The sequence below is a fragment of the Cervus elaphus genome, chromosome 14, assembly GCF_910594005.1.
Source record: "Cervus elaphus chromosome 14, mCerEla1.1, whole genome shotgun sequence".
NCBI lineage: Eukaryota > Metazoa > Chordata > Mammalia > Artiodactyla > Cervidae > Cervus > Cervus elaphus.
This window is the reverse complement of record NC_057828.1, coordinates 5,630,020-5,751,915: the sequence shown is the minus strand read 5'-3', so window position 1 is coordinate 5,751,915 and position 121,896 is coordinate 5,630,020. Positions and strand designations below refer to the sequence as shown.

Sequence of the window (121,896 nt, the reverse complement as noted above, 5' to 3'; positions counted from 1 at the left end):
TTCATGGCTGCAGTCACCATCTGCAGTGATTTTGGAGCCCAAAAAAATAAAGTCTGACACTGTTTCCACTGTTTCCCCATCTATTTCCCATGAGGTGATGGGACCAGATGCCATGATCTTAGTTTTCGAATGTTAAGCTTTAAGCCAACTTTTTCACTCTCCCCCTTCACTTTCATCAAGAGGCTTTTTAGTTCCCCTTCACTTTCTGCCATAAGGGTGGTGTTGAAAGTGAAGCTGCTCAGTCGTGTCCGACTCTTTGTGACCCCACGGACTGACTATAGCCTACCAGGCTCCTCCATCCATGGGATTTTCCAGGCATGAGTACTGGAGTGTAGGGCCATTGCCTTCTCTGCTCAGGGGATGGGTTGGGGGGAATTACAAGAGTCAGACAGGCGTGGACTTCCCCGCGGGAGGGAGCAGTGCCCTCTGGGAGAAACCAGGAGAGAGACTGTGACTTTAAGCAGCCCTGTATGTGAGTGTATGTGGGTGACTGCGTGTGTATGTGTGCGTGTAGGTGTGTGGATGTGTTGGGAAGTTAATGATTTGCCAGGGGCTCATTTCACAACTTACCAAGGGTCAGCTTCCCTTGAGCATGTACAGGTTCAGTCCTCAGGGCTCCTTGCCCCTGGCCAGCTTCCTCCTGGAGTGTCCCCCAGGCAGCCCTCGACATGATCTCCATCACCGAATGGCAGAGTGAGTGCCGGGGGCTGGGCTGCGCTGCTGAGGGCGCTGGGCTGGGGCGGGGGAGGTACGGCCCCTCCCAGCCTGGCTGGCCCTGGGGAACCTGCAAGGTGACCTCCGGAGCCAGTGGCTGGGAGCTGCCACGTTGGCCTCCCCCAGGCCGCAGGGCCGGGGCCAGCTGGGATCCCTGCTGTCCGGGCCGGGGCTGCTCAGGGCTCCCAGGTAGCCAGAGGCTGCTGCCTGGAGGAACTGGCAGGCTCACCACTTTGATCCCATCCCCATTCAGGGTTCTGAAACCGGGGATACTGCCAGGGTGGACCTGGAAGGCCTCTGCCTATTCAGACTCTTCCCCCCACAAACTCTTAAAGTCTCCTGTAGCCCTGGCACGCTCTGATCAGAAACTAAACTCAAATCCTCTCCCTAAATCACCCTGTCTTCACTCCTAAATATCTTGCCCATTTCTTCCCGAGAGAGGGCAGGGAGGTAGTCCCCAGGGCTGGGAAAAGTGATGAGAAACTGTGGCTCTATGAGTTTCACTTGGGTGAGTTACTTAAAGCCAGTGTCTCATCCGTGAACTGGAGATAGTATCCATTCATTCACTGTCTCCTCTATGTGCCAAGCACTGAGGTGGGCACAGTATGCACCAATGGATGAGACAGATATATACCCTGCTTATACTCCAGGATGAGGAAACAGGTAACTAGCAGATGAAGAGGTCAGTACGTAGTATGTCCTCTGGACATACTGGACATCCTCTGGACAAAAATAAAACAGGGTAAAGAGGCGTGGGAATGCCGAGTGGGAGGGGTTACTGCTCTGTGTACAGCGGCCACTAAACTGCCCAGGGAAAGTGCTTCTTACAGTGGTGCATGGGAATTGAGGGGGCAAAGCCACGTAGCTGTCTGGAGGGAGAAATCTCGGGAGAGGGGACCACCGGTGCCAAGACCCTGAGGCATTACGTAGGGACACAAGGAGGCTGGTGTGGCCGAAGCCCACTGAGGGCAGGGGAGAGCGGCAGCAGGCTGGTCAGGAGATCGCCCAGCAGCCAGGCAGCATCCGGACTCCGGCTTTATCTGCAGAAGGTGGGAAACCGTTAGGAGATGTTGTGCAGAGGAGTGATGTGATCTGCTTATGTTTCTAAAAGATCATTCTGAGTACTGGATCGAGGGTAGACAGACTGGAAGGACAGCAACAGAGAGACTGGTTAAGAGGCAGGAGATGGTGAGGGGAAGACCAGTTCTGAGGTGAGAGACGGGGAGACCAGGGTGGTAGCATCGTACTGGGGGGAAATAGCGCTAGATGTGTGCTGAGCAAACTGCTGAAAGGGTTTGCTGGTGGATTGGATGTGGGGTGTGAGAGAAAGAACCCAGGAATGCCTCCAATATTTCCAGCCTGAGCAATTAGAAGGGTTGATAAGGAAAGCAGGAGTTGGGTTTTAGACATGTTGAGTTTGTGGTCAAATAGGTAGTCAGGTACATGAGTCTGGAATGGAGAGAAATTTGGGAATTGCCAGCATACAGGTAGTATTTAAAACCATGAGATGGGCACACAGTTTCTCAGCCTCTCCACTACTGACATTTGCGGGCAGGGTAGTTCTTTGCAAGGCAGGAGACCCCGGTTCGCTTCCTGGGTGGGGAAGTTCCCCTGGAAAAGAGACAGGCTGCCCACCTGAGTACTCCTCCCTCGAGGCCTCCCCTGGTAGCTCAGCTGGTAAAGAACCCGGGTTCCATCCCTGGGTTAGGAAGATCCCCTGGAGAAGGGAACTGCTACCCACTCCAGTATTCTGGCCTGGAGAACTCCGTGGACTAGTCCGTGGGGTCACAAAGAGTCAGATGTGACTTACAGTTCTTTGTTTTAGGAGGTCTGTCCTTTCTGTTACAGGATTTTAGCAGCATCCCTGGCCTCTCCCCACTAGATGGCAGGAGCACACTCTCACTACCAACTGTGACCATCAGCCGGTCTATACACCCCCAAATGTCCCCCGGGGAACGGAATTGCCAACCCACCACCTATCAGCCCTCCCCCCACCCGCCAAGGTGAGAAACACTGACCTGGCAGAAAAATAGAGAGAAGAGGGCTCAGACCTGAGCCCATGGACAAGCCTACATTTTATTAAACCAAAATGTGCTAGGTTCTAAGAAGAATGTAAGTCTGTCCTGCAAGAGAGAAAATGAGGCAACCAGATTAAGCCAGGAATGCAGAGTGGACCAGACTTCCCCGGGAAAACCGCCATTCGCGGTGAGACCTGGAGGCGGCGTGTGTGTCGGCCAGACGGCAAGCGGGAAGAAACCGCTTGTACGGAGACCCTAAGGCGGGAAGGTCCGTCCTGGGAGCCAGGATGTGCTCGGGGTGTGGCGGGCAAGGATCCACTCTCACCTGCGCTGCTCCAGGAGATGCAGTCGGACAAGCAGGCCAAGGCCCCTTGACGGGCCTGGGAGCCAAGGCAGGCTGGGAGGACTCTTTCCTTCTAAGCCCACGGGAAGCCAGGACAGATTGTCCGCTGCGCTAGCACAAATAGACTGTATGTTTTCCAAGAGCCCTGACGACCGTATGGAGAAGGCATAACCGGGGCAGGAACGCAGCCTGCCCCCTGGGGAATGTCGCAGAGTACGGGAAAGAGAAAATGGTGGTTTAGAACTAAGTCTTAAGCGTGGAGAGAAATGGACAGCTTTCAAGATACACTTGGGAGGAAGAACCAATAACTCTCACCTGTGGATCGAATGCGGAGCGGGTGGCGGAGCTGTGAGGCCACTGGGCTTCTGCCTCAAGCTGCTGGGTGGATGGTGATGACATTTTATTCATTTGGGGAAAACTGAGCCAAGTGCAGCTTTAAGGAAGGAAACCAATAGCTCAGTTTGGACCTGTTGAGTTCAAGATGTCCTGAAGAGAGAAAAATGTGCATATATGCCAAGTAGGCAGCTGGATAGGAGTTTGGAAGCTCAGAGGCGGCACGAGCTAGAAAGATAAATATCGACATTGTCAGTACACAGGAGATACTTAAAGAAGTGGGAGTCCATGTGCAACTAGAATGAGAAGAGAAATGAGCTGGAACTGGAGCCCTGAGTAATTCAGACCCCAAGAGGGAGAGAGAGAAGAGGGAGCTGGCAAAGCAGCCTGGGAGGAGCGGCCAGAATAGCAGGAAGAAATCGAGAATATGGTGTCACGGAGCCCACTAGAGGATGCTGCAAGAAGGGGGTGGCCAGCTGCTGACAGAGGAGGCCCGACCCCGTGCTTTGCGTTTGGGTTGTCGGGAGCCCCTGGCCAGAGCAGTTCGTGCAGAGGGGGCGGGGGCAGGAGTGGGTTGGACACTGGTTAAAGTCACTTCTCTAGAGTCGGTCTACTGGGTTCACACCCTGGTTCTGCTGGCTGTGCACCCTTGGGCACACGTTACGACCATTCATGTTCCAGTTTTGTCTGTGAAATGGGCTGAAAACATACCTACCGCATAGGCAGGTATGAAGACAAAATGAGTTAATACAGAGTGCTTAAACTGCCTGACACCGTATGCTCACCAGTGTTAACAATGACTACTATCAGTCACTGCTGTTAATTCTGTAAAGAGAAACAGGCTCTTTCTTTTCCCCTTTCCCTCCTTCCTGAACAATTCAGTCCTAAAACCGTACTGCGGAAGGGGGGCAGTGCCCAGGGCGGGCGTCAGAGCGCGCCCCAGGTTGGAGGGTTCACGCTGGGCGGGGTTCAGCTGGCCAGGAGGAGGGGGGCATCTGGCAGGGTCGGGGTGGGGGCTGGAGAGTCAATTTATGTGGAAGGTCCTGCAGACTCCGACTTGAAGAAACATCCTCAGTAACGGTCAAACTGGAATCGTGCGTCACCTAACAGTAGCAAGAGGAGAACACGGCATCACCTCTTGTTGATATATCTGCATAACCCGAATACAGTCATGCGGAGACATCAGATAGACCCAAATAGAGGGCCTGCTACTGGATGACCGGCTCAGATCTTCCAAGGGTCAAGGTCATGTCAAGGAGAGACTGAAGAACTGTTCTAGACATAACAATTTGAAGAGACATGGCAAGCACATGCCACATGTGACTCCGAACTGGACCTTTTCGCTCTGAATGATATTACAGGGGCACCTGAGGAAACGTGAATGGGGCCTGAGTGCCGGATGGTAGTCATGTATCAGTGGTGATCTCCTGACCTCTCATAAGAGGTTTTTATAGCCGTCATAAAAACTTAAAATATTTTTGTCATTCAGATTGTGGTCTTCCCCCACAATATCCTGGCCCATGTCAAATAATCACAACAAGGTAGAAATACTTCTTGATCCTCAATTTATTGTCTCTTCATGCATGCATGCTCAGTCACTTCAGTCATGTCCAACTCTTTGCAAACCCATGGACCATAGCCTGCCAGGCCCCTCTCTCCGTGGGATTTTCCTGGCAAGAATATTGGAGTGGGTTGCCATGCCCTCCTCCAGGGGATCTTTCTGTTCCAGGGATCAAACCCACCTCTCCTGTGTCTCCTGCACTGCAGGCAGATTCTTTACTGCTGAGCCACCGGGGAAGCCCCTACTGTCTCTGAGGGCAGAAAAATCATGCAACATGGAAAGAACAGAACCTTCATAATGACCAAGGAGGTTGTATTTTTCAGCGTCTTGGGCTCTAAGAGAGTTAATTCGGGCAGGCATTCTAGAAGGTAGAAATAGGAAGCCTGAATAGATTACGGAGATTTGTCAGAAACAGGAGGATGCCCTTAGTTGCAGATGGATTCTGGTGGTGGGGCAATATGTTGAGAGAAATGATGCTGTGCTGGTTCCTAGCAAATCCAACTCTGCCAAAAGGGAGAACTAATTAGGCTGGTTTTTTTTTTTTTTTTTGAATATGAGTTGAATGAGGTTTCAGTCCAAATCTCATTTCTGTATTTTTAATGATTCTTTTAAGGAAAGCCTCTGGCCTTATTTCTATACTGGAACTGGTATTAATTCTCCTCCTAAGATCTGTATGATAACAAGTTGTTTTTGTTTAGTCACTAAGTCGTGTCCAACTCTTTTACGACCCCATGGACTGTAGCCCACCAGGCTCCTCTGTCCATGGGACTTCCAGGCAAGAATACTGGGGTAGGTTGTTCTTTCCTTCTCCAGGGGTCTTTCCAACCCAGGGATTAAACCTGTATCTCCTGCATTTCAAGCAGATTCTTTACCCACTGAGCCACGGGCACAGATTAGGAAAAATTAATTACCTGAAAGACAATCGTGTTTCCTTCTCTTTCAGTTGCCTCGTGTTCATAATTCTGTTTCTGTTTTGTTTTCTTAGTTCTGCCTCTTAACAACCAAGCTTTCAACAACTTTTTACAACTCTCTATGGAGACATGGCAGGTTCAATCCCTGGGTCAGGAAGATCCCCTGGAGTAGAATATGGCAACCCACTACGGTATTCTTGCCTGGAAAACTCCATGTACAGAGGAGTCTGGTGAGCTTCAGTCCATGGGGTCACAAAGAGTCGGACGCGACAGACTGACTGAGCACACACACGCATAGAAACATGCCAATAATACCAATTTCACAGAGATGCTAAGGATCAATTCTAAGATGTTAGCTAACAAATCCAGTAAAAAATTTCTCTTTAAAATTTACCTATGTGTTTTCTTTTTTAAAATTAAGCAATTTTTAACAAAGTTATACACGTTGTAATTGAAAAAGACACTCTAGCCCTTTCTCTAGTCATCATATAATTTAAAACAAAAAGAAAATAAGGCATTTTAGCTATATTAAGTAAATAAAGCAAGTTGCAAAACAATATAAACAATAAAATATAAACTTTAAGTTGTACCTCATTAGTGATTTTTAAAAAGGAAGCAACGTGATTCCATTTACCATAGCATCAAAAAGAATAAAATCCTTAGGAATAAACTTAACTAAAGAGGCAAAAGTCTTGTACCCTGAAAACTAAAAAATGTTGCTAAAAGAAATTTTAAAAGACACTAATGTGTAGAAAGACCCATATTTGTGGATTGGCAGAATATATTGTTAAGCCGTCAATACTACCCAAAGCAGTCTACAGATTCAATGCAATTAATCTAGCAAAATCCCAATGACATTTTTTGCAGAAATAGAAAAATTCATTCTTAAATTCACATGGAATCTCAAGGAATCTTGAATAGCCAAAGCAATCTTGAAAAAGAACAAAGTTGGAGGTTTCAAACTTCTTGATTTCAAAACTTATTATAAAGCTACAGTAATCAAAACAGTGAGACTGGCATGAAGACAAACATAGAGACCAATGGAATATAAGAGAGAGCTCAGAAATAAACCCTGGCATATATGGGCACATGGTTTTCAACAAGGGTACCAAGACCATTCAGTGGAGAAAGGACAGTCTTTTCAACAAATGATGTTGGGAAAACTGGATATTCACAGGCAAAAGAATGAAGCTGGACCCTTATCTTATGCCACATGTAAAAATTAAAGTTCATTTTAGCTCTAAGTAAGATCTAAAACAGTTCTTAGAAGAAAACATAAGAGAAAAGCTTCACAATGCTAGAATTGGCAATTATTTCTTGGGTGTGATACCAAAAGCTCAGGCAACTACAGAGAAAATAGAAACACTGGACTATATAAAAATTTAAAACTCCTGTGCATCAAAAGATACAAGAGAGTGAAAAGGCAACCTATAGAATAGGAGAAAATATTAGCAGATCATATATCTGATAAGGGGTTACTATCCAAAATATATAAAGTACTCCTATAAGTGAACAAAAACATCCAAACAACCTGTTTTAAAAATAAGCAAAGGCCTTAAATAGACACTTGTCCAAAACAGATATACAAATGACCAATAAGGGCATGAAAGATTCTCAACATTAGTAACCATCAAGGAGATGCCAACCGCAGCCTCAGTGAGATGCCACTTCACACCCTTTGGGGCCGATGCTATCAGAAACAAAACAAAGCAAAAAGCAGAAAGTGACAAGTGTTGGTGAGGTTGCAGAGAAGTTGGAATCCCTTGTGCATCACTACTAGGAACGTAAAATGGCGTAACTTCTGTGGGAAGTAGTATGGTGGTCTCTCAAAAAATTAAAAATAGAACTACCATATGACCCGGCAATTCCACCTGTGGATATAAACCCAAAAGTGAAAGTAGAGTCTCAGAGAGGTATTTGTTCACCTGTGCTCACAGCAGCATTATGTATAATAGCCAAAAGGTAGAAGCATCCCAAGTCCATCCACAAATGAATAAATGAAATGTAGTATGCATACAATAGAATATTATTCAGTCTTAAAAAGGAAGGATTTCTGACACATGCCATAAAATGAATCAACATTGAAGACATTGTGCTGAGTGAAATACACCAGTCACACAAAGGCAAGTACTGTATGATTGCAATCATATGAGGCACCTAGACTAGTCAGAATCACAGAAACAGAAAGTGCATACAGTGGTGGTTGCCAAAGGTGGGGGCGGCGGGGAGGTGCAGCCAAGGAGTCTTCCAGTGGGTAGTCTCGGTGTTGTGAGATGAAAAGAGTTCTGGATGTGGGTGGTGGTGAGCGTGTACCAAGGTGAATGTACTTAATACCCCTGAACTGAACACCTAAAGATGTAAAGGTGGTAAACTTTATGTGTATTTTGTTGTAATTTAACGTGAAATTTTCAACTTGATTCAATTTCAAAATGAAGCAACACAATGAACTGTCATTTGTTGACTACCAGAGAGGCACAGATAAAGTAAAATGAAGGTTTAAGAGAAAATAAACTTCGTATCCCAAACATCCTGTACAACTGTGTTGGGCTCCCTGTGTTGGCTCTAAGCCAACTGCTACAGTTCAAGAACAAGGAAAGCAAAGTAAAAGGCACACTGCTGTTGGGGCCCACCTGGCGCAAACAGCCTGGTCACTGTTAGGGCGTGAAGTCAGGGCCTGGGAGCTGTGTGGTGGGGCAATCGCTTTGCTGGCTGCGGCACAGACTTCCAGGTGACGAGCGCGTTTCTGGTCCATGACTTCTCTTTCCCTTTCAAGTGTGATGGGTCGTCACTGCAAAGCCGGGGACCAGAGCAGTTCAGAGAAGAAAGGAGAGGCTGTGAGAATTATCAGGAGGACAGGCCTCCTGAGAAATAGGACAGGCCAGCTGGGCAGGTCTGAGATACTATGGCAATGTGGCTATGAGTCTTTGGTGGTACTCTTTGACCCGGGTGTGAGTTGGCATCAAGTGGCTTCCAGCTATAAGGAAACAGGAACAGAGCAGACAATGGGTTGTGTTCAGCCAGAGTCACAACCCTGATAATGATCTAGCAGACAAGAAGAAATCTTGAAAATCTTGAAGAGGAAACTGAAAATAGAAAAAGCAATGAGGCCAGCACTAGCTACCTGTGGAGTGGTGGTGAGGGCAGGATGTGGGCAGAACCGAACAGCAGTTTCCAGGAGCTAAACGGAGGTTTGTGCCCACCCTCCCCTTCCTTCCCATCCTTCTCTGAGAGCATGGAAGCCAAGACTCCAGGATGACAACAGAGCCACCCCACCTCCTACCCCCAGAGGGCACCTGTCCAGGGGCGATGGGGGAGCTGAAGCATCCCAGCTTGCTCCCCAAACCCATCCCACCACAACTTCCTTGCCCATTGCAGAGATTGGCGTGGGCACTGCTGGCTTCGGCATCTTCTTCATCCTCTTTGGAACACTCCTGTACTTTGATTCGGTGCTCCTGGCCTTCGGAAATGTGAGTCTTCCAGCCCTGTGAACCAACCTGAGGTCTCCACTGCCGGGAGGGTCAGCACCGAGTTTACTCAGATCGGGTCCAGCCAGGCATCGTGTGCCACCTTCGTTGGGCAGGCAAGGGGTGGAGGCTGGGGATGGACAATAAGGCCTCCTGGGCACAGAGAACCTGAGGACCTGGATTCTCATGCTAAGCTCCAGGTGAGGCCCTGGGTTGGGGGTGGGGGGTGGGAACTCAGATGATTCGAGACCCAGTCTGACAGGAGCCCGAGGCACTCACAGGGCCGCGGAGTGGAGGCCCCGGGCTCCGCCAGCTCCCTGGGACTCGGGTGTGGCTGCCCAACCTACTGAGGCCTGGCTTTCAGCCTCTGTAAGACGGAGAGTCTTTTCCGCCTTACTTGGGAGGTGTGACGAAAAATGACATCATACGGGAGGAAGTGCTTGGGACCCAAGAAACCAGGCTGAGCTGGGTGACAAGCTAGAGGCCTTCAATGCCCCTGGCCCCCTGCCTCTGGGCCCTTCTGCCCCTCACGAGCCCCAGCCACTCGGGGCTCCTTCCGGCTCGGCCTCGCAGATACCGTCGGCCTGTGAAGGAGCAGGTCCCGCCCCGCCGCCGATGCGGATCCTGCCGGCCACTGACTCGGGGGTGGGGGGCGCGGAGCCAGCGTGCTCGCTCTCACCGGCCCACCGCTCTCGCCCCCCACAGCTGCTGTTCCTGACTGGCCTCTCCCTCATCATCGGCCTGAGGAGGACGTTCTCCTTCTTCTTCCAGAGGCACAAACTCAAGGGCACCAGCTTCTTCCTGGGGGGCGTGGCCATCGTCCTGCTGCGCTGGCCTCTCCTGGGCATGATCCTGGAAACCTATGGCTTCTTCAGCCTCTTCAGGTGAGAACAGGTCCCGGGCCTCGCGATCAGCACTCCAGGGCCTCTGAGCAGCTGAGCTCAGGCTCCAGCGGGTGTGGGCAACGTGTGGGCAGTGCATACGGTAGCCGGACTTTATCCCGAGAGAGGCGGGAGACTCAGAAGGGCTGGAAACAGGGCGGCACCTGGTGGACACTGCGAGCTGGAGGGGCCGGAACACCCACCAGCAAACACGGAGCGCCTGCCTGTGCCCGGCGCCCCACCCGGCACCAGCAGGCGGCCCAGGGCCTGCGCAAGCCGAGCAGCCAGACGGCGCGGGACGGTGACGCGCATCCGCGAAGCCCTCACACGCGCCAAGCAGGCTCACAATTCCCTTTCATTCTGGCATCTCCACCGCCCACTATAGGGCTGTCCTCTTGTAGATGAGAAAACCAAGGCCCAGAGAGCCTGCCTCTGCCTGAACCCTCACAAGGAGCATGCAGAGGATCTGAACTTGATCCAGGTGTGGGTCAAAAGTGCGAGTGGGGCCTCTGCAGACGCAGTAGTTCTAGCCAAAAGTAAACCTAGACAAAGACAGCTTGCAGCAGCATTGAAGGGGGAAGAAAATCACAACTATCAGAGACCTCAGATATGCAAGTGGACCTCAGGGAACCGAGGTCCAAGGAGAGGAAATAGTCAGCCAGAATTCAGATCTCTATTCCCTCCCCACACCAGCCTCTGTGCCCCCAAGTCCTTTGGAGGGTCACCATTCTTGCCAGGGGAGGGGATGGTAGGGGAGGGGTGCCAGGTGTCGGGGAGAATAAACAGCACAGCCTCCAACGGTGATCCATGCCCGGGGCCGGGAAACCTGCGGCAGGCGGTTCACAGCCAGTCTAGGGAGAGACGACTAACAAAAATAAACACTTCCCAAGCATTTCTTTGTGGAGATGTGGGTGATATTATTATCATATTCCATTTTACAACTGGAAACAGATTCGGGGGTGTTAAGGAATTTGCCCAAGTTTGCACAGGGCCAGTGAGAGGTGGAGCGCAGATGGGACATCCGTAACTAGTCCACCTACTGCCTCTTGAAAAGCCGCGGTGCAGAGCCAATGCCTGCCCAGGGTCCGAGGCCCTGCTCTCCCGGGAGCCAAAGCTGGAGCCTGTAGCGGGACCTCAGCCTCCCCCCCGGTGCATCCCTGAGCCCCTCTCCGCCTCTCTGCTCCTAGGGGCTTCTTCCCCGTCGCCTTTGGCTTCCTGGGGAGTACCTGCAACATCCCCTTCCTGAGTGCGGTAAGTGAATCATGTGCATGGCTTGGTGGTGGTCCTTGGGGAGGGGGAAGCACATGGACTTGGTGAAGCTGCTCCCCAAGTGCAGAGGATCCTTTCCCATCTCCCCCCAAAACCCTCCCCGGCTGGCCCGTCTCAGCCCCTCTTCCCAATAAGAGTGGATGAGGGTTCTGTGGGCATTGGGAATGGTGTTGGTCAACAGCTCCCTGTTAGAGCCAAAGAAAAGGAACCTTGGGGGTCTCGGTGACCCCGCAGAAAGCGCCAGATCCCTGGGGAACTGGCTGACTCTGGGCTCCGGGTAGAGAGGATGTGTGACATCCCGTGAGAACAGAAACGGTGGTGCCTCTGTCCTCTTCTTGGGGCGGGGGTCCCCGGCCCCCGGCCCTCCCCTCTCTGAGGCACCTGGCAGAACACAAGCCCCCTAGAAGCCCAGGAAGGCCCTGGGCCACCCCTCAGCACGCCCGCCCCGGCACGCCCCCGTGGCCCCCCTCCATACCTGCACCTGGCGCTCCTGGCTCTCAAGGCCTGCTTCATAATAACCTGGATATTGAGTCTGCTCCCCACTCTTTGTCTGCAGTAATGATTCTTGCCTCCCACAGCTGTTCCGGAGGCTTCAAGGCACCAGTTCAATGGTCTGAAGAGCAGAGATGCACTCCTTGAACTTGGATCACTGGGCGAGGGGGCTGGAAAGGAAATGGGAGACATCTCACAGGCGCCCACCCAGCACTGACTCATCCCCTGATGCATCCGGACCTCTCCAGGTCCAGAAGGACGGACGGAGCTGAGGGACTGGCCTTGATCCCCAAGTCAATGCAGGAAGCCGTCAGGACTGCTGGGAACAGAGACCCAGGGCCCACGAGAGGAAAAGCAAAGATTAAATCCCCAAGCTGTGAATGTGCCTGAGACTCAGTGTCTCTAGCCCATTAAGCCCACCCTCTGACTCAGGGTAGGCCCACAGACATCATTCTACCTGAGGAGGGTCAGGCCAGCCCTTACGGCTCATCATTAAACGCTGTTTACCAGCCCTAATGAGGGAGATAAGATGTTTGCAGGCCCCTATTAGCGGCAGCTGTTAAACAAGGAATGAGCATTAATCCCCAGGATGGTGGGAAGTGCTTCCCAACTATCGACTAGGTGGATGTCTGCATAGCGCACTCACCAGGTAGCTTCTGTGCTGGGGTAGAATGCTGCTCCCCTACTTCCAAGAGCCCCAGTCCGTCCTGGGAAGCCCCCGTCTAAGGGTACAGCACACTCTTTCTCAAGGAAGAGTCAGGAATCCCCTGCAACGAGTACATTTAATATGTTTCTGTGAGGGCCCTATGTCTGTGCAGAACAAGGGAGCGGGTGCTGAGGGTGCAAAGGAAAGCAGACCTCCCCACTTCAAAGAGAGGTTCACGGCGATTTCAGAATGGCGAGACTGTGGCGTCACAGGATATGACCGAGGGGCTGCAGAAGCCGCACCTCACACACACCACACTCACCTGGAGGGCTCTCCTCAGTTCCCCCAGCAATTCCCAGGGACACCCGCCTTCTAGAACTGCCGTTTCGTGCCGCCTTCCTAGCTGGCTGCTCACATGTCTGTCTCGCCCATCTGACCACGGCACGTTCGTCTCCAAACCCTGGCCTGAGCTCAGGAATTGTGTGGGGAAAGAAGGGAGCAGAGAAGAAAAGAGACAATCCCCCTACCAGGCCCCGGACCCCAGCCCCCAACCCAGGAGCCGCCGTCTGGTCAGAGACCCCAGCTGAGCTGCCAGAGCTGGGGGCCTCGGGGGACAAGGTGTGCTGAGCCTCCCCCAGCCCTCAAACAGTCCCTTTCCATGTTGTTTGGGGGCAGAGTGGATCTGTGAGTGGGCCTCGGGAGAAGCAGGTGAGGAGGTTGCAAAGAACTATTAGGAATCAGAAAGCCAGCCCTGGAAGACTCCTGGAGAGGGAGGGAAAGGCTGATTTTAGCCACAGGCACCAGGAGGCAGGAGCCAGCAGCAGGCAGCGGGAGGACTCCACTCTCCGAGGGGACGGGGTGGGGGGGCAGAGGTGGGTGTGTGCCTGGAGACGTCACCCTGGGCTTTATAAGGGCCGTGATCAGGGCGCCGGTGAGCGCGAGCCCAGGAGCCCAGCTCGCCTCCCTCCAGGTGCCCTACTGCCCAAGCGGTGCCATCACTCGGAGACCCCTCAGGACACAGCCAAGGCAAGGTAGGTGGCCTGCAGCCCCCACAGCAGCAGAGGGGTCTGGCTGGACCCAGGGAGGCTCCCAGGGTGGGAGCAGGCATGTGTCCAGGCAGGCAAAAGGGGTGCTGGTCTTCCCTCTTGACTGGAATGTCAGGGTAAATCCACTGACTTGCACTTTATGAGACCAGGACCTTGGGGTTACTTTCTGGGAAGTGAATGCAGTGAATGAGCTCCCCATGGCTGGGATGAGGGGTCACAGAGGCATCTGGAGGGACCTGGGGAACACCAGGGGCTCCTCTGGGCAGTTCCCCTTTGCGCAGATGGCAAACACAGACGTAAACAGCTCCTGAGTGCCCTGCCAGCCCCGGCACTAGGAGATGGGGTCACCTCAGAAGGGAGCCACCCCGCCCCCCAAGAGCTTTCCAAGCAAGCCTGGAATTTCTGTTACTCTCTAGGTACAAAACTCCTGGGACAGAGGGACCACAAAATTGCCACTTGTGGCCCTTGGAAGCTGATGGTGCTTTTCCAAACAATTCAGTTCTTCCACATGTTAAAAGCCCCTGTGCTGGGCAGGAACCAAGAGCTGGGTGTGTGTGTGTGTGTGTGTGTGTGTGTTGGGGCCAGGTAGTAGGGGAAAACCAAGGTTCTCACAAGGCGCCCATGGCAAGCACTACCTCTGCTGGGATGGGGAGGAAGCAATACAAGTGAGAGGAGCACGGAGGAGGAGCACCACCTTCTAACCACACAGCTTGCCCACTGCCCCCTTCCTCACGCACCACCCTGCTTCTGAAGAGCAGCCTGAATTCTCCATCCAAAACGCTCACCTACACACACTCCAGTCTGGCTCACACTGCTCCGGGATGAAGCCCCTGGCGGCCCCTTTCCCAGCCGCATCACTCACTCTCTCCCCAGCAAAGACCCACCCCCTGGCAGGCTGGAGGGCGGCACCTCCCTCTACACCTGGCTTCGGCTTCCTTGCTGGGACTGCCGTCGATGAACCTTTACTCACCAGGCTGATCTGTGCTCAGAGACAGCTCAGGCGCCACCCCTGCAAAAAACCTGCCTGGCCTCTCCAGGTCAGGTTCCCAAGGGCTCTGAAACACCCCCGGGGAAGCCTGTGGTGCTGCCTGGCTTGCCACCAACTTGTCTTTCCTTATGTTTGTTGGACAACCTCAAAGTGCCTGATGACTTTTTCAAAGAGAAATCAGACTTGGGAGCTGGAAGAGCTAGAGGGGCGCAGTGGAGGATGAGAAGGGAAGAGGGTGAAAAGGGGGTGAGAATCTCCCCCACCCCACCCATGTACTCACAAGCCTCCGGTCTATCACTGGCCATGTTACCTTGAGACGTTCTGCTTATGACTCAATTTCTTGTGCTAGACCTCAGGGGGAGGCCCAGGGGAAGGTGTGCAATACCTGGTTGTTGTTATCAAGAATGATTTCTGAACTGACCTGGACCCTGTGCACCCGGGGTCTAAAGCCACAAAAGAAAAAGCTTTACACTGTTCTCTCTAGTGGACTGAACCTGTCTCCACTCCACACCCTGCCCCAGGCCTTAAGGCCGGTGCAGAAAGCAATGATCTGGGTTTCAGGGTATCACAGAGTCAAAGTGTACAAGGAAAGTGACCATCTGAGGGGACAGTTGGTGGCCAGTCTGATCCAATGCTCTTATTTTTCACACGTAACAATAAGATCCAGAGATGGGGGGTGGACTTGTTCTAATCTCACAGGAGGGAGGGAGGAGCTGCAGCCAGATTTGAGTCCTTCTGATACCATTTGTATCCTACCCCATGCTTGCATCTCGGAGGGAGCAGGAGGGGACCAGGGCGTAGGAGCAAGAACAGAGGGACGGGTGGGCTCAGCAACCACTGGCAGCTGACGGGCACAAACAGGAGTCCCCCCACCCACTTGCCCCTTGACCGCAGAGGGAGGGTCCGGCCTTAGATCTGGCACCAACACCCGTTCTGCTCAGCCTGCTGTGCTGCCTGGCTCTCCACCAATTTGTCTTCATTACATTTGTTGGACAATCTCAAAGTGCCTGATGACTTTTTCAAAAAGAAATCAGCCTTGGGAGCTGGAAGAGCTGGAGGGGGGCGGTGGAGGATGAGAAGGGAAGGGGGTGAAAAGGGGGTCAGAGTCTACAGCTCCCACCTCAACAGCCAAGATCATACAGTCAGTTAAATCCATACCCTCTCAGGGCCCACAGAGAAGAGAATATGGAGACAATTGACCTGATACATCAGGGAAAGCCTTTTTCTCTTTCCTGAATTATAGGCAATAAGACAATTTAATGATGGTTTTCAAGGCTATGAAGGGTTATAAGCGCAAGCAAGATGATTACCTCTTCCTTTTATCTTGAAAAAGGAAAAAAAAGAAGTCCCTATGACAGCAAGAGGGACTGGGCCGGGGTCAGAAAGGCACGTTCTAGCTGGGAGAGCGGAGCACAGAGAGCTGTGATTCACGCAGAGCCCAGCATGCAGGCAGAAGCGCCCGCCCCCAGGCTCCAGGGACACGGCTGGTTGCCCCACCTCACTCAGCCCCTCCCTGCTCACTGTCACCTGCATCTCACTCCTCGTTTCCCAACACTCCTCTCAAGCAAATCTGAAGTTCAGAACCCTGGCCATTTCCCAACCTGAGCAGTCCTGCCCCTTCCTCCAGTATGGATCCTCCCTCCCTTCTTTCCTTCCTAACTCTACCGGCCTCACCCGGCAGGAAGCCCTCCCTGAGATCCTCACCTAGCATGAGTTTAGCTTGAACTGTACGGCGCAAGGGGTCTCAGTCCTATTTCCATGCTGCGTCGGTTCAGGCTCATCCCCGCATGGGGGGCTTCCGAGGGCAGGGCCGTCCCCTCCCTTCCAGGTGCCTGCTTCACGCGGGGCCCTACCCCCGTGCCTAGCCCAGACAGCAAGCCTAACCCTGTTCCTCCTCCCTCTCTCTGTCTTGGCCTCAGGGCACTTCCAGGACCTGCATCTTCTCACCAGGATGAACCTGCTGCTTTCCTGGCAGCTGATGCTTCTCCTTTGTGCCACCTCCTTCATGGAGACATTAGAAAAGGTGGTGCCCATGGAGAATCCTAGAACCACAGGTATGAGTTGTCTGGGAAGAGGGTTGGGAGGCAGCAAGAGAACTGATGCAAAATGAGAGTCGCCATATTTTTCAGATAGGGCTAATCCATTGATGTGAATTTAAAGCTGCACAATGGAAACCTAAGACTGGCCCATGCAGCACAGATAGGGGCCCCCACTAACCTTGCAAGCAAGAGAGGGGTTTCTGCTGTTGTAGACATCAGGAGGCTCACCCAAGTTCATGTGCTTGCTAACCATTGAGCGCCTTCATGGTCTTCTCTGCTCTGTGCCGACCACTTCTGTGCAGATCTGCTGGGAAGGCATTTACTATGCAAGTCTATCTTATCAGTCACATCAGTTCCTTTATGGGGAATTTGAAAAAAAAAAAAAAAAAACCCTACACAAAAGGATAGATCCTTAATACCTCTCAATCTTATGAGTTCATTGTGGAATTGAAGACCTGGAGAAACTGAGGCCCAAAGAGGTAAATAAACCTTCCCAAAGTCACTCAATCCCAGGCTGCAGAAACCCAGCAGGTGCTGATCTCCCCCAAGAGTGCCCTCTACAGGGCGTGAGCTAGGACAGTGCTCATCCCCAAGTCAGGAATCAAGGTTTAACACTGCTGGGTGGTCAGCCTGGCCTCTTAGGACCTCTGTTCCTCTCCAGCTATGGAACTTGCAGCATTCTTTCCACACACAAGATGTCACTGTGCCCATAAGATACCCCAAAGCGGGCTTCCCTGGTGACTCAGTGCTCAAGAATCTGCCTGCCAGTGCAGGAGACACGGGTTTGATTCCTGACTTGGGAAGGAGCAACTAAGCCCAAGCACCACAGCTACTGAGCCTGTGCTTTAGAGCCCAAGAACCACGGCTACTGAAGCCCACACACTTGAGAGCCCGGACTTCACAAGAGAAGCCACTGCTACGAGTAGCCCCCCTACCACAACTAGAGAGTGGCCCCTGCTCGCTGGAGCAAGAGAAAGCCCACGGGCAGAAGACCCTGTGCTGCCAAAAATAAAATAAATTTAAAAAAAAGATATCCTAGTGCAAAGAGGTCATGGACCCGGGTATCCTTTGCCAAGAACGTCTCTCCTGGGATCAGGGGCTCTTTCTGGGTGAGGGAGGATCCCCCAGAGAACAAGGTCATCAGAGCCCTGGGGACACTGAGCTCTTGGCTCTTTTTGGCAAAAGCTTTTAGGTGATGCTAAAAACAGTGATGCCTAAGCAGTGACCCACCTGCTGGGATGATGGCTGCAGCTGGAAAAGAGGTCAGTGTCCCTCCCATCCCAGCCAGGCCCAGGGCCCTCCTAGAAAGATTCTCACTCACCCTGGGCCAGACTCACCCACGCTCCTCTTCTCCAGAGCGTGCCAGGGCACTGAAGAGCAGGGCTCAGAGTCAACTCTCCCCCTCCACCCAACACACACCCACTCACCCCAGACCACATTTCCACCTCTCCCTTGCCACAGCTGGCTGGGCCATTGTCTCCCGGGAGCTAGCTGCACTATCTTACTGCTAAAAATTTAATGAACTTAATGAGCCTTGCTTGTGAAGTGCCTTCCAAGTTAGCCTCATTAGCCCTCAGTATGAAGGGGAGAGATTACATGTGGTGTAGGGGAGGCATGCTGGTTGAGGCGACCCAATTTCCCTTCTTTGCTGAAGTCCTGATATAGCTTATTAGGGGTCACATTTGTTGAGGGTGTGGGAGCACAGTGGTCTTTGCTTGGCTTTCTTCATTTGTTTAACTGCAAGGCTTTCATTAGCTTTTATACATTTAACAAGGCTTTTTGAGGCCCTGCTATGAGCAAGGCACTGTTTTCAAGACTCTGAGACTCAGATGAGTGGACATGGCCCCGACCACCCCAAGGAGCTTGGTCTAGTAGCAGCCTGATGAAAAGCAGGGGTAGAGGGCCAGCCAGCCAGCCGCGAAGAGGAGTGAAGCTGATTATTTCGAAGCTCTATCCTGCTTGCTTCCTTAAAAAAAAAAAAAAAAAAGAAAAAAATGAATTCAATGTAAAAGACGCTCAAGAAAATCCTGTGAAATATCTGAAACCATAGCTATGTGGAAGGAGAGAGGAGCAAACGGACGAGCCACCCAAGCCAAGATGCCGGAGCGCTGAGCTTCCTGGGGGTCAAGGGACAAAAGGGAAGCCGAAGATGCGGATGTGAGGAGGTGGTCCAAAGCCTCTCTCCGGGCCCCCGCCTCACTCAGCCTCTCCCTGTGGCTCTGTCCTAGGCTCGCAGCTCGGACCCGCGACGCTCCAGGCGCCCTGGGAGCAGAGCCCGCGGTGCGCGGCGGAGAAGCCCGCAGCAGCCGGGCCTCGGCCTCGGGGGGCCGCGCTGTGCCCTCCTGAGAGCTCCGCGGGCCCCCAGCGGCCGGGCCCGTGCGCCCCCCGCAGCCGCCTGATCCAGGCCCCGAGGGGCGCGGTGCTGGTGCAGCGGGAAAAGGACGTGTCCGCCTACAACTGGAACTCCTTTGGTCTGCGCTACGGCAGGCGGCAGGCGGCGCTGCCCGGGGGCCGCGGTGCCGCGCGGGGCTAAGCGCGGAGGTGGGGCCTTCACCTCCAGGCCCACCCGGGCCGGAGCCGGGCGGGCAGGGCAGGGCTGTCGACCTGCAGTTTGTGTCCCGAAGCAATAAAGGAAATACTGCCGACTCACCTGCGTGTGACCTGGGGCTCATTTTTGCAGGTGGCCGGGATGAGATAGTTCCCCTTGTCTCCCAACTGCATCTCTAGCTGGTTTTAAGGTGGTGGGCTTATCATCTTATCAAGGTCAGTGCTTTTCAAACTAGAGGTGGTGAAGGACCAGCTTGTTTTCCCCTCAATGGGCCAGATCAGTACTTCTACACACACACACACACACACACACACACACACGCACACACACACAATCTCTCTCTCTCTCTAAGACTTTAAAAAACAACCAGAAAGAAGCCCCAGTTGGATGCTGCTTGGGTGGTATTACAGCAACATCAAATTACTATAAAAATTTCTGAAGACGTTTCTCAGTTCCTAGACTTATGTCAGTGCAGATGGGTAGCAAGCGTTTTGCAGAGGGCCCTGAGCCCGGCGCCCACATTTTGAGTAGCTCTGATCTAGGACGGGGAAGGCAGCTGGCTTAAGTACTTCCCCTTTTCCCAGGGAAGTTTTCAGCCAGTGGAACAGCCTGATCTGGGAGATGATACTGACCACTGCCCCATCCACTGAGGTATAAATATCACCCGAGTTCCACAGTCAGACCTCCACGGGGGTGCTTGGCCACAGACCCCAAAGCCCCACTGCATCTGCAAGGAGTGTCAGCAGGGACTGGGCCATGCATCCACCACCACACCCCCTGGAAACCCTGGATGGATTTATGTGCATCATTTCTCTACATCCTTGGAGGCACCCAGGGGGCTTAGCATGTATTGACCCCATTTTCACAGTGAATACCCCAAGGTTTAAAAAGAAAAATAACTCACTCAAGGCACACAGCCAATGAGTAGCAAGCCATTTCAGGCTCCTGACTCCAGAGCCTGGCTTCCCCATTGCAATGTCACACTTCTCTGACATAACATGACATTAGAGTAAGCTGTGGTGGACATCAGAAAAGGTCAGTCTGCCTTGTGGGGACATTCCTGGGGGTCCCCAATGGCTGGGGAGTTTAAATTGCTGTAGGAAGGAGAGAGTAGTTAGGAAACTCTCAGAAATCGAGGCTTCTGCCCACAGAAAAACCCAGCCCTGTTTGACAGCCTCCGGCTAGCACTACTCTGCTTGGTCTAGAATGGAAATGCTCTTTCTTGGAAGGGTTGTGGGGTTCACCACCATTCCATGAAACACCAGTGTTCCACCCATTACAGAAACGCGGGCTCTGCAGATTGGAGGCAGAATCTTGTTGCTATGGCAATGAGATAGGCTGCCATGGAAACATGACAACCTGCCCCACCCTCATGTCTACCCTGAAACTGTCCTCAAGGATCTCTCATATTTTCGAAACTGCTGTGAGATCAGGTCCTAGTGTGGTGTGACAGGGTTATGCTCCTGAAATATCATCTCCCAAACAGCCTGGAGTGTGTCTCTGTACTTCTAGGAGAGCAATCATAAACTCAACACCTATTCTGTTAGGTGAGTTTTTCTCCTATTCCTGGACTAGTCCTTTCTCTGATGAAGTCTATGGGTAGGGAGAAGTTAACGAGTCTCTGAAATCTGCTCTTAACCAGCCTCCTTTTACAAAATTTCCTGTGATCCCCTCTAACTCTCCTCATGACCTTAAGTTTAAGCAGATAGGAGACAGGTGTGTGTGTGTGTGTGTGTGAGTGACTCTGTGTGTGTGTGTGTGTGTGTGTGACTTCAGGGGTGAAACTGTGAAATGCGTTCTCTGGTATAAGAAGCAGGTCTGTGTGTGAGAAGGTATGTGTAAGAGAGGGGTAAATGTGAGAAGCACACACGTGTTTGTGTGACTCTGTCTGTGGTGTGGCCCCTCTAACTGCATTTCAGGCCTTGTTAGCTGCCTCTGCCACCCAGATGCTCTCCAGGATCTCTGCTCTAGCTGCTTCAGTGGGCAGCAGGAAGAGAACTGGGTCTGCCAATCCTATCTTCTCTCCCAGGACTGTGCCTATGAGACTCCAGGCCTTGCAGTTCTTGGCCCCATGTACTGCGTAGGGATGGGGGTCTCCATGGGACGAAGGGGTCTTTGGTTTCATGAGGGTCCCAGCCTGACTCTGAACATTTTGGAGGGAATGTACAGAGCACATTGCAGGCAGTGAGGTGCCCCAAGGACCCCCAGGGACTCCCAAGACCTCTGGGTGGGCTCAGAGAGCCAGGGCCACAGAGCCCAGAGACTTGGGGGCAGGGCTGCCGAGAGGCTCTCAAACACACTCCTTCCTTAGGACTCAGGACAGTCCCCAGGGGCCAAGAACCCAGGCAGCCTGGCGTCTTTCCCTGGGGAAGTGGAAATGGGAGGACCTCTTTCCGTGTTCCTCCCCTTTTGGTAGGTCTGCTGCACTAGAAGAGTTGGTCTCATGGCCCAAAGCATATGGGGGTAGGAGTGGAGGGATCCAGGGGGATTTCTGCCTCTAGTATCACTCTTAATATATTAACAAGCAATTTTTTTAAGAAACTACACTGTGCCAAGCACAGGGCTACCCCACTTTAACCTCACAACAACTTCATGAAGTGGGCAGTATTCTCAGAAAGCTTAAGTGATGTGCCCAAGGTCACATAGCTGGCAAGTTAGACAGCCAGAGTGAGACTCTGACATTCTAATTCCAAGTATCATCATCTTCCTACACACTCCAACCTTTCCTTTCTCTGCGCTGCTGTGTGGCAGAGTCAGCCTTCTTCCTGAACGGTTTGTCCTGGGTAGCAGGTCTCTGGCAGTCAATGTAACTGTATCCCAATCCCTCTTTGACTTCTTTAATAACAACACAGGTGAGGTCACCAATCCCCAGAGCAAGCCTCCTCCCTTCAAACCTCCTATTAGGGGTCAGGCAACTGATTTTGCCCCGTCTGTCTCCTCCTTTCTCTGCAAGCAGCTTCCCCAGGTCCAGACTTGGTCATAGGGAGGCGAAGATGTCAAGTCCCAGGGGAGCTAGTGTGCCCTTCCTCACCTCTGGTGCATCCTTCCGTTTTAAACATCAGAGCCCAACAGGCTCAGAGCAGGGAGCCTGGAGGCCAGCAGTGCTGATTTTGGTCATCGGGAGAGAGCCAGATTACAACAAAGAGCCGCCAATTTAATCCTCTTCTTGGACTTTGCTTACCTATATTTTATTCATTATCTGTCCAATATAGCCTTTTCAAAAATTTTATTTATTTTCAATTGAAGGCTAATTGCTTTACAACGTTGTGTTGGTCTCTGGCATACATCAGTATGAATCGGCCACAGGCATACATACGTCCCCTCTCTCTTGAACCTCCCTCCCACCTCCCACCCCATCCCACCCCTGCAGGTGGTCACAGAGCACCGGGTTGAGCTGCTTGCGTCAGACAGCAAGTTCCCACTGGCGATCTATCTCACCTGTGGTATACGTATGTGTCAATGCTACTCTCTCAACTCGTCCCACCCGCTTCTTCCGCACCCCATGTCCAAGGTCTGTTCTCTATGTCTGTGTCTCTATTCCTGCCCCCAAAATAGGTTTATCAGTACAATTTTTCTAGATTCCATATATATGCAATAATATACGACATTTGTTTTTCTCTTTCTGACTTCTTCACTCTGTATTAGAAGCTCTAGGTTCATCCACCTCACTAGAACTGACTCAAATTTGTTCCTTTTTATGGCTGAGTAATATTCCACAGTATATAGGTAGTACAACTTCTTTATCCATTCATCTGTTGATGGACATCTAGGCTGCTTCCATGTCCTGGCTATAGAAAATACTGCTGCAATGAACACTGGGTTACATGTGTCTTTTAGAATTGTGGTTTTCTCAGGAGGAGCCTGGTGGGCTACAGTCCGTGGGATCGCCAAGAGTCGGACGCGACTGAGCGACTGAGCGACTCACACAAGCACACACAGGGTATATGCCCAGTAGTGGGGTTGCTGGTCACAATATAGTCTTAACAGCTATCTTGTCCACATGTTACCTTCACAAAACGTTTCACAGGACCACTTTTGACTCATTCATGTCTGTTCACTCCTTAAGCCCCTTAAAAGATATTAAAGGAACAAGAAAGGAACAAACCCCCAAGGACAAAGAGAAGGGATGGGAAACCACAGCAGGTGAGAAATGACAGGAAATATTGAAGGTGGAAATTAGAGGAAGGACTTGGCAGAATGAAGGAAGCTACAACCTCAAAGCCAGCAAAGGGGGCCTGAAGGGCCCTAACTGACTGACTCCCAGAGCCAGCTCTTGGTGCTTGGAGGCACTTGGGACAAACTCTAGACTGAAAACAGGGAGCTGGCTGGAAATCTCTATGTGGAGAGGTCAAACTGAATCCCCTTGATCCAGCACAGCCATGTCCCCTGCTTCCCCAACGGGAAGAAGCTAGAGGCTTTCTCTCAAGGATTCTGTAGACTCTAGTCAGGGGGTCACAAGCGCAGTGAGGATGGGGATAAAGACAGTGGCTGAAAAGGGGAAAAAAGAGAGTGGACTGAGTGAAAATCTTCCTGCGGAGTCCCCAGCCCTTTTGCAGCCTCTTCTTAGAAAGTCGGCAGCAAAGATCACCCCCCCAAACGGGAGAGAGAAAGCCCCAGAGGAAAGACCGAAAGATTCTGACATTGAAGGGTACGCACGTTAGTCCACTTGGGCTGTTTTAACTACCTACCACAAATCGAGTGGCTAATAAACAACAGAAGTTTATTTTTCACAGTTCTGGAGGCTGGGAAGTTCAAAGTCAAGGGACCCCTGATTTTGCCTGGTGAGGGCCCACTTTCCCATTCATAGATGACTGTGATTTTGTTGTGTCCTCACATGGCAGAAAGGAGCAGGGAGCTCTTGGGGGTCTCTTATATAAGGGCACTAATCCCTTTCATAGGGGCTCCATCCTCATGACCTAGTCACCTATGAAGACCCCACCTCCTAACATCATCACACTGACAGTTAAGATTTCAACATATGATTTGGGGGGACACAAACATTCATCTATAGTGGTGCTCCAGGGAAATGTCTGCTGAAAGCCCTCATCTAGAGTGGCGTACACCAGCTGTGAACCTTGCCCTTGCACACCAAGTTTCTAGACGCTTCCACCTGTCCGTGTTAACCATGAATGAAGAACCAAGTTGTCCCAGGAGCTTGAATAAAATCTCTACTTGGAAGAGAAGACCAAAACAAACAAACATAGAGAAACCAGAGACATTGTGAAAAAATTAGTCTGTAATTAATGTCCTCAGAGGGTATAAGAGAAAATTTTGCACCTATAAAACAAATAGTGAATGCAATAAAGTAGGAAAAAATAAGAATCAGAAAGATCCTTCAGAAGTTAAAATTAAAGGACGTAAGGAACATCAAGTTTAAAAAAATCTCATAGAAGGTAGAACAAAAAGAAATCAGGAGATAAAATATAAGAAATTTAGGAATCAAACAGAAGTTGCAATATCCTAATAATGTGAGTTCCAGAAGTCGGAAAGGAGGAAATAACCAAAGAATTAGTGCAGGATGGTTTCCAGAATGGAAGGACAAGAATTTCCAGGTCGAGGCATCCACTGAGTGCTCAGCACACGAATGGAGAAACACCCATGCCAGGGGTGGGGAAGGTGGTGAGACCCCCTAAAGATCAAACCATAGAAGAGTCTGGAACCAGAGTTGTACCAGATTTGTTAACACCAGAAGATACTGGGAAATAACTTCCAATTTCAGATGGGAAATAAGCTTCAACCTAGAATTCTGCTCACACTTTAAAGAGTAAGGAGTAATGGAAACATTTTTAGACATGCCAGTACTGGAAGTGTTTACTTCTTTGGAATACATCTTCCACTTAAACACGTGTCAGCTGAGAAAGAAGAAAGCCCCAGAGCCTGAACACAGGAAGCCACAGAGGGGAGCAGCAAAGAGGTCCCCCGGACCAGGACGTGCAGCAGACTCAGGAGCACTGAGCCCCCAGGAGAAAACCCCACTGGTGCATTAGCTGGGCATCCCTCCAGGCGGAGGGTGGTCTGGAACAGCTGGGCACAGAAAAACAAGGAATGGGAAAGGAGGGGGGAGATGACGAACTTAATGAAGAGCAGAAAATTACACAAAGAAATGTAATTTTAATACACGTGAATGTTAATTTAATTATAATAATCTAAGTACTGACTTTTGATTTTGCCAAATCAAGAGGGACACAGTATAAGAGAAACCCTCAATTGCCATAAAAGAAATAATAATGAATAAAACTGAAAAATCTAGAAGTGGCAGTTTAAGCATAACTTTTAGGGATATGTATGACCAACAATAGCAAAATAGCCGAGAGAGATCAAGGGTTTTACCTCGGTAGAGCAGGACTTGTCATGGGGACTGGACACAGGGCTGGAGGTACTGGTTACCCTTAAAAGCCTTTGGGTTGGACTTCCCTGGTGGCCCAGTGGTTAAGAATCTGCCTTGCAATGCAGAGGATGTGGGTTCAATCCCTGGTTGGGGAAGTAAGATCCTACATGCCCCAGGGCAAGGAAGTCCATGTACTATGAGGAGCAACAAAAGAGCCCATGTGCTGCAAGCAAGACCCTACACAGCCAAATAAATAAATTAAAAAAAAAAAAAAAAAGCCTTTGGGTTCTATTGGGTTTTAAAACTAGAGCCTTTATTTCTCTGATAAAGAAAGGAAAGAGAGAATAAACAGAGGAAAGTGTCCATTTTCTAGGAAATGTTCTTGGGATACAACCACTTCCCTCCACTTCCCTGGTGAGACTAGCACACAAAACCGAGCACCTTCCCGTCAGAACCACTGCCCCGGGTCACCACCCCCGCCCAGCACACACACACACACACACCCCTGCACACACGCACGCACACACATGTGCACACGCGCACACACACGCATGCACACACACGCCCTCCACTGAGCTGCTCCACTGGTACCCCTCTTTCAGAAAAGGAACCTTCTTCTAGTTTAAGCTTTCTCTGATAATGGACCCGACCCCCAGTGCCATCTGGGGAAGCAGTGTATTATGCTTCCAGCTTCCATGCCTCAGAATATGGGGTCTGGTCCCACTACACTGGTGCGTCTCATTTCAGAAATTCTCCTTTGACCAGGCTCTCCCACCAAGCCCTCAGCCTCCCTGCAGATCCTGTCATCCCGCTCAGGCCCCTGCTCCTCCCAAGGCCTGGGTGACCTGCCTTCAATTTCCTGGGCCATCACTTGAGCAGGCCTTGAGTTGGGATCACCCCAACCCTGTGACTGGGTTTCTGGTCCTCCAAGGTCCGCAGAACAACTGGCTGAGGACTCGTGGATCTCTGCATCCCTGCCCCCACTTCAAGGCGCTCCTGGCCCCAGCCCCAACGCCTCCCCAGCAGTCACCCCTCCGGAGGGCCTACCCACACAAGCAGCCCTGGCTGGCTATTAAACTCCACTCTGGGTCTTTTTTTCCCGTTCGAGGCCCCAGCTGCTCATCTCTGCAAGCTCAGTGCTCCCATCTGATTGAAAAATTCCTCCGAGGAAGCAGCTGGGCCATCTGGGGGTGGGGGGTTAAGTGTGACGTGGGGAGGAAGACAGGTAAAGAAAAGATGTGTCCATTTTTATCTTTGCTCCTGCTTCCCCATTTGCTTTCTATGCACAGAAGCAGGACCAGTCCAGAGATATTTAGCTCCCCGATTCTAAGCCTCAGTGAATTCCACCTCTTTCCACCTTCCCCAGGGCTATAGCTTTGGCAAGAGCTTTCCACTAAACTAATACCGGTGGAAATAAATCCATGAACCTTTCAAAGCAGCAAAAACCAGGCTCTCTGTGCCAGTCAGCCTTCTCCCCCTCTACCCTTCACCCCTGCTGGCCCCTCCATCCTTGGTCACAATCCTGAATCTCCTTGGAATCACTGTCCTAGAGCAAAGGGGGTTTGGGACCACTTTTAGAGAAACCGTGAGTCCCACTGTTTCCTGAGAGATTTGCAGCACCTCAGCCCCCTGCAAAAGTCCCTTCCCCCAGCCTGCACGCCTGGTGGATCTGAAGAGAGCAGAGAGGCTGGAGGGATTTACGCTTTTCCGGAGGCCACTGGCGTCACAGGCCTGCCCCAGGGGAGAGGGCAGGTGCCGCCCAGCCCCTGCCTCTGCCCCGGCCGCTTCTCGACCTCCAGGTGACGCAGCCTGGAGCCTCGCCGGGGACTCCGCAGGGGCTTCCGTGGGAAACCCTGGACCCGGGCTGATGGGGCCGCGCGATAACCTGAGAAAGGTCCCTACCAACCCATGCTCCTTCCCTCCCACAGCCCGGGGCACTGGTGGGCCCCAGCTAGGAGGGAGACCCACCCGCCATCCTGACTGTCCCCACTCGACACTGGAGACGGGAGGGTAATAGGCTGGCCACTGGGCAGGCAGGCAGGACCACAGAATCCTAAAACACCGACTGCCTGTCCCAGGGTCTGGGGCGACCCCAGGCAGGGCATTTGTGGTCACTGGACAGCTCTGACTGCTCAGCGGTCCTCCTTAGAGTGGAGCTGAAACCGGATTCTTTCTCCCTGCCAGCACAGACCTCGGCTCTGTGCAATGAGGCTGCACAAACAGCTCTGGTTCCAGTTTCTGTGGAAGAACCTTCAAGGGCTCTGTGACCCCTGAGGCCTCTTGCTCCCAGTGAAGCTTCTGCCGAGCCGACCATGGACCTCCAGGTCTTGATTCTGGGATTCCTGCTGGTTCTGACTCTGGGCCACAGTCTCGCTGGGATGTGGGACCCGGTGTCTGGCCTCAGGATCCAGGTCCCACAAGGGTGAGGCGGGTGGGCTGAGAGGAGCTGGTGAGAAAGGCTGCCACTCCAGCCGCGGCCAGGGTCTGGAGAAAGTAGAGCCGATGGTGTCCGGGCCACGTCACCCCTCAGAAGCTGGCTCCCTGCCTCCCCACTGGGCCTGCGAACCTGGTCTGCAGTCTGACAAACGTGTCTCTCCTGGAGGTCACTCCCTCTTCTGTTGACACTGCTTCACAGGGCCAGCACTCACGAGCTGCGCACACCGGCCAGATGCAGGGAGGTGGGCGGGACAGAGCCTAGGGCCACAGACGCCTGACCGGCTGGGGGAACCCCGGCCCTGCCTTTGCCGTAGAAGAGTCCAGAGTCCGGACGGAGGACACAGCTGAGGGTCACGCTGCACCGGGCGTCTACACTGCAGCAAGGCCGCGCCTCTGAAGAGCTCTCTGCCCACAGAGAGCTCTGCGGGCTGGCAGACTCAGCCCCAGCCCAGCACCCTCTCCTTTGCATCCTGTGAGCTTGGGCGGGCACTTAGCCCCAGAGAGGAGCCTGGAGTCCCGGGCACACTGCTCAGCTTGCCCTTCCCTGAGTCCTCTGAGGCCTCAGCCTCCCGTCTGAGCATGGGGGCTGAGGGTCCCCGCTTACAGGGCTGCAGACAAAGAATAGTGCTTCTGTTACCTTTGTAACTCTCGCATCTGGAAAAGTGTCTGATACATAAGAAACGCTCAGTGATACTTGCTAATGAATGAAAGCACTGAGACCTACAGATATGCTTAATAAATATTTATTCAGTCTGATAAGACAGAAGTTCCCACTAAAAGGTTCTCCCGGGCCCTCAAATGCTTCCCCCAGTGCCAACCACAATGCTTGAAAATTATCCAGTGAGAGTTTGTACCAAGAAGCACTAGCTTCTCCCATCCTTCGGCAAGGGTCTTATAATTTCAGAGATCCTGACGCATTAAGTAGTCCGCACACTGGCAACAGAGTTTAGCTCCTCTGGTTAAGTTCTTTCTGCCCACAGGTGCAGAGAGCAGCACCCTGAAGACACAGGACTTGGCTATTAGAGCGTCCACACAGGCGGGCACCCTGGGGTCACCCAGCGCCTGCTTCCTCACACCCCCTGGGGACTACGGCCCAGAGAGGGGAGGATGCCCCCACGTCACACAGCAAGTTGGGGGTATGGTCAGAACCGGATGCCAGGCCCCTGGCCCTGCCCATCACGGTTCACTGGACGCTCATGTGATGAGTGGTGAGCACCACTCTGGGCGAGAGGCAGAGGCACGCACAGCGAAATGATTCCGAGAGGACAGCCGAGGCCTGTGCGCCCACAGAAGGCACGCGTCTGCACTGTGGGAGCCCCAGCCGAGATAGTCGATTCCAGGCTGGATCCATGCCTGCTTCCTGGAGGAGACAGAGATCCTGGAAGTGGGCCCCAAAGAGTGAGCAGGGAGGAGCCAGGAGAGGCAGTCCTAGGCTGCACAAACAGCCTCCACCCTGGGATTCAGGGGCCAGGTGGATGTGTGTGAGCGGCTCCAGACCGCTGGTAAGCCACAAGGAAGGAGGCAGAGACGTGCCCCAGAGAGGAGTCAGGGAGAAGCAGAGAGAGGGAGAGGAGTGCAAAGACCAGCTGCTCCACCTCGCTCTTGGGCAGAAAGCAGCCTCCCCCAGTCCTGGGGCCTTCCCCTCCCTTCCACCAACACAGGTCGTCTGAAGATGGACACACGTCCCCTGCCCCAGCTCCTTACTTCCAGAGGAGGTCTGTGCTGCACTTTCCCATAAACAGCCGCTGCTAACAGAGACCTGGGGGGAGGCCACGTCGGGGCTCCCTGGGTCTGGCTCTGTCAGGGAGTGAGCTGGAGGGATCACCCACGTTCCAGATGGCAACACTGAGATGCAGCCTGGGAGACGCCAGTCAGGGGCACAGCCAAGGTTAACACAGAGGCTAGGGGTCGGGGAGACGGGCTTGGGGGCTGGAAACCGGGGTTCTGTGCTGGTCCCAGCCCTGTCCTGGTTCCCGGGCAGTGCTGTTCCTCACTGGCCTCTGTCTTCCCCGAGGGGTCACAGGGCCAGGCTGAGACTGGGCTGCTGGCGTCACGGTGCAGCCTTCCTTTCCCACAGCCCTCCTTCTGGCCCCCCTGCTCCACGTCAGAAACCTGGTCACCCTTCACCCACTTAGCTCAGTCCCATGGAGGGATTTATTACCGGCTGCCCCGCCATCTGCCCCGCGGTAATAAATCAGGGCAGAGCAGAATCGCAGCCATCCCGAGTGTGCAGTGTATATAAAAGGAGAGGGTGCTTCAGGGGACCCCAGAGCGAGCTGGGCACCCAGGCGAAGCGTGGACCAGAGCAGCAAGATGCCTCTCTGGGGACTCCTGCTGGTGCTCTGGGGCTCCTGCACCTTCAGTCTCCCTGCAGACACGGCTGCCTTCAGAAGGTAACTGGGAGAAAGGGCAGGGGAGGAGGGGTCCTCACTTTCCTGACTTGGGGGTGGGGGTTCAAACAAGTGATGCCACCCCCGTCACCCTGTCCTCACAAGCAGCCGGGCAGGGAGAGTCTCATCCCACTCAGAGAGGTCAGGTGACCTGCCCGATGTCACACAGCCAGCAGAGGCACTAGCTGGGCCTTTTGATCCTGGCCCAGAGTTTTCAGTTCCTGCACAGATCACCATGCTAGGCACTTTGAGGGGACTCGGAGATGACTGAGACATGTTCTCTGCCCCTCGGGAGCTCACAGACTAATTGCTAAGAAGGGTGTGGTGTGGTTAAATCTACCAGGGAAGCAGGGCAACACAGTGGTTAAATGCAATGCTTCCAGAACCGAATAGTCCTGGCTTAAATTCTGTTCCACTAGCAGTGCCAAACTAACTCTGGAACCAGGGGCAAGACCCTGAACCTGGCCGGGTCCAAGTTTGCCACTTTAATTTTTTTAATATTCATTTATTTAGCTACACTGCCTGCTTGGATCTTCATGGCAGCAGGCAGGATCTTTTAGTTGTGGTGTGAGAACTCTTAGTTGCAGCATATGGGATCTAGTTCCCTGACTGGGGACTGAACCCAGGCCCCCGGCATTGGGAGCATGGAGTCTTGGCCACTGGACCACCAGGGAAGTTCCAGTTTACCATTTTTAAAACAGGGATAATAAAATACCTATTTTACAGAGCTGCTTTGAAGACTGAATGAGATATTGCCTGTAAATGCCTCAGCCTGGTGCAGGCATGCTGTAAAAACCCAGCTGTTACCATCTCCAGGGGGATTATCGCAAATATTAAAAGAGAGGTTTAAGGCTGCCCACAAAGGAGGAGGATAAAGACCTAACATCCATGTTTGGTGACAGGCCCTGAGGGGACCCTGACGGCTCAGCTGCTAAAGAATCCGCCCGCAGTGCAGGAGACCTGGGTTCGATCCCTGGGTTGGGAAGATCCTCTGGAGAAGGAAGGGCTACCCACTCCAGTATTCTGGCCTGGAGAATTCCATGGACTGTATAGTCCATGGGGTCGCAAAGAGTCGGACATGACTGACGACTTTCACTTTCAGTTTGTTCCCTGAGGGAACAAGCAATTCTTCAAGGCTGCAGGAGCTGGGAGGCAGGTGGGAGAGAGCCTCCTAGAGAAAGGGTTTCACGCTGGGGAAGCAGATGGGACCAGAAGACCTGAAGTTAAGGGGCAGGCTTTCATAACAGTGGTAGTTGCTAGGCCTGTAAAGTGCTGAGGACTTCATAGAATTGTTTCCTGTGTCTCAGCTCAAATCATCCTCCCAACAGTCCCATTTTATAGCTGGGGACACTGAGGTTCAGGGAGGTCAGATGTAGGAGGCTCAGCCTGGGCATGCACTGCGCCACGTGTTTCCAAAGCCTCTTTCCTCTGCTCCAGGGAGAGTAGCTGCTGGGCTGGGGGGCGGTGTGCGAGTCGGGGCGTTTCCCAGTGGCAGCGTGTGCCTGGGCGTGGCCCCCACCCCCAGGATAAAGGGAGGGAAAGGAAAAAAACATTCTCCCTCGTCTCTTCAGAATGAGAAGAAGAATGGAACTGGACCATGGTGAAGAGGGAGTCAGGCTTTCCAAATGTACTTAGAGGAGTTTTGCTAACTGACATGAACTTCCCATGCAAGGCTCTTTGGCGCTCTGAACGGCAGATCCCATTCTCAAGGTGCTATCACCGCCTTTTACACACAGAGGCCTTTTACATGTACTGAGCAACTGGGCAACTCAATCTGCAAAGTGCTTACTCTCGGTGGTAGGTACTACCGTTAAGTCCACTGCTACAGAGGCCCAGAGAGGTCAGGTAAGCTGCTCAGAATCAGGCAGGTAGGAGGGGATTCGAGCACATCCCCACGACGACTACACCCTCATCACAGACGGCACGAGGCTGTGCAGTGCTGGTTATGGACACCAGGGGAAAATGGGACCGGCGCCCAGGCAAAGGGGAGGCCAGCGTGGGGGCACGGGGCTTCCAGGAGGCGGGGCGCACGCTGGCCTCGAGGGCTGGAAAATGCTGCAAAGTGCTGGCCTGGGGGAGAGGGGGAGAGAAAGGGGAGAAGGAAGGGATTCTCTAAAAGGAGAGGGTAAAAGAGGTCCAGAGTAAACAGTGGGAAAGGAGCCCTCTCTGGGGCCAAGCCTTCTCTGTTCCTCCATTTCCCATCTGTAAAATGAGAATACTAAAGGTACTCACCTCAGGTGATGGCTGAGAATCAAATAGATCAAAGTCGTGAAAATACTTTGTGGAAGAACAGACCATGTTATGAATGTGGCAAGTCATTTCTGTTACAATATTAAAACCAACAGGCATGAAAGTTGCATTCATGTTTGTGGGCAAAATGCATGGGGCCTGAGAAGGAAAGGCTAGTGCAAGTACAGAAGAAGAAACAGGGACCCTCCAAACACTGGGCTGCAAGCCCGGGACCCCCAACAACAGCTCAGGTTGTGGCACACAGCCTTCACGTTGGAGTCCGGGGACCCCTCTTGGGAGAGGGGCCAGTCAGGGCACCTTGGATCCCTGCTGCACCTACATCCCTCACCCCCGAGTGAGGACAGCCAGCCTGCAGAATGGGGACGAGGTCACGTGGTGAGGGTGGCCTGCACAGTGCTGGGCACCCGTATGGTGGCAGCTCAGGGTGACGTGACTTTCCCAGTTCTCTCTAACTCTGCCTCCTGAAGGAGACAGGAAACCGTCAGGACAAGCAGCGGAGGGCCTGGGACCCAGGCTCAGGAAGGCGCGTCTTCCCGAGGACAGGCTGCACAGGCACTCTGGAGACGCCTGCCTCTCCCCACCCGGCCCAGTCCAGCCCCAGGGCCCTGGCCGGGTGCGGCCTGCTGCTTCCTGGAGCCCGGGGGGCCGGCCGTGTGGGCATGTGCTGCCACCTGCAGGTCCTGCATGGCACTGCCTCACCCATCCAGCCGTTAGGCGGCACGCCCAGCCTTCACCTCCTCCAGTCCAGTCCAGTTCAGTCCAGTTCAGTAGCTCAGCTGTGTCTGACTCTTTGCGACCCCATGAACCGCAGCACGCCAGGCCTCCCTGTCCATCACCAACTCCCGGAGTCCACCCAAACCCATGTCCATCGAGTTGGTGATGCCATCCAACCGTCTCATCCTCTGTCGTCCCCTTCTCCTCCTGCCTCCAATCCCTCCCAGCATCAGGGTCTTTTCAGATGAGTCAGCTCTTCGCATCAGGTGGCCAAAGTATTAGAGTTTCAGCTTCAGAATCTGTCCTTCCAATGAATATTCAGGACTGATTTCCTTTAGGATTGACTGGTTGAATCTCCTTGTAGTTCAAGGGACTCTTAAGAGTCTTCTCCAACACCACAGTTCAAAAGCATCAACTCTTCGGTGCTCAGCTTTCTTTATAGTCCAACTCTCACATCCATACATGACCACTGGAAAATCCATAGCCTTGACTAGATGGACCTTTGTTGACAAAGTAATGTCTCTGCTTTTCAATATGCTGTCTAGGTTCGTCATAACTTTCCTTCCAAGGAGTAAGCGTCTTTTAATTTCATGGCTGCAATCACCATCTGCAGTGATTTCGGAGCCCAAAACATAAAGTCAGCCACTGTTTCCACTGTTTCCCCATCTATTTGCCATGAAGTGATGGGACTGGATGCCATGAGCTTAGTTTTCTGAATGTTGAGCTTTAAGCCAACTTTTTCATTCTCCTCTTTCACCTTGATCAAGAGGCTCTTTAGTTCTTTTTCACTTTCTGCCATCAGGGTGGTGTCATCTGCATATCTGAGGTTATTGATATTTCTCCCGGCAATCTTGATTCCAGCCTGTGCTTCCTCCAGCCCAGCGTTTCTCATGATGTGCTCTGCATATAAGTTAAATAAGCAGGGTGACAACATGCAGCCTTGACGTCCTCCTTTCCCGATTTGGAACCAGTCTAGAGGGGAAGTCAGTGCTGTTTCCTCTCCCTCCTCCCACCCGCTGGAGCCCCTCGAAGGTGGTGATGATCTTTGTATCTCTAGTATCCAGCATGGTGCAGGCACAGAGTAGGTGTCCAACCTGTGAATGTGGAGTGAATGAATGAACAAATGACCTTAAAAGGAGCAAATTTAAACAACAGGAGCGAGTTAATTGAGGGTCATTTAATACCAGCGCAGATAACCACGGAGGTCTATAAAATCTCCTTCAGAGACTTAAGGGCTCAAGAGTGATACCTAGGTGCCTGGGCTAAGGTTGGGGTAGTTTTGTTAGAAGCTTCTAGAACTCTACCATTACTATGGGAGGGGACAGAGCTCTTCTACTTTTCCTTACTCCATCATGGGCCAGGATCTTCCTCAAGAAGATGCCCTCGGTCCGGGAAAGCCTGAAGGAGCGAGGCGTGGACATGGCCCGGCTGGGTGCTGAGTGGAGCCAGCTCAGCAAGACTCTCTCCTTTGGCAACCGCACCTCCCCTGTGGTCCTCACCAACTACCTGGACGTGAGTGCCCAGCTCGGTCCCTTGCCCGCTTCACTCTCTCCTTCTTTCGGGCCTAAGGCTTTCTTTGCCCTTTTTGAGCACCTCACGAAATTCCCATTTCACAGCTGAAAAGACTGAGGCACAGAGGACGGGAAGGAGCCCAGAGATGGGCTCATGTTTGGAACTCAGGAATCCAGGCCCTGGGCCCCCAAGTACAGGTGTTGGGGTGGCAGGGGCTCAGTGAAGCATCAGGGTTTCCATGGGGCGTGGGGCATCTCCCTGCTTCACCAGCAGTATGTTTAATTTGCCCTCCTGTCTTACTGAGCCTCCCACTTCCTGGCAGGTCATGAGATACTGCTAAGCCTCCAACTCCATCCCTGCTGAAAATGGAAGCACAGAGAGGCTGCATGGTCTGCCTCATCTCACCCCAAGTTCCAAAGAGCATATCAGGAAGACCCCAAGGCCCCCCAAGCCCCTCAGGCCACCTCTCTCCTTCGCCCTGCAGGCCCAGTACTACGGTGAGATCGGCATCGGCACCCCGCCGCAGACCTTCAAAGTCATCTTTGACACGGGCTCCGCCAACCTCTGGGTGCCTTCCACCAAGTGCAGCCCCCTGTACACGGCCTGTGGTGAGACCGGGGCCCGGTGCCTCCCCCACCGCGCCCGCCGGGCCTCAGGGCCCAGCTCGGCACCTCCTGCCTGCCTCTGGGCCCCCTGCCCCTGAGAGGAGGGAAGAGAATGTCTCCCACTGTTCTGACATGACCACCGAGTAAAAAGCAGGCTCCAGAAGGACTGAGTTCTCAGACCTATTCAGAGAGTGGGCTCTGACTCCTTAACCTCAGGGAGCCAGTGAGTGCTTCCGGGGACCAGAGTCCTCTCGCCATCCCGGGGTTAGCAACTACTTTAAAATACTTCATCTGAGACAAAATTCTCAGAGACACGAGCACATTACAGGGGCCCAAGAAATACAGTCCTTGATTGATAAAGCACATTTTTCAAGCCTCCCAGCTCAGGGCCGCCCCGTCTTTGCACTCAGGCCTCGACACCTGGGCCCCACCCAGTGCCTGCCTTCAAACCCTTCCCTGGGCCTCTCGGCCCTGAGCCTGTGTCTCCCCACCAGAGATCCACAGCCTCTACGACTCCCTGGAATCCTCCAGCTACGTGGAGAACGGGACGGAGTTCACCATCCACTACGGATCCGGGAAGGTCAAAGGTTTCCTGAGCCAGGACCTGGTGACCGTGAGTCAGGCTGTCTCGGCTCATCTGCCCTCCTTGTCCCCAGACCTCCCTAGTGCCCGCGGTTGGGGACGGTGCAGCCCAGCCCACCTTGGAGGAGCACCCTCCTCTGCCACTGCTCCCTGGAGCTGCTAGCACCCGGGGCAGAGCAGACAGACCTGAATTCTGGGCACGACCTGAGCGACCTGTGAGGGCCTCTGCAGCTAAGGCATTCGTGGAGCTTGTCCCGACAGTCTCCAATCGAGGAACCTGCTTGGGGTCATCCGGCTCTGACCGGGCTCTTAGCCAGACCCTAGACTGAGATCCCGAGTCAGGGTCAGGGTCAAGGGTACTGTCAGCCTTGTGGCCAGGAGCACTTTTGGAGTTAGGCATAGTTGTATGGTCATGGCTGAATTCAGAGTGTGGAGTTAGGGTCAGTCCTGGTTCTCACGGTCGCTTGGTCTGTGTCTGGCCCGCCTCCATCTCTAGGATTCTCCATTCCAGAAGCGTGAAGGGCAGGCCTGACTGTGGCGCCGCCTTCTCAGCCCCTGCCCTCCTAGCCCCTCTGGACGCCCCAGCCCAGATGTGTGTTAGGAGGGCTGCCGTGCACGTGGGGCTGACGAAGGGGTCACACCCTGGGGCCCCACATGGGGAGGCCTGGACCGGACTCCGGCCAGGGTGGCCCGCGAGCTTGGTCTCCCCTGGTGCTTCCTCCCACAGGTGGGTGGGATCACAGTCACACAGACCTTTGGCGAGGTCACGGAGCTGCCCCTGATGCCCTTCATGCTGGCCAAATTTGACGGCGTCCTGGGCATGGGCTTCCCCGCCCAGGCTGTCGGCGGTGTCACCCCTGTCTTTGACCACATCCTCGCCCAGCGGGTGCTGACGGAGGACGTCTTCTCCGTCTACTACAGCAGGTAGGCTGGGCCCGCGGGGCCGGGGCGGGCAGGGACGGGGCAGAGCCGGGGGAAGAGGCGGAGTGTCTGAGCCAGGACCGTGCTGTGTTCAGGATCAGGTGGTGCTCACTCCACATCCAGAACTATACGATCCAATGTGGAAGCAAATGCTTAAATGAAAAGGAAATAAAATCAGGCATTGAAATCCTCAGTCATACTGTACCTTTCAACTACTCAGTAGCCGCAGGGACTACCGGCTACCACATTGGACCATACAAGTACAGCACATTTCCATCTTGGCAGAAGATTCTTTCACTTACAGTTTAGTTCAGCACTGCTCTAGAGCAAGAGAAGAATGCAGAGTGGGGCATTGCCATGAGCGCTGGGCCTCCCCGTGAGGGCCTGGCTCCTCATGTGCACTGCTGACTTCATTCATGAGTCCCTTCACTTATCTGCTCAGTCCTTGACTCCACAACATTGGACACTGATATGACAAGCACGGTGCAAGGCTCAAGGGGTACAGCCATGAACACAGTGTATAAGACAGAGTCCCTGCCCTCACAGAGATTATAGTCCAGCAGGGAGGACAAGAAACATTACAATATGATGAGCAAAACAGGGCACATGAGGTTGAAACCCAGGTCAAGCGTACGCGCAGCACAGCCAGGCTTGGGGAAGCTGCCACCAGCTGTGGAGCAGAGCTGTGATCTGCCCTGAGCTGCTGGGTATGAGCTGGAGACGAGGGATCATAGGTGTGAGAACTGCAGGCCAGTAGCAGTGAGGACAGAGGGGAAGGTCAGCATCCAGAAACATCACAAAGACAAAATGGAAAGGAGTGTCTGGTTTGGTGAGAGAAAGAGAGTGACTGAGAAAAGGCCACCAACTGGCGGTCAGGGGCAGTCTCGGGAGGAGCTGCTTCCGAGGCCGGGCAAGGGCGGGCGGCAGGCTGTGCAGAGGAGGTGCGGGTCTCAGGGAGGGAAAGGCCTGTCCTGAGAAGTCTGCCCGGGGAGGGGCGCAGACATAGCTGCGCAGAGAGGCAGGGAGAGATGTGTGGGTGTCTGTAAATGCTGGAGGATGCCCGAGCAGGCCTGCAGGTGGGAGAAGCAGCCAGCAGAGGGTGAGACACTGAAAAGATGGGAAAAGAGGAGATAATTGAGGGGAGGAGCCGAGAGGCCACGGGATGGAGAATCCCAGCAAAGAGGCCTTGTTGAGGGGAGGCCTTGCCTCTTTCTTTGCTTTGGGATGAGAAGGAGGAAATTTCCAGAGAGATGGTGAAGTGCTGGGAGAGGGGTAAGGGGAACTTGTCTAGCACAGGTGCACACGTACCGGATTTATGATGATGCAATTAATGCACTTTTGCACCAATAACATGTGTGACCTATGCGCTTCCATGTGCACACACACTTGCCTCCTACTAACAGTGCTGGAAAACCCCATCTCTCTCTCTTACACACACACACACACATACACACACATAGGAAACCATCCCGAAGGCAGACCCTGACCTGTGGGAGGCATCATGCCACCTGGAGGAGAGGAAGCCAAGGGGCATCAGCTTCAGATGGGGCACCAGAGGTCCTGGCTCCAGTCCCCCACTCACTGCCGGGGTGACTTCAGCGACTTACCTGCTGGTGACTCCACTGCCTGTAGGGTAAAAAGAGTGTGTGATACCACCCTGCCAAACAACGGGCTGGTGGGGCTCACCTGAAACAAAAGCGCCCTTTCTGCTGTCTCTTTCTCTGCAGAGATTCCAAGTAAGGAGACGGAAAGCCCCCACTTGGCCCTGACCCTCCAGAGCGCCTGCCCCAGAATCACACATGTCACCTGCCGCAGACTCACTGCAGCGGGCCAGGCCCCACTGATGCCCAAGCCCTCCGCCCACCCCACCCCCACCCTGCCCACCACCCCAGCAGCTCCCCGGGGCCCATCCCAGGTGCCACGCACCTGCTCAGGCCCCAGTGAGGTGGGGGCGATCTGCATCTTGCACGCATTCTGCCCTGTCCTGTGTCTGCTCCTCCTGTGACCTCTCTGGGGAGGCTTTACTGGGTGCTGCTGGACCACCCTGGAACCCTCTGACTGAGCTTTGGGGACAGGCAGAGGTGGAGAAGCGGCCTGCCACGCCGCGCCCCAGCCTCGCTGCCCGACCCCTGCTGCCTCTGCCGACCCTGAGCCTGGGCCCAGCCTCCCTGGTTGCTGGGGTTACTGAGTCCTGGAGGCCATGGGTGTCCACAACACTCTAATCTTCCCTTTAGGAATTCCCACTTGCTAGGGGGCGAGATCATGCTGGGAGGCAGTGACCCCCAGTATTACCAAGAGAACTTTCACTACGTGAGCATCAGCAAGCCTGGCTCCTGGCAGATCAGAATGAAAGGGTCGGGACCCTCAACCCTCTTCCCTCTGAAAGTGCTGCTGCTGCTGGGGGTGGGCCTGGGAGAGGGCCGGGCTGCTGTCCCGCCCTCTCTCCGAGTGCAGCCCTTGCTCTCTGCCTGCTTGGTCTGGGGTGGGGACACGGAGATGATGGGTCGGGGGGAGGGGGCGACGAGAAGAGGCGGAGGGTCACTGAGCCACATGCTGGGTGAGCAGCACCCTCCCCTTCCAGCTTGCGTGTCACGCCTCCCTCACCGCGTCCCCGGACCCCCGGCATGGCCTCCGTCACCTGCCCACACTCAGGAGAGCTGTGCAGCTTGGTGGCACCCTGCAGCCTTCTGTCCAGCTGTCTGTCTGACGCTGTGGCCTCCCCCAGGGTGTCTCTGCGGTCAACCACCTTGCTCTGTGAGGAGGGCTGCATGGTCGTAGTGGATACTGGTGCATCTTACATCTCGGGCCCCACCAGCTCCCTGAGACTGCTCATGGAGGCCTTGGGGGCCAAGGAGCTGAGCACGGATGAAGTAAGGAGCGGGGGAGGGGGCGGGCACCAGGGAGGAGGGTGCACCACCCGGCCCAGGCCCCCAGATCACCCCAGGATGCTTTGGTTCCGAAGGGGACCATCTCCGGCCTTCCTCTCCTGCCTCTCACACTCTCCCACATGTGGCCTGGGCCCTGGGAGGGGGGATTGGGAAGCTGGGGGCTGTGTCCACCCCTCTCCGGCAGAGGGGCCAGGCCACAAGCACAGGGCTGCGTCTCCTGGGGGATCTCCCACGCTCAAAGGGGCTCCTGTGACCCTACCCACTGCAGTATGTCGTGAACTGTAACCAGATGCCCACACTCCCCGACATCTCCTTCCACCTCGGAGGCAAAGCCTACACACTCACCAGCGCGGACTATGTGTTACAGGTGAGGCTCCAGTCTGCTCCTCAGTGACAGGGAGGAAGGGGGGGCAGGGGCCCAAAAACAGACATGTCATTATGCACAGATTACCTGCTAGACCAGTGGTTCTCAAACTTGGCTGCACAGTAGGGTTACCTGGGAGCTTTTACAAATCCCAGTAACAAGCCACATCCCAAACCGACTGATACCTCCGGGGGTAACTGGACAACAATGTTTACAAAACTCCCCAGGTAATTGCAGCGTGCAGCCAAATTTGGAAATCACTGTGCTCATCTCCTGATCTCCATCCTGATCATATGTCCCCATTAATGCTATCTGCTTTTTATACTCAGTATGTTTAGAGGTATTAATAACTTGTCTAGGACCAGAAGCTCTCCCAGACTGTGAGCTCCTGAAGGCAGCACTGTGTCGATGCGTTGTTAGCAGCATCGGCTTAGTGCCTGCCTCTAGGAGGGGTGTGGCCCATGATAGCTGAAAGGGCCAGGATGTGACGGAGGCCCAGTGTGGATGGGGCATAGGTGGGCAGATGCTGCTGAGGAGTCTGGCACGGTCGTTATGTGCCAGGTGGTGGAGAAACCCTTTTGCTTCCTGCCAGGACCCCTACAATAATGATGATCTGTGCACACTGGCCCTGCACGGTATGGACATCCCACCACCCACTGGACCAGTCTGGGTCCTGGGTGCCACCTTCATCCGCAAGTTCTACACGGAGTTTGATCGGCGTAACAATCGCATCGGCTTTGCCCTGGCCCGCTGAGGCCCTCTGCTGCCCTGGCCTGGCCTGGCCTAGAACTAGAGCACTCTCTGGGACCACCCCCCAACCCCTGCCTGCACCCTCACTCAGGGGGTGGAGCTCCTCCTGGACGCGTGCCCTGCCCCCAGCACTGGCTCTTCCCTTCTTTGAGGACCACAGAATAAAGACTTCATGTTCCCAACCCCACTGCACCTGGGTTATCAAGGATTTGAAACAGGGAAGTACAGTGTGTGTTCTTGTGCAGACAGGAACGTGACAGAAAGACAAACTATACAATCGCTCACAAACACAGGTTCCTGCATGCAGGGCTGATGCCACCCGTCCAACGTCAGCAGGGTTCAGATGGAGCTGTTTACACTACCCTGGACGAGAAGCTTGCAGAGAGCCAGCCCCTGGAGAACCAAAGCTAATGCTGTGGCAGTGGACTGTAGACAGAAAGATGCTCCAAGCTCACGGAGGTCAGCCGCTAGCTCAGGCTCCGTGCTTCCCCACGTAGCCCTTCAACATGCCATCTAAGGCAGTAACACCTAAACGCATAGAACCCCAGAGGTCTGTCTGATACTCCCTCTGTACATGAGGAGAAACTGAGCCTCAGAGAGTGAAAGCATTCGGCCAGGATTGCTCAGTGAAAACACAACTAGAAGGCTGCCCGTCTGACTCAGACCTTGAGATCTTCCCACCTTCCCACATATAGGTGAACCGTCACAGGTTCAGAGCTTCAGCCACCCCGGTACGGCCCCAGGTGCACCAGCACATAGATCTATGCACTGCACTCTTGCATATCACAAGACCTGGGGCTCAGGCCGAGGTCTTCTCCCACTCTGACGCCTTGGACGGTCTGTGGGAGACGTGTAGCTTGGGGAGTAAGAGACCATATCTGCCCGAATGAAGCCACTGACACTGTCCCTCTTCATGACAGCTGCTCACCCCTCTTCTGACTGAAAGAAGTGAGGCACTGAGGGGCTCACCCAGGCCCCAGCAAACCTCATACTCAAGAATTACCGCCTGTTGGGATTGTATGGAACCCCAGGACCTCTCCCGGGCAGCATTCCCACATCTGTGACACCCCTGTGCAGAGCCAGGAGCATGACTCTCTGAGTCTTCTTGCCTGCTTAGCTGTATTTCCTCGCTGCAGGAAGGTTTGGAGTCAGAGTCCTTTCCCAACATCCTGGGCTCTGTGACCTTAAGCAGCCCCCACCCCCAACATCTTCTATCCTATTCTATAAGACAGTCATATAGACTGCTTACATTAAACATAAAATTGAATTAAATGTTGCACTAGCCCCATTTCAGTCGCTGGACAGTTACACGTGGCTGGTGGTCACAGCCCTGGACAACACATAAACAGAACACTCATCAGCCCAGAAGTTTTGAGGGGCAGAGCGGGATTCTGGGCAGCAATGAGGCCAGGGGCCTTGAGGTTGGGAGGTTCCCGAAGAGGTGAAAAGGGCAACGTGGGGAAGCAGGCACTTTCCTGGGTGGCGCCTCCCAAGCCCCAAGCCGGTTGGTGACTGAGGTCCCCACCGGCACGCTCCCCTCCAAAATGCATCTCCCCAGTCCCCTCGTCATCCCCAAAGGCCTCCTCCCGCAGAGCCTCTTGCAGGAGTCCAGGGACTGCGGGCTCAGGTGGTGCCGCCCAAGCTGACCACCTGGGGGCGGCGGAACCTCCACACCTCAGGGCGGACTCGGGGAGCGCGGGGAGCTTTCCCCGGGCCCCGCCCCGGTTACCCGGGGGCGCGGCCTCTGGCGGGGCGGGAGGGAGGAGGCCCCTCGCGGCCTCGGAAGCCGGGGAGCGAACCGGGGCTGCCTCCTCCGCGTTCCGGCCCCGCGTCCCGGCTCCCGCGGGCAGCCCCGCGCGCGGATCCCCGGCGGCGGCCGCAGAGGCTGCAGGAGTCGGCGCTGCCCCGGCGGGCAGCCCGTGACGTCGCGGCAGGCCCGACCCCGCCCCCGCCTCGCCCGGCCCCGCCCCCGCCGCGCTCCGGCCCCGCCCCGCCCCCGCAGCGCCCCCGCCTGCGCCGCGCTCCGGTCCCGCCCGCGCCGCGCCCCGGCCCCGCCCCCGCCGCGCCCCCGTCCGCGCCGCGCTCCGGGGGCGGGGCTGCAGGGGCCGGCTGTGCCCCGGCTGCCCGGCCCGCCCTCCTACCTGAGGGCCGGGGCCACCCCCGCGGCGCGCATGGGGCATGGAGGCGGCGGCCGGCGCGGGCCGCGGGGCGCCCCCTGGGCCCCCGAGAGCCGCCGCCGTCCCGTGCTTCGGCATATCGGTGGACCAGGACGACATCCTCCCGGGCGCCCTGCGCCTCATCCGGGAGCTGCGGCCGCGCTGGAAGCCCGAACGAGTCCTGACCAAGGTAAGCCGAGCGGGCAGGCGGCCGGGGAGGCGGCCCCGCGGGGCTGCAGCTGGGCTGCGCGCGTCTGGCAGGGCATCCCTCCGGGTGTGGGTCTCAGGGGTGCGCGCCGCTGCTGCACGCGAGGGGGTGCGCCGGCGGCGTGCCTCGGTCCTTCTTTCTCTGTCTCGGTCCCTGAGCACAGCCAGGCTCCCTGCTCTCTTCTCGGCCCTGCACACGCACCCCTCCTCTCCGGCCCGGGCGCGCCGGGAAGGCCACCTGCCCACTGTCAGCGCGCCGCGCGTGCGGGCCCCACCCCCGGGCGCTGTGCGCGCGTGCCCCCCGCTGCCCAGAAGCCGGTGCCCACCCGGCTCTGAAAGCTGCGGAGGCAGGAACTTTTAAGGGCGCCCCCCACACTGTCACGCACGCATCAGTGCCCCCGTTGCAGCCCAGAGTGGGAGCAGAGTCTCCGGGCTCTGAGCCGCTCCTGCTGGTCCTGGAGCCACCCTGTGGACCTCGAGCTAGCCCCCAGCCCCGCGCCGGGTGGAGAGCCTCTCTCCTGCCTTGAACTCTGGCTCAGCACCCCCTACACAGGACACCTCCCTGCTGCGCTGGGCACGGGCATAGGGACACAGACGCGAGCAGAGTCTCTCCCTGAGCAGCCGCAGGCTGATTCCCCAGCAGACCTCGGTAGAGGCTCCTCAGCTGCCCCAGCCCCTCCAGGAGCTGCCTGTGGGGGCTGCTGCCTTGAGTGGGCACCTGCGGCTTGTGCTGGAGCAGCAGGGCCTCCACGCTGGTGGGGCTGCTGGTGGGGAGAGGGAGGTTCAAGACCTGGGAAGGCTCACAAACCCTTTCGGGAGATGGGGAGTGGGTAACCTTTTCACAGTAAAAGAGGGCCTTGGTGTAAAACTGTCAGGCCATCAAGCAGGCCTGAGGTTAACTCCAGCACTGGCCTAACTTGCTGCCTTCCAGTCCCTCCACTCTCTGCGCCTCAGTTCCCCCACCTTTTCTTGCTTCGGTTGTCCCGTAAGGCCCCTGCCTGCCCTTTCACTCTGTATCCCATAAACTCCATGGTTCACTCCTCCTTGTCACCCTGGTCGGAGAACCTGCTCTCCCAGCGCGGGATCTTCTGTCTGCCTCTCTTGGCCATAAGGAGCTGTGACCACCTGGCCCTGGGGTGGGTGCCAATCTCAGTACCCTCCTATATCTCTGCCGCTGGGTAGGGTAAGAGGGATGGCAAGGGGCCCTCTGCCTGGTAGGCAGAGAGATGAGAGGCCACTTAGGTCAGGCCGTACCCCTCCTAGGCAACCCCCCGCCCCCTCTGTGGCACTCTGGTCCATGGAGGTTTCTTTTAGGGCCTGGTGGGACCTGGGGATAGGGGGTAGGGGGGGCAGGCTTCTACCCACCAATTGGTGTGAGAATTATTCAGCGGCCAAATCCCATTCCCCCGAGGCAGAACCAGGAGAAGTGAGCCTGGGCTGAGCCCAAGCTCCTGTTTCCTGAACTCTGGTCTGTCTCAAGCGCTGGGAAAGGGTGGAGGGTTAGGAGCAGTGCCGAGCTCTTCTCTCAGTGAGAGGGCTGAAGGATGCAGGTGCTGCGTGATTGTGCTCAGCATTCAAACCAGCAACGCGTGCTGGAGCTGGGGCAGCACAGGACGCCTCGCCCGCCCCACACGACCCTGCGCCGCCCTCTCCCCGTGCCAGCGCTTCACTGACGGCATCACCAACAAGCTGGTGGCGTGCTACGTGGAGGAGGACATGCGGGACTGTGTGCTGGTCCGAGTCTACGGGGAGCGGACGGAGCTGCTGGTGGACCGTGAGAGTGAGGTCCGGAACTTCCAGCTGCTGCGGGCTCACGGCTGTGCCCCGAAACTCTACTGCACCTTCCAGAACGGTCTGTGCTATGAATACATGAGGGGCGTGGCCCTGGGGCCAGAGCACATCCGTGAGCCCCGGCTCTTCAGGTAAGGAGGGCACCCGGGGTACCGTTTATCTCCAGGATTCCACAGGCCTTGGGCTTTGAAGTCATTGGCCTGCCTCCCTGGTGGAGTGGAGTCCGTGAAAGAGTCTTAAGATCTATGAAATCCTTAAAATTGCATGGAAAGTGTGTGTGTGCTTATATGCCTTGCTCTGTGGAGAGCAGCTGTCGTTTTGTCTCGATATTCAGTGAGGTCTGCTAAAAGGATGTGTTCTTGGGGAGGCAAGTGAGAATTCTGCTGAACATGAAACCAAAGGGGGATCTGCTTCCTGGCCCATGCCTCAGTTCTCCGCCCACCCCACATCTGACCTGGAAACATCTTGTAGCCTTGGAAGTGAAATCTGAGCCAAATCCCCAGAGCGCTCAAGGTTTCCTGCTTCTCCCCTCCTGCCAAGAGCCCAGGGACTCCTGGAGAATGGGCCTTACCCGGGCTGAGCATGGCTGTACCCGCCCAGTTGGTGCCAGCCCTCTCCCCATACGAGCTCTTTCTATCCTTCCTGACAAGGTGGGAGCCCAGGTTTGGGAGACTGCTGAGGCTTCCTTCCAGAGACTCCTAAGGACCTAGAGCCCTTAGGGATCACCTCCTATTAAATGCCTGGATGTGTAGGACCCAGGAACTAGACTTAACCTGTGGATGCCTCTGTTGGGGGTCTGGAAGGGGGAGAATTAAAAGAGCCGTCTGATGCTTTCTTCTTATCATGCTGGGCAGGGAGGTCGGGCAGGATCCTCCTTCCTGCCATGCCCACGGGCAGGGCGCTCAGACCACAGTGAGGCTTGAGGCAGGCCGAAATTTACCCCAGACGCCCCCGACAGCAGCACAGGGGTCTGCTTGAGATCCGTGGGACCTGTCCTGTCCCACCTAAGGGGAAGAAGCTTTTCAGCTCTCGAGGGAAACAGGAAAGCCCACTTAGGGAGCAGACCAAGAAGCATCTTTGCTCTGTCATCTGCTACCCAGCTAACCCCAAGTTGGTTAGTGCCCCTGCCCTATGTGCAGTGAAGCCCTAGCAGGCCCTCTGGGAACTTGGAAGAAGGAACTCTGAGAGCACTGCCTTTCGGGCTGGTTGGGCCCCAGGATATTCACGTGCAGTTGTGTGTGTGGCCGGGGATGGGGGGCGGGGGTGAGGATAGAACGTGCACCCCTGTGAGAGGGTCTTCTCAGGCTGCAGGTGACAGGTCCATACGCACCCAGCTGGAGACGTGAGGTCAGAGTGGGCTGAGGGCGGCGGACCCCATCCCGACTCCTCCCACAGTCCCCCCAGCTCCCCCTCAGCCTTGTGCCAAGAAGCTCACAGATCAGCGGGTCCTCCCCACCCCCGTTCTCCCATGGATGCTGCCCGGCATCCTCCCGTGGAAACAGTTACCACTGTCAGGAATACTGCAGGTGGATTTAGGTTTGATAAGAACTTTACACTTGGGGGGAGTCAGAACTTGGGATAGAGGCAGGAAGCAGATGCTTCCTTGATGATTCCCAGGACAGACCACTGTCCTTCAGGCAGAGGTGGATCGATCTCTGGGGGAAAGGCAGGGGAGAGCCCCAGGAGCTACCTCCCCAGGTTTCCTGAACCTCACCTCCCAACCTCCGTGTGATGCCTTCATGCTCTGCGGCACAAAAATGCCGTGTTGAGGTGACTTTCTCTGCTACTCCAGACAACAACCCTGCTGATACTCAAGGAAACACTCTGTTTAGGCTCTTTGCTTTGGAATCTTCCCTCGAGTAGGGGAGCCCCGGGTTTCAGGTCTGTGTCCCCGCCTTGCCCAAGCTCTGGCAGGCTCACTCCTGCCCTAGGGCCTCTCACCCCTGAGAAGACAGCCTTCCTCTCTCACCCACTTGGCTGCTGCCATACCTCCTGCCCCTCCACCCTTTAAAGGTGAGAGCCTTGGGGCCTTCTGGGGGAGCCCCTAGTCTGCCCGGCTCTCCTGGTGGGTGATGGCTGCTCCTTCCCAGGACCTGCGGAGTGGAGGGGTTGTCCCTAGAACAACCTAGTAACAAGGTTTCAACAGCCAATGCCCTTGTCTTTCCCAGTGATTATTATTTGAGCAGCAGGCAAGGGCGAAGGAAGCTAGAATGTTGGAGGCTTGCAGCTGGGTGGGGGTGGGGCTGCAGGAGGGGAGCTGGCAGGGGGTGGGGGAGCCCGCGGGGGCGCGGGCCTCAGACGCTGGGCTCCTTATCAGGGCCTTCCCTCTCTGAGCGCCTGTCCTCTGCCCACTCCCCCCCTCCCAGCAGCCTCCCCAGCTCTGCTTTCCCCCATCCCACCACCCCCTGCCTCCCTCCCGGGACCTTGGATAATGTCCACGGGAGAACTTGAAAATAGAACACTGGTTTGTTTTGCGTCCTTGGCACCCAGCCGCCAGCATCGCCTCCTTGCTACAGAGGAAGGGGCTGCCCAGAGCCAGCCTGCTTCCCTCCCCACCTTGACCAGGCTGATAAGAGACGCGCATTGCTCCTCTGCCTGGCATCACCACCCCGGATTCCTTGGGGCCCGGCATCTACCTCACTCTGATGGCGTGGGTCTGAGTCCAGATGGGGCGGGGCGGGGCGGGGCGGGGCGGTGGGAGGGGTTCCGCCCCCACGCCCAGGTGACCCCTCTCTGCTCAGGGTTTGCCGGGGTTACTCAACCCTGTGGTGGGGCAAGGTCCCTGACCTGTGGCAACAGCCCACTGCTTTGCCCTTTTGCTTCCTGACGCTGTCCCAGCTCTGTTCGGGAAGGGGAGCTGCTGGGCTGAAGGCCTTATCGTTTTCACGTCCTGAAGGTCCTGAGACCTTCCTTCTGCGGGCCCGAGGGCTCCTGACTTGTGATAGTTCCACACTGGCCCCAGTCTCAGACTCTGCTCTCCCTGTTTTCTGCTGCAGGCTGATCGCCTTAGAAATGGCCAAGATTCACACCATCCACGCCAACGGCAGCCTGCCTAAGCCCACCCTCTGGCACAAGATGCACAATTACTTCACCCTCGTGAAGAACGAGATTAACCCCAGGTACAAGGATCTCAGAGAGCCCGAGGCTTCCGCTGCCCCTACGCCTTAGCACGGCCCCTGGCCCAGCCTGCCCGACAAGAAGGTTTAGCTTCAGTACCGATTCCCGGGCCTCTCTCTCCACGCAGAGTTCGGTCAGTTTGTGAAATCTCAGGAACTTGTTCCCGCAGTTTTGTCCTTACGTGCTTATTTCTCCTTCATTTTTTGGTTAGGGCAGGTACTAGGGTTGAGGACAACATTTCCCCGTTTCACTTGCAGGATACTGAGCTCAGAGAGGAGGCTTTTCCCGGGGTCACGGGGCTCTTATTTCTGCAGGGCCCTTTCTCCCTGAGCTGGCTCCGAGCCCTGGGAAGGGATGGCCTGGCCTTCTTGAGAGCAGTGTGGGGCTCAGCTCACCAGCTGACAAGCCCTGGGGACGTCTACTTGCCCGGACGCCTCTTGCCCCCACAGGGCTCCGGGGCCCCGGTCCCCCACCTTGTTCAAACTGACAGCTGCTGCTACCTCACTGCTCTCCCCAGGGAGGGTGTGCTCTGGCCCTCCTGATATTGCCTTTCCCCGGGTAAGATGCAATTCCCTGGACCTCTTCTTACGCTCTCTGGCCAGCAACCTGAGATCCTTCTAGCCTTCAGATACCTAACTCCCCAGCCTACTTGAGTGCTGAGAAAAGGGTGGAGAAAAGACTGAAGTTACCCCTGCCCCCCCAAAAGGCCATAGTGTGTCTCCGATCTCTCCACGTTCCCCACTGGGCTTGAGTGTCACTCTTTTCCAAATGTTCATGGGAGCAGGGTACAGGAGAGGTCTGATGGAAGGGCGTCTTGTCCCCCTCTAAGATAAGACAGTAATTAACCACCGCGAGGATGTGTCTCTGTCACACGCATCACTCATGACTTTATCGGGATCCTCCCTCCCACTGATTAGCAAGCACCACTTAGGGACTGTTTGTCTCGGACGGCCGGTGTTGAGACCTTCCATGTTGATGTGTCTGGGACAAGGACTGCCTTCCCCCAGGAAGGGACTAGGACTAGAACCAGGACTAGGACTTATTCTAGGCCTTGAACAGCACACAGAGAGCAAGACCCTCTGATCAGCCAGCCTCCCACTTTCACTTGACAGATGATGAAACCGAGGCCCAGAGGAGAGATGGGCTTGCCCACCTGATCAATGGCAGTTCAAGGACTGGAGTCCAGGCTCGATGCTCAGGCATCACTCTTGTTCCTGCAGCTTCTTTTGACTGTACTGTCACTGTGTAATCTTAAGAGGGTGACGTTGTTGAGAGGGGCGTGCTCTTTGAAGAAGAGCTGGCTGACTTCCTTTTCTCTCATCACACCTTTGACCTTGGGCGAATCAAGCTGCTTAAGTTGAGCCTCTTGAGGGGATGGATCCTGCCCTAAGCTGTCTAACCTGCAACAAGCAGGACAGCGATGAGCAATCACTTGGATGAGACGAAGCACTTGAGTTCCCGTCATTGCCTAATAACCCTGATTTAGGGTTCATCTCACAAACACTGATTGGACTTTAAAACAATAAAAATACTGGAGGGTGAAGTGGCCCTGCCCTCAAGGAGCTTAGAAAGCATCCATGTAAATAGGACCCGCCTGTGCAGGGTATGTGGTGTATGCATGAGAGGGGGCACCAGGAAACGTCTTCTCGGCAGACTCAGATGGCAGAGATGAGAAGGGAGGCCTCCGGCTGGAGCAGAGGCTTGTTTATGGATGATGAGTGGATGAGGTGGCTGGAGCCAGTCTTAGGAGGGCAGGTTGTGGGAGATGGGACTGCAGAGGGGAGCTGGAGCTAGATTGTGAGGGGCCTTCATGGCAGGTAAAGGAGCCCAGATTGATTAATTTAGCAGGCAGTGGAGAGTCGTTGTGAAGGTGTTAGACACCTTCACCTTGTAAGGAGCTCATTGTAAAGGGCAGACTTGGGTGGGAGCTGGGGACTTTGAGGCAGGGAGGCCAGCGGGGGGAGTGTTATAATCTGATGGGCAACATCTAAGCCTAGGGTCCCTAAACTGGAGCATGAGGTCCCCCTGGGTGCTTGCCACGGGCAGATTCCGAGCCTAACCCTGGAGGTCGATTGGGAGGTCTCACATGAGACCCTAGGAATCTGCATGCTGACAGGCTCCTCAGGTGATCTGGGTGCAGGATCAGGGAGCCGCATTCCGAGGAACATTGCTGTGGCAGCTTCCCGGGGAGAAGGAGGACAGGGGGACGAGGGAGGCCTGGCAGGATGGGCGTATGGTCTGATGCTGGGTGGGGCCCTGGAGGGGCCCAGCATAGCAGGGACATGGGCTGATCACTGCTCAGGGGCATCAGGAGGAGGTGTGCACGGGTTGACTGTATGTACATGTGAACACTTAGAAAGTCCTTTCTCCAGGGAGACGGTGCCCCCCCTCACCAGCGCACCTGGATACGAGAGCCAGGTGGACACGCCTAGGTTTCCCTGAGGGGCCCCCAGCCGCTTCACCCCCTCCCGCTGCCTCCGAGGGACGGAGGAGTCGAGGAGCTTTGGGCTCGGGTGTGGGAGTTTCTGTGATGCGGCGGTGGTTACTGCTCTGCCATCCGCTCAGCCTTGAGAGACGTCAGGGCTGAAGGCAGCAAAGCTGGCGATGTTTCCAGAGCTCAGGGGTGGGAAGCAGGGCAGCCCAAGGAGAAGGCGGAAGGTCTGGATTGTTCCCACGTATAACGAGCAGCAGGGCCTTGGGGTGGCTAGTGTAGGGGTCAGACAGGGGTCAGGGCCTGGGCGGCAGGCATCTTGGATGGCCGAGACGCTAAGACCTGGGCAAACCAAAGGAAGCCTCCTAATTCTTATCTTTGGATGGTCAGTTCAAGGGGGGAGGCGGGAAGGAATCTTGAAAGAAAAGGGAGCCTCTTAAGAAAAGCCAAGATGTGGACACAGAGACATTCCTGTGAGTGAGGGGCGGCCTCCCCCACCCGGCCCCTAAGAGACCCGCAGGCTCAGAGTGGGCGGTGCAGAGCCTCCGAGGGGCACTGACACCCCTTCAGGGCAGAGGCTCAGCTTGGGTTTGGGTTCTTGGACACGCCAAGGACTGCTCTCCTTAGGTGAGGGAGTACAGTGTCCAGGTGTGTAAGGCTCTGGAGGTGGGAGGAAGCCTCTGCCCTGAGCCTCTGTTTCCCCCTGGAGCTGGACTGGAGGCCTCAGATGCTCTTTAGCTTTGACCCTCTCAAAGCCTGGGGGGAGCCTCCTGCTCGTCCTCTTACAGGGCCGTGTGAAGCTGCCTCAGCCGCTGAATCCTCTCCCCTGCGTTCTGGCTTCTGGGCTGGGTGAGGGCCAGTGGGGCCTCCTGCAGGAGAGTCAGCGAGGACACATCTCCTTCTCAGCCTCCTGCACGTATCCCTGCTGCCCTGGACAAGAAAGCAAACAGGAGTCACATGAATGGAGATAAAACCCCAGAGCCACCAATGGGTGGAGGGGAGGAGGCTAGGTGTTTAAGGGCTCCGCTAACTATTTGGTTTTTCAGTGTACACAGACCTGTGCGCTTCGCAGGACCAAAGTTCAGGGCATTGGCGCACAGAACACCCTCATCAGCTTCCCCATGGCCTCTGAGAGCATCGTTGACTGGCCCGTTCGTTCATTCACGGACATGTGCCTTTAGCAGAAGTGCTTCCCGTGGGCCACAGGGTCGGGTGGGCTGAGGGACAGCTGGGTCGTGCATCCATAGATACGCATCTTCGCTCCTGCTCTGGACTTGCCCTCACACACACAGGGGGCCGGGGCGGGGAGACACACCCACAGTTCAAGGGGGCGGTGAGTTACTGAGGCGCAAGAGAAGTGTTTTTCTATCGAAAGGCCCTGGTATTCCCTTGGCCTTGTAAACGTGGGGCTAAGAAGCAGTTTTTTTTTTTTTTTTTTGGCTTTCTTGTGTGGACCCGAGTGGTCTTTCTGTGCAATGGGAAGCTAGTCAAAATGGCCTCAGGTCCTTTCCGACCATGTCACCAGCTGCCAGGGCAGGAGGGAGACACACCCGGACGCCCCTCTGCCTGCTCAGGAGCCCCAGTGCTCCAGTCACTTCCAGGGCTCCGTCCCTCGCCCACTGGAGGAGTTCTGGGCTCTTCGTTAAGAGAGCTACATCTCCCCTTCAGAAGTGCTCTGAGAAGGTCTATTTGCACCCCTCCCCTGCTGCCCTTCTCCTTTCTGGGATAACTGAGTTTGGACACTCATTCTCTCCTCCCTGACGCCTCTTGAGCCTCCATCCTATCTCCTGCTCCCTTTCATGAAGAAGCAGGATGCTGTTCAGTCAGGGGCTTGCATGCTTTGCAAAGTGCTTCCGTGGCCATGTGTTAAGCAGCTTCTCAGAGTAACCACAGGAAGTCAGAAGGACAGGAAAACGTTAGTGTCCTTTTACATGCGACCAAAGTGAGGGCTTGAAAGGCCGGCCGTTTGTCCAGGGTCTCTGTGCAGTGAGGGCGGTGACGGGGCTGGGGCCGGGGCGTCTGAGCCTCCCGCCTGCTCTGAGCCCCTCACCGGCCGCCTTGCCGCCGCGCAGCCTGTCGGCGGACGTCCCTGAGGTCGGCGTGTTGGAGCAGGAGCTGGCCTGGCTGAAGGAGCACCTGCCCCCGCTGGACTCCCCGGTGGTGTTTTGTCACAACGACCTGCTCTGCAAAAACATCATCTACGACAGCAGCAAAGGTACCGCGGCCCGGCCCGGGGGGAGCAGGCCTTCGGCGGCTCTGTCAGCAGCTTCGGGGTGTCACTCCTCAGGCTGGTGCGGGGCAAGCGAAGGGAGACCGTCTGGTGTAGGTCTCAAGTTGATCTGTAGGAGAGAAGTGAAAAAGAAACAAATTCCTGGCTAGGAAAACTTTACCACAAAAGAACTCAACATTATGGTTTGTGGAGCCATTCTCCCTGACAGTGAGGACGTCCCGGCTACCCTGAGCCTTCACAGAGAGCGACCTCCCTGGGTTCCTGACCAGCTTCACCCCCACAGAGGCCTTAGCCTTATTTTCTGGTCCTCAGCCAAGGCCCCAGCTGGGTGAGGGGGGAGCTGGAGCTGGGCAAATGGACAGACGGAAGGAAGCATCTTAGAAGATGGCCACTGAGATGCTGGGTTAGGCTGGGTTGCTGCAGAGCCCCTGGGAGTCGGCGGGGGCACTCCTGAGGCTGTGAGAGCCTGACCAAAAGCCCTGTGTCCAACTCTGGGGCCAACCCTCCCTGCCTCTCCTCTGCCTCACAGGTCATGTGCGGTTCATCGACTATGAATATGCTGGCTACAACTACCAAGCTTTTGACATTGGCAACCATTTCAATGAGTTTGCAGGTGAGAAGGGTGTTACTGTTCAGCCTATGTCCAAGACACCCTCCTTGTGATGGGGGGCCAGGTCCAGGGGAACTGGGGGAGGGGGTTCGGTTTATGGGGAAGGGAGGCTGGACACACCTGTCCTCAAGATTTCACAGCTCAGCGGAGGGGTGGGCACAGCCTGCTTGAGGAAGCCTCAGGTCTCAAGGTGGGGTGGGGAGTGGGTGGACCCATGTACACAGCGTGAGCCCCTGCTAGCCCATGTGGTACACATTCAGAAAACGTGCCCTCTGTGGGATCCCTGAGGACACTCAGCTTGACAGGTAAGGTAGAAAGAAAGAGATCCCTTCCTCTGGGCAGACACAGCCCACCCGCTGCTCCAGCGTAGCTTGATGTCAGCTGCCACTCACCCCCGTCTGGGCTGCTTTTGGCCCAGTACAGCCCGTGTAAATGGGGTCCCTGCAGGCAGAGAAAGGGCAGAACAAGCAGCAAGTAGCTATTGGCCTGGTGGCCTGATGAGCTTAATTGTGGTGGATCTAGTTCAAAGTGTGTGCCCCACAACTTGACTCCCCAAGTTCACTTTTTGGCTTTGTTGCTGACTAGCTGTATGGTCCTTGGGGCAAGTTCCTTACATTTTCTGTGCCTCTGTGAGATGGAGAAGCTAGCGCCTACCTCATAGTTTTGATACGTGATACACACACCAGCATGGCACACATAAGCCCCAAGCCTGCTGGCATCATTCAGGGGAGCGTTCAAGGGACGCTGGAGCACCTTGGAAGAGGCTGGATGAGGGGTATGTCCTGGTACAGGCTGGCCTTCCATAAAGGCGGGTGCGTACAATGGAATCATTTGTGTAGAGGAAGCAGGGCAGGTTTTTCCAGCTTGAGGGCTTAATTGTTAAACAATTTGATGGGGCTAAAGAGGCAACTGGTGGTTGAAGGTGGGCACCGGGGTGGGAGGGACATCCCCAGGCTGGCAGTGTGGGGTGCTGGGGGGATGTAACCAGTCCCCGTGGCTTCAGAGAGGGAAGGCACCCGCCCCAGCCTCGGGCACGCCCCAGCCAGCCGGGCCAACTCTTCCCCTTCTGGAATCCCAGGTGACCAGGGCTGTCAAGCTCTGTACCTGAGGGTGTGACTCCCCAGGGTGGCCACCAGCGGCACCCAGAAACCCACGGGGTGGTGGGGCCTCAGCTGTGCCGAGCAGCTGAGCTGTGGGGTGTGGCCTGGAGCAGAGGCTGGCACCGCTGAGCACTGGGGTTGGGATTGCTCGGTTGCCAGACGCACCGGCCTTTCCGAAGTGGGTAACTGTCAAGCATCTTAAGTCCTTCTCACCCACCACACAGAGCAGAGTCCAGCTGGACTTTCTCCAAGGGGCCAAGGTCGTATCCTGCTTCTAAGTTGAGAATGAAGGCCAGGAACCTAGGATGGGGGGATGGGAATGGCAGTGGAAGAGAGAGGCACCTCCTGGGTTCCCAGGAGCAGGGAGACCCTGATAGGAAGGGGAGCTAAGAACCAGTCTCTAACTGGCTGTGTGACCTTGAACAACTGTCTTCTCTCTGGGCCTCCGAGTGTAGCTCCGTGCCAGCAGCTTCTTTTCCAGCTGCATTCTTGTGTTTCTCCAGGAACATAGGGAAGCTTGGGAAAGACAGAGAGAAAAGAGAGGGAGGAAGAGACAAGGGAAGGTGGCCCAGGCCTGGTCCCATCTAACAAATCGCTTCTTCCTGTGCCAGCTCTGAGCCAGTCTCTCTGCCACCGTGCCCGGGATGTGGCTCGTGTGTATTGGGCTGGCAGCTTGAGGACTCAAGAAAGGGCAGGACTAGAAGGCATTGAGGCCACTTAGCTCAGGGCTTCCAAGCATGGCTGTGTGTCAAATCATCTGGAGAGTTGGACAGGGTGGGGTGCCTGGCAGTCTGTATCTTTGCCAAGCACTCCAGGTGATGTTTTTAGGTAAGTTCAACACTGGTTACCTAAAAAGGAAGCAGTGTTTGAGATATTGATATATTATCAATTGATTGATATATTGCATTGATATATATATCAATATATATTGCATTGATATATATATCAATCTGATATATTGCAATATATTTTGCATTGATATGTATATCTACATCTATATATATCAATATATATTGCATTGATATATATATCAATCATTGATATATTGCAATATATTTTGCATTGATATGTATATCTATATCTATATATATATCAATATATATTGCATTGATATATATATCAATCATTGATATATTGCATCCAGGCCGCTGAAAAGAAAGGGCTTGTTCAAAGTTAACTGGAGGCTAGCATCAGATCTAAGACAACTAGACTCCTGACTCAGGGCTTTGACCCAGCGCCTCCTGTGTGCTGTGGTTTTGTGTAGGGTGCAGGGGTGCAGTGGTGCTGTCTTAGGGGAACCCCCATCACCTGCAGGACAGTGCCTTGCCCCTCAACAAGTCTGCCTCCCTCTGTTGTTTCCTCCAGCTCAGCTGAAAGCAGTGCCCTCCGCTGGGATGGGGGTCGGCTCTCCATACGTTAGAGCTTGGTGGTCAAAGAAGCTGGTTTCTTTGGCACAGCCCCCCAGGGCAAAGGAGATGGTGGTTTTGAGGGCATCAGGGAGCAGCTGCTGAGCTGGAGGAGACCCCCCAGGTGGGCCCATCTCCCAGCAGCTTCTGAGCGGCCGCATCCCCCTCAGGTGTGAACGAGGTCGATTACTCGCGGTACCCGGCGCGGGAGACCCAGCTGCAGTGGCTGCGCTACTACCTGCAGGCCCAGAAGGGGATGGCTGTGACCCCCAGAGAGGTGGAGAGGCTCTACGTGCAAGTCAACAAGTTTGCTCTGGTGAGTGCTGGGGGCTGGAAGGGGGCAAGGAGGGAGGAGCTGGCAGGAGGGCTCACCCCCAGCTCCTGTCCCCTCACAGCCCTGTGGTCGGAGGAAGCAGAGCCCAGGGTCAGGGCTGAGGTCCAGGGAGTCCCAGCCTTGAGGTGGAGTCTGGGAAGAGCCATCTTGGACTTCGTAATACTAAGATGCCCTCTTCTCTGCTTTCCTCCCATTCCATCAAGTTCAGGTTCTCTCTCCTTCCTGGAGAACTATTTCCAAGAAGATCCCCACTTCCTGTTTTAGCAATTCTCATTTGGACAAGTTCTTTCCAGTGTCTAACCTTAGCCTTTCATGCTACAGTTAAATGCACCCTTTGTTTTGTTTTGTTTTAGCCTTTGGAAAAAGTAGAGAATGTCAGTTCTAAAAACTCCTCCTTGTTGACTGTTCCCACTGACTTACTCAGAACTCTGTGTCAGCCTTTCCCATCAGGCTCGCTCTTCTGAAATTACTATACTGTCAGTTCTCAGTTTTGAGCGCTGTTTATCCAAGGTACATGCTTCATGCCAGGTCTTCACTGATATGTGCCAAGGGGATTGCTAGCTAGTCTTTCTGATGTCAGTCATGCATAAGCAAGAAGACAAATCAGCTGATGTGAATTTCACAATGCATTATAGAGCTTAAATGAAATCTTTAATCGCATGTAATTTGGAATTGCCTATTCTATTTTCCTTATTGGTATAAGACTGATTCTCATCAGGTTCTTCCTTCTCTTTAAAAATATTTATTTTATTGATGCATAGTTGATTTACAATGTTATGTTAATTTCTGCTATACAACCAAGTGATTCTTTTTAAGGTTCTTCGCCCATGCCTTCCTTTAGCTAAATTTTTAGTAACCATTCCTACTTGCTAATTGATCTCTGCCCCTTCTAAGTCACGACAAGGGAGGAAAATGGGAGGAGTATTGCAGAGCCGACCGCAGAGCGGGCCGGCCTCGGGGTGGAGAGGGAGCTCCGGGGGGAGCGGGGCCTGGCCTGGGTCGCCCGCAGCAGGGACCCCGCGCCCCGGCTTCTGGCGCCTGGGGCAGCCTGGGCGGCAGATGGGCCCCAGGTTGGTGGCCTGGCCCCTGTCTGGGCTTGTTTTCTCACCTCGCCCCCCCCATGACAGGAGCAAGGGCAGTTTAGAGGCCTTCCCGTGACTCACTCTCTGATGCCCTTGTGGCCGGGGCGCTGTGGACGGGGTGCCAGCCCCCCACTAGCGGGCCGGCCTGAGCTCTGCCTGCAGGATTTCTCTTCCTAGGGGTTTTCCTGGGTAGCCGGGAGGCCAGGGCTGGAGTTCAGGTCCAGCTTAAGCTGGGGAACAAGCTGAAGGTCTGCTTAAGCCTGAGGGCAGAGAGAACCTACCCTGCTTGCCTTCCATAGCGGGTGTGGAGGCCCCGAGTGCCATGCAGTGACCCCTGCACTACCCCCACCTGTGTGTTTCTGCCAGCGTCCTAGTTCTGTGTGTCTTTCACAATGACCGTGTCCTTCCAGCTGTCAGGCTCACCACACTGATTTTCTGACCTGTTTTCAGGCGTCTCACTTCCTCTGGGCACTCTGGGCCCTCATCCAGAACCAGTTCTCCACCATCGACTTTGATTTCCTCAGGTGAGTGCAGGGAGCAAGCTGGGAGTCATGTGGGGGCGGGGGTGGGGGAGTGGGGTGGACGGGAGGAAGAGCCTTGAGCCCAGGGCATGCGGGTGAAGGACACCCCAAATAGGCCGCCCAGGATGCATGCCTCTGCGCTGTCCCTGCCAGCCCACACAAGGAGGGCTGCTGCTCCCCGGACACCTACGGAGTACGTGTGCCCAGGACCCCTCTCTAAGGGGGTCAGAAGCCTCTCACCCCACCTCCTGCCGAGCTGCTTCCTCCTCCTCTGTTGTAGTCTGCTGTCTGCTCCACTGGGTGGCTCTTCCCCACACAGCCTGGCACTGATGGGAATTGCTGGAAACTAGTGTAAAGATCCCCCAGTCCAGTACTCTTGCCTGGAAAATCCCATGGACAGAGGAGCCTGGTGGGCTGCAGTCCATGGGGTTGCTAAGAGTCGGACACGACTGAGTGACTTCCCTTTCACTTTTCACTTTCATGCATTGGAGAAGGAAATGGCAACCCACTCCAGTGTTCTTGCCTGGAGAATCCCAGGGATGGGGGAGTCTGGTGGGCTTCCGTCTGTGGGGTCGCACAGAGTCGGACACGACTGAAGCGACTTAGCAGTAGCAGCAGTGTAAAGATCATGAGTGCAACCCTCATTTAATGGCAGAAGGGACAGTTGTCCAGAGGGTGGATGGCTGGCGAAGCTGCTCAGTGCCTGGTGCTGACCACACTGCCTCTGTGCATGGGCCCCGGGCCCAAGTGCTCCTTTACGGGCCCCTAGTGACCCATCGGGGGCTGTACCGAGAGTGTAGATGAGTACTGACCACTCAGGTGGCCCTGTCCTGTGAGATGTGGCCCCGAAGGACCAGAAATCATTTTGCCTTCCGTCCTGGTCCACTCTCTGTCTTTATCCTCCCTACCCACCCTCAGCTGAAAAGGAATCACAATGCGGGCTTCAAAGTGTTCACAAAAATTGGAAAAATGCAAGTCAAACCCCCAGTTACCCCCACCTTACACCCACTAGGATGGCTGCTTTTAAATACACAGAAAACAACACGTGTTGGTGAGGATGTGGAGGCACGGGAACCCTGGGCTCTGCTGTTGGGGAAGTGAAATGGTATAACGTCTGTGGGGAAGAATACGGTCCTTCTTCCAAGAGTGAACATAGAATTACTGTGTGATCCAGCAGTCTTACTGCTGGGTCTGTATACTCAAAAGAATTGAAAGCAGGGTCTCAAACAGATATTTGCAGAACCATGTTCATAGTAGCATTATCCACAATAGCCAGGAGGTGAAAGCAACCCAAGGGTCCACTGATGGGTGAATGGATAAACAAAATGTGGTCTATACACACAGGGAATGTTATTCCACCTCCAAAGAGGAAGGAAATTATGTCACATAATACAACACAGATGAACCTTAGGAACATTGTGCTAAGGGAAATAAGCCAGTCACAAGACGACCAATGCTGTGTGATCCCACTTAGATGGGGGAGCTAAAGTAGTCAAATCCGTGGGGACGGAAGTAGGACGGTGGGTGCTGGGGGCTGGGCTCTTGCTGTGTCGGGAGAGTCCAGGCTTACATAACGAAAAGTCCTGGAGATCTGTCGCTCAACAAGGTGAACTTACTGATCACTGAGCTGTAAGAATCGACAGACAAACACATTTGGGGAGAAGTCGCTCCAGTCTGATCTAAGAAGAAAAGTAAAAACTATAGTTGAAGTCAAAACAAAATGAACAAAAAACCCCAGCCTGGTCTGGGGTCCATTTGTCCAGATCTAGATGGGCTGAGCTGGTGAGAAATTTTCCTCATGGTGTGAATGCCCCCAGCAGGGCTCACCGGGCTTCCCTTCTCACCTCGTTTCCTTTCCTGCGTTCTGGCAGGTATGCGGTGATCCGATTCAACCAGTATTTCAAGGTGAAGCCTCAGGTGTCGGCCCTGGAGATGCCAAAGTGACCACCCTTCCCAGCCCTCCCCTGTCTGCCTGGCCAGACCTGCTTGTTCTCCAGGGCCCAGCTCTGCTCTGGGGCCTGCTCCTTGGACAAGGTGGGCAAGGGGCCAGGGGGGTGTCCCTGAAGAACGCTCAGCCCCTGTTCCCAGCCCTGAGAAATGCTTCTGGTGACCGTTTTTGTTTGGAGGGGCTGATAGGACCCAGCTCTGGGGGTCCTCTCCACCTTGCCAGACCTGGTGACGGGGAGTGCCTGAAGCCAGGTGGGACTGGGACTGCAGCCGCCCTGGGAAGCCCAGCCTTCCCACCCTGGCCATCCTGAGTCTGGGCTCAGACCTCAACCACCCTGGGACCTTCCCATCCTGACCATCCTGAGTCTGGGCTGGGACTCAACCACCCTGGGAGGCCCAGCCTTCCCACCCCGGCCATCCTGAGTCTGGGCTGGGACTCAACCACCCTGGGAGGCCCACCCTTCCCACCCCGGCCATCCTGAGTCTGGGCTGGGACTCAACCACCCTGGCAAGCCCAGCATTCCCACCCCGGCCATCCTGAGTCTGGGCTGGGACTCAACCACCCTGGGAAGTCCAGCCTTCCCACCCTGGCCATCCTGAGTCTGGGCTCAGACCTCAACCGCCTTGGGAGGCCCAGCCTTCCCATCCCGGCCATCCTGAGTCTGGGCTCAGACCTCAACCACCCTGGCAAGCCCAGCCTTCCCATCTGGGCCATCCTGGAGCCTGGGCTGCCTTCGTGTCTTTGACCTTCCTGGCCTGGGAGAGGGGGAGGGTGGGGGGGCTCCTTTCTACCTCCGGGGCCCTGAGCCTCCAGCCTGTCTACCCCTGCGTGCCCCAGGTGGGAGGTGCTGGGTCCAGACGAGTATCCTGCCAACTCTGACCGATGGATGTATAGATGCTGGGGGAGGCGTCTAGAGTCAGGTTTGATGGCTACCCCAGCCGCCGCCTCCTGAGATCCCTCCCTTTCTCCAAAGCAGATCCAGCCAGATAAGCCCTTCCCATCCCTCAGTGCCCCTTCTGCCGCGGGCCTGTGCTCAGTCCCTCTGCCGCCTGCCAGGAGGGAAGGGAGGGCATGGGCCCGAAGGCTGGCTCGGCTTCAGGCTGCCTGGCTGGAGGGGCTGCAGCCCAGAGCGGGCGGCTGCACGGAGGCCGGCATCGTCTCCCCTCCCTCCTTGCCCTCCCGGCCCTGACTTCCCAGGAACAGTCTCTCCACATCCCAGGAACAGTCTTCTGTCCTAAAGTTGACCCACAGTCTTCCCCCGGGGAGTGACTAGTGGGAGTCGAAGGGCAGGGGCCACGGACGGCCAGGGCTTGCCCAGCGTGCAGGGGCCTGGGTGGGATTGGCGGTGATGGTGCTTCCCCGACTCTCAATGGCCTCCACCTCCTTCCTGCCCACACCGCCTTTCGGGTCCTCCTGGCTCTGGCCTATGAAATGACTCATTTGTAAATGATCATCATTTTCTGCATTAAAATGGTCATGTATAGACCACGCCTGAGAGCCACTAGTGAGGATTTGACCTGGATCCTGTGATATGCTCTGTGGTGGTGTGGAGGGGGTGTGGCCACTCCTCTCTGGGGTCCCGGCTTGGGGCAGAATTGATGGTCTCACAGTTCTACTGCTTTTGAAGTTGACCCTGAGAGGGCAGAGCCTACAGGGAACAAGGCCGTGGATGCCTGCCCAGGCGATGGGCCAGGGAGACCCGCATGCAAGTGCTCAGGACTTCCTTGGTGCTCGCTCACCGCTAGCTGTTGAGTTGAGCAGGGAGTGGCTGAGAGCAGGCCAGGGTGATTATTTCTGGACCCGCACTGTGGCCTCGGTAGGCCAGAGAAAGAACAGAAGCTCAGAGCTGGGCGGGCGCCTCCCAGCAGCCCCGGCTGCACTCCGAGGGCCCGCCTCGGGGCCCCCAGAAGGTGCCCGGTGCCCTCAGGAGTAGCACCTGCAGCAGCAGTGGCCGCCTGCCAGGTGAACTCTGCTTGGCTGGTGCTTGCAGAAGTACCCGTGAGCCGTGGCAACCTCTGCAGTCGAGCTGGCGCTGGAAGCTCGGGCCTTGTTCAAGGTCCTGGTGACCCAGCGTGGCCAGGCCCCTGGCAGGCAGCAGTATCACGCCTAGGAGGGATGTCAGGAGGACGTGGGCAAAGGTCTACCCCAGCGTAGGGCGGGTGCCAGGGCTGGGCACCTCGGACCCCTGGGGATCATCTCTGGGGTCAGGGGTCATGGGCACTGCCTTCCTGGGGGCTGTAAGGCAGTGCCCACCCTCCCTGTTCCCTGGAGACCATCCACCTCTGGAGCTGAGGGAGCCACTGTGAAGGCAGCTTTGTTCCCAGATGCCTGGGGCCTTGATGTCCGCTTCCCAGGTGGCTCAGCGGTAAAGAATCCATCTGCCAATGCAGGAGACGCAGGAAATGTGGGTTTGACCCCTGGATGGGTAAGATCCTCAGCAGGAAATGGCAACCCACTCCAGTATTCTTGCCTGGGAAATCCCTTGGACAGAGGAGCCTGCAGCCCACGGGGCCACAAGGAGTTGGGCACAACTGAGTGAATGAGCACAGCGCACCCTGATGCACTGAAACGGTGGCACAGTGGTGAGCAGGCAGCAGCTGGTACTGGGCCCCGGTTTCCTGTATCCCCGTGGCTTGGCCACCACCTGCAGCAGAGTTCATGAGTCTCCATCCCACTACAGCCTTTGAGAAATGATTCTCATCCCTCCAGTCCCCCAGGGGGTGGGCAGGGAGGGGCAGGTTGGGTGCTGGGGGGTTTGGGCACGCCACTCCCAAACAAAACCTGGAGTCTCACCGTGTCTCCTTTCACTGCCCCCGGCACTAACCAGCAGCCCTGCCCACAGGCCTTAGCACTAGGCCTCCCAGACTCTGGGGTGGCCTGGGATGCTCCCTCAGGCCCCTTCCTGACACTGAGCAGGTGTTCTAGGCAAAGCACTCCTGGGCACACGTTCATCTCTGCTCTGCTCTGCCCTGCCCCTTACGCTCCAAGAGGTACCCAGGGCGCAGAGAACAAGGTCATGCCCCAGCTTCCTAGCAGTGTCCAGGCACTTTCCACCCACCTGACCTTTCCACCCATCTGATCCTGTGTTGCCTCTCCTGGGGCCAGGAGGTGGGGCTCCAGGGCCCCAACCACAGGTTCCCGGGCACAGTTTTCCTGCCCTTGAAGGATGCGGGCATGCGACTCTGTCTCTGCAATTGGGAGGAGGACAGGACAAGGGTTGCTGGCGTGGGAGCTGGGTAGTATTGGCCTCAGGCTCCAGAGACCACAGGGGGCCTGGGAGTAGGGAAGTGAGGGGAGCTCAGGACTGGCTTCGGGTGAGGGTGAGCCTTGCTAGGCGTGTGCTGACCAGACTGCCCAGTTTGGGTTGGAACAGTGGGGGACAGTGGTGGGGACCGACAGTGACAAGAAAATGAGCGACTCTCCTGTGTGGCCACTAGGGGGCGGGCGCCACAGTCCGCCGAGTTTTCCTTCCCCAAGATCTGCCTGCCACTGCCCTGCTGGTGACATGGGGCGGGAAGGCAGGAGAGAGGAGGCTCCAAGCTCTGGGAGGCTGGGCTGGGCAAAACCAGCGAAGGCTGGCAGCCAGGACACTCCCTAGATCAAAAGACTGGGACCCTAATTCTTGGGTTTGTGGCCCTGGAATCAACCATACCTACCTTCTCTTACCACTAGCCATCTCTAACTTAGAAACCCATTTCCCAGCATTCAATAATTTCTCCTCAAATACTTCCTTTTTGGGGAAGCTCACTACCACTTCTGGCCATCTCTGTCAAAAAGTTTATGTTAAGTCAAAAACGTTGACCCTTGAGACTTTCATCAAAAGGCCAGGCTAGTGCTGTCTTATGAGCTACATCAAATACCTGTGTTGCTCACCTGGCAGCTTTAAACAAAACAGTCTTGTTCTTTCTGCCCTACCCTGACCTCCTCTTTTCTGGACCAAACACCCCTGGCCCTCCCAACCACTCCTTGAAAGTCACGTCCATCCACCAGGCTCCCTGCAACCCTCTGAACAGGATGCCTGTCTCTGGGCCCCTCCATTGTGACAATGGCCTTTTCTGCGTCGGGCTGGCATGCCGCACCTGAGGTCAGGAACGTGTGGCGCACCCTGGCTCCTCACCTCCCTGGTCAGCACACACTTCCGTTAATCCACCCCAAGTCTAACTGACACAGGACTGTTAGCTCTGCTGCCCCAATTTCATATTAATGGGATTATTTCAGCTACAAGAGCTGGTCTTTTTATCAGCTCTTCTTGCACTTTGAGAGTTTCAGTCATCCAGCTCTTAGGGACTGTTACTTCCCTTCTGTGATACACAGATATTTGAAATCCTCATTTCAAAGTGTAAGGTCACAGAGCCCTGAAATACAGAAATAGCGACCCTGCTTCATTCATCAGTATCCTAGGGGGCTCATGGTGTCTGCGTGAGCCCTTTTGTGGAATGAGAGTCATTAGATTTTCAAAGGGCTCCCTCTCTGAGAGAGGATAACATACCTTGTTTCTCAGATGAGGGTAATGAGGCACAAAGGGGAAACGACATCCCCCCAACTCACGCACATGACCACACGGCCAGTCCTGCGGAGAACTTGCCGAGTTCCTGACTTACTACCATGGTGCTCTTAACACTGCATTCTCTTCTTCGGACCTGAGGGGGCTCTGTGGTGAGGCTGGGCTCCCCTCCCTGGAGCAGGTGGCCGTCGCATGTGGGCCCTGGGGGCCGTCTAGCCTGGCCTCCTTGGCCCGGGATGTCTCCTGCTTGGCTCCACAGGGCTGCCACCAGGGGTAGTGGTGCCGGGCTGGGGCACGCTGAGGGACTGTGGCCTTAGGCCAGCCTGTCTCCCCACCCCTCCCGGCGAGGGCCAGATTCTGAAACGGTCTGTCTTTATTATATCAACAAAAACAAAAAATCCCCCCCAAGTGTAAACAGGAGAAATGTGCTGGTTAAGTTACTAATCATTATCTTATTATTAACAAAATAAAGCACTATCTATGTTTACAGTCATAAAAAAAAGAAACAGCTGGAGAAAAGCTGGGTGTGGGGCAGGAGAAGGGGGAAGATGGGGGAACAGACACAAACTCCACATCTGTCCCTGTGGGGTGTGGGTTCCCTTCCCACCCTGCCCAGGGCTGTTCCGGATCTTTGGAGTCAGGTGCCAGCAGGATTTGATTTTCTTGGGGAAAGACTCAGTGATAGGGACCAGGACCCGGGCAAGCTCCCGGTGTGGCGTGGGGGAGGGGGAGAGGATGAAGCCCCCCAGGACACGGAGCCTGCCCACCTCCGGCTCCAGAGGCTGTGGAGCCCCGTGGCCTCGAGAGCCCTCCCACGCTCCTGCCGCTCACAGAAGGGGCACTGCCAGTGCTCCGCCCCGCTCCTGGCACTCAGGTTGGGACAGGGCTGAGGCGCCCCGTCTGGAGGCCAGCACGTCCCCGGTCGCGGGAGCTGGAAGTGGAAGTGACTCCCGGGGAGCTTACAGGGGAGTCAGGGAGGCAGTGACGGAGTGGGCAGGAGCGGCCGGGATGCCCGGGGACCCGGGGCAGACTGGGGCCTGCAGAAACCCAGTGGGTGTCAGAGGGGCAAGGGCAGGCATTGGGGAAGGGAGAGACACAAACAGGCCCTGCAGAGAGGCAAGGACAGAAATGCACTACGGACACACAGAACCTGAGACGCCCAGACTGACATGGAGAGGTAGCAATTCGGGGACAGACAGAGGCGCAGAGAGCCCCCCAGAGAAGCAAGAATGGCGCCAGGAGACACAGCCGCGGGAGCTCAGCAAGGGCCCCTGGCACTCAATAAATACCTTATGCGATGCAAGAACAGACGAAAACACAGGTGCACACAGCAGCCAGAGACATGAGAGGCTTGGCGGAAGGGAGGGACAGCAAGGACAGCCAGACCTCTGTGCACAAAGAGCCTGCTGGTTAAAGCAGCCATCTGGGGCACTGTGGTGGTGATTGCGGGGTGCATGTTGGTCCCGCGGCGGCTGGTCCAGCCAGAACAAGAATGGAAATAACAAAACTGTGGCCCTAGAGGAACAGGTCTGTAGCTGCCATACCCCCAGGACGGGCAGACCTGCAGGGGGGGAGGGTCACACAGTGCCCGCTGGCCATGGGCCCCAAGAGCCCCAGTGGAGCCCGGCGAGCCCAGCCCATCGCCACTGAGCAGGAGCCACCGAGGCCACCAGCGCCTCGGTGTGCCCACGGGGTGTGCAGAGCGGTCACCTCCCGCCGCGAATGCATCTACACATGCACAGCTGTGCCCATCTTCCGGCAGGCCCGAGTCCAAGTACCAGTGGGCGGGGCGGCCGTGCCCAGGTCTCCGCGGGGAGGAGGGCCAGGCTCGGGCCGCCGGGATCAGTCCGTGAGCACCACCAGCTCGCTGTCGCTCTTCTCCTCGCCCTCCGAGTCCTCGTCCTCGCTGAACCGGAACATCTCACCATCGGCCACCGAGTGCCTGTCCTCCGGGCCCTCGCCCTCCTCCCTGAGGCTGCAGGTGTTGACGATGACGGGCATGTTTGGGTCCAGGCCGCGGGGCACGTAGTGCTCCACCAGGGGCTGTGCCAGGGGCAGGCCTGCCACCCGCGGGTACAGGACTTCCGAGGGGCTCGTCTGCACCTGGCCGGTCTGCTGGCTGCGGGCAGGGGACAGGTGCGGTTACAGGTGTTCCCGACTCCGACCCCCGGCCCACTGTCCTCTGGGCCTCGGCAGGGCACCTCCTCCCACCCCCACCCTTCTGGCTCCAAGACACACACACCTGATCCCTGGCGCTTTGCTGATGGGGAATTTACTGTGGGCTACAGACCTGCCCTGCCCGCCCCATGCAGCCCCAGGGCCACATGTTCAGATACTCCTAGAGGATCATGTGTAAATTCAGTTTGGGGAAGTTGTATATTTCATATGTGCCAGGGAGTTTCCTATTTAAAGGAACCACTGGGATGCCTGCTTTGGTCAAGTGTGTGCACACGCAGCTCCCCTGGAAGCCCACACTAAGCCCTGTCTCTCTCTCTCTCTCTCTCTCTCACACACACACACACACACACAGCTCCCCTGGAAGCCCACACTAAGCCCTGTCTCACACACACACACACACGCAGCTCCCCTGGAAGCCCACACTAAGCCCTGTCTCATACACACACACACACACACACACACACACACACGCAGCTCCCCTGGAAGCCCACACTAAGCCCTGTCTCACACACACACACACACACACACACACACACACATGCAGCTCCCCTGGAAGCCCACACTAAGCCCTGTCTCACACACACACACACACACACGCAGCTCCCCTGGAAGCCCACACTAAGCCCTGTCTCACACATACACACACACGCAGCTCCCCTGGAAACCCACACTAAACCCTGTCTCACACATACACACACAGACACACACACACACACACACGCAGCTCCCCTGGAAGCCCACGCTAAGCCCTGTCTCACACACACACACACACACACACACACACACACACACAACCTCCCCTGGAAGCCCACACTGAGCCCTATCTCTCTCTCACACACACACACGCAGCTCCCCTGGAAGCCCACACTAAGCCCTATCTCTCTCACACACACAGCTCCCCTGGAAGCCCACACTAAACCCTGTCTCTCTCACACACACACACACACACACACACACACACACACACACACACACACGCAGCTCCCCTGGAAGCCCACACTGAGCCCTATCTCTCTCACACACACAGCTCCCCTGGAAGCCCACACTAAACCCTGTCTCTCTCTCACACACACACACACACACACACACACACACACACACACACGCAGCTCCCCTGGAAGCCCACACTGAGCCCTATCTCTCTCACACACACAGCTCCCCTCGAAGCCCACACTAAACCCTGTCTCTCTCTCTCTCTCACACACACACACACACACACACACACGCAGCTCCCCTGGAAGCCCACACTGAGCCCTGTCTCTCTCTCACACACACAGCTCCCCTGGAAGCCCACACTAAGCCCTGTCTCTCTATCACACACACACACACACGCAGCTCCCCTGGAAGCCCACACTAAGCCCTCTCTCTCTCACACACACAGCTCCCCTGGAAGCCCACACTGAGCCCTGTCTCTCTCTCACACACACAGCTCCCCTGGAAGCCCACACTGAGCCCTGTCTCTCACACGCACACACGCGCGCGCGCAGCCCCGGCTGCCAGGCAGGCCCGCTCACGGGGTCGCGTAGCTCTGGCGGGCATCCTGGCGCCGGGTCCTCATCAGAGCCTTGTACTCGCCCACCCGCAGCCGCTTGCCCTCCACGATGCAGGTGCGCTTGGGCCGCGGCTTGTACTTGTAGTCGGGGTACTTCTCCAGGTGCTGCCTGCTCAGTCTGGCCTGCTCCTCGTAGTAAGGCTGCTTCTCCTGGTTGCTCATGGACTTCCAGCGGGAGCCTGGCCCAGCCCCAGGGCAAGCGGTCAGCACTGGGCTCTGCTGACACAGCCCGCCCTCTGTGGGTGCCGGAGACCCCACCAAGGTTTCGGGCCCCAGATTCATGTGCAGTCATATATACACAGTAAGGGCCTGGCCCAGTGTGGGTGCTCCATGGATACTGAGCAAATGAATGAGGCTGACAGGTAGAAGGATACCCAACTGCTAGCTTAAGACAGCACCCACCCACATACCAAACTACCCGGCAACTCTGGGAAGCCTCTGGTCTGCATGATTTGCATAAATAAAAGAGTAGGCCCCCAGGCCCTCAACAAGGACCAGAGGCCTAAACTGGAGGAGCTGAGGCTTGAAAACAACTGCTTTTTCTAGCCCCACCTGCGCGACCCTCCACTTCTCGTTGGCCCCCAATGAGGAGGTATACTTTCAAAACCCTTTCTACTGACAGCCCAAGAATATGTCTCTCTTGTTTCCTGCCAGAGCCAACTCCAAGGGTCTGGGCAAAGAGAAGGACAGGTTAGGGAGAGATAGGAGAGGGAGAGCTAGACAATGTGCACACACACACTCTCTCTCCCCCCAAGTTCGTAGGTGCAGAAGAGCCCCACCGTGTGACAAGGCTCTAGGACCCACTGGGCCCACTTCCTGCCTGATTCCCAAACACCGGCAGATTCCGTGGAGTTCACCATGGCCTGGGCCCTCACCCAGTAAGCCCCGGTTAGACCCAGCTGACTTCTGCAGCCAGATCCTCCTGGACTACGGCTCCGAGAGGCCCCATACCCTCCCCACCCCAGCCCCAAGACCCCACTGGCCCTCACCAAGGATCTTGCTGATGCTGGAGTTATGCATGTCTGGGAAAGCTTGGAGGATCTTCCTTCTCTCGTCCTTGGCCCACACCATGAAGGCGTTCATGGGCCGCTTGATGTGACTGCTGTTCCGGGACTCAGGGAAGTGGCGGGAGCCTGGGGAGCAGGGGAGGAATCAGCCTGGGCGGGCAGCCAGCCTGGGGTCAGGAGAGTCCCCCAGGGCAGCCAGTGTGGGGTCAGGAGAGACCCTAGGGCAGCCTGGGGTCAGGAGAGACCCTAGGGCAGCCTGGGGTCAGGAGAATCCCCCAGGGCAGCCTGGGGTCAGGAGAGTCCTCCAGGGCAGCCTGGGGTCAGGAGAGTCCCCCAGGGCAGCCAGTGTGGGGTCAGGAGAAACCCTAGGGCAGCCTGGGGTCAGGAGAATCCCCCAGGGCAGCCTGGGGTCAGGAGAGTCCCCCAGGGCAGCCTGGGGTCAGGAGAGTCCCCCGGGGCAGCCTGGGGTCAGGAGAGTCCCCCGGGGCAGCCTGGGGTCAGGAGAGTCCCCCGGGGCAGCCTGGGGTCAGGAGAGTCCCCCGGGGCAGCCTGGGGTCAGGAGAGTCCCCCAGGGCAGCCAGTGTGGGGTCAGGAGAGACCCCAGGGCAGCCTGGGGTCAGGAGAGTCCCCCATGGCAGCCAGTGTGGGGTCAGGAGAGTCCCCCAGGGCAGCCAGTGTGGGGTCAGGAGAGTCCCCCATGGCAGCCAGTGTGGGGTCAGGAGAGTCCCCCAGGGCAGCCAGTGTGGGGTCAGGAGAGACCCTAGGGTAGGCTGGGGTCAGGAGAGTCCCCCAGGGCAGCCTGCAGTCAGGAGTCCCCCAGGGCAGCCAGTGTGGGGTCAGGAGTCCCCCAGGGCAGCCAGTGTGGGGTCAGGAGAGTCTCCCAGGGCAGCCTGGGGTCAGGAGAGTCCTCCAGGGCAGCCTGCGGTCAGGAGAGTCCCCCAGGGCAGCCAGTGTGGGGTCAGGAGAGTCCCCCAGGGCAGCCAGTGTGGGGTCAGGAGAGACCCTAGGGCAGCCTGGGGTCAGGAGAGTCCCCCAGGGCAGCCAGTGTGGGGCCAGGAGAGTCCCCCAGGGCAGCCAGTGTGGGATCAGGAGAGACCCTAGGGCAGCCTGGGGTCAGGAGAGTCCTCCAGGGCAGCCTGGGGTCAGGAGAGTCCCCCAGGGCAGCCTGGGGTAAGGATCGTCCTCCAGGGCTGGCAGATCGTCCTCCCTTCCATCACCACCAGGGGTCACTGGAGCCTCCTGCAGCAGGCAGGGAAGACCAGCAGGGCCACAGGGAGGAGGCAGGCAAGGGAGGGACCCGTAAGGGGACTCCACAGACCGCCTAGGGGAGAAGGGTTGCAGAGAGACTCCCCTGACCCGCCCTGGCCCTGGCGGGGAGCAGCAGCGGCCGCAGATCCTCACCGTCCATGTCACAGCCCAGCATGGCTTCTTCCAGCGGATGCACACAGCTGTCCTCCAGCCGCTCCTTGGCTGGTGATGTGTCCACGCCAATGAGGTCCTGTGGAGACAGGGAACTCGTAATCAGCCCCCTCTGCTCACCCCACTCCCTGCCCTGCTTTCCTGCGGTAGCCTCGGCCTCTGTGTCCCCCCCGGCCCCCGGGTGCAGGGCAGGGCCCGTACCTTGCGGAACGGGGCGCTAGGCGAAGCGTCTAAGGCTCCGCTGTGGCTGTGCAGCAGCTGCCGGGCATCCTGGATGGCTTTGGTGACAGCGTCCCCTTCACCGAGGAAGCCTGGAGAGACGGCGGGGAGAGGAGCAGAGGGGTGCGTGAGCGAGGTCGTGTCCTGCCACCCCTGGGGTGATGCACCCTCCTCCCTTCTGCTGGCCTGCACACCCCCAAGCGGCAGCGCTGACGGGGAGCCCTGGTGCCCACAGACGGACGGGAGAAAGGCCTAGATCCCCGATGGTGGGGCGGTTGCTGCTCAGTCAGATCTGGCAGGGAGAGCAGGAAGGGTCTCCGGGACGCCGAGTGCTGAAACTCAAGGGGGCTGAAAAGAGCAAGTCTAACCTCTGGTCATAGAGACTCTCACGGACCTGTTCAGATCCCACTCTCCCTTAGCAGGGAAAGGCGTGGGGGGCTTACCCAAGGGCAGGCTAGGGGGGTTGGCCTGCAGGTCCAGCGTGGGGGCCCCGTGGCTTGGGGGACGTGGTCCACAGTTGCTTAGCTTCAGGTTGGGGGAGCTGGAGGAATTAGGCAGCTCCGAAGCCTTGGGCTTGGCCGTGAGGTTCAGCGGTTGGGAGGGTTCCTGAGGGAGACGCTGAGGGTCAGCAACACCAGAGGGGCCAAGGGGCACGTGGGCCAGAGCTGGGCGGAGGAGACAAGGAGGCGGGAAACCAGGGCGGAAGTACGGGAGCACAAAGGACCCCCATCCCCGAGGGGCGGCCGGCCCCCGAGGGCCAGGGCGCCGGCCGGTGGGGGGTGGTACCTGCAGGGGGTGGTGGGCTGACAAGGCCCCAGGCCTCTTCACCACTGGGGCGGGGGGGCTGTGCAATAGCTGCAGCGGATACTCCACTATGGAAAAGGCGGCAAGGAGAAAAGCCCTGGATGAGCACAGAACAGCAGACACCCTGCTTGACGAGGCCCCAGCAGCGCAAAGCGGGCGGAGGGTCAGAGCGGCCCAGCTGGCTTCCAACTGCTGCCTCCCAGCCCGAGTGCTGCTGAGGCCTCCTGGCCACCCCACCCACCCCCACCCCGCCCCCTGTATCTTCACCCTGTTCTTGCCCTTCCCAACCCACTGACTACAGAGTTCCCACCCAAAGGCAAGATGAGCTCTGCTCCTTCTACGGATTTTGTACCTACTACAGGCAGGGTGGATTTCCCAGGTGGCGATAGTGGTAAAGAGCCTGCCTGCCAGTGCAAGGAGACTTAAGAGTGGCAGGTACAATCCCTGGATTGGGCAGATCCCCTGGACAAGGGCATGGCAACCCACTCCAGTGTTCTTGCCTGGAATCCCATGGAGAGAGGAGCCTGGCGAGCTACAGTCCATAGGGTCGCAGAGCTGGACACGACTGAAGTGATTTAGCATACATGCATATTCATGCAGGGTACAAAAGCAGCTACCTGGTTTGTAGTCTGTCTTATGTGCATTATCAAGATAATCCCTAGTGTGTGGCATATGAATAGATACTCAGTTTATATCATCCCATTTTACAGATAAGGAAACTGAGACCGGGAGAAATGGCACGGGTGCCCATACAGCTAATGAATGGGAGCACTGAGATCTGCACCCAGACCTTCCCCTGTACAGGCTCAAGCTCTCTTCTACGTAGCTGGGCTCATTCTCCCTCAAGGAGGCCCAGCCTCACTGACTTGACAATTGAGATGGAGAGATGAGCCATGAAGATAAGCCACTGCCGACAAGATCGGTGGTGATACGGGCTGTGTGCGTGGCGTGCCAGAGAACTCTGCTCAGCTGGGGGGACCGGAGCAGGCCTCCCAGGGGGCAGGGGGTGTCAGTGGGTGGGCAGGTGCAGTGGAGGCGGGCGGGTGCCAAAGCAGAAGGTGGGAAGTGAGGGCGGCATGCCGTGGACCAGCGGGGCTCGCAGCCTGTGACGGCCGAGCCTGGGAGTTTGGGCCCTGTCCCAATGGGCTGTGGGCACCACTAACGCTCGCAACCTGGAGGCGCAGCTGGCGGCCACAGGGCTCCCTGCCCACTAGGATCTGGGAGCAGATAAAGCAGGTGGTAGCCTGGCCAGCACAGGTCTCCCAAAACTTACTTCCTGTCGCCCTTGCCCGCGAGGCTGTGGACCCATCCCCGCACAGGCGCCTGCCCTCCTCAGCCCTGCAGCTCGGCCCCGCGAACACCTGGACGTGCTGTGGTTTTGTGCAACCCGCCCTCCCCTTCACCCCATACCACCCCCAGTTCCCACGCCTTCACCCCAGGAAGCTGCCCTCAGAGCAGGGTCTGACTTTCCAGGCCTTTATGCTTTCCCTGCCTCCACCCTGAGTCAGGGGGGCTGACCCAGGAACCGTGGCCACAGCCCAGAGGCCTTGCTGCTGCACCCACGCTGGATTTCCTCTGCTGTCTCTCACGTGGAACGGGAACATCACCAAAGGGAGCTGTTCTCCACCTGACTAAAACCCGATCCCCTCCTGGACCAGGGATGGCAGCGCCTCCGCCTGCCCCCAGGGCCGCTCACAAGGACTTCGTGCTCACAGCTCCCTCGCCGCCTCCATCCCATGCTCGCTGCTTTCATTTGGGCTTGTCACCCCCACCTCAAGCATCCCCCCAACAGCCCCCGACCCAGTCTCAACTCCGCCTGGTACCCGCCCTGTTCCCCACCACCCACAGCCAGTGTGACAACGCAGCCTCTGCTGAAACGTCCGGGCACATCCCACATCCTACAGATAAACTCCAGAGTCCACGCTCAGCCCTGCCGCCGGCCCACACCGACACCCCACTGGGCTTCCGGCCCCAGGATCCAGGCCCCGGCCCTCCACCCTCAGTTCCCAGCTTCATCCTCACAAGTCCGCGCCCCCAGGACCCAAGTGAGCACCGCAAGAAGCCCTCCCAGATTCCCTGGCTGTTGGTACTCTGCTGTCTCAGCTCAGAGTCCACATTTTATCACCTCATGGCTGCCTAGCTACTGGTCAGCTCCGGACGCACGGCTGGCGCTCTGCTCTGCGGTCACCGAGTCCCGTGACAGGGCAGAGCAGAGCAGGAGTGTGAATTCAGGAGATGTATAAATCAGTTAATGTTCAAGTACTGATATTCTGGAACAGGAAGTGTCCCAGAACTGGAGACTAGACCCAGATTGGCAACATCCTTAGTCTGGAAAGCACTTTATGGTTATGTGCTGTTTCTTTTCATTCTCCCAGTGAAATTCAGAAAGAAGGGATTATTTTTCAACTAGACAGATCCCAAACTGAGACCCAGAAAGGTGACACTGCAAATTGACAGAGACAGCGGTTCCTGGGCTCCTTCCCACACTCACCTGGCTTGCAGGGGATGGGCTGAATGGGCAGAGCCAGCTGGGAGTCGGGGGTAACAGGCAGAGGTTGGTGGCTTGGGGGGAAGGCTGGAATCATGACGTAAGGCATGTTGACCTGCTGAGGGCAAAGAAACACTGGAAAAGTCCTGGGGGTCCCAACCAGTTACCCAGCTGTGGTCAGCCCTGGACACAGAGGGTTGGCCTGGGAAGAGAGGGCAGTTTTCAAAAGGATCCATCGGACCCCACACCTGCTCCACGGGCCCCTGTCTGCGCCCTCAGATCCCAGCTGGGAGGAAGGTATTCTGGGCCCTGCCCTTGACACGGGGACGAAAACAAGGGAAGGGGCAGAGCAGACATGGGCCTCCCTGCTTGGGGCCATGCCTGAGTGGTTCTGCTTCATCCACAGCCGCTGTCTTTCCCCGTTCACAGCACGTCTGCACACTGGCGTCCACCCCGCAACCCCCAGCTCTCCCAAAGCCCAGCCCTCCCCCCTCTTACCTGGATCTGCTGCTGAAGGAGGTTGATCTTATGCTGCTGTTGAATCAGCTGTTGCTGCTGCTTAGCAATCTGGCAGAAGGAAAGAGTAGGCAATGGGAGCGTGGACATTAGGCCCCAGGATCCCACTTCCCATAAGCCTTTGCAGCCCCATCAATAGCCTGCCTTCCACACCAGTGGACGGATAGGAAGGATAGCTGGACAGGATAAGAAGCCAGCCAGCCAGCCAGCCCTCCGGATTTACTTTCCCTTTGCAGAGAGCTCGCCCTTCTCTTAGAGACCAGGAAGCAGCTGGTTGCTTTCCCTCAGATCCCCCCAGCACCCTCCACCTTGGCCCTCTTGCAAGGACTGATGCACTCCCAGAGGTGGGGATCCCAGCCCCTTCCTGCAGCCCCCTCCCCACCCGCCTGTGGTCTCGGCCTGCACCAGCCAGGCCTGCCCCACACTCCCCATGGTGCCTGCCCTGGAAAGCAGGGCCCCCCACACTCCCCACTGTGCTGAAGGTGCCCACCCCCGGGAGCAGGGCCCACCATACTCCCCGCTGTGCCTGAAGGTGCCCGCCCCAGGGAGCAGGGCCCCCCACGCTCCCCACTGTGCCTGAAAGTGCCCACCCCAGGGAGCAGGGCCCCCCACGCTCCCCGCTGTGCCTGAAGGTGCCCGCTCCAGGGAGCAGGGCCCCCCACACTCCCTGCTGTGCCTGAAGGTGCCCGCCCCAGGGAGCAGGGCCCACCACACTCCCCGCTGTGCCTGAAGGTGCCCGCCCCAGGGAGCAGGGCCCCCCACGCTCCCCACTCTGCCTGAAAGTGCCCGCCCCAGGGAGCAGGGCCCCCCACACTCCCCACTGTGCCTGAAGGTGCCCGCCCCCGGGAGCAGGGCCCACCATGCTCCCCGCTGTGCCTGAAGGTGCCCGCCCCGAGAAGCAGGGCCCCCCACACTCCCTGCTGTGCCTGAAGGTGCCCGCCCCAGGGAGCAGGGCCCACCATGCTCCCCGCTGTGCCTGAAGGTGCCTGCCCAGGGGAGCAGGGCCCACCTGCTCCTGCTGCTGCCGGGCCAGCTCCATCTGCTGCTGCTGCTTCTCCAGGAGCATCGCGGCCATGTTCTTCTGCTCCGAGTGCGCAGTCAGGAGCTGGTCCCTCAGAGCGGACAGCTGGTGGATCATGACCAGAAGCTGCAGCTCCTTCTCTGCCAGGCTCTCCTTGGTCCCTGCTCCACAGGGAAACAGCCACTGTTGTCAATTTTTGTCTGTTCATCTGTCCACCAGTTCACCCGTAGGACACTGAGCAATTGCTATCCCCCAGGCCCCTGCCAGGGACTGGACCGCAGAGAAGACTGGAGCATGAACCAGGGACTGGACCGCAGAGAAGGCTGGAGCATGATCCTTGCCCCGGAGCAGGCTCCTCATCCAGTCAGCTGACCACCAGCCGCTCTGGAAGCTCCCCACCATCAGCTGCTCTTCCAGGCCCTGGAAATGCTGATGGTGGGACATCTCAGGCCTGGCGCACCCCTGGGGTATCCTCAAGAGCCCAGTGCCACCGAGCCAGGTGGATAACTGTCCCATGGGAGAGTCCAGGGGGACACATGCAGGCTTTGCAGCAAGATAGATCTGGGTTCAAATTCCCCTATTAACACATTCCTGCCGGGAGCTGTTGGGCAAGCGACCAACTTCTCTGCACTTTATAATTTTTGAATCTAAATGAGCACCATGATCGTCACCTCAGAGGGCTGCTGTGAGGGTAACAGGAATTGAATGTAAAGCTTAGTCCGGATCTGGATCATGGTACCAGCTTAGCGGATCTGGTACACGGTCCTCAACTAGCCATGTCTAACTTGTCTCCAATGCAGCTCATATCAGGCGCAACAGTTACTCCTAAGTGCCAGGATACAGACCATTTGCATCAGAATTACTCAGGGAGCCGTTGAAATATACAGATGCCTAGGCCCCTATCCTCTGTGGGTCTCAGTCAGTAGGTGGGGGTTGAACCTGGGGATCTGAGTTATTTTAAAGTTTCCTCTGAGAAAAATCAGATTGATTATATTCTTTGTAGCCAAAGATGGAGAAGCTCTATAGAGTCAGCAAAAACTGACTATAGAGCTGACTGTGGCTCAGATCATGAACTCCTTATTGCCAAATTCAGACTTAAATTGAAGAAAGTGGGGAAAACCACTAGACCATTCAGGTATGACCTACATCAAATCCCCTATGATTATACAGTGGAAGTGAGAAATAGATTTAAGGGACTGGATCTAATAGACAGAGTGCCTGATGAACTATGGACAGAGGTTCCTGACATTGTACAGGAGACAGGGATTAATACCATCCCTCAAAAATTAAGAAATGCAAAAAAGCAAAATGGCTGTCTGAGGAGGCCTTACGAATAGCTGTGAAAAGAAGAGACGCAAAAAGCAAAGGAGAAAAGGAAAGATATACCCATTTGAATTCAGAGTTCCAAAGAATAGCAAGGAGAGATAAGAAAGCCTTCCTCAGTGATCAATGCAAAGAAATAGAGGAAAACAATAGAATAGGAAAGACTAGAGATCTCTTCAAGAAAATTAGAGATACCAAGGGAACATTTCATGCAAGGATGGGCTCAATAAAGGACAGAAATGGTATGGACCTAAGAGAAGCAGAAGATATTAAGAAGAGGTGGCAAGAATACACAGAAGAACTATACGAAATAGATCTTCACAACCCAGATAATCATGATGGTGTGATCACTCACCTAGAGCCAGATATCCTGGAATGTGAAGTCAAGTGGGCCTTAGGAAGTATCACTACAAACAAAGCTAGTGGAGGTGATGGAATTTCAGGTGAGCCATTTCAAATCCTGAAAGATGATGCTGTGAAAGTGCTGCACTCAATATGTCAGCAAATTTGGAAAACTCAGCAGTGGCCACAGGACTGGAGAAGGTCAGTTTTCATTCCAATCCCTAAGAAAGGCAATGCCAAAGAATGCTCAAACTACTGCACAATTGCACTCATCTCACACGCAAGTAAAGTAATGCTTAAAATTCTCCTAGCCAGGCTTTAGCAAAACGTGAACTGTGAACTTCCAGATGTTCAAGCTGGTTTTAGAAAAGGCAGAGGAACCAGAGATCAAATTGCCAACATCTGCTGGATCATCGAAAAAGCAAGAGAGTTCCAGAAAAACATCTATTTCTGCTTTATTGACTATGCCAAAGCCTTTGACTAGGTGGATCACAATAAACTGTGGAAAATTCTTAAGGAGATGGAGATACCAGACCACCTGACCTGCCTCTTGAGAAACCTGTATGCAGGTCAGGAAGCAACAGTTAGAACTGAACATGGAACAACAGACTGATTCCAAATAAGAAAAGGAGTACGTCAAGGCTGTATAATGTCATCCTGCTTATTTAACTTATATGCAGAGTACATCATGAGAACGCTGGGCTGGAAGAAGCACAAGCTGGAATCAAGATTGCCAGAAGAAGTATAAATAACCTCAGATATGCAGATGACACCAATCCTGATGGTAGAAAGTGAAGAAGAACTAAAGAGCCTCTTGATGAAAGTGAAAAAGGAGAGTGAAAAAGTTGGCTTAAAACAATATTCAGAAAACTAAGATCACGGCATCCAGTCCCATCACTTCACGGAAAATATAGATGAGGAAACAGTGGAAACAGTGGCTGACTATTTTTTTGGGCTCCAAAATCACTGCAGATGGTGATTGCAGCCATGAAATTAAAAGACACTTACTCCCTGGAAGGAAAGTTATGACCAACCTAGACAGCATATTAAAAAGCAGAGACATTACTTTGCCAACAAAGGTCCACCTAGTGAAGGCTATGGTTTTTCCAGTGGTCATGCATGGATGTGAGTGTTGGACTATAAAGAAAGCTGAGTGCAGAAGAATTGATGCTTTTGAACTGTGGTGTTGGAGAAGACTCTTGAGAGTCCCTTGGACTGCAAGGAAATCCAACCAGTCCATCCTAAAGGAGACCAGTCCTGTGTGTTGATTGGAAGGACTGATGCTGAAGCTGAAACTCCAGTACTTTGGCCACCTGATGCGAAGAGCTGACTCTTTTGAAAAGACCCTGATGTTGGGAAAGACTAAAGGCAGGAGGAGAAGTGGACGACAGAGGATGAGATGGTTGGATGGCATTACCGACTCAATGGACATGAGTTTGGGTAAACTCCGGGAGTTGGTGATGGACAGGGAGGCCTTATGTGCTGCAGTTCATGGGGTTGCAAAGAGTTGGACATGACTGAGCAACTGAAGTGAACTGAACTCGGAAAATTAAACAACCACACTGGGAGTGAACCTAAGCAAACACACTTTAATGTACTGACTGAATCCTGATGGCCTAGAATTAATTTCCATCAGTGAGAGGGAATATTCATTTTATAGTGAGATATGGGAAGTGGCAATGAAATGCCCAAGGTCACAAGGGTCCCAGGGGACTTGATTCCCACCAGGCCTCTGTTGCACGGGAATAAGCCCAGCACTTGGGTCCCCCGGGTGAAGAATGGTGCTGACCCCTAGGGCCAGGCAGAAGCCAGAGAGGCACAGGTCAGGTGTGAGGGAGCCAAGAACCCCAGAAACTGCCCTGCAGGCCTAGACTGCATGGCCAGGCCTGGAGAAGGGAAGGGGGTTCAGGTATCTCCCCCTTGCCCACCCACATGGGCCTTCACCTTTGACATCTTTGGTTTCCACAGAGCTCCTTCCCAGGAACTTCTCCTTCCAGTCACTGGACAGCAGCTTCTCGATGGCCGGCACAACTGGAAGATACCAGAAGACTGAGAAGCAACCATCCTAACACCGCCCCACCCAGGCCCCCATCTCTAACTAGGGCAGATGTCTCACCTTCTTTTAAATTTCTGTTGAAGTCCAGCCTCTCCTGGCTTCCAGAAGCAGCCTCGGAACCTCCTGGTCTCCTGGGTTCTGGGGACTCACTGTTCTCCAGGGGGCTGCCGTCCTGCAAGACAGACTGGACGTCCCTGTCACCCTAAGAGAAGAGGGACAGGTGGGGGTGGCGCTGAGCACTGCCCTGGGGAGCCCCAGAATCTAACCAGCTCCCAGCCTTCAGGAGGGCCCTCTCTCCCCACCTCCTGACCTTTGCTCTGACTTGGTTTAATAGATTTCGTGAAAAGAACAAAAGGTTTTAAGACAAGAGATCTGGGCTCACTGACTCATAATGTGCTTAATCCCATATGAGTCCCTGAACTTCTATGAACCTGACCTCCCTCTTCTGAAAATGGAAATACTTAAACCTCCTTTTGCCATAGGATTGTAGCTGGGATCAAAGGAGTTAATGCATGTGAATGAGGTTTGCCATTGCAGAGCCAAAGCCCAAAAGTCAGCTATTAATTATTACTCCCTTGCATGCACCTACCACTCCAGCCTGGCCAATTACTCTCAGGGTCCCCACTCCTACCCTCTTTCAGCCACTGTTCCCTCTCTCCTCTTCTCATCTGAGTCTTCTCCATTCTTTAAGGCTCAGCTTAAAGTCTTACTCCTCTAGGAAGTCCTCCTTGATTCACTACCCCTACTTCTAGCCCCCTTTCACCTACTCCTGGCTGGATCCCTCCTCAGAGCCCTAAAACTCTCCTCATTTTCACTCATTTGGCTTTTGATTACATATTTCTTTTACATCTCTTAAATGGAATCATGGAATTTTTAAGAGCTGAAAGAATCATCACCACTCATATAGTTCAGCTCCTTCATTTTAAGGATGAGGAATTGCCTTTAATAGTGATTTAAACTCTGGTTTGGGTAATAAGACTGATTTTCTCTAATCAGTAGTAGATTCAAAAGTACTAGATTTCTACTACTAGACAAAGCTAGTAGATTAAGCTAGACTATAAACGTGTGTATCTTATTTCTCAACTAGTCCTCAAAGCTAAGGACAGGTCACACATAGGTAAACAGTTAATATCAGGTGAGTGAGGACAGGAGTGAGTCCATGTCCTGCTCAAACAGGTAGCCTGACCCACCCGCCCACCTGTCTACCTGCCCCTCTTCCCTGCTAGGCTGGGGGGTGCCTGTTCCATCAACTGGGGGAATGGGCACATGCACAGGAGCTGCAGAGGTGGGCTGGGGACCCTGACCCAGGAGCCCCAAGAGAGTGCCGGGCACCTGGGCTGGAGCTTGCTGGTCAGCACCATCCTGGGCGGGGTGGGCTGGGTCTCCAGGCTGCAGTTCATCTGCAGAGGCTGAGCCTCGGGGGGCCTCGTAACAAGGCTCCTTCTTGCCCTCTGCCTTGACAGTACAGTTCACCATGGTGCCAACTTCATCCAGGACCAGCTGGGCAGAGCCGGGGCTCCTCATAGACATCCTGAGGGAGGAGGGGCAGAGTCAGGAAGGGGGTCCTGAGCCCCCGGGGCAGCGACTGCTGTTCCAGCCCCAAACAGGTACACTCATGCAAAAGACAAGCTCCACTTGGAACTCACTGTGAGTGGAAAAGATCCTTGTCCCCGCTCCCCCCACCCACCTTTTTAAATAGAAAGGTCTAGAGGAGACTGGGCCACCTTCTGTCGTACCCTGCCTGTTGCAGCGCTGGGACTAGTGGGCTGATGGGTTCCACCAAGAAGGCTAGAAACTTAAGTGGCTCTTTCTGAGCCCAGTAAAACCAAGATCATATATACAGTATGTGTCTGTGTATGTGTAAGTACACACTTGTCATTAGTTACCAAAATTTAAAAATCAAGAGATAGCACATAAAAATCTGGGCTTGAAATCTCCTGAAGCTAGTCTGTGGCAATAACTGGCTGGGGTTGAGTAGCAGTTACTCTTTACGAAGAGGCCAGATTGTTTCCCTCTCCACCACTCACCAGGGGCTGCCCTGGTGACTCAGCTGGTAAAGAATCCACCTGCAATGCAGGAGACCTGGGTTCAATCCCTCGGTTGGGAAGTTTCCCTGGAGAAGGGAAAGGCTACCCACTCCAGTATTCTTGCCTGGAGAATCCCATGGACAAAGGAGCCTGGAGAGCTACAAGCCCATGGGGTCGCAGAGAGTCGGACACCACTGAGGGACTTTCACTTTCACACTCCCTCCTACTCCCCCAAACAGAAACCAAGCATTGACTACCCTGTACACTTATTCTTTGTTTTCCTTATAGTAGAGGCAAGATAAAAGTGAACTATTTCCAACTATTCCTTGCATCCATCTATCTATCTACCAAAAGTGAGGTGAGCTGAAGTGACCTAAGACATGAGTAGCTTTCTGAGAAATATTTTCTTGTATCTGGTTAGAGTCTCTCAATTAGAGTCTGGCCCCCTCTGGGCCTCTGCAATCCCCGGTGTAACGAAAGCAGAGACCGAATCTCCTACTTCTGTTGCTGACACCATGCCGTGTGGGATCACCAAGTAGCTGAGCAGGATCCTGGGAGTCATTTTTGGTGGTCACGCCAGGCTCAAGGCCAGAGCAGCAGATGCCCTGCTCCCCCTCCAAAGTCACAGAGACAAGCCCAGCTGGGACACACAGCAGGTTCCAAGAAGGTATGGGTCTTGCCTCAGCTACTCCACGAGCTGCTGAGTAACCTTGGGCAAGTTACTTAACCTTCCCATACTGTTTTCTCATCTGTAAAATGGACAGTGCGAAGTGATGAACTGATATTTACAAGGTGTTCAGAAGAGTGCTCCGAGCCTTTGTTAAAGCACAGTCGGTTGGAATGCGCTGCAACGCAGCCGGCATAGCCTGGGGGCTTGTTTGAAAGGTGAAGTCATGGGTCAGGCACAAATCAGGATTTCTGTGGGTGAGGCCATGAATCTGTTTTAACAAGCCCTCCTGGTGATTCTGATACAGAGTAGTTTGAAAAGCTTTGTTAAATAAAACTTTAAAAAATTTTTGTTTACACCGGCATTACATTTTTAGGAGGGGAATGTAAGGCAAGAATTATATATAGTAAAACATCCTTCAAATTAAACTGCAGGTGAAGTATAATATTTGTATATTACATCACCTCTATATAACAAAATACTTCTTATAAGGAATGATGCGATGTGCTACATACGATAGATGTACACAACTGTATACATGCACAGAATTTCACATGAAATAACTGAAAGCATTCCAGTCGAATAAGGTGTATCTGCTCGGTTTGATGCCGTCCTGCAGACCAGACCAGACCAGACCAGACTCTCCTGCCACTTTGAAAGGGCAAGGTGCCCTGGGGGCTTGGTGTGGGGTCCAGGAGGGGCACTGCAGGGTGAGGAGAGAGGGGAGGAGAGGAGACCCCCGCGCGGCCCAGCCCGGCTCTGGGGTGCGCCCGGGTCCCGCCCCGCGCGGGCGGGCCAGCAGCCAGGAAGCCGGCGCGCGGCCCACCCCGGCGGGGAGGGGCGCGGGGACGGGGGCCGCGGGGGAGGGGCGCGATCCTGAAGCCGAGGGCCGCAATTACATAACAAACAACCCGGGGCTCAAGCTGTGAATTAATCAAACCGCTGAAAATAAAACCTTCCTCTCAGGAACTTCAGACAAAAGAAATGAAAACAACCAGGCTGGCTGGAAAATAAAAGACAGCAGCGCTGAAAGGGGGACAAAAGGAAATCAGACAATAGGGTGTTGGACAAAGGCAATAAAGCCAAAGGAAGTGTGACGGGCGAACAATGCAGGGCCGCGGGCTTCTGATCCCCGGCCGGCTCCGCGCCCCGCGCGCCCCGCCCGGGCCGAGGTCCAGGGGCTTTCTCCTCCGGGCACCCTCAGGGCGCTCCCCACGCGGCCCAGCGCCCCGGCGGCACCCGGGGGGCCCCCAGCGCCCGCCGCCCCCGAGAGCTCGGCCCCGCTGTGCCCCCCACCCCGCGCCCCGCCGCTGAAGGCCGAGGAGGAGGAGGAGGTGATGCTCGGTCCTGCAGAACCCCAGGGCCGCACGGCCCGGTACCCCAGCCACCCCCCTGCTGAGCACCTGAACCGCGGCTGGTCCCAGTGGAAACGTGCAGAGTACAAATTACACCCCCGTTTTGGAAGCATTAGGACGAAAACATAATGTAAAACAGCTCATTAATGATTGGTTATTGATTACTCGTTGAAATTGTAATAGTTTGGACATTTTGGGGTTAAATAAAACATATCGTTAAAATTTGTTTCACCTGTTTCTTTTCGCACTTCTTATTGTAGCTAGGAAAAAACGTGTGTAAGTGTGGCTCACATTATATTTCTGTTGGACCTGCGGCACTAAGACATCTCTTCCCTTTGACCTCGATGGTCTTTTCTACCCACTCCTAACTCCTAAGAGTACACCCAACTGGGTACTGAGATTAGCATTATTTTGGGGGGGCTCCCAACAGTGCATCCCAGCTTCTGACACAGCGCCTGGTAACAAAGCAAATGGCTCTTGGCGACCAGTCAAGCTAGCTTGGAGGTGTCAGTCTGTTCACCAGGGCGAGGTACGCCCCCAGATCCTGCTAGCAGCCCAGAAAAGGGCCCTTCATTCCCACGGGCGTCTGTCTCCACTGCAGGCACTGGCCCTGGCTTTCCACTGGTCCCCTCCCTGGATTCACTGGTTTATGGAGACGCAATAGCCCAGGGTTGATGCAGACTGCAGCCTTCAGGGTTTAACAGTCTGGATTCAAATCTCTGCCCTGCCACCAACTGACTTGTGTTACCTTGGGAAACTAATGAACTCTGAGCCTCCGCCTCCTAACCCATATAATGGGTATAATAATCCATCTCTCACAGGTGTCCTTGGAAATTAAATAATACAGGGTGAGCATCCATTAGGTTGCCGTATAGCCCAGGAAGCTCCTAGAGCCAGGTGGTTGAGAGAGGTCTCTGGGTCAGAAGATCTGAGTCCATTTGAATCCTAACTTTGCTTAATTGATTGCTGTGTACCATGGGCAACTGACATAACCTCTCTAAATCTCAATTTCCTCTTCAGTGAAATGGGAATAAAACTTCCAATATGAAGAGACTGAAGTGAAAGTCACTCAGTTGTGTCTGATTTTGCAACCCCGGAAGGGAAGGCAGAGCAGGAATGCTGTCCCATGTTGCAACCCCATGGACTGTAGTCCATGGGATTCCCCAGGCCAGAATACTGGAGCAGGCAGCCTTTCCCTTCTCCAGGGGACCTTCCCAACCCAGAGATCGAACCTAGGTCTCCCGCATTGCAGGCAGATTCTTTACCAGCTGAGCCACAAGGGAAGGCCAAAGATGAAGACATCAGCCTTCCATTAACACTTCAGGCCCTATAAGATGTGCCTGTTTTACATTCTCTTGGCACCCTGAACTTGCGACTTCAAAGTACTTTTCACAATTGGTAATGATACTTTCACATGTTTTATTTCTGACTGGCCCAGTAGCCTGAGAACCCATCCAACCCCACACTGTGAAAATAAGCTTAGTTTTGCTCATCATTATAGCCCCCGAGTCTAGCACAGTGCCTGGCACATATAGGTGCTCAATAAACATTTGTACAGCACTCAGAGAGTATAATATAGTTCAGCAGCATAGGACAAGGCAGATCTGAATGCCTAAGTGACAACTATTATAATCATCATCATCAGATGGATGTTGCTCTCTGGGGCTAATTTCCCACACCCCCACCTCCCACACCCAGTTATCCTCCTTGCATCTTCCTTGCATCTAAGCTCTTCCTATGAATGACCCAAATCGCCCAGTAGAAAGGCAAATCCATTTCCTTTTGTTCCTACCTTGGGACTGTAAGAAACACTTTCCAAACGTTATGAATTTATAAAGACCCTGTGTAGTCTTCCCTTAAGTCTTTTCCAGAGATTAAAAAAAAAAAATTCTCTTATTACCCCTTCCCTACAAAGCATGCTCCATGCTTCAATCATATATACACGATTTTTCAGGAGGTTTTAAGGTCAGCAGTCACATCCTCCCCTCTCCCCGAATGCCTAGAAGTCAGACTCTTCTGGTGCTCAGGAGATGTGGATTACGGGCCTCCCCCAGTTCCCACCCAGGTCCTGGTCAGAGGCCACGCTGGTGGGGCCCTCACTCGGGTAGAAGCGCTTCCATGTACCCAGTCTCCTCCCTCTCACCCAGTCTTACTCATATTTTATAAACAGAGAAACTGAGGCCCAGAAAGGTCAGGTTCACCTGGCTTGTTTGGGCGTACTGATTTAGGAATAGAGTCAGAGGACCTTCAACCAGCTGGGGCGCGGAGCAGCGTTCCTGCTCTGCCTTCCCTTCCCTTCTGGGGACCCCACCCCACAGGCCCTCCGCCGCCGTCTCCTGGGTTTAACCTCACCTGAGCATCTTGAGAAGTGAAGGCCCCTAGGGGAGAGGGCTCCCGCCAGCCCCACCCTGGATGCCGCAGAGTCTTGAGTCTCCGAGCTGACTGCAACCAAGCAGACTCTAAGTGCTAAGCTCCTTTTTCTCCAGCCTACAGTCAACCCTCTCCCAGCCCCTCTGACCCCCTCCCACCCCAGGGGCACACAAACTAAGCCCCTTTCTACCCCTAAACAAATCACCAGCCACTTCCTCTCCCAATCAGACAACAACCAGCCCAGCCAGATTGGAATCAAAGGACTTTTTACTCTCAGACCTTCCTCCCTCCATAACAACAGCCCTCCCCCCCACAATCTAGATACAGATAAAGATAGAGATAAATTCCAGTCATCGGAGCATGACGGGTGACTCAGACCCAGGGCTACAGGAAGGCAGACCCTCCTAGGAGGGCCAGTGACGACACTTCCCCGCTGGGCACACACCTGACCCTCTACTGAGACCCCCGCCCCCGGGCTGGCTCTGCGTGGGTGGTGCAGAGGGCACTGCCAGGGAGGAAGCATGTGGCCGGGAGGGGCAGGGCCAGGGGGACGGGTCCCAGGGGAACACCGCTTCCTTTCAGGGCCCCTGAGAGTTGAGAGCCTCGGGCAGCCCTGAACAATGGCCTGAGGCGTGGGTGCCCAGCACGGTGCCCGGTGCCACATCCTGCCATTCTTCTCCCAGGCCGCACCCTGCCACCCTTCCTGGCTACGCCCGATCCTATCTCTGCTGTTTACTCAGAGCTGGGAGCTGGGCTGGCCACAGGCTTGGAACAAAGCTTTCCTGCGAGGCTCTCTCCCTCTCCTCGGCCTCTGTGGGCCCTGGGGGTGAACAGATCCATGGTGTGGCCCCGTCTAGCCCAGCTCAGGTGGAGACAGTGGCCAACACCCCCTGTCCCTGGGCTGTTTCTGGGTTGACCAAGGTAATACATCACCCAGCACAGCGGCCAAGACTAGCTAGACCGAGGTATGCTGAGCCGCCGGGAGCCTCTGTCCTAGCCTGTAAGAGAACGCAGCCCCCTGCATCGCCGGCACAGAAACCCAGCTCCAGACAGAGCTTTGGCAGCTGCCAAAATTCAGCTGACCCCCAAAGGACTTAAAAAGCTGGGAGAAACGAGCTGTGCCGTTCCCATCCAGAGCCTCGTCTGAGCCTCCTCTTCCTGGAGAATCCAGCAGAGACAGAACAGGCAGCGTGGAAGGGCTGCTGAGATTCCCAGGAGGAAGGGGCCTGCCCCACCGGCCTGGGTAAAGCCAAGGAGGTAGACAGCGTTTCCTAGAGCCCCTCGTCCAGGGCCCTCCTGCTTCAGGACCTGAGGCTGAGCCCCGTCAGCAGCCCGGCCACAGGGCTGGGGCAGCTGCAGTCCTGCCCGCCCTTCCCAGCGGCAGGCCCAGGCCCACGGCCTGGATGAGGGCACGTCTGCTCCTTGGCACAAGCCGGATCCCGCCCAGGGCCCGCGCGGCAGAATTGGTGCAGCCCGGGCTGACCGGCCTTGTCAGAGACCTGCCTTTGGGGGTAGCCCAGAGCATTCACCATGGGACAGGAGGAGAAGGAGCAAGCAGAGCCGGAACACCACCTGGCTGAGGGCGCTGGGCAGGGGCTCGCCTCTCCTTTTCCTGACCCACCCAAGGCCCAGCGGAGGCATCTGAACTCAGCCATCACTAACACCTGGATCCACGTCTTCTCATCTGCTGGCTGTGCCCTGGCTCCCTCTAACCCAGGTAACAGGATCCAGTCCAGCAAAGATCGAGCTGCCACTGTCTTTGCCGCGTACAGGATTCCACTCATTTCTGACTTGAGTCATGCCAAGGAAGAATTAATAAAAAAAACCAAAGTCACTTTGGAAACTTGGGGGAAAGATTCAAAACTTTAGTTTCTTCAAACGTAAAACAGAGATTCCAATACCTACGTTGTGATTAGAAGGTAATTTAATCACAAGCTTAGATAGAGAATCTGGTACAGAATATATGTCCAGGGAAGCGTTGACAGGATACCGTCTTGACCCAGAAAGTTAGTGTGCAAATAATCAGAAAATACACCTGACCTCATCCTCTCCTGTGAAAAAACTGAAAGTTGCTCAGTCTCTTTGAGACCCGGTGGACAACAGAGCCCAACAAGCTCCTCTGTCCATGGGATTCTCCAGGCAAAAGTACTAGAGTGGGTGCTATTTCCTACTCCAGGGGACCTTCCCGACCCAGGGATCGAACCAGAGTCTCCTGCAGTGCAGGCAGAGTCTTTGCCATTTGAGCCACGAGGGAAGCCCCCATGCCTCCCTAAGGCTCCATAAAAAGATACACTTTGAGAAAAGGTTCGGCGGCTTGCAGAGGGGTTTGCACAGCCCGCTCCTCGGCGTGGGCAGACAGCGGAGGGACACGGTGGCTGGCGGCACTGCGCTCAGCGGCCAGGACCCACGAGCAGCCCTGGGACGCACTGCCCGCACCTTTGGGCGCCCTGCTCAGGGCTGCAGCTTCCCGGCACCTTCGCTTCCCCCACCCCAGGGTTTCTGGGTGGGACGCCACCTGCGCCTTGAGAAAACCTAATCACCATCATCTCCCCAAAGACAAGCTCATCATCGGAAACCCCGACTGAGCGGCTCTTACTCAAGCAGCGTTCATTCTTCCAGTGAACAAAGTGTTCCGTTCTATTTCTCTGCAAAGGCCGTGTTTCCTCTCCCATTATCTACCCCATCGGCCCACCGGCAGCCAAGACTGCCGCGGAAGATTTCTCCTGTCCGTTATGTTCATGGTCCCCTTTATGTTTGTGAGTCGTTGCTTTTTCTTGGCTTTGGCTCCTTTTCAAAAGGGCAGGGGAGCAAGGGGAGGAGATCAGCTTCAAGTCTCTGATTTCATCTAAAATGCTCATCAAGCAATCCCCAAAGCAGCCAGCCTGCACCCCAGTCTGCCTGAGACCCCAACTTCCAGCACCAGCACCCTTTGGAAACTGAGCAGGACCATTTCAACTAAGAAAAGAGAGAAATCTGGCAAAGGGGTGGGATGAGATAGGGATCTTGACATCCGGAGCCCAAATTGGTAATAATAACAATGGTGACATTCAAAGTATTTAACAACTGAATGGCAGGCACTAACCTGTGAGTTGGGGCAGACAATCAGATGAGTTGGCGGATGCCCCCCCACACACACACACACAACTGGTTGCCACCCTGGTGTGTACCCCTCTGATCATAGTTAACATTTCCTAAGTATTTACTATGTGCTGAGTATTATTTGAATCACTTTTATTTATAATAATTTATTTCATTTTCATGGAGAAGGCAATGGCACCCCACTCCAGTACTCTTGCCTGGAAAATCCCATGGATGGAGGAGCCCAAGCGACTTCACTTTCACTTTCATGCACTGGAGAAGGAAATGGCAACCCACTCCAGTGTTCTTGCCTGGAGAATCCCAGGGACGGGGGAGCCCAATGGGCTGCCGTCTATGGGATCGCACAGAGTCGGACACGACTGAAGTGACTTAGCAGCAGCAGCAGCATTTCATTTTCACAAGCCATCTGAGATAGTTGTTATGATCTCCATTTTACAGATGGAGAAACTGAGGCACAGAGGTGATTTGCATCCAGGAGGTCTAGCATCAGAATCTTCCTCTCAACCAGACAACAGGAATCAGGCACACAATAAGCTAAGGGCCATCAATAGGCATTAGCTCTTTTAATACTTTCCTGAGCCCTGTGAAATAGTTACTATCATCATCTCTGTTTTACTACTGAGGACACGAAGCCTTAAGGAGGCTAAACAACTGCCAAAGGTCATGGCCAATGAGTGGTGAGCAAAACACTGGCCCAGAGACTGGCTGTCGAGCACTTTCTCTAAAGCACTGGATTATCCTGGTTTCTCTTCCACTTGTTTGAGGTCCTAAAAGCCATGGAAAATCATCTACTGGAGGCTGAATCTCCTGCCCCTCAATCTTAACCTCTGCAGGGTCACTGCTGCTCTCATGACGGGGGTCACGGGATCCAGGCAGGTCCTAGCTCAGCTGAAGTGAGAAAAGTCACAGGCAAATGCCACATGCAGACATCAAATGATTCAAAACCAGGGTCCTAATGTCGTGAGTTCAGGGCAGCATTGGAGGGCGCAGAGATGCCCCCACCCCCAACCTCCTGCAGCTATCACTTCGCCAGGGTCCTGAGCATCCTTCCTTGCCCTCTGTCCCCACAGCTCCACACCTTAGCAACCCACCATCAGCCTGAGCAGCGCTGTACACTTCAGACCTCTCAACACATGTGCCAAATGAATAGTGGCAGTCACTTTGTTATCAATCTTTTTCTGACTATAAAAGGAATATGTACTCATTGTATAATAGATAATCTGAAAAATTTAGAATAACATAAAGACAAAAAAATTAAAGTCACCCACTTCACATTAATCCAGAGGTGGCAACTGATAACACTTTGGCATATTTCCATTAAATCTTTTTCCTATGTCTAGTTTTCTTTTTCATCATTTAGCTCATAAACAAGTTTTACACTATTCCCCTCCATATACATGTAATGGCATATCAGAAAAAGTTTTCATGTTACTAAAAACTGGAAATTATTTAAAATTCTTCAGGGAATTGCATGGTAGTCCAGTGTTTAGGATTCTGCACTTTGACTGTCGAGGGCCTGGGTTAGATCCCTGGTTGGGGAACTAAAATCCCACAAGCCATGCGGTGTAGCAAAAAAGAAAGAAAATTCATTCTGCAGTGGCTGTACCGTAATTTGCCCAACGCCCAGGGTTATAACAATCCAACTCTTTAAATCTCAATATTACTGAAACCCCCTTCTCCCCCTGAAGGTCATTCACCCTCCAGACACTTCTGATGGGCCAGAGCCATTCTGCTCCTATGACAGAGGCAAGGAAAAGGCCCTGGCAATCAGCAGAAAGAGCGAGGTAGGAGAAGGGCCTCACCTGCTTCCTCTTTTTCTTTAATTTTTTTTTTTACTGAAGTAGAGTTGATTTAGAACGTTGTGTCAGTTCCCGGTGTTCAGTGACGTGATCCAGTTATACATGTACATATATATTCTTTTTCAGATTCTTTTCCCTTATAGGTTCTTACAGAATCCTGAGAAGAGTTCTCTGTGGTTCTTACTGGCTATCTATTTTATATACAGTTGAATGTATCCATTAATCCCAACTTCCTAATCTATAAACTCTCCCCTGTCTGCCTCCTCTTGCCAGGACAAGCATGCAGCAAAAGTAGAGGATGGAGGCTGTGACAGAGACCAGAAACGTGGGCCCGGGGCCTAGCTGCTTCTGCAACGCGGAGGACATGTCTCAGTGCTTCCTGGGGCCTGGCTTCCCCTTAAAAAAATGGACAATCACAGTGAGATGCCACGTCACACCATGATGGCTACTATTTTAAAAAAAGAAAAAAGTGTGGGCAAGGATGCAGACAATTGCTGGTGGGAATGTAAAATTTTACAGCTGCTATGGGAAACAATATGGTGGTTTCTCACGAACTGAAGCATAGAATAACCATGTGATCCAGAAATTCTCCTTCTGGGTGTATAACCAAAGCATGTGAGGCAGGGCCATGAAGGGATGCTGCTCACCTGTGCTTTTACAACGCTATTCAAAACAGCCAAAAGGTGGAAATGACCCACGTGTCTGTGGAAGAGTGAATGGATAAAATAAAACGTGGCACAGATATGAACAGAATATCATCACCCTTAAAAAGGAGATCTGACATGGTACAATGTAAAGTTGAAAATGTTAAATGTAATAAGCCTAAGTGAAATAACAAAAAGACTAATATTTCTTGATTCTGCTTGTGTGAGGTACTTACAATAGTTAAATTTATAGAGACAGAAAGTAAAATGGAGGTTATTAGGGGCTGGGGAGAGGGGCTAAGGGGGAGTTATTATTTAACAAGTACAGAGTTTTAGTTTGGGGTGAGGCAAGCTTCTGGAGATAGACAGCAGGGGCAGTTGCACAACACAAATGTACTTAGCGCCTCCAAACTATGCAATTAAAAATTATTAAAACGGTCAATTTCACTATTATGTATGTTACCACATAAAAAAGACGGAGAACATGAAACTGCTAATAATTTACAGTTTTCATGGCACCTTTAATCTTGCAGACACGCAAAACACAGACTCACAGGCTGGGGACTCAGGTCTGGCCAGGTATGGGGGTGTGCAGCCTGGAGACCAGCTGCCTTGCAGAGCCCCCCGTGCACAGAGCCATTATTAACATCGCTAATCGAAGTGTCTAAAAAGGCCAGAGCCAGACAGAGTGAGACCTGCCCCACCGGTTAGCAGGCTTTCCCTTCAGTGCCTCCCTCAACTCTAGGTACAACTAAAGGCTTTTCCCTGTCACTCAGAGGCAGGTGTATTTAGGATTCCTCTGTGGGGAGGGGGAGGGTTTGGGGGCAGGAAGGCGGGGATGCAGGAAGAGATTTTGCTCACTTCCTTTAAGTCAGCTTCTTGCTTTCCTGGAAATCCTTTCCTCAATTGTCCTTCTTGGGGTGGCAGTCTCAAGGAAAGCGCTGGGTGACACCTTGCTTCCAGAACAGCTCTCCCCATCCCCGACTTGCTGAGCAGCCCTGGGCAGTCCACTCTACAGCTCTGGACCTCCTGAGGTCCATCTAGGGAGGACACAGGGACAAAAATCCAAACAAACGCTTTCAAGTAGGTCTGAGCTAACAGAAGGGGTGACTGGGGTGGGGGCCCCCTGGGGAGAGAAGGAGGGAATGGAGAAGCCTTCCCAGTGTTCAGAGTCACCCCTTATTTCAGAGACGCTGGCCTCTGTGGGCCACCCAGATCCTCCTTCTCCTCTTCAATGAATGACAGGCTGGGACCAAAGTCCCATCCAGCCAGAAGGGTCACTTGATAGTTCCATTCTCTATTACTGGTGCCTTTACTGGTAAAAAACTAGCCCAGCTCCCACTTACCCAAGAACACATCACAGGGCTTCCAATGTCTCTAAGCGCTGCCGGGGTCCCAGGGCCAGATTGAGAGGGCAGGCCCTGCTGATGGCCGTCCACCACAGGGGAACCTTAGGGACTGTCTATGGAGGAGACTGAAAACCACTGGCACCTCTGTCCGTCTTTGTCCAGGGAAGAAGGGAGATGAGCACCCCTCTCCTTGCCGCTCCAGGCGCCCACCCACTCCCGGGGCCCTTAGAGCCGCTCTTCTTCCCTTCCCCCACAGCCTGCGCCCAGCTCAAAGCCTGCCCTCGCTAAGGAATTTAACCGTCTCCCTGCTGGCTCATGACTAGTCACCCTAACAGATCTACCTGCTTGGAGGGGAATAAGTTATTGCAGAGAGGACCACACAGACCCACGTGATAACTCTGAGTGCACAGTGGCAGCGAACCCTGGATTTGGAGGCTCCAGCCTAAGGCTCTAAGTTGGAGCCCCAGCTCTGCCACAAAACCAAGGTACAATCCTAGGTAAGTCCTAATTTTCTAAGCCTCAGTTTTCCTATCAGTAAATTGGGAGTCAAAATACCCACCACCAAATTGCTTGGAGCCTCAGCATAGTGATTTTCTAAATGTCAAAATGCTTCACACGCTTGATGGTTTAGAAAACCCCCTACAACTGTTAGGGGTTTGGACACCTGGAACTCACTGTGGGGCCTGGGACACACCAGGGTCTCAGTTTTTCCATTTGCTCGTGGGATATATTATTATTTCTTCTCTCAGAGATAAAATTTTAAGTCAGGGAGGGCTCCAAGGTCTTTGATGCTGCAGAAATACAAGTGCTGCTAAGGCCCTGGTTTCCACCGTCAGGCCGCGGCCCGCATCAGCAGAAAGACGGTGGCAGCACCTGCCATGTTCTGAGTGAGCGCGACCAGCTAAGCACCTCACAGATATTTTTGGTAGCAACAAAACCCATTTTATAATTGAGGCACCTGAAGCTAAAGGGCGGAAGCAAAATCCCACAGAAGGTCCACCTGCCTCCAATTCCAAAACCACAGCACAAGGACCCTGGAGAACAGGCAGCTTCCCCGCAGGTGCACCCAATCCCATCAGCCCTGACTGCTGCTGTGTGCTGGGGGACAGCCTTCACTTCTGCTGGGTTCCTGCAGGCAGCTCTGGAGCGCCCAGAGTCCAAAGGTTAGTTAAAGGCTGTCTGTTACTATGAATTATAAAAATTCACCAGCAGTTGGGTTTGTTGAATGCAGTGGTTTCATGCTTTCAAGCGACCCCAGCTTACAAGTGAGCTTTACCAGTTTTGCAAAAATCCACTCTACTTGGTGTAGAACTGTCCCCCTTAGTGACCAGATTAAGGGACAACACTGTGTAAAGGACAAGAGGCAGTACACTCTGAGCCAAACTACCGCTTATGTTCCACCTGGCGACACACTGGCTGCAGCTGGTGGGTGAGAAAGTTCACCGTCTTTTCTGGGCTGCCCTCCAGCGCCAGCAGTGAGGTCCACACACTGGGGTCCACACCCCAGCCCACCTCCACCCCACACCCTGCCCCTGCTCCAAGCTCCGGGAACGCTTGGGGCAGCAGCTCTTGCCCTTGTTTCTTTGAGTGCATGGGTCACTCCTGTAGCAGAATAACCATAGCAATAGTAACAGCAGCAAATGCCTGGATAAGAACTTCCCCCCACCGCCCCCCATGGCAGACAGTGTCTGAATTTTCCAGGTAACCCTTTTTATTTAATCTCCTTAGTACCAGGTATGATTGTCAGCAGCAGTTTATAATGCCCGAGGCTGAAGCACAGATTGGCTAAGTAGCCTGGCCAGGATCACGCGGCACATCTGTACACATCTGAAGGAAGAATTTGATGGGAGGCTGAGAGAGGTGTCACAGCTGTAGGAGTCTGCCCACCACACTCTCCCTTTCCTAAATCCCATACAAGCCGTGCTCACGACTCAAGGGAGGAACTGCCCCCACATCCAGACAGGCCCCAGGAGAGCTGCACCATCGTCCCCACAAGCACCACCACGGCCATGATACTAACATCAGCTCCCACTAACTGGAATCTAGTATACTCCAGACACTGTAATATATTCAATCTAGTATACTCCAGACACTGTAATATATTCAATCACTTCATTGAATCCTTTTAAACCTGGGAGGTAGGTGTTATTCTTTTCCCACTTTGTAGGTGAAAAAACTAAGCTCAAAGAAAGTTCTAGTATTTGCCAGAAATCTCCCAGGTCAGAAGAAGCAGAGATAGGATGCAAAGAGGGATCTGTCTAACTCCACCTTGCACCCAGCCTCTGAAACCAACCCCATGGAGACAAAAATGTCTTCAAAAGTCCTGACATGGGACTTCTCTGGTCATCTGGTGGCTAAGACTCCGAGCTCCCAATGCAGGGGGCCCAAGTTCGATTATTGGTCAGGAAGCTAGATCCCACATGCCACAACTAAGACCTAGAGTAGCCACATAAATAAATAAATAAAATTGTAAAACAAATATTAGAAAAAAAAAAAACAGTTCTGGTGCCCTGGCCCACTCAGCTAAAAGGCTGTTCTCACAATGCAGCTGGTTCCGATGATCCTGTCAAAACCTCCTCAGACAGATTAATGCTTCCCTGCGGGCAGCGTTTGGTCTCCTCCCCACCCCCAACCCCCACCCAGTGCCTTCACAAAATGAGGTATGGGTAAAGGTTATGCACGTCAAGAAGCAACAGTTAGAACCGGACATGGAACAACAGACTGGTTCCAAATTGGGAAAGGAGTATGTCAAGGCTGTATATTGTCACCCTGCTTATTTAACTTATATGCAGAGTACATCATGTAAAACGCCAGACTGGATGAAGCACAAACTGGAATCAAGTTTGCCGGGAGGAATATCAATAACCTCTGATATGCAGATGACACCACCCTTATGGCAGAAAGCGAAGAGGAACTAAAGAGCCTCTTGATGAAAGTGAAAGAGGAGAGTGAAAAAGCTGGCTTAAGACTCACATTCAAAAAACTAAGATCATGGCATCTGGTCCCATCACTTCACGGCAAATAGATGGGGAACCAATGGGAACAGTGACAGACTTTATTTTCTTGGGCTCCAAAACCACTGCAGATGGTGACTGCATTAAAAGACGCTTGTAAAAAAAAAATAAAAAAATAAAAATAAAAGACACTTGTTCCTTGGAAGGAAAGCTATGAACAACCTAGACAATATATTAAAAAGCAGAGACATTACTTTGCCAACAAAGGTCCGTCTAGTCAAAGCTACGGTTTTTCCAGTAGTCATGTATGGATGTGAAAGTTGGACCATAAAGAAAGCTAAGAGCCGAATAATTGATGCTTTTGAATTATGGTGTTGGAGAAGGCTCTTGAGAGTCCCTTGGATGGCAAGGAGATCAAACCAGTCAATCCTAAAGGAAATCAGTCCTGAATATTCATTGGAAGGACTGATGCTGAAGCTGAAGCTCCAATACTTTGGCCATCTGATATGAAGAACTGACTCATTTGAAAAGACCCTGATGCTAGGAAAGGTTGAAGGTGAGAGGAGAAGGGGATGACAGAGGATGAGATGGTTGGATGGCATCACTGACTTGATGGACATGAGTTTGAGCAAGCTCTGGGAGTTGGTAATGGACAGGGAAGCCACACAACTGAGCGACTGAACTGAATTGAAAACTTATCCATCCTCTGAGTATCTTAGTTGTTAAAAAGTATATCAAACCATTGCCTTTAAAAAAGACATTTAGAGATTAACATTTATCAAGCCTGAACAAAATAAGTTTGCTCATTTATCAAGAAATGGCACATCTCAGAAGTTGGCTACACTCACTCACTTGAGCTCCCATGAGACTAAAGCCCGGGTGAGTGTGGTCAGGGCAGACCAAGAAAAGGAACATTCCCTTCGCAGGCTACCAGGCTTGGTCCCAATCCTGGAAGCCCAAAGCCCTGCGGAGGAAGGAAAGTTGTCTCTATTACCAGACGGTTCAGCACAATTTGAAGGCAGCAAAAATGTCTTTGAATGGAAAGAAAAAGTACAGGGTTCTGCTGGAATTTTGCTGCAGAACAGAGAGGTTTCGGCTTCAACGAATGAGCCACCCATTCTGAAAGTTCTCTGAGACATTGTCTGGTTCCTCACTGTCAACCAAGTCTCGGCTCCTTGGCCTGCGTTCAAGACTCCTTCTGACCTTGAAGATCTCTTCCCAACTGCTCTCTAAGCTAACACCCCCCACCCTGTTTCTACCCCAGCAGGGCTCCTCAGCCTCTTGGCTGGTAGCTTAGTGACCGTTGTTCCAGGGCACCCGGCAGAGAGGCGCCCTACTAACATCTGTCTTAGCATGGGACGGGGCTGCTAGTGGGCCCCGAGACTCATGCCGGGCCCAGAGCGCGTGTTCCACATCTAACAAACCTGTCCATGCTGGATCAGAGCTGAGTTCACCCTGGCATGGACCCCTGGCAAGAGCCTTGAGCTAGTAGGAGAAGAGGATGTCAACCCACAGAAGAGAGGACAGGGAATCCGCCTCAGGACTGAGTGGCCATCAGCTATGTGAGGATAATAATAAGATAACAGTGAATCCTCACAGCTGGAAACCAGGCCGGTTCTCTCACTGCCCAGCATCTCTCTCCCCCACTATCCAATGCATTACATTCTCACCCTTGGCTCTTTCCGGAGTCCCACAAAAGCTGCTTCTTATCCTTCCAGTGAGTCTGCCTTTTCAACAACCATCTGACGGCAGCAAGCTTGGAGACATGCTTGGGATGCGAGAAATGGCTACTTGAGAGATCTGCTCTTCCGGAAGCAGACTGGGCTCCTCCCAGCCGTGAAGCAGAGGCCGGGGACCAGGCAACACTGTACCTGACCCTGAGAAGCCCCCCGCCGACCAAAGCTCTCTGTCCTTTGGCACTTTGGCCTCCTGGGGGATGCAGACCCCTTAAGAATGGCTAATGTGGCTACTTCTAGTCAAAGCCAAACAGTTGGGAACAGAATGAAGGGAAATCACAGAAAGAATGAAACCGACTTACATGAGGAATGGATGGAGAAAGGGGGCTTGCTTCCAGGAACGGGGACCCGTGAGGAATCCAGGGAAGCGTGGAGGCCAGCCTGGAGGAGGGGGCGCTGCAGGTGCTGCTCCTGCCCTTTCCATGGTCTTCCGGGACGCCCCACAACAACCTGCACACACACGGCCCCGGCGCCCGCAGAGCTCTATCTACTGCCCCGATCTCGCGGCCGCTGAGCTAGATTCCACCAGCTCAGCTCTTTTGCAGAAAGGGGGTTGTTTTGCTTGTGCACCATTCTCTCCACAAGGGTGGTCATGCCCGCTGCCCGCCTTCCGGGGTCTTCTCTCACAACAGCCGCTTGTCTTTCTCTGTAGGAGTGTTCCCAGGCCCTGCCGTCTCAAGAAACTACAGTGACTCTGCTCTAATCAGTGTCCTGACCCCATTTCACAGAAAGCAATGAGCAACCCAAGACCCAGTGGGCTGACGTGGGAGGGGGCTCCTTCTACTTACAGGAGCCATTTGGGGTCCCATGGGGAGGCCGTGCCATTCAGAAGGGCATCTCACCACACAGGGCTGGGCTCAAACTTGCCGCGCGCTAAAGTTGCCGCCAGCACAGGCTGAGGCCCTGCATGGTCAGTCCTGAAATTAGTGACCTGGGTGTTTTTCCTGTCAAGCCTCTTGCTAAGGCCCTGCAAGTCTCCCCTCAACAATGAGAACAGAATGTGCTTGGCTGCAGACCTGGCCATCATAAATTGCTAATAACAGACTCTCTATCTGAAAAACAAAATCACAGAAGGCATGGCCCTTCTTTTCTGCTCCTCTCATCCACACCACGGAGAAGGCAATGGCACCCCACTCCAGTACTCTTGCCTGGAAAATCCCATGGATGAAGGAGCCTGGTGGGCTGCAGTCCATGGGGTCGCAAAGAGTCGGACATGACTGAGTGACTTCACTTTCACTTTTCACTTTCATGCATTGGAGAAGGAAATGGCAACCCACTCCAGTGTTCTTGCCTAGAGAATCCCAGAGACGGCGGAGCCTGGTGGGCTGCCGTCTATGGGGTCGCACAGAGTTGGACATGACTGAAGCGACTTAGCAGCAGCAGCAGCAGCAGCATAAGCACCACTATTTCCGCAAGACCAAGAAGAGAAAGAGATGTAACCTCTGGCCACAGGGGAGAAAGCTGCTCCCCACAGGCTCACTTCTCCCCATCCACCTGTCTTCAGGCACAAAAGCTGGGCCCCGAGGAGTCTGAACAGGAAACATCTGTTTTCCAAGGTCCCTCCTCGACGCTAACCTTGATTTATCCTCAGATTTATTGAGCACCTGCTAAGTGCCGAGCTCTGCGCACCTAGCTGCGAAGGCACCCTGAGTCCTGTTCACAGGCGGGCGTCACTGGGGGCTACCTCCTGTGCTCACCCCGGGGAGGGCGATCGACGCAGGCCGCCGAGAAGCCGGCTCTCTGTCCCTCCCCGCAAACGTTCCCTGCCCTCTGCGAAGGGGCTGGGAGGACGGAGCAGGAGTGTGGCTGGACAAGAGCAGAGAGCCAGGAGTGGCCATCTTTGAAAAGAGCAACGTGGATGTGGCCAGGTATACATTATAGAAATCGTGTTCGGGGTACTGGTTATATGCAAATTATATGTAAATATGCACACAGCCCTCAGAAAAATCCAAGTGTTGCCGCTACTTGTTCTGCCTGTCTCTTTCTCAAGCTGTTTCCAGGGTTACCTAGGAAGCTACTATCTGACCACCTGGCCAGGGTGCCGCAGAGTACTTTCCCAGTCCCATCTTCCAGCCTTCCCCTTTGTATCAACTTCTCTCCTTGACCTCACCTCTCCAGGAAGGCTACCTGGGAAATGTTGAGTACAGTGGAGGGAGACAAAACGGGGCCATGCCCGTGCGGAGCACAGCCAAGGTAGCAAATGAGGGAGGGGAGGAGAGTGGTGGCCTCTGCCAAGGCAACTATCCTTCCAGATCTTGGGCCCAGGATGGGCCCCCTGCAGCTGCCAAGAGATCCTCAGAGCCCAGGCATTCCCTGATGCCTCTAGTGCTGTGTCTCAGGACTTCCCTCCAATGACTACCACAACTCTGCCAGAAAGTACAACCCACTGCCTCAGTTTACGGATAAGGAAAACGCAGCTTAGAGAATTTAGGTAAATGGCCCAATATCAAGATTCAAAATCCAAAAGCTTCCAATCCAGAACTTTCTGACTCTAAGACTCCACGGTGTTTTTACCAAACCATCCTGCTTCTCTATGAGTTGAAGAGCACTCCAGAGTGAGATTGAGTGGTTCACATTGTACTGGTGTGGGAGAAGAAAGACAGATACCAGACCCTGGAGCAGGCTAGGGATGAGCCCAAACCCCTTCACCCTCTGCGGCCTGGCCTCCAGCTTTGAGGCTCACAGACCCTAATGCAGGTGCGAACAGGCGCCTTCACACCTCAGGGCTGCAGTTCACAAGATCGCTCCTGCCTGAAAGGCCCTTGCTTACATTCTTGAGCAGAAAACGCCCAGACCTCACTCCAAGCCCAGTTCAAATGTTGCCCCTCCTTGGACTTCCCTGGTGGCACAGTGGCTAAGAATCCACCTGCCGGGGCAGGGAACACAGGTTCGATCGCTGCTCTGGGAAGATTCCACACGCGGCGAGGCCACGGAGCGGGTGCACCCCAGCCAGTAAGCCGGAGCTACAGCGCCTGTGCTCTGCTCCTCAGCAAGAAGCCCGACCGCAGAGAAGAGAACAGCCCGGCTCGCTGCGGCCAGAGAAAGCCTGCGCAGAGCAACGAAGACCCAGCGCAGGCAAAACAAAACGAAGGAAAATAATTAATTAAACAAGGTTGCTCCTCCTTTGTGAATCACTCCCTAAAAATCCTAGAAGAGGTGATTGCTTTTCCAGGGTGTTCCAGAGCCCTTGGACACCCCTGGTCTCGAGTACTTGACTGGACTGCAATTACTTGTTTACCTGTCTGCAGTGGCTCCTATCACCCTATGTTACAGATGAGGAAACTGAGACTCTGAGAGCTTGTTACTTGCCCAAAGCCACACAGGCCGTTTGGCTCCAGAATCCTCCTGTCTGCGAAGGTGCTGCTATTCTTCCTTGCTTCCCCCATCCTCAGGGCAGTGCCTGGCCGCTGGCATGTGTCCGGTAAAGGTTTGTTTCCTTAAAGATACGGAGGGACGGGGTAACGCTGTACCCTCCACCTCTACTCCAAAGCCCGCCTGCAGCCCTGCTTGTCACTCCACCTTCCACCTCTCCTGACCTTGGCTGCCCTTCTTCCGAAAAGCTCCAGGGCCTTTGCCTCGCTCCCGTCCATTTCTTCCTGCAGTGTCCCGGCCGCTGCGAGGGTCTTTCTGGCTTTCCAGTGGGAAACTGAGATCCACAGAGGCCTCACGGACAGTGAATCTGTTCAGAGTCAGGTGTCCTGCCCCCACAGTAGCGCCCGATAGGGACTGGTTTTACCTCTGCCTCAAGCGAAAAATAAAAAAAAGCAAGCCCCGAGATAGGGGAGTCTGGAGGTCGGCACCGGCCCTCCCCTCAGCCCAGCACCCTCTGGCTGACCTGGCCACTGGTCTGGGGCGGGCCTGCCGGGGAGGGGCTGCTCCCCGGGGCCAGGGCGGAGGAGACAAGAGGCCTTTGTGTCTGCAGCCTCCTGAGACACCTGTTCTCCCTCCTGCCCGCCTGTGGCCGCCCTCCCTCCAGGCTGGCCTGTGTGCGGCCTTGTTTACCCCACGGCCCTGGCAGCCAGAGCGGCCTGCTCCCAGCATGGGGCTGGGCGGCCCTGCCAGCACCTGCCTGGCCCTGCCGCCCGCCAAGCACAATCACCCTGCTGTTGACACAGTTGCTGATTTTCAGAAGGGTCGGGAGGGACGGGAGGGCAGAAGCAGCAAAGGCATTTAGCGCCCGCCTGGCTAATTTGCAGTTGGTCCTAGCAATCCTGTACCCCATCCCTCGTCCAGCCCCCCCCCCCACTCCTTGCCCCCCAGCTGCCTGGGAGAGATCTGGGCTTCCAGTCCCGGGGTCACTTGGGTTTCCCACCACAGGCAGCCCCCACACGTCTCATGCATATCAGTGTACCCCGAAACCCATGCTCCCCATGCTGCCACACACAATCCATAGCCAAACGAGGCTGCCAGGAGCCCCCAGCTACCCTGGCTTTGAGCACTCACCTATTGCCCTCCCTTGCAAAGTCAATGCTCCAGGTCCTTGGTGAGGGACAGGATATCTGAAATGCCCTTGGAGACCCCAGTGGGGCCCTGGGAGATGTGGGGAGACCTGCCCTTACAACCTTCTCCCTGACTTGCTCTCGAAAAGCTGTCTCCTCACCTTCCAGGTCACTATGCTTCCTCTTACAGGGGGCCTTCCCTGACTGCCCAGATGTGGCTGTGGTGCCCTCCCCGATGCTTGGAAGCTCTGCAGCCCGCCCCCCTGCACCTCCTGACCTTCACTTTGTCAGTCAGTATCTAACCTTTATCTTCCTCAAAACTGTGTGACGGCCTCACCGGTCTCTCAGCCCGTGTGCAGGGCACAGCTTTGAGGCCGCTCCCCTCCTACCTGCTGGATGGATGCGTGATGGAGCAGAGCCCTTGGGCCAAACAGCCACCCCACCTCCACCCTAGGTTCCCACTTGGACAGTCACCTCTTGGATTGATAAGGCCTGGTGGCCAGTTAAAAGGTCAGTTGAAAGAGCTTCAGGAATTACCTGTTAACTTGCCACCAGCACATGAATTTAGATGGGTAAATCTGATTAGCCAGTCATCTCCTAAGAGATCAAAGAGCAGGATCTTGAAGGACAAGGGATGAATGAGTCTGATGATGGGACAGGGAGTGGGGAAGGCAAGGACACAAAGACCCAGCGGGTCAAAGGCCAGGGAAGGCACCTGGGGGAGAGGTTACTGTTAGGGGAGGCAGGGACATTCCCTCTCCCCATTTCCCTGCCCCATCTGAGAGCCTTGACTCAGGACTCCGAACAGGATGCTGACTCCACAGGAGGGCGGCAGCAGTCACTCTCCAGACCCCCTAAAACTGCCGGGTACACACACACCCATGCTCACGTACAAGCACTTTCCTCAATCTGGTTCCCCAAACTCCAAGTCAATCAACACCTAGAGAGAGGAAACAAATATCTAAATATCACCTCCAAATTGCGAGTCTCAAGTTGAGGAGTATGGATCTAAGGGCAGGGAGGTCTGGTCAGGGACAAAGGAGCTTACCTTGTGAAAACCACAGGTACCTGATGCTCTACACCAGTTCCGAAAGGGCCAGCATGTATAGCTGCACAACTCCAAGAACCCCGTTCACCCAGACGTGTGTGCTTGTACGCCAACTTGAGAGTCAGGTTCATCCCTGACTTCCTCACACACCAAAGAGAAAAGTCTCCCCTGCCACCAACTTCTACCCCAAGCAAGATGCCCTTTCTCTGTTCTCTGCCCTGTTTCTTGGCTTGGGGACTTGGGACCGCTGAGCCCTTCACCCCCACTAAGGGGGGAAGCCTTGATCTCCTGGCCTCACCAGCCCAAACGAGGGGACCCCACTGACCTCCTCAACTCTAGCCTCCTGGTGGGGGGGTGGGGCTACAGTCCCCCCGCCCCCCCTCCCAGTGACACAGGAGGAGACTGCGTCCCTGCAGAGAGGAGAATGGTGGGTGATCGCCGCCCTGGCAGGCTAGAACTGAGCCCCCAGTCTGTGTGGGCACCAGAAACCCTGAAGAACTGAAGCTTGGGGGGGAGGGGGGAGGGGAGTCTTCACTCTGGCTCCTGAGCACCAGCCCTGCTGGACTCTCTCCCCTTGCCTCCCTGACACCGGTCTAATGTCCCCACTGTCTTCCAGGGGCTGTTAGAGGTACGGGCTGTTAGAGGTACTGCCTGGTTCCCCAGGGCTGGCAGGCACGGGCTTACACGCGTTTACACGCTCTTCCACACACCCTCCCTCTCCACCTGCCAAGGACAGGGGAGCCAAGCAAGTCAGAGAAATGGCAGGCGCTGGAGGGCCCCTCCCTTTTGCTTTCAGCGGCTCCCCGCTCACTCCCCACTGTCTGCACCCCACTGGCCCCAGACCGCCTGGTTGTACCTGCAAACAGGCGTCCTTCCAGCCCCTCCCCACTAACCTTTTATTCACACTTCCTTACCCACCCCACCCCACCCCACCCCACCCCACCTTTCAAGGGACGGGCCTGGAACCAGAGCCTTGCAGGAATGGCTGAATGACTTCAGGCTCCTTCCTCTGGGCTGGGGTGAGGGTGCTGAAGCAAGGCTGGGTCAGACTGGCACACCCGGGGTGCACGGGCCGGCCTGTGTGGCCAGGTAGGACTTGATTCTTTTGAGTCAGCAGGAGGGCAGCTTTGGCCAGAGCTCACTCCCTTTCCCGCCTCCTCCCAGGTGCCAGAAGTAGGAGGCCTACCGGCCCAGCCCCGACAGCCCACCCCAGCCCACAGCCCACGGTGGGGGCAGGGGCGGGCCTGCTCAGCGGTCATCCAGAAAGGGTATCAGCCCAATGTTACAGGCCTCTTATATTTCCAACTATCACCCCTCCTACCATTCTCTTTCAGCAGAATATTCTAGTGTTGGTCAAGCCTTGATTTCCAGTCTTTCAGAGAAGAAACACGGACCACTTCTTCCGTTTCACTGTCTGGCAATTCAACAAATATTTAAAATCCTTTCCATTCTGATTATAACACCTATTGTTGTACTACCTTTGGAAACTAAAGAAATATAGGAATAAGAAAATATAAGCCACAATTAAAACAGAAGTCAAAAAAACAACACAGAAGTCTAGAAAGGATGAAGGTCTGGGGTGGGCTACTCCCAGCTACTGGTGCTTGGCTTGCTGTGCGCTTTGACTCTGACTGCTCACTGACCCTCCTCTTGGACTTAGAAGGAAATCCCCCCACCCTGGCTGCTCCTTCAAAAGGCTGCACCTGGGTCCCCAGGGCACCCACTCGTGCCCACTCAGCGCAGGCCCTGAGGCTGGAGTGGGGCACCTCCAGCCCTGCCAAGGAGCGAGCAGGACCCAACCCTGAGGCCCCTGCCCCTCCGTGGGGGAGGGTCGGACGGGGCCAGGCCCTCTGGAGCTGGCTCCCACCCCTTCCTGTTGCACAGGCGGCACATTCCATTCCGAGTCAAGCGAGGGGCAGGCCTAGCGGAGGTAAGGCCGGGGAGATCAGTCTGGCCTCCTTTGGGGTGGGGCCCCCGGAGAGTTCCAGGTCTGGCAGGGATTAGGGACCCAAGCCACCAGAGAAGGGAGCCTGAGTGGGCGTGCCCTATCTGCAGCTCCTTCGCATTACCCTCTCTTCAAGCCGAAGCACTGACACTCTACCTCGGACACGTCCCCAGAAGACACAGAGGGACAGGACGGGGAGTAACGCTAAACCATCCCCCCTCAACCAGGCCGCGATCCCGGGGCTGCTAATGGATGGGGCTTCATGCCAAGGCCATTTAAATGCTAAGGCCACTGATGGTGGGAGGGGAGTCTGCTGGATGTATCAAAGAGAACTGAATTCAGTTTTGATGGCATGTGTCAGGCTTCCCAGAGTGACCAAGCAGGCCTAGGCAGTGATGCTATTTAAGGAAAAAACATGGCAGCTAGAGATACTGTCCTCACTTCTTCCTTCCTCTCCTCTACGACCCCAACATCCCTCCCCCATAAAAACACTCCTGGGCTGGTATCATCAACCTTTGGATGAGATCCCAACCCTTGCTGCTCCTCTAGCTTGTCCTCATGTGCACACCTGAGATGTTGGGCCCCACATAGCATATCCTGGGCTGTGCCCAGGGGCCTTGGATTCACCCCCTGATGACCCTGGGAACAGGCAGGGGATACTCTGGCCACTTGGCCACTTTCTCCTCAGCCCTCAGCCGCTCAGAGTTCTGACCACTTCACTTTGGACAGAGATGTGTTCCTAGGGGAACCACAAGGGCCTTCACCATCATGAGGCCTGAACAGGGTCAGTCTCAGGGCTCTCTGGCTAGGCCTGTGGATGCAACAGGTCCTAGAGCTGAACAGAATGTCCCATCCACCCTCTTAGGAGGGAACTACCATATCACTGATGCTTAGAGAAAGTATTTGAATTTTTAGAAGGAAGAGTCACTCCTGATCAGAGAAGCTGGCAAAGGTGGATGTGGTGCTGCTGAGCTGGTTTGTAACAAATCTCCTAACTGAATCTTCCCAAGGAGCTGGAAGGTAGGCCAAGGAAAGGGCAGTCAAAACAGGGATAACCCAGGGCATGCTTTCCTACTTGGGAGCAGGGAGACAGACAGATGACAGGAGATGTGAAAGCAATCTTACATGTGTCCTGGTCCCCCGAGTGGTGACAAGCACCGTGACAGCCTTCCTGGCTAACATACCTGAGTTCCAGGAAGAGGACTAGCAGAGGGTGAGGATCACAGCGAGTTCAGGCAGGAGTGAGCCCTCTTAAGCAAACACAGAACACAAAAATAATTCCCATTCAAAGCACAATTTATTGTGGGCCTGGCCAGGCCTTCCCAGCACAGAGCCCTTCTCAAACACTCAGCTTCACCCCTGAATAAGGCTGGGGAAGGGGCATCTGGGCACAGCTGCATTTGAATTCCCCTTTTTCCAGTTGCATCAGCTTCCTAGTGACCTACTCAGGGAGCTGCCCAATAAGGGCCAGACTCAAAGCACCCTCAGAGAGCAGAAAACCTGCATAGAATCAGGTGTTAGCCCTCAAGGACGGGGACACCTAGATCCTCTGGAGGAGCAGGCCTTGCTCAAACAAACACTTGTCTGACAACAGGAAACCCAGATCCTTACCATTCATGGACCACCTACAGACTCAATCAGATGTAAGCCTCCCAAATTCTAACAGGAAGTATTGCTGTCATCCCATTTCATAGATGAGGAGATGGAGGTTCAGAGATGTTATGTGATGAACAGCTCTCCAGGCTCTAAATCCTTCTTATTGTATATATCATGTTGCCCTGAGGCTGCTAATTATCACAGTAGCAAAATGTTCAAATGTTTAGGATGAGGCCCTCCCTACTAGGAGGAAAGATGGGAATAAGGATGTAGACAAAACCCAAGATATTTCCAAAGCCAAAGCAGCACTGGAAATTGTCAGCATTATGGATCCCAGCATTCCTGATTACCAAATCTGAGCTGGAGGAAGAATGCCCTCTCAGCAAGTGCAGAGCACTGTTAGACAATGGTGTGCTAATGAGATTCCCTGGTTCTACCTCCAGAATCATCCCCACCAGGCCACCTTACCCAAGTCACCTTAACTCAGAAACAGCCTGCTAGCCAGCATCTCTTCTTCAGGTCCTGTTCCCCTTCAAACTACTCTTTGCTTAGTAACCAAAGTGATACCTTTTTTTCACATTTTCCCCTACTTGTAAAAGTAATTCGTGACCATTGTAGAAGGTTGGAAAAATGAACAGAAGATAAAAGAAAATCACCCATACATCTGGTGTCCAGAATTGGCCTCTGCAAACATTAAGATAATCATCTAGTCTTCTATGTATGTGTGTGATGTACATACCACTATCTTTACAAAATTGGTACTAAAATATAAAATATACAGTTTCAGATTTTTTTATTATTATACACCTTTTCCAGGCTTACGTTATACTTTTTTAACTATGCTTTCTGGTTTTGAGTATTTTTTGGCAGAGTGGACATATACACACGGTACTATTGATGCATTCAGGAAGGACAAAAGAGTCTACAGAGAAACACCATCTTCCCTTCATCCCACCCCTCAACCACCATTTCCCTCTCCTGGGGCAGCTGTGATTACCAAGTAACCTTTTTTTGTGTTCCAAATAATCTTTTAAAATCATAAATCAGAATGTCACTCCTCTACTGAAAAGTTTGGGACCACGGCCCTGGTCCTGAAATGCAGGCTCCTCACCAGGCCCCGGGGTGACCAGCCCCAGCCTCCTGGCTTCTCTGGGCTCCCTCTTCAGCTGCACTGCTGCTGCAAACCCTGTTCTGGCTGCAGGGGTCTTTCTTTTGCTGCTCCCTCTGCCCGGAATCCCCTTCCTTCAGGTCTTTGTGCAGCGAGCTCCTTCTCATCCTTTAAGCCTGGACTGAGCTAGTCTTTCCCCAGGTCAGCTTCACTGGCCTCCCCACCCAGGATTTCTGCTGACGGTCCCCACACATACACTGTCTATCTCATCACCGTGTTGTATTTCTGAACATCACATAGGATCTAATACTGTTTTGGCTACTTATTTCAAGATATTTATTGCCTCCCTCCAGAAAGAAGGCTCTCAGAAGGTAGGCACACTACCTGTCTTGTTCAACCCTGAAGCCCCGAGGCCTAGCACAGGCCTGGCATATAATAGAAGCTCAACACATTTCTTTTAAAGGGATGAATGAGGAGACTGAAATGCTGGTTCTCATCATGGAGAGCCCACTTGCAGGATCTCCAAGGACCAACTTCCTGGCCATCTTCTCCCAGGACTGGGGAGGGGGTTCGGGGGTCAGAGAAAGAAGAGAGAGGAGCCTATTGTCCAAGGCAGGGTGGGTGGGCAGCAGTTGCCTTGCTCTTCCTGTGGCCCAGCTCCTCCTTACTTGTGTGGTGCATTTGCAGGGTCCAGAATCAGACAAGGAGCTTATGACAAACCCAGATTCCTAGTGACCACTCCAACTGCAAGTGGAAAGTTGAAGGTGGAATCTTTGCACCTTACTTCCCCCAAATCCTACATCCAGTCTGCCCAGGTAGCTGGGATATTCCAAGTTCCCAAGTGAGCCCCAGCAGCAGGCAACACAGATGGCACCTTGGGAGCAGAGCTCCCCCAGGAACAGCCTCAGCTCATCCCACTTGACTCTTCCTGGGGCCTCAGACACCTGGGCTCCGCTCTCCAGAAATTCACCCAGCCCCAGGGACAGAGATGGGCATCCAATCCTGAGCCAGGAGCCCAGGCCAGAGCGCTCTCGGGGATGCTCCCTTCCTGGGGCCTGATTTCCACTGAGAGAACACTGCCTCGAGCCAAGATTGATTTTTAAGAATGAGGAAAAGGAGGGAATAAAAATGCTTTTCACAAATATTGTGAAGGGAGGGAGGAGGGGAAGAGGAGAGGAAGGAGACAAAGAAAGAAAAGAGCAAAAAGATTTCACAAGATACAAGGAGTGTTGTTGTTCAATCACTATGTTGTGTCCTACTCTTTGTGACCCCATGGACTGTAGCCCTCCAGACTCCTCTGTCCATGGCATTTCCCAGGTAAGAATACTGGAGTAGGTTGCCGTTGCCTTTTCCAGGGGATCTTCCCAGGGACTGATCCTGCATCTCCTGTACTGGCAGGCAAATTCTTTATCACCGAGCTGCTAGGGAAGCTCACACAAGGAGTAGGGAGGTGCTAAAATCAGAAAAGAGTGGGAAGAAGTGTGAGGTTTTTACCCTTCCCAGAAATGGACAACAATTATAATTGATTAAATGAGCACAATCCCAGAATGCTCTTCTGAGCTATGTACAAAGTCAGTTAAGTAATAATGGCAATAAGTCACATTTCTCCAGCACTTACTATGTGCCAGGTACTATTGCATGAGCTTCACTAAGCCAGCCCCATGAAGTAGGTACTGTCCATATTAAACCTATTTTACAGATGAGCAAACAGAAACAGGTTAAACTTCTCAAGATCATGTCTCCAGTAGCAGTATCTGGGATCCAACTCTACAGCACTGTCTCTTAACCACTAAGCTAGGCTTTCAGTGTTCCAACTACCATCTTGGAGTTCATACCTTCCAAACCTGTATCCTTTACCTGATCCTTAGACTCCAGTTTCAAAGATGTGTGCGTAACTGACCATTTTACATGGGGAGAAATCTGGAAAAGTTAAGGGACTTGAGCAAGCAACCGCTGTCCATATGTGGGGAGTTAGTACCCCAGCATCTCCAGCCCCACTTCCCAAGGAAGCACAGTAGAAAGCAGGGTCTCTGGAAACTGCCCAGAGCAGCAGCATCTTCTCTGGTTGTCTTTCGCCAGATCCCTTCACCAGCGCCAAGGCGCCCTGCCCGGAAATTCCCACAGAGTCAAAGCAAACTTCCCAGGAAAACTCTTGGGCTTCCTCCTAGCCCCTGTCACGGAGGAGGCTGCCAAGAGCGCCGCTGGAGTCCTTGCAGCTGCCGTCGGCCCTCCAGGGCGGGAAGCCGCCGCTTGTGCGCTCGGGGTCTTCCCAGAAAGGTCTAGGGCTGAAGTTCAAAATTCACTTCCCGCCCTAGCCCAGCTCTCGGCTCTGACCTGGACTCTCCGGCAACCCCCCTGTGTCTTGCCCTCCCCAGCTCCGGTTAAGTAATGAGGCACCTCCAGCCCGAAGACCAGGCGGGCAGATGGGAGAGTCCCGCGGGCAATCCCCGCGCGTCTGGGGACTCGAGCAGCCGGCGCGCACACGTGCGTGTGTGAGTGTGTGTGCATGCGTGTGACTCGAAGCAGCCGGCGCGCACACGTGTGTGTGTGTGTGTGTGTGTGTGTGTGTGTGTTTACGTACAGAACGCGCGGGGTGGGAAAACAATGGCGAGCCGCTGGGAACAGAGCGTCTAGACCCCCTTCCCCCCCGCCCCCAGGCACGATTTGCTTTTGCAGAGAAATGGGGATGAAAAGATTCTCCTTCCACATGCAGAGGCGGGAGGTTGGGGGTGGTAAGAAGGCTAGGGTGGGAGGGGAAAGGGGGGTGAAACTGGAGCAGCCGGAGCAGAAAACAAACAGGATGCAGCGCCCAGCTGGTCCGCTGGGAAACGAACCTGGAAGGGTGAGAGAGGCTGCGTGGCCGGGCCCCCGCACCCCACATAAGCAGGACAGGGGCAAATCTGCGCTGCGGGGCGGGCACCGGAGCCCCAAGCCGGGCGCTCACTGGTCGCCACGGCTTCTCGCTAGGAAATCCTCGAACTGGACGTACAAGTGAGAAAAACCCAATGCCCCTGAACAGTCGGTGAGAAGCGGGGGATGGTGCACCCCAAGCCCGGCTCGTGTGGTGCGCACAGACAGCCACCCATGGCCTTTCCAGGCTTCCAGCCCTCTCACACCAGCCCAAGTCTGCCCGTGGGTATCCGCCAGTGCCCGCGTAGTGCGGGGTAGGTGGGGACCCGTTCCTTTGTGAAAAACTTTGCCGAGGATGGAAACTCGCAGAGAAAAGACCCAGCGTGTGCTCAGAAACGTCGGGTCGCGAGTGTCAAAACTTCGGAGGGCGGGCGAGAGAGGCGCGACGGCGCGCTCCGGGCACGGAGGGGCGCACTTACGACTCAGCCGGGCGCCGGGCTCGCGGCTCGGCGCTCCCGCTCCTCCTCCGTCCGGGTCCTCGAGGCCGGCAGCCCGGGCTTCCCGTTCACATGCCCCCGCGGCGCGGCGGCCGGGAGCGCCGGGCCGGGGCGGCCGCGCGGGGAGGAGGCACGCCCCCCGCCGTCCGCCGGGCAGTCGGCCGGGACTCGCGGCCACCCCGGGTCCGCGTCCCGCCGCGCGCCGCCGTTGCGGGCGGAGAGCTCGGTTCCGGCCGGGCGGCGCCCTCGGCCGGGCCAGGCCGCTCCCTGCACTCTGCCCTCTGCCCTCGGCTCGCAGCCGGCTCCCGGCCTTCAGCGGTCTTGTGCGCGGGCTCCGGCGCCGGCCCGCCCGGCTCTCCCACTCCGCGATCCGCGCCTCGGCTCGGTCCCCAGTCACGGCCTCGGAGGCTGATCGCGGCGCCCCAGGCTCAGACCCGGGCTCACCGCTCCCGGGCCGGGCTTCCAGAACCCGCACTTAACACAGTTCAGTTCCAAGCCGGGACTGGGAGCCGGGCGCTCGCAGCCGGTTGCTCTCTGCTGCGAGGCGACTCCACAGCCTCAGAGGAGAAAGAGGGAGGGAGACCGAGAGCGGGCTGGGGTTGGAGGAGGGAGGAAGGGTGGGGAGATGGAGGAGGAGGGAGGGACAGAGAGTTCCCTCCTCCTCCCTGCGGCCAGGTCCCTCCAGGCAGCAACAGCTGGAAACCTCTGCTGCAAAGGAAGAGCGAAGGTTCCTGGGCGGCGGACGCGGGTGGAGACGGGTGAAGGCTTGGAGAGACTAGAAGAAAGAGGTGGATTCCTCTCACTCTCACTGCCCAGGTATGAGGTCATTCCAGAGGATCTTCGCTCCTCAGAGCAAGACCCAAGAAGTTGTCATCCAACGCCGAGCCTCCTAACCCTTCCAGACCGATAACCTGGACTTACAAACCCTGTTTCAGAACCTCCCTTAGGAACATGATCCCACCTGCAGCTGGACGGCTTCCTAAAGTGTCACACCACTCCCCAACCCTGTCATTCTGCACTCTCTCAAGTCCTTTATTTTTTCCCTGACCTGTTTGATACTGTGGGGGAGGGGAGGATAGATTCATTTGAATCAGTGTACTTATTAATACCTATGCCTGACCCAACTGAGTGCAAGGGACACCAGGATGAATGAGAAAGTGCCCTGTCCTTTCTGGCGGAGACAGAGGAGTGAACAGTGAAGTGGAAGGGTGCTGAGATCAGCCAGGCAGGGAGCATGGGGACCACCAAAAGTGCTAGGGCCTGGGACAGATTAGTCTTCCTGGGGGAGGTGCCATCTGAACTGGATCTTGGAAAACAGAGCAGATTAAAGGTGTGGCGATCTTGGATCTGCAAATAACACTGTGCTCACAGTGCAGGTGGCCAGGATCTCAGTTGATGGTCAGCCAGGCTCTAAGACTTTCTGAGGTTTTGGATTTCATCATTCCTCGCCACCTTCCTTGGCTAACTTCTCTTAATCACCTTTTAGGTCTCAACCCAGATATCTACTCTCCCAGAGCCTCTCTTGATGGCCAAATCTGGCTCAGAAAGCCCCCCGGCCCCCAGTCACAGATAGTATGGTGACTGTTCATTTGTCTGACTCCCCTGTAAGCCCTGCAAGGGCAGGAATGTGTCTCTCAGGCTTACTGTTAGACTGCTTGTGTGTAGCCAGGTCTTGGCAAAGAGCAGCCCCGTGATAAATATTCATCGATCTTGGTTGATTGAAAGGAATAGGAAGTCACTGAGGAATTCTAAGCAGGCCTCTACTGAGATCAGTCCAACTAACTGAAGGCAGGGAGGCCAGTGACCAGACAGTGGTGGTCACCAGGGTAAAAATAATGTGGGCCTGAGCTAAGGTATGGGTGAGGAGAGTGGAAAGGAAGAAATGCGTGTGGTTGAGGAGGTAAGAAAAGTCAAAATTCATTCTTCAGGGACTGGCATTTGGATGAAACCAACTATGGGTGAAGCCATTTCAGAAACTATGGAAGTCTCTCAGGTGCCACCAAGCTTTTCCTCCTCCCAGCCAACATGCTAGGGTTTTCCACGTATCAGGCTATCTTTGGCCGCTGATCAGCTTCAGTGGGTAACCTCATTATGGATCCCTCCTTGTAGTTATCCTCAGTTTTAGCAAATGAGATAGGACGAAAGGAGAGCTTAGGAAGTGGGCTTTCCTCTCTCCAGTGCCCCCCCCGCCCAACTATATCTCTTGCTGTCCACTCTTGCCAATCACCGACACTTGAATTGGGATCTTCATCATATCTGCCTACTGTGTCTTAGGCATAGTACTATTTTCACGTATACTATCTGTTTGTACCTCATGCCAGTTCCGTGAGGGTGGTATCACTACCCCCATTTAGGTAAGAAAAATGAATCTCAAGGTCATAGCTAGTAAGTGATGGGAGGAAGTAATCTGACTTTGAAGATTCTAGGACTTTCTATACCTACCGCACTATTTCCTGGCAGTACCAAACTTACACGTTTAACCCCATGTGACCACTCCCTCCTTAAAACACTCACTTCAAGATCCCACACTCTCCTGAATATCTTCCGACCTCACTGGTCGCCCTTTCTCAGCCTACTCTGCATTTCTCTCTCCACTGTTGTCTCCAGGTGAATGTAGTAAGGGCTCGCCTGCATTCCGGTTTCCTTTCTCTCTATTTTCTCTCCCTAGATGAAATTTTAACTGTTTCCATGACTTTAAATACCAATGAGGCATTGATGATTCTCCCAATTTTTTATTTAAATCTCTAGGACTGCCTAATGTACTTTGAATTCATGTATTCAACCACATGCTTGTCATTTCTACCCAAGAACTCACAGACATCCTAAACTTAACATGTTCAAAATTGAGCCTATAACCACTCCCCTAAGACTGTTTATAACCTGTTCCATGTTTCCGATCTCAGTAAAAGGTACCCACCACTTACTCAGTGGCTTGAGCCTAAAACTTAGGAGTCATCTTCCATTCCCTCTCTCTGATCTAATCTGATTAGTGGGTACTGTTGATCTGTCTCCAAAAGTATATCCTAATCCATCTACTTCTCTATCTCCACTGTCTCCACCCTAGCCCAGGCCACTGTGGTAGTCTCTCAGCTAGACTACCACAAACTCACTGCTTCTGAGAACCAAGAATTCTTATAGGCCACAAAACTTAAATAAGGCTGCTTACAATGACATGACTTTAATATTTGTTCCAGAAATTTCTTGCCCGGGAAGATAAGGCTGCAAACCAGTAAATAACTTCATTATTTGCTTCAGGAACTTGCTAAAAATCAATTTATCTGAACAATAGACTGCTCAGACAGCCCCCTTCTCAGGACAAGAGTTTATTTAACCTGGCAAACCACTAGCTTATCAAACAACTGTTTATTTTTAAAGACTCTCCCCTTGCTGTGTGCTCCAATCCTGAACTGTTATCTTGCAAAATTTGCCCAGTCCCAGTCAGATCTCCTTATTAAAGGATCAGTCTTAAACCAGACCTCAAACCCTATAAATATCTCTTTACCTGGAAAGTGCCTCCCCAAACTCTGTCCTTCCCAGAGTGGCTCCTTTTCATTCTCTGTCTCAACACAAATGTTCCTTCCTCCATCTTTCCTCCTCCCCTACCTACAATCATCTCCTACCCCCATCTCCCACCTTTATTCCTTTAGACCCCATTTGCCTCCTTCATATCACAAGTGATGCTTATTTTATTGGTTTTATGTTTTCTTGTGCTTTTCTGTCTACCCTTAGACTGTAGGCTCTGTGAGAAAAGAAACTTGTCTGCTGTACTTTTCATTTAATTTCCAGAGCCTACAGGAGATGCTTAAAAAATATTTTCTGAAGGAGTATAAATATTCCTTATTTATGGAGAAGTCATAAAAGGATTAGAGTCACAGATTGGTGTGAATTACTCTCCTCACGGTTACAGGAGCAGGGCCGGGAGAGACGCTCCAGGAGAGGAAGTGAGCTGAGAGCACACGGAAAGCCCTGTCTCACTGCTTTGCCTGCAGCCCTTCCTGCTTCCGGCCGACCACCGCGACCTCCGGAGCGCCATTTTCTCTGTGAAGCCTCGAGGCGGGAGCTTGTGTCTTGGGGGTCAGGGTAGGCCCAGGCTAGCAGAGCTAGTTTGGGTACCAGCTCTTCCTCCCGCTGACCAAGGAAGTGCTTCTTTAGATCCCTATAGTCAGACACTGGAGTCAGGAGTAAGTCAGGAGTGCCCCCGTGGTGCACGGGTGGGCTTCAGCCTTCAGGGCAGGCACTCCCTTCCAGCTGACGCTGGTGGGCCTCTACTTGGTTCTATCTGAATTCTTCCAGAAAGTCATCCTCACTCTTAATTACTGTGGAAGCTAATCAAGAAGATAACAAGTGGATTCATAGAATGTTTCATTTGCCTATCAGAATCTGAGAATATAAGGTCTGGAAGGAATCAGCCTTCTAGAACCATCTCCTCCAGCTCCTCTCTCTGTGCACAGAAAGGAGAGGTATCTTGCCCAACTCTGGTACCTTATACGCATAATCTCCTTTAATCTCTCAACAGGTCTGTGAAGATGGGAACAGTTCCATTTTACAGATGAGGAAAATAATAGAGAGGGGAAGGGAAGTTTCCAAGACCGCATAGTGAAGGGGCAAGAGGTGACATTTGAATCCAGGTTTCTGGCCCTCAAATCCAGGCTTTTTCTTCTATACTACCCTGCTCCACTTCCCATGGGGTCCTTAGACTCCCCATATAAACTAACACTTGAGTATTATTTAACAGCCTAGATTCTAGCTTAGACCCCAGAAGTACAAACAACTCTTTGCTTCTTATGTGCAAGTCAACCTCCTGTCAGCCAACAGGAGGACTTTCTCCCATATAAGGGTAGACCCATATCACTCTCAACCCATATCACTATCTCTTGACACACATGCATGCATGCGAAGACGTGACCCCACTCAGTGCATGTGCTCTTGAATGTGCTAATGCTATGACTGGGGTCCTTTTTATACACACACGCACGCACACATACACTCGTGTGTGCTTCTGAAACTTCATTGCTCCATTCTTCATGTGTGTAGCTAGTATGGGGAATCATGCAGGGGGAAAAGGGCTGGTGTAGTCACTCTCACCTCCTGAACTAGCACACATTTACTCTGTAAGTCTAATCACTAGTAATCCTAAAAGTTAGGGATAAAAACCAAGTCGCTTGTCTCAGTGATCAGCTGGAATGGGTGCACTGCCAAGACAGCCACCTCCCTCTGAGAGGGCACCTGCCAGACACACAAACACACAAACTTGCACACGCGGCACATATGCACAATGGCTGTTTTTTTTCTTTTCTCTTTCTATTCTTTCCTATCCTTTCCCATAGAGGGGGGGTCACTGGGCCCCACCTCGAAAGGCACTTGCTTGAGGGACAGAGGGACAGAGGTGAAGAGGGTGTTCACTTCCTAGAAGCCAGGATGATTCAGAAAAGCAGCCTCCTCCTTGGATCCCCACCCCCACCACCTGGCTTGCCCTGCCCCACCCCCACCACCTAACTTTTTTTCCGCTCTTTCCTGTCTTGAGGAGACCTAGATCCTCATCCTGGGAGGGACTGGCAACAATTAACAAAGGCACCATGGAGTAAAGACAATTAACAATCCAGAAAAGAGGGGAAAGAGAGGCTTTGTTCTGGTCTCCATGGCAACGGCTGGGGGGCAGCGGGAGGAGGGAGGAGGAGGAGAAGGGCCATCCAGAGAGGCTGAGACTTTCACTTTCCTTTCAACCCTCCCCTCTCCCGCCCTCTTGGGTTTCTGCCAGGGAGACTGAGGGGCTTTGGAAAGGAACAGGGCTGGGACGGCCCTTCTTGGCAGGCCAGAGATCTGACGGGATGACTGAGGCTCATGCCCCAGCTGAGGACTCGCTGAGGAGAGGAGGCCAGAGCCACAGCCTTGGGCCTGGAGCAAAGGCATCCTCCCTTCCTCTGCCTTCTCTGAAGGGCTTATCTTGTGCTGAGAACAGTACCCGAAGTCTCTGCCCCAGCTCGTGGCCAAGAGGAGCTTGGATGGCCTGTGCTTCCTTCTTCATCAGAACACAGTGGGAAGTGGGGGTGAGGGGCAGGACCCGCTGCCACAACTTGCAGGGCCCACTGCAAAATGATACATGGTGCCTTTGTTTCAGATGATTAAGAATTCAAGATGGTGACAGCAGAGCGTTCAGTCAAGCCCAGGGCCCTTCTGAGTGCAAGGCCCTGCGCAGCCACACAGGCTGAAGGCCCAGGAAGCTGTCCCTGTCAGAAGGCTGCCTGGAAATTGAATTAGGTGATCTGTGGGTCAGGGCTTTCGCCTTTCCAGGAGGAGGATGTTCTGGTCTTTTCTCACTGCACGCAGTTCTGAGCTCCACCTCAGAGAGAAACCAAGAACAGAACACTCATTCCTAAGAGTGAGGTGTTCCGGTGCCCAGCTCTCCCTGGCTTTCCTGCTTGGAAAAGGCAGAAGAAAATGACTTACAAGTGCCAAAACCTGGCTGGTGATCATGCTGTGGGTTTGCAGAGAATTAGAAGGCACCTTCGATCTCGCAAGGTGTTTGTAGCCAGAGCAGAAATGTCTTGGCAGCAGAAGCCAGGCACACCAGCCCAGCCTCGTGGGTGGGCCTCTCTGTTAGCCACCGAACAGGGCTGCCAGGACGTTTCTTGCTCCCAGCAGCCGTAAAGTCATGAGAGAAAATGGGTCACAGACTGCAGAACCTTATCCTTCTGGGACTCAGCTTTACTGCCCTGTGGGTCCAAGAGAAATGAAGAATATTAATCAGAAATCCAAAAAACTTCAGCTCCACCAAGGGCCCCAAAGTAGGCAAACGGTTGAAGAATCTGCTCTCTGCTTTTATCTCTTTGCCTAGAGGGTATCCTCCCAGGAACAACTTGTAGGGATGCTGTTATGGGCCCTTCCCCCAAATTCATATATCCTAACCCCTAATACTTCAGAATGTGACTATATTTGGAGACATGGTCTTTACAGAGGCAATTAAATTAAAATGGAGTAATTAGGGTGAGCTCTAATCCAACAGAACTGTTGTCTTTATCAGAAGGGAACATTTACCTGCAGACACACATGGAGGAAAGACACCAGGGGAAGATGGCTGTCTCCAACCAGGAGAGAGGGCTGAGATGGATTCTCCCTTTGTGCCCTCAGAAGGAACCCACCCTGCCAACACTTTGATTGTGGACTTCTAGGCTAGGCTGTTTAAGCCACCCAGTTTGTGGTACTTTGTTAGAGCAGCTCTAGCAAATTGCTCCAGATGCTATGTAATGCTGTGGATGCTAATTACTATGTTGGGAGGTCTGCACAACCTTGAGACTGCCCAGACTCAAAGGAATGAGTCTACATGAGGGGAAGGGTTTTGCCCTTGCAGTGCAGCCTTATTTTAACTTGAAACAAAATTGATCTATTACTTTCTTCCCTCAGAGCCTAGTCTTTTAAATTTTTTATTTCTTTTGGTATTGGTTTAACACGTTTTATTGTTTTAATCCCTTTAGTCTTTTATTTTTGTGGGTTTAATGATTTTACTTATCTCAGTCATTTTTTAATCCCGTTTTTTTTTTCTTCTAGCTATTTTATACTATGTCTTTTATCTCATCTTATCTTCTAGATTTTTTATTATATTTTTATTTTCTATCTGTTATTTCTAACCCTTTGCCTTATCATGTCTTTGTTCCATCTTTTAATTTCTTTTTAGCTTATTTTTTAAATTTATTTTTAGTTCATATTGTCACTTTGCCTGCTGCCTTTTTTTTTAACTACTCTTACTATCTTTTTATTTCTTCTTAGTTTACTTTATCTTTCTATTGACTGTTGTATTATCTTCCATATTTTACTGTTTTTTATTTTCTCAGCTTATTAAATGCTGGATCTGAAAACATAACCCCCAGGGGAGAGCTGGGAGGCTAACCCAGCCCCCAAGCTGAGGCTGGAGGCTCTACCTCCTTGAGCTGATCCCTCTCAGCAACTCCCCAAAGATGTCCAGTTTGCTCCAAGGCTGGCCTCTCCTGTCTGTAAGAATTAATCTGTGTACTATAGAAGAACTTGGGATAAAATCCTCCCAGGAACATACCAAGTTTGCTTATAGTAATAGCACATTAAAACTGCTGGAAGAGCCTAATTTTCTCATATCATATGCCATCAGACTGCTCCATGTGCAGTGTGTCATCCAACACTTGACATCACTAGGTGTTAGACCAGAGTTATAAAAAAAGCCCACATTATTTTTAAAGATGGCTATGGTGGGTAGGAAATTTTGCTTTGTGAAGGAATTTCAGCATACTTTCTCCTGTTTAAATTTGACAAGAAATCAAATATTCTGGATCCTTGCAACAAAAGTCCTTGGGAAGAGGCACAGTGGAGGGTCTTCTGAAATACTTACATCCTAGTTGCCTCTCATTCATTCATGTATTTGATAAATATTGAGAACCTACTATGTGCATGAATTATGCTAGGCAATGACGACAAAGTGAAGAGCAAAAAGAGCTAGGCTCCTTGTTGTCATAAGTTTATAATCTAATAAGAGGATCTTTATCTATGACTAATCTGATTTGCCCTCCTTCCATGCAAGCTTACAGAAGGTTTTTGTGACAGAGACTGCTAGTTGTCCCACAACATGTTTTTCTCTTCTAGAGTAATACAAGTTTTAGCTGAAAAACTGACTACCAATCAAACAACTATTTCCTAGCCTCTCTTGAAGCTAAACATGGCCATGTGCCTAGGTTTTACCCTATGGGACGTAAGCAGAAGTGATAATACAGCTTCCTGGTTCTGCCCTGTAACACCTACACAAAGTATTAATAATGCATGCAACTCCCTGGTTATGTTTTTAACAAGAAAGGATGTACTCTGTCCATTCTTTCTCCCTTTTCCTGGCTAGAATGTGCACATGGTGGCAGGAATTGGATTAGGTGTTTCAGGCCATGATTTGGGGCATTAAAAAAGAATACTCTGATACTACAGAGCCCCCATGAAGCTCTATACAACTTAGTTTTGAACAATTACAGGAGACACTAATAAACTGATATGTTGGGTAAGCCACTGTGACATTGGCCTTTGTTATAGCAGCTGAATCAGTTCTCTTTAGCATGTACATCTCCCCCCAAACTTTCCCTTCTCTTGAGGTGAGCCCAGAATGATGTTCTTCTGAGCAGTTTCAGAGAAGAGTTAGATATATCCCTGCTGGGTTGCTCCTGTAGGTTAGAAAGAGAACCTTTCCTTGTCACCAGGTGCATGAAGGTGGATGAGCTGCTGCATTTTATGATTATACAAGCCTCCTGGCTGCATCTTCTTCTCTTGAATCTGGAAAAGTAAGCTAGGTCTTTGCTCTTGTTCCCACTTTTAAAATCTTTTTCATGACAAAATGATTTATGCAAACAGAAGAACCTCTTCTGTTAAAAACAATTTTTGATTAGAGGAATCTACATCAATGACTATACTGATCCCACCCCTCCAACCAGCAATGTGATTCCTCTCCAGATTTTCTACTGTTGGCTTAGAAGTCCAAGTTGGCCCTTAAAATGTTTACTTTTGTGCTCCCTAATCACGTTTTCAGTTACTTCCTCAGCTGTTGGAACTCCCTGCCATCAGCCCGCCTCTCTGCAGACAGAGGCTTCTGTGAAAGCCTGCAGATTCTTCCACCACTGAAAGTTCAGTAGAATCCTAACACTGTGAATTTAGTCTTGCTTCTACTCAATCAGATGACAATAACCCCTTATAATTGTTTGCTTGAGCTACTGTAACAAGATGCCATAGACTGGGTGGCCTAAACAACAGAAATTCACTTCTCACGGTTTTGGAGACTGGAAGTCCAACATCTAGGTGCCAGATGATTGAATTCCTGATGAAAACTCTCTCCCTGGCTTGAAAGCTGTTGAATTCTTCCTCTATCTGAACTTGGTGAAGAGAGAGAACTCTCATCTCTTCTTATAAGAACACTAATTCCCATCATGGGGGCCCTACCCTCATGACCTCATCTATTCTAGACCTAATTACCTTCCAAAGGTCTCCTATCAAGATGCCATCACACTGAGCAGTTAGGGCTTCACCTTGGATTCGGGGAAGACACAAACATTCAGTCCATATACCCCTCATGCCCACTCTCGTCTGTCTTCAGCCCTTACAATAAACAAATTGAGTCATAATCCTGCATAATTCTAAACCAACAAAGGATAATAGTTACAGCCTTCCAAAACATTCCTTGAAGTTGCCTCCTGATAGGTCGTTCTCTATAGATAAGTATCTAAGGTAGCTCTCCCAACACAGAACTGGACAGGGTTCTCAGTAAAAACTCTTACTACTTTTTTTTTCCCTTCCAGTATTATTGAGATACAATTGACATACAGCCCTTATACATTTAAGATGTACAGCATGATGATTTGGCTTACATATGTCATGAAATGATTGCCACAAAGTTTAGTGAACATCCAACATCTCCTTTAGATACAAAATTAAAAAAACAGAAAAATATATATATTTTTTCTTGTGATGAGAGCTTTTAGGGTTTACTCTTAATAATTTCATATGTCACATACAGCAATTCTGGATGCATTTATCATGCTGTACACTACATCCATCCTATTTATTGATCTTATAAGTGAAAGTTCATACCTTTTGACTACTTTCATTCTGTTCTCCCTCCAGCCACCCCTGCCTTTGTGTGTGTATGTGTGCTTAGTCGCTCAGTTGTGTCCGACTCTTGAGACCTCCTGTAGACTGTAGCCCGCCAGGCTCCTCTGTCCATGGGATTCTCCAGGCAAGAACTCTGGAGTGGACTGCCATTTCCTTCTCCAGGGGATCTTTCCCACCCAGGGATCGAACCCAGATCTCCTGCATTGCAGGCAGACTCTTTACTGACTGAGCTACAAGGGAAGCCTTGGTAACCACAAATCTGACCTCTTTTCATATGAATTTGCTTACTTTAAAACATTTTTTTTTATTGGAGTACAGTTGATTTACAATGTTATCTTAGATGTACAGCAAAGTACTCATATACATATATTCACTGTTTTTTTAGATTATTTTCTCATATAGGCCATTAAAGAATATTTGGTCAAGTTCCCTGTGCTATGATACCTCCGTTCA

The 121,896-nt window shown here is 53.9% G+C and overlaps 5 protein-coding genes and 1 long non-coding RNA gene across 12 annotated transcripts; 4 read left to right on the top strand and 2 right to left on the bottom strand.

Moving 5' to 3' along the window:
• The first annotated feature begins 536 nt into the window (after window positions 1-536).
• Window positions 537-12,371, top strand: GOLT1A (golgi transport 1A). Of its 2 annotated transcripts, none has more exons than XM_043923789.1 (5): window positions 537-693; window positions 9,256-9,347; window positions 10,116-10,228; window positions 11,413-11,476; window positions 12,073-12,371. In XM_043923789.1, exons 1-5 carry the CDS (start codon window positions 669-671, stop codon window positions 12,109-12,111), a joined length of 333 nt encoding a protein of 110 aa, XP_043779724.1. In that variant the 5' UTR covers window positions 537-668; the 3' UTR covers window positions 12,112-12,371. The 2 variants fall into 2 exon arrangements, with proteins under 2 accessions (XP_043779724.1, XP_043779723.1); XM_043923788.1 differs by having other exon boundaries at window positions 546-693; window positions 10,050-10,228.
• A 1,201-nt stretch (window positions 12,372-13,572) lies between these two features.
• Window positions 13,573-19,354, top strand: KISS1 (KiSS-1 metastasis suppressor). Its single transcript, XM_043924473.1, has 3 exons — window positions 13,573-13,663; window positions 16,586-16,720; window positions 18,934-19,354. Exons 2-3 carry the CDS (start codon window positions 16,618-16,620, stop codon window positions 19,236-19,238), a joined length of 408 nt encoding a protein of 135 aa, XP_043780408.1. The 5' UTR covers window positions 13,573-13,663; window positions 16,586-16,617; the 3' UTR covers window positions 19,239-19,354.
• Window positions 19,355-30,288: 10,934 nt separating this feature from the next.
• On the top strand, window positions 30,289-41,175 carry REN (renin). The gene is made up of 10 exons (XM_043923239.1): window positions 30,289-30,410; window positions 34,733-34,883; window positions 35,368-35,491; window positions 35,983-36,101; window positions 36,798-36,994; window positions 38,719-38,727; window positions 39,226-39,345; window positions 39,717-39,861; window positions 40,148-40,246; window positions 40,836-41,175. Exons 1-10 carry the CDS (start codon window positions 30,331-30,333, stop codon window positions 40,995-40,997), a joined length of 1,206 nt encoding a protein of 401 aa, XP_043779174.1. The 5' UTR covers window positions 30,289-30,330; the 3' UTR covers window positions 40,998-41,175.
• Window positions 41,176-43,073: 1,898 nt separating this feature from the next.
• On the top strand, window positions 43,074-61,427 carry ETNK2 (ethanolamine kinase 2). 2 transcript variants are annotated; one of them, XR_006344860.1, is made up of 9 exons: window positions 43,074-43,339; window positions 45,019-45,278; window positions 48,144-48,266; window positions 52,768-52,910; window positions 53,455-53,538; window positions 56,212-56,357; window positions 57,908-57,981; window positions 59,850-60,496; window positions 60,557-61,427. XR_006344860.1 is itself a non-coding variant. In XM_043923240.1 (8 exons), the coding sequence occupies exons 1-8, from the start codon at window positions 43,172-43,174 to the stop codon at window positions 59,920-59,922; spliced, it is 1,071 nt and encodes a 356-aa protein (XP_043779175.1). In that variant the 5' UTR covers window positions 43,074-43,171; the 3' UTR covers window positions 59,923-61,427. The 2 variants fall into 2 exon arrangements, 1 of the variants encoding a protein (XP_043779175.1); XM_043923240.1 differs by having other exon boundaries at window positions 59,850-61,427.
• Window positions 61,428-64,785: 3,358 nt separating this feature from the next.
• On the bottom strand, window positions 64,786-97,871 carry SOX13 (SRY-box transcription factor 13). Of its 5 annotated transcripts, none has more exons than XM_043923233.1 (14): window positions 97,658-97,854; window positions 80,688-80,886; window positions 79,416-79,557; window positions 79,244-79,348; window positions 75,623-75,795; window positions 74,596-74,664; window positions 74,101-74,215; window positions 71,592-71,677; window positions 71,249-71,411; window positions 70,788-70,897; window positions 70,569-70,665; window positions 69,150-69,293; window positions 68,123-68,339; window positions 64,786-66,549 (listed from the first exon to the last, which is right to left on the bottom strand). In XM_043923233.1, exons 1-14 carry the CDS (start codon window positions 97,777-97,779, stop codon window positions 66,273-66,275), a joined length of 2,019 nt encoding a protein of 672 aa, XP_043779168.1. In that variant the 5' UTR covers window positions 97,780-97,854; the 3' UTR covers window positions 64,786-66,272. The 5 variants fall into 5 exon arrangements, with proteins under 5 accessions (XP_043779168.1, XP_043779169.1, XP_043779170.1 ...); XM_043923234.1 differs by having other exon boundaries at window positions 79,244-79,330; window positions 97,658-97,851; XM_043923235.1 differs by having other exon boundaries at window positions 79,244-79,330; window positions 79,416-79,527; window positions 97,658-97,851.
• Window positions 67,233-68,068, bottom strand: LOC122707602. Its single transcript, XR_006344861.1, has 2 exons — window positions 67,568-68,068; window positions 67,233-67,508 (listed from the first exon to the last, which is right to left on the bottom strand). It is a non-coding gene; the product is annotated as an uncharacterized LOC122707602 (long non-coding RNA).
• Window positions 97,872-121,896: the final 24,025 nt, after the last annotated feature.

Coding starts and splice junctions, on each gene's coding strand:
- REN (XM_043923239.1), top strand. CDS start 30,331: ATGCCTCTCTGGGGACTCCTGCTGGTGCTCTGGGGCTCCTGCACCTTC. Junction 34,884..35,367: donor TCCTCACCAACTACCTGGAC/GTGAGTGCCCAG, acceptor TTCGCCCTGCAG/GCCCAGTACTACGGTGAGAT. Junction 39,862..40,147: donor AGGAGCTGAGCACGGATGAA/GTAAGGAGCGGG, acceptor TACCCACTGCAG/TATGTCGTGAACTGTAACCA.
- GOLT1A (XM_043923788.1), top strand. CDS start 669: ATGATCTCCATCACCGAATGGCAGA. Junction 10,229..11,412: donor GGCTTCTTCAGCCTCTTCAG/GTGAGAACAGGT, acceptor CTCTGCTCCTAG/GGGCTTCTTCCCCGTCGCCT. Junction 11,477..12,072: donor ACATCCCCTTCCTGAGTGCG/GTAAGTGAATCA, acceptor TGCCTCCCACAG/CTGTTCCGGAGGCTTCAAGG.
- ETNK2 (XM_043923240.1), top strand. CDS start 43,172: ATGGAGGCGGCGGCCGGCGCGGGCCGCGGGGCGCCCCCTGGGCCCCCG. Junction 48,267..52,767: donor AAGAACGAGATTAACCCCAG/GTACAAGGATCT, acceptor GCCGCCGCGCAG/CCTGTCGGCGGACGTCCCTG. Junction 57,982..59,849: donor ATCGACTTTGATTTCCTCAG/GTGAGTGCAGGG, acceptor GCGTTCTGGCAG/GTATGCGGTGATCCGATTCA.
- KISS1 (XM_043924473.1), top strand. CDS start 16,618: ATGAACCTGCTGCTTTCCTGGCAGCTGATGCTTCTCCTTTGTGCCACC. Junction 16,721..18,933: donor GGAGAATCCTAGAACCACAG/GTATGAGTTGTC, acceptor GCTCTGTCCTAG/GCTCGCAGCTCGGACCCGCG.
- SOX13 (XM_043923233.1), bottom strand. CDS start 97,779: ATGGAAAGGGCAGGAGCAGCACCTGCAGCGCCCCCTCCTCCAGGCTGG. Junction 74,216..74,595: donor TCCTTCAGCAGCAGATCCAG/GTAAGAGGGGGG, acceptor CTTTGCCCTCAG/CAGGTCAACATGCCTTACGT. Junction 70,898..71,248: donor CCCCCCTAGCCTGCCCTTGG/GTAAGCCCCCCA, acceptor CCGTCTCTCCAG/GCTTCCTCGGTGAAGGGGAC.